The sequence below is a fragment of the Eublepharis macularius genome, chromosome 1 (assembly GCF_028583425.1).
Source record: "Eublepharis macularius isolate TG4126 chromosome 1, MPM_Emac_v1.0, whole genome shotgun sequence".
NCBI lineage: Eukaryota > Metazoa > Chordata > Lepidosauria > Squamata > Eublepharidae > Eublepharis > Eublepharis macularius.
In genome coordinates, this window is record NC_072790.1 from 159,682,946 (window position 1) to 159,784,000 (window position 101,055).

At 42.2% G+C, this 101,055-nt stretch overlaps 1 protein-coding gene across 3 annotated transcripts; it reads right to left on the bottom strand.

Moving 5' to 3' along the window:
* Nucleotides 1-349: 349 nt before the first annotated feature.
* Nucleotides 350-84,913, bottom strand: AHCTF1 (AT-hook containing transcription factor 1). 3 transcript variants are annotated; one of them, XM_054975741.1, is made up of 36 exons: nucleotides 84,750-84,913; nucleotides 77,894-78,020; nucleotides 76,277-76,530; nucleotides 68,814-68,994; nucleotides 67,954-68,161; nucleotides 66,234-66,350; nucleotides 64,908-64,992; nucleotides 61,543-61,693; nucleotides 58,794-58,926; nucleotides 58,528-58,709; nucleotides 54,391-54,452; nucleotides 48,870-48,998; nucleotides 48,327-48,417; nucleotides 48,142-48,231; nucleotides 47,833-47,973; nucleotides 47,102-47,206; nucleotides 46,092-46,185; nucleotides 42,949-43,072; nucleotides 42,726-42,782; nucleotides 41,284-41,430; nucleotides 34,488-34,672; nucleotides 33,188-33,332; nucleotides 32,936-33,067; nucleotides 23,203-23,350; nucleotides 22,970-23,120; nucleotides 22,568-22,669; nucleotides 21,936-22,128; nucleotides 20,846-21,046; nucleotides 19,217-19,637; nucleotides 17,940-18,060; nucleotides 17,045-17,151; nucleotides 15,045-15,211; nucleotides 12,469-14,551; nucleotides 10,416-10,549; nucleotides 9,178-9,284; nucleotides 350-1,182 (listed from the first exon to the last, which is right to left on the bottom strand). In XM_054975741.1, exons 2-36 carry the CDS (start codon nucleotides 78,012-78,014, stop codon nucleotides 984-986), a joined length of 7,068 nt encoding a protein of 2,355 aa, XP_054831716.1. In that variant the 5' UTR covers nucleotides 78,015-78,020; nucleotides 84,750-84,913; the 3' UTR covers nucleotides 350-983. The 3 variants fall into 3 exon arrangements, with proteins under 3 accessions (XP_054831716.1, XP_054831724.1, XP_054831732.1); XM_054975757.1 differs by lacking the exon at nucleotides 350-1,182 and adding an exon at nucleotides 4,016-4,321; XM_054975749.1 differs by lacking the exon at nucleotides 22,568-22,669.
* Between the last annotated feature and the right edge of the window lie 16,142 nt (nucleotides 84,914-101,055).

Consider the following 101,055-nt stretch of genomic DNA (forward strand, 5'->3'; position numbering starts at 1 on the left):
CAGACCTCTTAAGGCAGAAAGAGGTGTTTATGCTTCTTATATGTGTTTTTGCTTGTTGTCTCCTTGTCTGGACCATGAGATCCTCTTATTTTCACTTTCACTGTTCTGCAGTGTGTGGGCAAAACATACTATAGGAGAATACATAATCACAGCCAACTTTATTTTACCAAAATTGTGGTAGCATTTCTCTAGTAACCACGATACCTATAAAACATGCATCATTTCAAAATATCAAATCTAGGTCAAATTTCAGTTTCTGAAATCCCTGAAAATGTTGAATCCCTTGGCAGATAGCTATGAATGGACAGACTCTTGCTGATGCAGCAAATTGAAAAAAGAATGAAACATCTGAGGTGAGACTTTCTTTTATAAACTGAAGAGCAGCGTTACCAAGTTAAGACGAAATACAAAAAAATATTGCACAGCTTCAACACAATTGTTTACATTCTGACTTCAATAATACATATTTACCCAGGCAAAGAATTTGATTCCAATGGATAATCCATATTACCAATTCCAAAAAAGTCAAAACATTTTCTATAAATGTTAAAACTGCCATATTTTAATTTAAAACATCTGCAAGATCAAACTGTTAAAAAAGAGATTAGCCTCCCATCTAAGAGACAGCAACAGTGGCAAGCCATCATTAAAATCTCCTTTGAGTTATTTGCATCTCACGCCGCCATTATTCTCTTTCAAAAATCTAGTGGACAATCATATTGTGAAGTATTCATTTTTATTTAACATTCCTAAAATAAGATGTATTTACATATTATATAAATGTATGAAGTCTTATAAAATAGAAAAACTGAGTTGGCTGAAGAAATCATACTCCACATGGAGTTACTCATTGAAGACTAAGTTTTATGAAATTTTACAATAATTTATATAAATTATCTTCCAAATTAATGATTTTTTCTTAATATTCCCACAATTGTGATGACTTTACAAACATTGGTGTACATTACACATTTTTAAAACAATTATAGCATCTTCTTCCGAACAACTGGCTTTGGATAGCTAGATAGTCTCCTTCTAGAAACAGTCTTTTTAATAGCCTTTTCCGCTTTATCCACAGGTTCTTTCTGTTTGCTTTTTGCTCCATCCACTGGGGTGCCAAAAGGAGAAATAAATTTTATTTCCATTGGTGGCGGCGACCAACTACCATCTTTACCGATGAGTCTGCAAGAAAAAAGAATGTTGTTAGTCCAAGCCATGTTTCTTTAAAAAAAAAACAGTTATACATACCCGTAACTATTGTTCATCGAGTTCTTCTGTGCAGGCGCACACAGGCCTGTCACCGGAGAATTCTTCAACGCTTCTTTTAGAGCCTGTTAGGGGCTGTTGCTCTTGAGCCACATAGCAAGTTTCCCGCCCAAATGGTCATGTGACTTAACAGAGAAATGGCCCCATCCCTCAGTTCTCCTAAGCCGCCGCAACTCACAACTGGACATAACCAGAGAGTTCACAGCGGGGTAGGAGGGAGGGTATGTGTGCCTGCACAGAAGAACTCGATGAACAATAGTTACAGGTATGTACAACCCTATTTTCATCATTATTCTTCTGTGCAGTCCCACATGGGAGAGTACCAAGCTATACACAATAAGGAGGTGGGGTGCATCTCCAACTCAATTTTATTAAGGTAACAAATAAACACTGCAACAGCAGGTATATATAAGAGTCAAAATTTGCAAACCACAACACTAACAGTAAACTCAGCAAGTTAGAAAGTCAGTCAAAGCACATCAATCTGTAAAATAATACTGATGAGCAACATGCCCAATAACTAACACTCTGTAAGAGCATCATATAATGCAAGATTTTACATGACCATTTTCAATGACAACAACTAATGCCATACAAGTATCAATAGACTCACACCATACTCTCTGCTTTTCTTTCAGGAAAACAAAGATTGCAGAATAGCCCTTGCAATTGCCACATCCTGAGTTGCACTGACGTCTACAGCATAATGCTTCACAAATGTATCAACAGAGGACCATGTCGCTGCCTTACAGATATTAGCAACAGCAGGGCCTCTGAGGAATTTTTGAGACAGTACAAAAAAATGTCAGGGCCCCTTTCCTGCTCCATTAGCCATCGTTTTTTCATCCATAATGGTTTTAAGTGTAAGGTCAAAAGTTTTTTTTTTAAAAAAGGCTTCGCATTTACTTAAAAATGAGCTTTCCTTGCCTTTTTTTGTGAAAAATTTCTAACGACAGCATCAAAATTAATTGTTCTGGCAATGTTTGATTCAATACTCAGCCTGGCCAAATCCACAAGACGTTCTTGAGACATTGTAGACCTTAAAAAATTCTTAATCAGCTTGAGTTTGCTAAATGATCTCTCTACAGAAGCTACTGTTGCTGGAATTGTTAAAAGAATTTATAAGCTGACACAAACATTTGGAAAAAGGTCACCAAGTCTGTATTCTGTTAATATCTTCAACAGGTCTAGTGGTTTTAGCTGTGCATCTCCAAAATCTGCCTTATGTACTGAAGGTAAATGCTGCATTTCTGTCAAAAAAATCCTCATCATTAAGGTCATAAGGATATTGTTTTGATAAAAATAAAGATTTTTCTTTCAAGTCACTTTCTGAGCAATGCAGAGAGTTCAGAGCAGTAGCAATCCTTCTCATTTCAAACTTATATCCTATAAGTGAGCACAAACACATTTTGAGGCAATTCAGAACAGTGCTAGTCATGACCCCAAAGAAAACTAACAGTTATACTATCTAGGATTTTATATACCTTGCTTTTTTTAGCACACTGCTTTAAAAACTCCACCTTAAAAACAGAGACATTCAGAACACATACGTTTATGGGAAATGACTGCATTCCTGTGTATAATTTCTGCTCTTTAGGTTCAACTTGCAAAACACATTTGGCTTCAAGAAATCTTCCGACAGCTGAAATACAACTAACTTTTAATTAATAATGCCAACTGTTTATTTACATTTTTAAAATTACAATAAAATCAAATATTCTCCTTATCCCCTATTACCCCTTCTATTCCCACAAGAATCCTTCCTGCACTTCCTCAAAAGCAGAAGCCAGACACCACTGAGGGCCTGAGCCAGCAGGAGTAGACACAGCTTCCGTCTGCTTGAAGAAGACACAAAATATCTATCTATTGAAAGAATCCCCAAATCCTATAGCAATACACTGCTCTAGTTTTGAAAGTGCTACTTAACTGGTTTTTTAAAAATTTCGTCTCTAGGCATTAGCTAGTTGGTCACCCCTTTGAAACTGTACCACACCATTTTAGGTACCAGAAAAATGGAGAACATGTACAGAGTGCACATCCCTTGCCAATGTTCTCTCCAGGCTGCACACAGGGCAAAAGAAAATTATCAAAAAGCCTCTGATCTGCACCTTCCTCCCAATCCTGTTCATGCAGATGGAGTTTCTCATTGCTTCAGAAAGACAGCACTCAATTTTAGGAATTGTCCTGTTCTGCAACAGATACCACCTCTCCATTTAAAAATGGAGCCCCCCCATTACCATGAAAAAACTGTTCTTCCATACTCATCAATAAAACCCCTCAAAAAACAGAAAACAGCAGCAGCAACAAACAAAGCTATTTCAACAAGAAAACATAGGGCCTACCCTTTCCCAGTTTTCCATTTCCAAAACACAATGTAATGATAACGTAACTGAAAAGTAAAATAAAATAGAGACTTACTTTTTCCCTATTAAAAGGAACAGAAATGGGTCCTTAACAGAGTAGCACTGATTGCAGAGAAAACGTGATGATGGGTGGTTGGAGCGTGCTAGCTGGTGTGAGTGTGAAAGTGAAACAAAATAGAGGGGTTAAGTAATATATATACAGAGATATAGATATAGATCTATAGATATATAAACATAAGGCCTGAATGGCAGGCTACATATATATAGTATATATATATATATATATATATATATATATATATATATATATATATATACTAAAACTAGCTAAAACATCTCAAGATATAGATGATGGCACAGTGTAATGACCAACACAAATAGACCAACGTTCAGTAAAAAACCGACCAGACACATTTCGGCCCTAAGGCCTTCTTCAGTGGTCAATTTACGATCAAACACACCCACACATATAGAAACCAATCATGCAACGCTCCTGGTGTTTTATCTACAGCTGTAACAAAAGAAGGGGGGAGGAATTTTTTTTAATATAATATAGTCCATTATTAAGTGCTAGAATTATTCTAGGAAAAATACTGGATCAGAATTTATCTCTAGTATTGTGTGATAAACTACAAATATTGCAGTAGACCCAGGACTGCATTCACACACTGCTCTTCGTTTATTGTTGCACTCTAAAGAAAAAATGTACCAAATTAGAAAATTATTCCCTAACATGCTCTTAATTAACCCCCCAGGTTCTCCAAACCCAATCACAAACCAACCCGAGGCTTGGTTTCCAATGTATAGGAGTGTGTTACATCAATCTGCAGTAAAGATAAAATGTCACTTTAAGCTCAGAAAGTTCAACTATATGAAAAGGTAGAAGGGTGATGCAATGTCTCCCATGTGATAAGAAGATATGCTCTCAAAGGAGGTGGAGGGGAGAGAGAGAAGGAAGAAAACACTGGAGTGGCAAAGACACAGCACATATTCAGTTAGGGCAATTGTCCAAATCAAATCAAATCCATCTCAGACACAGCAAGTCCAGTCCACTTCTTCATTAAGTCCCCAAGGCATCAATGTCTGGAGGTGGTAAATCCAAAACACTTCTCTTTTCTGCAGGAGTCTGTGAGAGCCTGAAGATGTGTTCTGTATAACTTCCACAACCCAAAATTGCAGCTGCTTCTCCTTATGGCCGGCAGTGAGATAGTGGTTAACAAGTGGGGCATTCAGTCTCTTTAATCTAATATAGCTCTTATGCTCACAAATACGAACTTTAACAGGTCTGGTAATCATACCTACACACATCAAGTTGCAAGGACACTGGATAACATAGATAACTCCCTTGGAATTGCAGCTGCTGAATGAATTCATTACAAACGCCCTAGTATTTGATGAATTATGAAAAGTTTTTTTTAGGCACAGACCCACCACATCCAGCACAGTGTCGACAAGGAAAGAAACCTGTTGTTGCTATCCTCACACTTCCACAGCTGCTATCCTTCACCTCTGGTAGTTTCTCTTGACTAATAAGTCCCGGAGGTTTTTTGTTCTTTTTGCCGTAAACAAGGGGGGATCTTTGCATCTGGGCATATTGGACAGAAGATGCCAATGTCTAGCTATGATGGCCTGAACTGATGTGTACGTACTAGTGTATGTTAAAGGGATGATTGGTTTCTATATGTGTGGGTGTGTTTGATTATAAATTGTTTACAATTGACCACTGAGGAAGGCCTTAGGGCTGAAACGCATCTGGTCGGTTTTTTACTGTACTTTGGTCTATTTGTGTTGGTCATTGCACTGTACCATCATCTGTATCTCGAGATGTTTTAGCAAGTTTTAGTATATATATGTAGCCTGCCATTCAGGCCTTATGTTTTAAACTTGATTTAATCTACATTGGTGCACATCTATAATAAATACTCTCTAAAATCTCTCTCTCTCTCTCTAAAATATTATATATTATATACATACATATATATATATATATATATATATGTATATAATTATATACTAGATTATATTTATATGTATACATATACATATATATTATATATATATCACGTGACTCTCCACACACACACCACGTGACTCTCCACATATATATATGTTGTTTAACACCTCTATTTTGTTCCCCTGCTTGTTTGGGTTGAGTTTGTGGGGATTCCCCCCACCCCCCTTTTTTTCTTCCTTGCTGTGAGTGTGAAAGTTTTAGAAAAGTTTTAGTTTTAGAAAAGAAGTAAGAGATCTTTATTATAGGAACTCCATACTTTGATAGGAAAGTGGATAGATTCCTATCTACCAATTTGTTTCTGTGAAGGAAGTCCTGAGATTAGCAATCTATACATCAAATGATAGTTCAGGGCAGTAAAAGTAAACAGATGCTCTGACTTGTCTTTCTAACTCTCTGGTTTCTCCCCCTCTGAAACCTGAGGAGACAGCATTAGAAGTGGAGTCTTCTAACATTCCCCAAATGTAAATTGTAGCCAAGTAATTATATTGCAATTATGTCCAACAGAGGCCTTGCAATCTGACTGTTGCTACACTGAAAATGGGTACAGTCAGCCAGGGTTAAGGACTAAGATAATTAGTGTGGGCTATAGCCATAGGTATTTTAAGGCAGTGTATAATTTTTTTATATAAAATTTATTTTTATAAATATAAGCAGAACAGAAAAAAGAAAATAACAATGATAGCACAATTATAATTACATCAAAAGAAAAAGAAAGAGTAAACATAATATAATAAACAATATAAATAACTCAGTTTTTTTTAATATCCAGCACATATCAATCCTTGAATGTGTTTGGTGTCTGTCTGAAAAGAAAGTATTGTCTCCAATATTCAGTTTTGATCCTTCAAGCATCTTCCAATTGTAACATTTCCATATAAATTAAACACATTTTTGGGAAGTTTGCCTTCTTTGGTTTTTTTTACCCATCTTTTTTTTCAGATCCATTACCCCATTCGTCTCCGAAGATCATTATTTTCTTGAAAATAAAAAATGGATTGGAAAACATTTTCATAAAAATTTTCTCTTGTGTTGTTTAGCACATATATTGTCGCTAGTATGTAAATTTTGCCTTCCAGGAGCCTGATTTTCAAAATCATATATCTTCTGTCAAGAGTCTCTTAATTCATCTGTAACATTTATTTGTAAATTTTTTATATACACCGCAATTCCTTTTTTAAATTATAAATTCTTAATAAACACATAAATACATAAGAGCAAAAAACAGGAACAAAGCCCCAAAGAATCATGGAAACTGTAACATGATATAACAGGAGGGGTGGACAGTCCTGTGCTTCATCTGCCACTGTAAGTTAGTCTCTATGTGAGATTGTCACTGCTTGCCCCCACGGCCAAATCTGAGGAGCCTTGAGCCCCTCAGCCCCCATGTAGTTCACTGGTTGCCCAGGAGAGGCTCAGTCCCCCATGGACAAATCTGGGGGGGGGGCTCAAGCCCCTCAGCCCCCCCCCCCCATAATTTACACCTATGTACACCAACACGGCCACTACAACAATGGCCACTGACCTAAACATTCTGTCTGCCTGGCTGGAGAGTGGAGAGTCACGTGATCTTCTAACTGGCACATGCTACTCCTAGGGGAAGATCTTGAACATGCAACGTAACAACAATGTAAAGGATAAAACTATGCTATGTTGGCCATCAACATAAGATATAAATTCTAGTCTTCATATGAAAACTGCAGGAAACTCTTGGGCCACCTTTTGGCCTCTTTGAGCCCACTCTGCGCCCATGGACCCTGGTACAATGCACCTGCTGGCCCCCTCTCTCATAGGGCCTGGGCAACAGAGACACCCCTGAGGAAAGCAGAGAAAGCTGCTTGTGTATGCCTTTTCAATGGCTGACACAACCCAACATGACACTATTTGAGAGGATGCCCCCCAAACACACACAAGATGTGGACTTTCATGAAAGATATTTGTTCTGTCCAAATAAAAACATGCATCATGCAACAGGCATGATGATGCTGCATAGCATACGACTGTCTTGACTCTGAAGGTCTTCTCTGCTCGGAACCATGCTGACTGTGATGAGACCGAGCCGGTGATGATGCCCTTGAAGACTCATGCCGGATCTGAAGAGGAACAGGATCAGTTATGGGAGTCGGGTCCCAATATGGAGACCATTCTGTCTTAGTTCTGGATGTGGTACCCCAAGGCTGATCTGTCCGGAAGTTCACCCTCAGACAGAGAACGCTTGGGTGAACGTAGATGAGGTGACAGGATTCATGGAATAACCAGGACCACATCATCAGAAGGCTCAGGCTGTGGGGAATGACAGCGATGAGTCGAAGTCGACCAAACCAGGTGCTTTTTTCTTTTTAGACTTCATAGCTGGCACAGCAGTTACCATGAAGCCCTTGGATCCGTGAGATGCTTTGGAGATCTTGGTCTCTTCCCAGTCAGATCCGAGCATGGGGTCAACTTGAAGAACTGTACGGATCTGGCTCTCGAAAGTTGCTTTCAGAGTCGACTCTGACAGATGCTCTTTCCCACTCTGAGTCTTCCCCTTAGACTCCTCAGCAAGCACTTTTTCCCACAGTGCTGCTTTTAGCCGCTGAGACCTCTCATGCTTTGCCTTCGGGGTGAATTTCTGGCACATTTTACACACTGTGACATTATGTCCCTCACCCAGGCACATAGGACAGAGGTCATGCTCATTTGTGTGGGTCATTTTTGTACTGCACTGTGAGCAACGCTTGAAGAGTGCTTTGGTAGCCATACCGAGGGCAAAAATGTTTGTAACTCACAACGTTATCAGGAAAGCTGAATCGAAACACACCAAAGACAACTGTAAACCGAAATCAGAGCTGAAATCTAAGTCAAAAGCCAGTCCAAGATCTTTCAATACCAGAAAGGATCAACCAGAAAACGAAAGTAAAGGAGCTTGAAAGCTAAGTCCTTCTCCAAGCAGCAACAAGAACTGAGGGAAGGGGCCTTTGCTCATTGTTAAGTCACATGACCGTTTGGGCAGGAAATGGTTGTTATGTGGCTCGAGAGCAACGGCCTCTAACAGCTGTAAAAGAAGCACTGAAGAATTCTCCGGTGGCAGGCCTGCACATGCGCAATCCCATGTGGGACTGCACAGAAGAATGACGATGAACAGTTAATTCAGCAGAACATAAAGACCAAGTTAATGCTGTTCTCTCCTCAGACCATGGTTCCTCATTCTGTAGCATTAAAAATACAAAATATCAGAAGTATTTTTATACTTTATTTTTCATTTATATTCCATTTTTCTCCCTTGTGGGAACTCAAAACATTTTATCACACGAGTCTCTGCTTTTCTAACTTATCTTCACAACAACCACCCTGTGAGGTAGGTTAGGCTGAGAGATTGATAAGCCAAAGGTTATACAGCAAGTTTCCCTAACAGAGGCCAGAATATGAATCTGGATGTCCCAGGTTCTAGTCTGACACTCTAACCACTATGACATACCAGCTCTCAATTGTCATTGCAACCTATTTTGTACTTGATCATTTTGAAAGAACTACCCCAAAAGACTATGAATTGCATACTTGGTTGTTTTTGTTGCTCTTGACCTTTTAGCCCTGCTTCTTTTTACTTTCTGTTTTTCCAAAGTCTCTATTGAGATGGCATCATCTTCTTCTTTAATTGGTAACTCCTAAAGAAAAACGAACAAAATGTTTAAACTTGTACATAGTGGAAATATGTTCCCATCTCAATTTACTATTAATACATTGTTACCCCAAATAAAGACCCCCCCAGAAACTAGCTCACCATTAAAGGATAGAAAAAATCTTTAAGGAAGAAGCCTGTAAAGCTCATTTCATTTGGACTTTCCTAGAGCGTGTGTGTATAGAGGGAGACGTGACCTGGCCCCCCAATGAAGATGCCAGAAAAGTCTGAAGAGCAGGGCAGGTGTGCTGTCCCAGTGTGGCATGAACTACTGCCAAGCGAACCGACAATTACTGTACCTGGCTTCACACATTTTGGGTTGATGGTAGGGAGGAAGGGAAAGCAAGTGAACACCAGGAGAAACACATCAGTGGCATCCTATTGGGGATAAAGTCTTTTCAACACATCAGAAATGAGCCAGCTAAATGATTCACTTTAAGCAAGGTATTTATAAGATGGTAGCCTCTAATGGAATGGGGGAGATCTAGCCTCCTCAATTTTTCTTCCAATGGAAAAATGGGAAATTTTGGAGAACACTGAAAAATAAAATTTCCTGAAATGCTTTCCAAGACGTTATTGTACAAACACACTTCTTTTCTAGTACACAACTACTGTTGAGTATTTTCAGGTTTTTTTTACTACTTCACAAATTGCAAATGATAAAATACGCATTCTAAGATAGCACAGAATGCAATGGTTTGCTGATCTCTCTCTGTAGTATTGGATATATTCACAGTTCTGCTCGCTGAATTCTTAAGGTGTTTATATTCTTAAATAGCATACACAATTGTACAATTTGGGGTATTATACAAAGTTATATATGCTAAGTTACAAATGGTGCGTTTTTATTAGAGAAATAAAAAGTTCATGTTTGATAATGAAGTATTGCAGGTATTTCAACTTTCCCTCAGACTTGTTTTCCCAGAAAATTCTGGAAATTTATGGACATGCTTCAAAGCAGCTGAGTAGGTCCAGTTCTAATAAACTTCTGAAAACCTGCATTCTATAAAATCCTGCAGGCAGTATCCTTTAACTGGAATGGTTTTATTTATTCTCTTTTCTAATCCTTGAGGAAGCAAAGAGCATAACGGAAGGAACAAAAGCAAGGTTAACTTACCAGCTCTTCTACAATCCTTGAAATACTGGACACCTGCTTTTTCTTGGACCTCAGAACAGGGGGTGAGAAGACAAACCGAGAAGCCAAATCTGCATCTAAATCTTTGAGTTGTACTGGGGTCATCACTTTTTCATCTAATATTAAGAAGCATATACTTTATTATAGATCTTGGAACTAAATATCCCACACATGCAACTTTGTTTGAAATTGTTACTCTCATACAAGTGGAAGACAGCATGTAGAACGGCTTTTTATAACTCCCCCAGTAAAACAGCCTCCACAACTAGGTATGCTGTAGGTTGTCCCAGTGTGCTACCGTGTAGACCATTCCCTCTGAATGGAGACCCTTTTATGCTACAGCACCCTACTTCCCACTCTAGCATACATAGGTCTGCTCCAGGTGAAGCCAGACTCGAGAAGAACAGCAGATTGTTGGATGCTGTAATATGAAACTTCCTGCCCTTGTGGAACGTATCTGCTGTACATGCTTCAGGGACTTTATTATATGGAGAAAAAAAATAACACTATAAAATTAATCAGGTTCCCACGAAATTAACAAATGCTTGCTGACTCAGAAAATTGTCCTAAATAGAAAAAAAGGAACATTCTTCCAACATCAAGTCACTTACACTATTTGGAATATCTGAACTGCAGTCATTCATTTTTAAGTAAAATCAAAAGAAATATGCATCCAGAAGACTCGGCAACTTGTCCCGCTTTGCAGTATTTTTACATGAATAAGTCTTCTAAAAGATTACAGGAAACACACAGCTGACATGCTGTGCAAATCTGTTTTTGGAAAAATGTAAGGAGGCCCTTGGCAGACACTGAAGCAACTTTTAATTTCAGAGAGTGCAAGTACATTCTGACTGGGGCCTCTTAAGCCTCGGCACCCCTTCTAGTTTCTGCCACTATTTCTGGATGAGGACAGCATATGGCAGAAGAGGAACACACTCCAAGACAGGGCCCTTAGAGTTCAATTCTTCCCCCCAAATGCACTAGGGAGTGAAAGAACTGGGCACTGCCCTCATTCTCATGCAATCACTTTGGGAGCAGGGATGGGTAAGTTCAGGGTTTCTTTGCTTTAGAAGCAATACTGTGTTGATTTAAAAGGGGGGTGGGTTAGGTTCATCCGTTAATCAATTAAACCTCTGGGTCTAGGCTAGCATCTGCGTGCTGTTTTCTGTTGCCATGGTTATTCTGTATTTGAATTAGAAGAAACTCATATGAACACGCCTGATTTGGAATTGTTTTTTGCTTTGTGAGGGAGCTGTGGGAATCATGCTGACCTACTATTTTTCTGCAAGTGGTCTCTATCATATTTAAATATGTATGTAGTAACAGCACAGAAGCAGCTTCAAATATGATTACCACTCACCTTTTCATGAGTGTCAGAAGCTATTAACGGTGCATTACTGAGCAATGAGAAACCACAGATTTCCCCCCAGCTGGGCCAATGTGGCATCATGTTAGTTTTATCCTTTCCAAATTAATTGCCACCACCACATCACACACACAGCTTATTAACAAGGCTGTATTTGGTAAAAACACATGCCAGTAACATCCGTAAACGCTGCCTAGATACCATGACCATGTATCTAGGCCGCTGTATAGGTATGCATTTTTAAAATTCTAATCTTCTTCCACCATGAACACAAGGAAGCACTCATGACAAGGTCTCGCATTTAGGCACTGACCATTCCCATACCTGCTTAATCTCATCAAGCTCACTGCATCATATTCATCTAACCATACCTTGGCACCGTTTAGGAGCAGATTGTCTTGGTACGTAACCATTTTTAATTGTTTCTGTAAGTAAACTGAGTGGGATCCCAAGTCAGTTTCCATTAATAAGGGAAGAGGTGCAATGGCAGCAATTTATGGCCATTTCTGCCTTTTATAATAGCCCCCCAATTTAGCCCATGTTGCTCCTGAGGGCTCCTGTCCCCAGGAGCAGTGTTTTGGTAGAGCAGTCCCATGAGTTTGTTTTGCAGATGAAAACTGATCTTTGGCTCCAACCCATTTAATTTGTCTAAAAGAACATTTTGATTACCTTTAGATTTCTCTGTGAGCTTTGTAAGAGGAGGAGAAAAAAAGAATGCTTCATCTCCATCAAGGGAAAGGCTCGATTTTATATTCTTTTTGCTATATCTGGTCCTTTTAACATGAGAGCCATGATGTGCCATGGTTCTCTGCATTTCCCCAAGCCTCAGTTTGGTCATGTCCATGATCTGCAGTTTCTCTGCATTATCAGTATCTTGTGGCAAGTGTTTCATTTCTGAATTTTCTTCAGGGAGTGATGCAAGTTCACACTTCTTTCTGATTGCTGTCATCTTTGATTGCCTCCTTTCAGAGCTCCTTACTGAAGCCAGTTCATCAGACTGTTCCTCTGAAACAGATTTTTTCACCTCTGTTTTCTCTATACTTGTAGACTTAACTCTTGTAGATCTCCTTTTTGTGGTGTGCACTGTAGTCTCTTGTAGAGAAGATAAACCTGCTATAGCAGTGGACTTATTTAATGCTGCACTCCTAGTAGTTCTTCTACTAGGAACAAAAGATGTAACATTTATCTGAGGAGGAGGTGGTGATGACAACAAAGATAAATCCAGCTTTGAATCTGCTGAAGCATTCAGAGGATTCTTTCTTGGTCTACCTCTTTTACGTCGCACAGGCTGTTCAATTACCTCAGTCTCTTGATCAGAAACATTCTCAGTTCTACTGCCACTTTGTACTTTCTCCTGTCTAGTTGGGGTGGGCAGTTGTGGTTCACGTGGTTGTGTGCTGTCTTCAAAAATGGCTTTCAGGAGACTGGAACCTCTACTTCTGCCCCTTCTAACTGGTGTAGATAACTGTAACTTCTCAGATTGTGTTTCTGTATGTGCTGATACTTTCAATATACGATGTTTCTTTAGTTGCCCTCTTTTCGGTGTAACACTCAGCCGCTCTTGTTCTGATTCTGCCTCCTGATCTGAAATTACATTTTCTGCAAGTTTGAAAGCAATGGTTTTTAGCTTTCTCGCACTCTTAGGATTGACTGTCATTTGTATCGTATGGTCAATGATGAACTGATTACCTTCTTGATCTCCTGCTAAGCTTCTGGTATTTTTAGAAGTCCTCTTGATAGAAGAAGTTGGCTGCTCATTTGGATGTTTATGAAATTCTGATTCAATCTCTTTTAATTTCCTAACCCTTCTCCTCGTAGTAATGGTTGCCTGAAACTCCTGTGGACTGGGATGAACATTTGTTGATATTTCTAGGTTACACCCTCCTGTTTCCTTGGTGCCTGCAACTGGAAAATTAAGAGCATGGGGAGGTTGCTGTTTGTGGTGTTTTCTTTTAGAACGATGGGAGTGGTTTTCAGGAATGTTAGAAGTATCTTTTCCTCGCCTAGTACTTCTCCTTGGTGTAGGCAGTACCAGTGTATCTGGTTTACTTGTCTCTGTCAATGGCTGAACATCAGGTAATAGGACATTTAGACCTACAGCCATCTGCTCTGTTGTACCTGTACTAGATGTCACAATGTTTTCTACCTGATTTATTTTCATCTCTTGGTTTATGTCAGAAATATTTCTTAGTGGATCCTTGGGGGAACTTAGTATCTTCTTGCTTATGCTTTCATGAATAGATTGTTCTACTACTTCAGATGAAAATTCTTTATTCCTTGTGTCTTTGATTACATCTAATAGGTTTTCTGCAATAGCCATTTTAATAGGTTCAGGTACATAAGGCAATTCCCTGGTAGTATTCTGGGATATCTGATCACTAGTTACTGTGGATACCGCATTTGTAATGCATTCTTGGTTGTTACTTTCAGTATTATTTATACACTCTCCCTCTGATTTTGGGCTAGCTGATTTCAGAGGAAAAGAAAGCATTGCAGTAGTCTCTCCTATTTCAGCTTCTTCATCCCCTTCTAGTATTAATGTGAAGTTGTCCTGAGGTATCAGTAATTCTTCTCCTTCAGAAAAGCTGCATTCACCAGCATCTTTATCAAGCAATTCGCATGCAGCTTCTTGCTCCACAGCTTCACAATTGTGCTGATACTGAACAGTATTTGCGGGACACTGCTCACTGTTTGGGAGAGTCTCTACAATAGTTTCTGAAACTTGTATCGTAGGTGTTCCACCTTGTAAAAGCTAAAAAGATATAAAATATACGAGATTATTTACAGTATCCTATTTTTCTAGGAATGTATAACTTCACATTTCAGAAACACATTCAAACCAGCCATTTAGACACTATATACTGTACTCTACTAGAAGGTTCAAGTATTTGTCAGCTGCTTCACATGGTGTGGCTTAACAAAGCCCCAGGAAGAATGCAACAGCGGACTCTGAATATCCACTCATGCAACTGCTCATTTCCAGTGGCAGTTATCATTAGAGTGGCAATATTTCAGGCGTTACACACATGAAAGTCACCAAAGGGAAGCAGCAGTTGCTTTTGTGGATGCTCCAGATCAGAGGTTGCTTTCTTTGTATGGTCACTTCCACACGGAGCAAATTACAACCACTTGAACCAACTGTACAATTCATAAAGATATATGCAGATAAAACAATAGTTTAGCTGACACATTCATAATTTCCAAAGAACACTTTGAGCTGATTAGTGAACAGAGCATTTACTTACATTTGCTTCTTGGTTCTTGGTTCGACTGGTAGATGGTGTTTCTTCTACTAAACTTTCTTTTATAGTTTCTTCTGTTCTTTCTTCAAGTACTGCTGCTTCTTTTTCTTCAAACTCAGTTTTGGAATAAATACTGGCAATATCCTCACTGTCCAGAATACTGATGACAGCTGAAAAAGGTTTTCCTTCTATTAGTTATTTTACTTTAAGGTGTTAATTCTACATTAATATTCTTTATTAGCAAGAGATACCTTCACCATGTTAAGGAACATTTTATTCCTCTGGGTAGTTAACGTAAGTAGCGGTGTTGGTCTGCAGTAGAACAGCCCGGTATGAATCCAGAGGCACCTTAGAGACGGACATTATTTTGAGAGTCAGAGCTCCCATCTTGAGACATAGAAGAAAGGAGCTGTGACTCTTGCAAGCTTACATTCTGAAAATATTGTTGGTCTCTAAGGTGCCATTGGACTCATATCCTGCTGTTTATGCCTCTTGTAACTTTTGCTTGACAGGATTATAAAGATACTAAGCCTCTTAGCGCTTAAGTTACATGTGCACAAGAGGCAAGCTGAGGACTCATTTAAAAAGAACAGATACTCTAATTATGTACCAGTCGCAAATGAAGGAATAAACCAAGCATGTATGTATTGTATCTTCTAGATCAAGTGTAAAAACTACAGAGTGACACCAACTATAGCTTCAGCAGAGATGTCTGAGGTGCTCCTCTATGACTTTTCTATTTATGTGATGGAAGGGATACTGTAATTAGAAATGACATTCAATTAAGTAACACAACTAAGCAATCAATTCCAATGAACTACTTGAGCAAAAACCACATCCATGGCACATCACACATAGTTCTTTTGATGTGCTAAAATGAATGCATTAAGTTTTTATACCTTTGTTTTCCTTATTGATTTTGTTCTTTTAAAAATGTAAAGAAAATATATACAATACTGTCTTCAACATTTTTGAACAAGTAACAAACATACCAGTAAAAATAATGCCCACATATTTGTTTGAACATATTTAACAGTTGATTTTTTTTTCCTACTCAGGTGTTTCAGTTTGAATATTTTTTGCTACTAGGACATAAAATCAATATGAAGTATTTTAAACTTTGTTTACACGTGCCAAAATGGAAGGCAGATGCTAAAGGCTAAAAGAATATCGAATGACTAGTGGAGGTGTATATGATGAAGAGGTGAAACGGGCAGATTGCTGGCTTCCCGTCGCAGTTGTGTATCCATTCTTCATTGCTGCCTATCACTGTCTTCATATGAGATCATATACACTGTTTCTCCAATAGAAACTTACTGCACTGAAGACCTTCTGGCATTGTTTCATCAAAACTTACTGGGACTTTGGTGATTACTATTCAGACCTCTGGTCAATTCTAGGCACATAGCACTTTAATACTGTATAGGAAATCCTGTTGAATTATATTTTAATTATTTATATATGATGCTTTGCCTTTTGTAATTACCTACACTGTGTGCATATATATTCTCTGTTTATCTTGCTTAATTTGACTATAATGTTGCTTTAATTTGATTGATTTACAATAGAGACACTCATTAGTTAGATTTCACGGCTTGTTAGTTTTTGTTTATTTGTACATTACCATGATACTCTCCCGTTGTTTACTACATAGTGTTACAAACAAGTAGATTCTATAGCAGTTCTTATGCTCCCATTTGTAGGATGAGCTTGTATAATAGAAAGAACTTTGGGTTTCAATTTCTCTTTTTTTGAGCAGCACAAAATATATAAAAGCCTGTCCATGTACAGACTTTACCTTTTGCATGGAGAATTACATCTTTGGATCCAAAACAAACAGGACAAGATTTCAGAAACATACATCATAGCAAAGAAGTGCCAAATATATGAAAAAGAAAATTACATATGTCAAACACTGGCATTTCAAGGCTTTTCTTTTGATAGTATCTGGTAAAAAAACCTTTCAATTTGCTCAATTTGTATGGTAATTTAAACTAACGTACATTTGGCATCTGCTCCTGCTGGCTCCAAAGCTTTGGTACTTGTTTCAGAAAAGAGTCTGTTGTCTTCCAACAATGGGGGCATGCTGGATTCCAGGATAAGTGTTTCACTTTGTATAGACAAGAAGGAATGCTTTACTTAAGAGATATGGAATGAGTTTTTAGAAACACAGTCTTTTACAAAGGCCATGAATGTACTCCCCCCCACACACATTTTAACCACTATGACTATTATGGAGTGGCATCACAGAAGATAAAACAGTTTCAATGGAAATACTGGTATAAGTGCCTTTATGATATAATTTGAAGGATTTATTTGATTAACAGAAAACTCTTAGGAAACTGCTATTGATATGCAAGGTACAATTCAAGCAACACTTTCATTGGTCAATAAGGTAATCAGTATCATGCACAGTTTGATCCTATACATACTTACTTGGAAGCAAGTCCAAATTATTTGAGAATAAGCATCAATGAAATAAGCATGCACAGAATCACACTGCGCTCACTATCATCCCGAGTCAGAATTACAATATAAAAATCAAACAGTTTTATGCATGAAAAATTGGTTTTCATGAGTTTTTCATAAATTCTGGAAAGCAGAACACACTTCCTACACTGCATTCAACCAAATTGGGTGTACTTTTTTCATATTAAAGGATATGGGAGCAGAGTGTTAGAAAATACAGGAATAGGAGGTGGGAAAAACAGGATGTTCATCATCAGTCAACTCAAAAAGCAACTTATAGCTCTCAGGGAGGGACATATTGTCATAGAAAACATGCACAAAATAGAACAAATCCTATAACAAAGTTGCAAAATAGTTAAGCGACATAATTGCAACAACCAAGGTTTTAAGAAAAATGATTACATTCCTCTTTTTCAAGTTATTAGTTACCTTCTATTAGATGGAACATGAGAAGAAACTACAGGATCTTGGATAGCATTTAAGTGATCTATTGCCAATACTTCATCCTCAGGGAAGGTGCCACATCCCTCTTCTTTCTTTTCAGGAAATCCTATGAACAGCAGAACTTTTAGGCAAATGTAGAGACTGATCGTGGCCTCCCAACCTAATTCTTTAGAACTGTATCACTTATATCAGGCACAATAATCCCACTTCTACAGTTACTGTAGTTTTGCTTACAGAACGTTAAAATGTATTTGTTACAAATGAAATTTGATTCCTAGCAGACCCACTAGTTTTGGCTTGGCTTAGGCAGTTGGCTATTATTTTTAGCTGCTGCTGACACTTGTGATTTCCTGAGCATGTACAGAGGAACCAAAGAAGAGTGCTTTTCACTTTGAACTGAACTCTAGACAAGGCAGAAGCAGCGCTAGTCTCCTTCCCTCTCCAAAACTCAGTATGAAGACTGGGACATACCCCATCTCTTTCTAAAGTTCTCCTTGTGTACCAGAGGAGTTGGTGGTGTCTTGTACTGAGCACAATGAGATATACCTCACTCTGAGCTAACTGCAACACATAGAAAACTCAAGGCAGAGAAGAGGATCTTCATACTATGCAACTGAGGGGACAGTAGTTGCTACTGACAGCAATGTTTGTGGAGTACTGCTGGCTACTTTAAGACAAATAACATAATCCTCCGGTCTCTTACCTAGAAGAGGAAGAAGGACCTTGGATTTTAACACAAAGCTGCATTAAAATTCTAAACCATGGTTTATAACCCTGCTTTGTATGCAACAAACAAACAAACTTGGTCCAAAATGACAAACTGATTTGTATCAAACAAAGGAATTTAATCTGGACCTTGTGACAGAGGGGAGAACACACATGGACCTGAGGATTTCAGAGGCTCCTTCTCATCAGCAAACAACCAAGGTTTGTTTGGGGGGGGCCTTCATGCAGCCAGAGTCCATGACTGATGGCTTTTAGAAGATTAGACCTTATCTGCTGTGGATTTCTCTACCAATAGTTATCAATCTTAATACCTAAACAAAATGTCTCCATTTAATTGTAGATGCTGTGGACAAATAAGGCAAGCTGTCTACTACATGTCCTACTTTTAAGTGTTTCAGTGCACACAGTTTACACTGTGGAAGTCTAAAGTGGATTAGATGGCTGTCAAACCCATTTTTGATAACTCTCTTCTCTTACATCCACTGCCTAATATCCTGCCATTGTACTTGTAGGCAGCTAGATCACATGACACATACCAGCCAACTGTTCTACATCTGAAGATGTCCGTGGTTCCATTTGCAAAGATTCACTTTCAGTTATCTCATTGCCTTTTCTTTCAGCTGATTCTGATATGTTTAAGACGTCCTCATTTGAATAATCAGAGTGAAGATAGGCTATGATATTTCCAGTGTCACCTCGTGATTTTGCCTCATGATATTCCAGAGTAGTTTGGTCCATCTTGAGAGAAATATTGCTAGTTTCTACAAAAGGTTCCGATTTGTCCAAGTTATCTTCTGGTATGCTCTCTGTGGACAGGTCAGTCTCTTCATGGTCTTCCTGAGCACTACATGATGGAAAGGAGGGCACTTCTCTAGTCTCAGACCATATGTCTTCCATGTGAGCTTCAAGATCACACTCAGATGAAACTACACTGTGTCTTGTTTTATGATTCGTCACCTTTTTTTTTAAAAAAAAGAACAAACAAGCAGCACAATTTTCCCAGTGAACAGAGATACTGTTGTCAATATGTTCCCTAATTTGTGTCTATGAAGGAAGTCGACGCTGACATTTGTGCCTTCCAATGGCTAGAAGGAGACACCCACTTGCAAGGGCTTCTCTTTCATTTCAATAAGAGAAGATGTCCCTTCACTCATGTGAATGGGGGGCAATGAAGGTGCAAGAGCTCAGACAAACCAGAGCTCAAGTAGAATCATGGGTCAGGGACTTAGCTTCTTACAAGCTTCAAGATAAAAAGACATTTAACAAGACATTTAACCTTAAGGGATTTTGCCTTTCATAGAAATGCAGAGAATTTTAGTTAGATCACAAACTCTAAGGAAACTTCAAGATAGTTTCTGGGTGAATAATACTTAAGGATTTTATCCACAACCTTGTTGAGATAGGGATCTACCCATGCCAAGGCTATGGGCTGTATCATGCTATCTGTCAGCGCTTGATAGTGACAGATCTTTCCTACATATCCCTCCACCAAGAAGTCCATCTTCAGGCTGCACATGATATAATAGCAAATCAAGTCAGGAGGCTACAAAGAGAAGAAGGTAGGAACAAAATCTCTTCTCTTCCATCAATGCAACTCAACCTACTAGAGAAATGAAGGTGATTTCACTTTTTCCCCCTTACAATTGTAGTCTTCTGACCTGTGTGGCTATTACACTATGCAGGTCCTGCAATTCCTTTCCTAAACTTCCTTGATGCTGAAAAGGACTGCTGGGGGAGGGGAACATGGGAAAGAGGAGCGATCTCTGCATCTGTCGAAGGTGGGTTCCAAACCAAAGCAAGTAAGGGTATGGGAATCAGAACCAAATCGGTGCTTCCCAAGCGAACATACACATATCAAATAGCACATTTAGTTGAGTCCCACAGGCACATAGCCCAATGTACAGAGATTTGGTATGTGCTGGTATCACCCCCTTACCCCACTCTACTAGTTTCGAGAGGTAATAAACTTGACATAGATTTGGGCCATGTACATTGGACTCAATGCAGATAGGATTCTTTTCAATTATTTTAATAAACAAATGAGTAGCAGATAAGCCAGGGATAATCCCAATCAGCCAAGTGAACCTAGATCCTACATTGCTGGAGCCATGTCTGAATCATGCTCAAGCGGTCTTTTTCCCCCACCTCAGTTCCTTGCAACCTACCCTAGCAGTCCATTCTGAAGTTTTTCGTTCTTCCATAAATGATATTTTTGTTTCTTTTGCACGCAGAGGTGGAGTAATAGACCTTCCTGGAGATGCAGTTGGAGTAGCTAATGGTGTAGTACGAAGACTAGATCTCAAAATAGACTGTGGAGTAAAACCAGGGAAGCCAGAGGAAGATGTAGATGTCAAAGCTTTAGCTCTCTAAAGAGAAAAATGACACCACAGATGATAATTTTGAACACGTTTGGGAGTAGAGAAAAATTCTACTGCACACAACCATTACAACTTAATTACAACATTTGATTTATATACTGCCCTACAGGACAACTTAATACTCACTTGGAGCGGTTTATAAAGTGTGCTATTATTTATTATCCCCATGACAATCACCATGCGAGGTGAGTGGGGCTAACCCAAGATCACGCAGCTGGCTTCAAGCAGAGGATTGGGGAATCAAACCCAGCTCTCCAGATTAGAATCCTGCTGCTCTTAACCACTACATTAAACTTGCACAAAGGTATTTCATTTGTTGACTTTTAAAAACAACAACTACAACATCATCATTTGATTTATATACTGCCCTTCAGGACAACTTAATGCCACACTCAGAGCAGTTTACAAAGTGTTTTATTATCCTCATTATAATCATCCTATGAGGTGGGTGGGGCTGAGAGAGTTCAGAAGAGCTGTGACTGACCCAAGGTCACCCAGATGGCTTTAAGCGGAGGAGTGGGCAATCAAACTGAGTTCTCTAGATTAGAATCCTGCCACTCTTAACCACTACACCAAACTGGCTCTCTTTTTGGAATTTTGGTTTTAAATTTCTAACTCTCCTATACCAAGGCACCAAATAAAGGGGGAGGACTACAACTAACCCCTCCAAAAGCCCCCCGCCAAAGAAGTTGAAGAATACACGTAAAAACTAAATTGTTTTCAATTCAATATATTCTAAACTAAATAAATTAATATTCTTTAATGAATATTCAGAAAGCATATAATCATCACACACAAAAACTCTCCTATTGTTAACTGCAAGATAAAAGATCAAACAAGCTGAACAGGTTCACTTAGCCTTCACTGTTCTATATACCTTAACAACTGCAGGAGTTTCCAGTAATTTTAATTCTGGTGCACTTGTGAGGTTCTTATGTAGCAGCATGGAACATCGAGGATTTGAGCGCAATGGACTAGAAAGCATGCAAGAAGCTCTTGGCGACACCTGCAAATTACTTCCAAGGGGAGGAGAGCAAAGACCAACAGGCTGAACCACCAAATCGAGCAATCTGCAAATGTGCCAAATTTTTAAAAGTGAATTGAATTGTTTTGTACAGCACAGTAACACTTATCCCCACATAGCACAAAGATTCACCATGAACTCTGTATTTGAGGAGGGTTATAGAACTATACTCGTGATCCCTGCCCCAACCTAGATTACCTGAAGTATTATAATTTAATGTCATATCAGTCTATTCCCACGGTTCACCTGTCATCTTAGTTTAGTAATAAAATGCTGTCTGAAGCATGCTACTACTACGCTGCAAAGTTAAGAGACGTACAAACAAAAATTATATTACTTATGGGTAGGTTATGTCATGGTACCTTTCAACTCTCATCACATCAGACAATACTATTAGATGCAATTACTCTTGACTTCAGTAGATAGATAAAACCTGCTGATGAACTGCAAGTATTCTTCTGATTATTACTATTAAAGAATTTTACCTGGAGCATTTCCTTAAAGATTTAGTAACAGGGGTTCCTACAAATGGATCAGGTAACTCTGTGTCAGCACAACAGTCCAGTCTGGATGGCTGTTCCTCAGTACTGGGTTTTAAAACAGAGCACGAAGTTCATAAAAATAACTCCTATGCAATCTCTTTTGTACCTGAACAAAGTTTACAACTAATAAAAGAGCAGCCAGGTGAATAAATTAATGTGTACTACTTCCCCCAGATCCTTAAAAAAATCAAAACTTTTGCAGGATGGCTTGATTTTATTCCTCCACCTTCCCCCCAATAGATGCAAAATGTACAGTACCATACAAAAAAGAGTATGTAGCAATACCAGACTATTCATCAGGATCCTTAAAACTAATATTTATTAGGATTTTTAAAAACTACTTACCTATCATTTTGAAATGATTTTCTTTTCTGTTCTGCTCCCATCCACACCTCTCCAATTTTGGAAAGTACATTACTGATGAAAGTTGCTTTTGTAATTACATTCCCTGTAGCAACATGCTTTGCAATTGTTGATAATGGCTTTGGTCTTAAAACTAAAAGAAGAAAAAACTGATATTAAAACACTAAGACTTGTTTTAAGAGTTTCACTGCTGTCCAACAAAATGAGAAATTTACCTTCCCGCCGAAGTGATGAAGGCAAATGGTATGGTTTGGCTCGCTCAACAGCTAACTTCCTTTGTACTCTAGGCAGGACCTTTCCATACTGTTCTAATATAGAATTTCTGGCAACTGATCTCTCTCTCCAACGGGGATCACGATCATTCTGTTTAACAGTGAAGGGAGAGGACTGCAAGTGAATATTTTTAGAAATAATTCAAATATACAAAGGGTAAATTGGCATCTCATTTACATATGCACCAAATGACAAATTCTATCCTAGATCAGTATGACATGGTGAAGTTGCACATTGCATAGTTCACCAAAGAGACTTGGAGATATTGTATCTGCCAATTGTTAATATATTAACTGACTGAACGATGTTAGTGAACAAATTGGAAGCAGGGATATTTATTTATTTGTTACCACATATTAGTACTGTAACTCACCACAAGCTTGAGAAATTTATTTATTTGTAGCCCATTCTACATTGAAGTATCAGCGAACACAATAACTATATGGCAATAAAGAAGGCTGCAAACATAAAAGATTACTGATTTGGGATGAAAGAGTTTTATTTGGAAAGTTTCAATCAGGATAACTGGCAGCCAAAAAAAGAATGTATAAGAAGTGCATATGTTAGAAAACTGAGAGAACCTTTAAGTTTCTTTTTGGGATAATCAGTATGATTAGAACTACCAAATTAATTCTGCCTTTTGATTTGCCATTTTGGTTGAGGAATTGTCATGAGGGCAAGGTCAAATACAAGACACTATAGACTACCCTATGGAGTTCACTGTCACCTAGTAGGCAGTGTTCTTTAATATGCTTGCACTTACTCTTGAAACCACAAATGCAGCTACATTCAGTTTATGACTAGGAAACCAGGAAATGAATTATAGCTATGTGCTTCTTAGGAATCCCACTTAAGCTCCAATGGCTCCTAGGTGAAATTTTCTGGGGTGATATGTACAGGCATGTCTCAGTGCCAGTTTCAAGAAAAACAGGGTTAACATACCTGTAACTTATGTTCATCGAGTTCTTCTGTGCTGACACACATGGGGACTGCACAGGCGCAGGCCAGCCGCCGAAAAATTCTTCATCGCTTCTATAGCTCCGAAGGGGCCGTTTGTCGCGCGCCTCAGCGACCGTTTCCCGCCCAAACGGTCACATGTCCTTCCAGCGACCAACAGCCCCTTCCCTCAGTTCTCCCTTGCCGCTGCTATCCAATACACATAGGCATGACCTTTCAAATCACCAATTCTCATTATTGTTATCATACCTGTTGTTATTCTGCATTGGAATTCACAGCGGGGCAGGAGGGAGGGATGTGTGTCAGCACAGAAGAACTCGATGAACATAAGTTACAGGTATGTTAACCCTGTTTTCATCTTCGTTCTTCTGTGCCTCCACACATGGGAGAGTACCAACCTTCACACAATATGGAAGGTGGGGTGAAATCCAACTCAATTTTATTATGTATCATCAGTCCTAGTACAAGGACCAAAAAATAAATAAATTTTGTTCAATAACATTTAACTTGTTCAATAAATATATACATATATACAAATATACACAAATTGTCATTGTCAATTAGTACAATAACACCCTGCAGCATCCTTTCAGGAAAACAGGGAGTGGAGGACAGCTTTGGCCACAGAAACCTCTTGCTCTGCATTGACATCCATAGCATAATGCTTAACAAAAGTGTCAGCAGAGGACCACGTAGCTGCCTTACAGATATTAACCAGAGGCACACCCCTGATGAGCGCCGATGAGGCAGCCTGAGAACGCGGGGAATGGGCTTTGACCTCGAGTGGGCAAACCACCCCGGCCAGAGCATAGGCCCTACTAATGGCCGACACAATCCACCGCGACAGAGTCTGTGAAGAAGCCCTGTGACCCTTGTCCTTGGCCCCAAAACAGACAAACAAGTGAGGACTACTACGGAAGTCCCTTGTCCTATCCAAGTAAAAAGCCAAGGCCCTCCTTAGACCTAAGGTAAGAAGGGTCTTCTCCCCTCTGGAAGATGGCTGCGGAAAAAACGCAGGCAGCGTAATTTCCTGCGACAGGTGAAAAGCAGACACTACCTTGGGCAGGAACTTAAGGCATGGCCGCAGGACCACTCTATAACTATGGAATAGAAGGAAAGGTGGGTCAGCCCTAAGCGCTGACAACTCACTAACCCTCCTGGCAGACGTTATAGCCACCAAAAACGCCACCTTGTAGGACAACAAGTCCAAGGGGCATGTGGCTAATGGCTTAAATGGAGGCAACATCAGCCTCGACAGCACCAGGGATAGGGACCATTGAGGCACAGGAGGGGACACAGGCGGGTAAAGATTAAACATCCCCTTCAGGAACTGACGAGATTTACAGTGTGAGAACACTGTGCTACCGTCTACCCGATCATGAAAAGCGGACATAGCCACAAGATGGACCTTAAGGGAGGTAACTCTTAACCCTTGGTCCCTCAACTGACACAAGTAGTCAAATATGAGCCCCAGGGGGCTACTGGCAGGCACCACTTCCTTAGCAAGTGACCAAGCCTCAAACTTAAGCCACTTAGCCCTATAAGCCCGTCTAGTGGACGGCTTCCTTGCATTCAGCAAGACTTCCTCCACCTGTTCAGAAAAAGCTACAGGCGGGGTCGGATCCGCCAGGCAGACAGGTGCAACTTCTTGGGCTCGTGGTGGAACAGGCTCCCGTTCAGCAGGAGATCGTGCCGGGGACGCAGACTCACTTACGTCCGATTGGACATCTGCAAAAGTTTGGGGAAACATACTTGTCTCGGCCAGAAGGGTGCCACCAGAATGCAATCTGCACTGTCGTTTTCTATTTTGCACAGCACCCTCGGTATTAGTGGGAATGGTGGAAACATATAGTGCAACCCGTGGGTCCACGTAAACTGGAAGGCATCCCCAATAGAGAGGGGGTCGCTCCCTGCCCTTGAACAAAATATCTGGACCTTGGTGTTTGCTGAAGTCACGAACAAATCTATGTTCGGTTGGCCCCACATCCGAAAGATCGGCCCAATGTACTCTGCGTTCAATTCCCGCTCGTGGTCCAACATGTGCACCCTGCTCAGGACATCTGCCCGAACATTGTCTGATCCTGCTACATGTATAGCCCGAAGCATCACACCATTCTGGATCGCCCAGTGCCAAACGAGCGTGGCCTCCCTGCAAAGAATCATAGATGCTGTGCCGTGCCCCCTTGCTGGTTTAGGTAATACATGGCAGTCGTGTTGTCCGTCTGCACCAACACCTGACGGTTTTGTAGAAGTGCTGTAAAGGACACAAGTGCAAAACGAATAGCTCTTAATTCAAGTACATTAATGTGCAGGTTCTTTTCCCTTTCTGTCCTAACATCTTGTACACATACAGCACCACAGTAAGCACCCCATCCTCTTAGGGACGCATCAGTGGTCACTGTAACCTCAGGATGCTGGTAACCAAATAGGGTCCCTCTAAATAAGTTGTCATCAGACAGCCACCAGTCAAGGGAGGATATAATAACCCTAGGTATGGACAGCTTGAGAGAAGGAGGGTGGCGTATAGCATCATACCTCCGCACGAACCAATTCTGAAACGGGCGCATACGCAGTCTAGCGAAGGGGACCACAGAGGTGGCTGCTGCCATATGACCCAATAAACATTGGATGGTGCGAACAGATTGGAACCGGTTCCTTTTAAACATGGATACCAGACCCTTCAGGGACTTAGCCCTCTCAAGGGGGAGCAGTGCCTTACCCTCTACAGAGTCTAAAATTGCACCAATATAGGAGACCTTACGGCTGGGCACCAGTTTTGATTTATCAAAATTTATTAGCAGGCCCAAACATTTGCAAGTGCTCAGTACTAATTCCACATCTTGCAAAAGCTTAGCCTCCGAATCAGCCACGATGAGCCAATCATCGAGGTAGGGAAAAATGGTACAGCCCTCTTCCTTAAGAAAGGATACCACAGGGGCCACACACTTGGTAAACACCCGTGGCGCTGTGGACAGGCCGAAGGGAAGCACCCTATAACGGAACACCCTTCGCTTGTAAACGAAGCTCAGGTAACTCCTGTGCTCCTCTCATATTTCCACATGGAAATAAGCGTCCTTCAAATCAAGGACAGCAAACCAATCCCCTTTCTTTAACAAGGAGATTACAGCAGACAGTGTGACCATTTTGAACTTAGTCACCCTTAGAAAGGCATTAAGGCCTCTTAAATCTAGAATGGGGCGTAAACCCCCATCCTTTTTGGGGACCAAGAAAAACCGAGAAAATAAGCCCTTCTCAGATTCATCGTAAGCCATCTCTTCTATAGCACCCTTGGCCAGGAGCGATACTATTTCTGCATCCAGTTCGGCCATGGTATTATTTACAGTCGTTAGGGGTGAGCTACACCTAGGCAATTCCAAGAATTCCAGTCCGTATCCCTTATCAACAATTGTTAAGACCCATGAGTCAGATGTTATTGACTCCCAGTCAAAAAGGAAAGGCTTCAGCCTATCAGAAAAGTTCAAGGATGCGGCTGGATCGTCCCGTCAGTACTGCCTCCCAGGTCCCTGCTGATCTTTCTGCTGGGCCGGGGGGCTGTGACGTGCGAGGCTTGAAGGGTTTACGCCTCCTGGGCTGCTGAGCAGGAGCGAAGTGGCACTGAGAGGAAGCAGGATACTGCTGGTAATAGGCCCGCTGCTGGTATCTGCCTTGATATTGGTACGGATTGTACCTTGCAGTATACCATGGCCTGGATGCAGACCTGTCTGACGAGGTCAACCCCAACAACCGGGCCATCTGCCTGTCTTCCTTCTTTTTCTTGAGCGCCTCATCGGTCGTTGTAGAGAACAAAGAATCCCCTTCAAAGGGCAGGCCCTCGATCCTTGTCCTCACTTCCTGTGGGAGAGCCGTCGACCGGAGCCAAGAATGATGCCTGAGGACCACAGCTGAGGCCATTCCACGTGCAGCAGTGTCGGCAGCATGGCTTCCAGCATTCATCTGCTGCTTGGAGAGACGGATGGCTTCTGTCTGCAGCAGGGACACTACCGCCTTCTTGTCAGCAGGCAAATCACCGACGTAGGATGCCAGCTTCTCCCAGAGGTATAATTGATAGTCAGCCATGATGGTCTGGTAGTTGGCTATCCGGAGGCCCAACGAGGAGATGGAATATTGTCGCCTGCCCAGGGCATCGATCTTCCTGCCCTCCTTGTCTCGTGGTGCAGAAGAGGGACCCGACCGACGAGGCTGGATCTCTTCAGCAATCAAAGAGGAGGGTGGAGGGTGCTTGACCAGCGATTGCCAGGTGCCCTGTTTGATTTTGTACATCTGTTCGATACGTTTAGATGTAGCTGGCTGATCTGAGGGCACCTTCCACACCTTCTCCACAATCTCTTCCACACCCTCCAGCATGGGGAAGCCCACCGTAGCAGGGTTGTCTCCGTAGATCCGGCGCAGGAGCTTGTCTTTAGTCTGCGGTGTGGCCGAGGAAATACCCATCTTCAACGCCTTCGCCATGTGTGCCATCTGGTCTGCATAGATCCGAAGGTCCTCATAAGGGGAGCTGGTACTGGGTGCCACATTGTCGTCTGGGGACGGCTCCGACCACGACTCCAATCTGTAATCACAGATGTCCTCAGCTTCCTCCTCATCAGACCCAGGCACCGACTCTTCTCCATGGAAGGGTGGAGGCAGCCAACCCTGTCTCGAGGTGGATGGTCTCGGCTCCAAGTACTCAAAACCGGCAGGGGCCCCTTTCCACTGGCAATGGTAGGCTGGAGGGATGTATGAGGCCAGTCGGTGCCGAGACTCCAGGGAGTGCCTGGAACCGACGCTCCCTGCTTCCGAACGGCGCCAGTTCTGAACGGAGGACGTCAGAGATATAGGAATCGCTGGCTCTGGCGAAGGTCGGCTCCAACGACGGACCGATGGGCTCGGATCCGTGACGGGGGAACGATCGCTGGAGACTACAATGAAGGCCCCCGGATCCAGCACCTCCTCTGGAACTGGTCTGACCGGCGAGTTCAGGTGGGGGGGAAGGTGTGCGCGGAACCACCAACACCACCTCCTCCGTAGAAGCCCGACGTGGGGAACGAGAGTGCCGATGCTTGGCCTTCTTCGGCTTTTTGGAAGGAGGCTCTGAAGAGGCCCTCGGAACCGAAGCCCTCTCGGTGGCCGGCCTCTTGCTGGACTCCGGCCTTGGACCCAACACCTTCCTGGGGGTCGACTTCCCGGCGGCGAGCTGGGGCCTCGGCGCCGTAACCGTTGTTGGTTCCACCGATGGCCTCGGATCCGCTCTCTTCGGCTCCAATCCCGAAGCCTTCTTCGGATCCGAGCGCGCCGACGCCGCGTCTTGGGGCGATTTAACCGGCCCCTGCGCTGGAGAGGCCGCTCTCGACGCTGCAGCACTCGTCGGCCGAGATTTTGACGCCGACTTCGTGGATGCCACTGAGCCCGCTTGGGAATGCCTTTCAGCAGAGGGGCTAGGGCCAGCCTTGGGGGAGGGCAAAGGAGTACCCTCAGACATCACCTTCTGCCACGAGGAGTTCAAGCGCGCCTGACGCTCCTGCCGGGCCTTGTGAGTAAACTTTTGGCAGACCTTGCAAGCCGGAACATTGTGGGCCTCCCCCAGGCAAAACAGGCACAGATCATGGCCATCAGTTTGGGCCATTTTTGTGTGGCACTGAACGCAGTGCTTAAATAAGGCCTTTGAAGACATAATAGGGTCAGGCAAAAAGGCGTCGTCAAAACAGTCCGAGGTTATATTTACCGAGTCCAGTCAAGATCCAAATCAGTCAAAAGAAGAATAGTCAAGTCCGAAGTCAATACCAAATAATCAATCAATCAATCACTACAAGCACAGAGCTGCGAAGCAGACGTTCCCTTCAAGCCGCAGCAAGAAGAGAACTGAGGGAAGAGGCCATTGGTTGCTGGAAGGACATGTGACCATTTGGGTGGGAAACGGTCGCTGAGGCGCGCAACAAACGGCCCCTTCGGAGCTATAGAAGCGATGAAGAATTTTCCGGCGGCTGGCCTGCGCCTGCGCAGTCCCCATGTGTGGAGGCACAGAAAAACGAAGATGAACATGTAAATAACAGATAATTTTCCAGCATTCTCGCTCCTAAAGCATCAATTACCAGACTTTGTCAAATAACATGCTATGGAATACATTATAATTCTATTAGAAAAATAAAAACATACTTTTGCTGTCCATTCCATCTCACATATGGCTACTTAAACTTACACATCTGATGATTACTGATGGCTACTTCATCACTATCATACAAGCTGCACATTCAAAGAGTTCTATCCAAGTGCATTTTGTTCCCCATACGAATCTCAGAAGAATTAGTAAACTACTTTAAGTCAATATATTGTCAAAGGCTTTTACGGCCAGAGAACGTTAGTTGTTGTAGATTTTCTGGGCTGTATGGCGGTGGTCTTGGCATTGTAGTTTCTGACGTTTCGCCAGCAGCTGTGACTGGCATCTTCAGAGGTGTAGCACCAAAAGGCAGAGCTCTCTCAGTGTCAATGGTGTGGAGAAGATGTTAGCAGGTAATTGGTATCTACTCAGAAAGGTGGGTTTGGGCTGAGTCATCCTGTAAGAGTTTCCCAGGGTGTGGAATGCTAACGGGGGGGGGGGGAAGCTTCACTGTATCCTGAGGGGGTTCTTTTGCATATGGATTGGTGGTTGATATGCTAATCTTATCTGCAGGGCTATTGAAATATGTAGAGTATTTTGTTAGTCTGGTGTTTTTCAGGACCAGAAACCATGCCCTACTCATTCTTAAACTCTCTGGTGGGTCTGAATACTGTTTGTAGGTTGTGCTTCATCGTGACACACACAGAAAACTATGCAAGACAGAAGCACAGCCACCACAACTATATGGACTCCCTAAAATTCATAAGGATTCAGTCCCACTCCAACCCATCGTGAATGCCATTGGTTCACCGACATATGAATTAGCTAAACATCTGACCAATCTTCTACAGGACTACATCAGAAAAACCACATCTTACATCAAAGATTCAGTTCTCTGAAACTCAATCCACAGGACATAGTCGTCAGTTTTGATGTTGTATCCCTTTTTACTAAGGTTCCGGTAAAAGACACAATCGCACTTATTAATCAGATTTTTCCAGAGGATGTAACAGCCTTATTCCACCATTGTCTGACAACTAGTTACTTCCAATGGGATAACAAATTCTATGAACAGATGGATGGGGTGGCCATGGGAAGCCCTCTCAGCCCGGTTATAGCAAACTTCTACATGGAAGATTTTGAAAAAACAGCTTTCGAATCAGCACCCCACAAACCTACAGTCTGGTTTGTGGACGATACCTTTATCATTTGGAGCCATGGTGAGGAAGAATTGATGGAGTTTTTAAACCACCTCAACAATATCCACCGAAACATAAAATTCACCATGGATAAAGAAATTGAGGGTAGACTCCCATTTCTAGATACCTTGGTCATCCACAAAGCAAACTTTCAATTAGGTCACAAGGTCTACAGGAAACCAACTCTCACAGATTGGTACTTACACAAAAACTCCAATCACCACCCTCGACAGAAAAGAGGCGTAATAAAAACATTAGTAAACCGTGCAAGACAGATATGTGAACTGTACTTTCTCAACGAGGAAATTAATAGTCCAAACCACACACTTCAAGCAAATGGCTACTCCAGAAATGAAATCAGAAGAGCGATTAAACCAAGGATAATTCAAACAACTAAGGAAAAACAGTCTCCCACAGGAACAGTGTTTTTGCCATATATCAAAGGAATCACTGATCAGATGGGAAAACTTATGGAAAAGCACAACCTACAAACAGTATTCAGACCCACCAGAAAAATACAACAGATGCTACGATCAGCAAAAGACAGTAGAGACCCCCTCACCTCTGCAGGAGTACACCGCATACCCTGCAGCTATGGACAAGTTTACATTGGGACCACAGCGTAACATCCAGACAAGAATAAAAGAACATGAAAGACACTGCACACTGGGACAACCTGAAACATCAGCAGCGGCTAAACATAGCCTAACTTAAACAGGACACAGTATCTTATTCCAGGACACTATAATACTGGACAACACATCCAACTACTTTGTCAGATTGCACAGGGAAGCCATTGAAATTCATATGCGTAAGCACAATTTCAACAGGAAAGAAGAGAGTTTAAGAATGAATAGGGCATGGTTTCTGGTCCTGAAACACACCAGACTAACAAAATACTCTACATCTTACAATAGCCCTGCAGATAAGATTAGCATATCAATCACCAATCCATATGCAAAAGAACCCCCTCAGGATACAGTGAAGCTTCCCCCCACCCCCGTTAGCATTCCACGCCCTGGGAAACTCTTACAGGGTGACTCAGCCCAAACCCACCTTCCTGAGTAGATACCAATTACCTGCTAACATCTTCTCCACACATTGACACTGAGAGATCTGTCTTTCGGCGCTACACCTCTGAAGATGCCAGTCACAGCTGCTGGCGAAACGTCAGGAACTACAATGCCAAGACCATGGCCATACAGCCCGGAAAATCTACAACTAACTACTTTAAGTCAATTTCATTTTAGCCATCATTAAGACGTTACAATAGGCAACTTCACAAATATGACTGCGGTGTTCTGAAAAGATTAAACTAGAAATGGAATACTTTGATTCTGATGGCCTAACAAAGAAACGTTTCCAGAATGAGCATCTTGATTTTTTTTCCAGAACCATAAGAATACATAACAGTTATGCTTATACCAGAAGATTAATCTTTAATGACTGGTTCAATTGTAGTGCAGGAACATAGTTGGCACGCTGGAGGTGGTGAACTAAAAGGAACTCATGATTATGAACATCAGCACTTGTCTGCAAGAACTTCTCTAGACACTCCTAAAAAAAAAAAAAAGAGGATTAAGCCTCTTTTTAAGCATTTTTACATATGTAGAAAGTTTATCAATCACTTTTTAACATGGAATTATGTCTTGATCATTTATCCTCATCCAAGCTTACTTGCTCTGTGTCTGTGAATGGCAGTTTCAGCAAGTCTTCCATCAGTCCAAGCTCCTGGCAGACTTCGTACACATGTTTAAGCATTCCTTCTACGTTTAATCTGGTAGAATGTTGCCGCAACACACTCCATGCTTCCACCATACAACTACAATTGATTTTTTAAAATACAGATTAAAACTTTGTCCCACAGGATAAAAACCCCTAGTATTAAAGTACAGATATATCCAACACATGCTACCATATAATATTAAAAATGCACGTCTATACTACTACAGAGGTGTTTTTCTTGGATACAGCTTCTTCTGCATGGGAAATTTATCTCTCTCTTCTTGAGTATTTGCTAAAGGATTGGATTTGTTTTGGCCACCTACCTTTCCACACACTGCTTTTAACTCCAGTGTGCGTTCTGTGTTGTGCTGGGATTTTTTGTCCACACCACCATGAAATAAAGTGGAAAATCTGGTGAGGCATGTACATCATCGGTGTCACAAGTGCCATCACTTTGCCCTCCCCTTCTTTTCCTATGCATGCCCAATCACATTATTATGTTATGATGACCGGAGGCAGCCAACACTAAGGTGTTAGGAGTGGGGGGGGGGGGAACAAAACCCAAGAGAAACAAAAGTAAAAGGAAACCCAATATGGTGGGTATGCAGTGTCAGTACAGAGTAACCTCAAACACAGAACTTTTCACCCAGAAAGCATAGACAGCTAATATTTGAAAACCTAAATGTGATTCATGAAATCACAACACAAAGTAACCCTTTGTGTAATAATTATGTCATTATGATCGGTTTGAAAAAATTTCCCTGATACATGATAGCCATGCTCTGAGTAGACATTTTTGTTATGATTTATAATCCCCTCACCCCATGATTTAAACTGGAGAGTCCCACCTGGGTTGACTCAGAGTTAGGAAACAAGAGGACGACACTGGCAGGCAAACCAACACAATGTAATAACACCAACATTTCCTAGATGCAACATTTTTTTAAAAAGTTGCATCTAGGAAAAGGAGGGGGACAAGGGGAAGTTGTAGCTGAGAGGAGGGAGGGACCAAAAGGAAAATTCTGCACAACTGAAAAAGCTGATTGAAGACCTCATTGAGAAAAAACACCGGGGAATAAGTGCACTCAGAATATTCAAAAAGAACCCTTGAAAATGTTGCATCAAAATCTGAAGAGGGAGTTACCCATGCAGAATATGGAAGAAAATCTGAAATGGTATGGGGCCAAAACTGGTGAAAATGGCTCATGTGGAAAAGGCCATTATTACAGATGGAATTTGTCCTTTTCTTTACCTATTAAACAGTAACACAGTAAGATGAAGTGCAACTTCACTGCTGCTGGTCAATGACGGCTTCATCATCTGTATGTATCTGAGTGCTCGCCTGTGCTCTCCTTGGCACATGAAGACTTGAATTATTCGCATGTGCTGCCAAGGCAATTTGATTGTAGTTGGATGAAACAGATAGGTAAGAGAGTTCTGCAAAAGTCCAAAGTGACAATTAAGAGAGCTGAAAATGATGCCTGGGGAACTACTTATATAGATAAATGCATGTATCATTTATGGATAGAACCTAAAGATGCCCATGACCACAGGGAGCTGCAGTCTTCCCCGTCCAGTGATAGCTCCTTTCACACAGAGTATTCCCCAAATTTCAAGACAACTTTTCAGAGGCTGCAAAGAGAAAGAGCTGCCTGTACACATAGCCCCTTGGATCATGGCCTAAATCTATACAGCCCACCTGGAAAAAACCACATATAAAAGAATGAGAGGTATCTTACAAATGGTGTTGATACACAGATATGGCACCCAAGCTAAGATTTCTAAATATACCAGCTGTTCTAGCATTGTATTGCAAATATCACATAATTCTTCTGTTTGCACTGTATATGACAAAACTGCAATCTGATTAGGTGGAGGGAAGAAAGACAACAGGGTTTTTTTATACTCAGCTCTACCTCAAGTTGTCTTACCTGCTGACCTCGTAAGTACTTTAGAATATAGATTCCACCCAGCAAAATAGAGATGTTGCAGGTAGAAGGTCTGACACAGGAAATGGGTTCTTCTGTTCTAGATGGGATTGTACTCCACCTAAAGGATCAGGTTCATAGCTTAGGGGTACTCCTAGGCCTGGGCTTGTTGGACAAACAGGTGGCAGTGGTTGCCAGGAATGCCTTTCATTAGCTTTGGCTGGCAAGCCAGCTGCAGCCCTTCCGAGGTAGGAATGATCTTGCCACTGTAGTACATGCCCTGATAATAGCTAGATTAGACTACTGCAATGTGCTCTACACAGGGCTGTCCTTGAAGATTGTTTGGAAGCTGGTACAGAATGCTGCAGCCAGAATGTTGATTGTTGTGGGTTGTAGTGACCATATCACTGCAGTCTTATTCCATCTGCACTAGCTCCCAATTTGCTTTCAGGCCCATTTTGAGCTCCTGGTATGACCTTTAAAGTCCTATATGGCATATCTTAAGGACCACTTTCTCCCATACAAACCTACCTGTTCACTCTAGTCATCTTTGGAGGCCCAGCTTTGGGTGTCCTCACCATATGAGGCTAGATGGGTGGCAATCCAAGAAAGGGCCTTCTTTCTCATGGCATTAAAACCTTGGAATTCCCTCCCCAGGGAGATCTTTCTGTCCCCCTCTTCTGCCATGAGTGAAAACTTTTTTTTTGTCTCATATAACTCCAGTAACTCTTACTGGCCCTACTTTGTTTTGAGTTGTGTGTTTGTGTATTTACTGAATTGTTTTAATCCTATCTTAAAGGTTGTTTAATTGTTTGTTTTTTAATGTTCACCGCTTTGGGAACCTTATTTTGGGCAGAAAAGCAGTGTATAACTTTTTAAAACAAATAAATAAAAATAAAATTTTAAAAAATCAAGCTGATTTACCTAAAGGCAAACATCAAACTAATGGCAAAAAGAAAATGCCCACTTGCCACTACATAATGCTGCTGGATCTCATTACTTCTGAGGACTAAGAAAAGCTTTATTTCTCTACTAGCACCACAGAACGTTTGTATATGTTTGCTAAAATGTGGCCAGGATAGTTTTCAGAGTAATTCATTAAAGCATCAACTCAGCAAATAAAAGCCACTAGAACAAATTTGGATTAAGAGGTTTGTTTTAAAATGAGAAAGTACTAATTGAATTTAAATAGACAGTTTCAAAAATTCTAGCACAACAAACAGAAGACCTGTTTAATATTATTTTCACCAATGAACTGATTTCTGCATTGAAACAGAAAACTTAAATTGATTTTGCATGCTAATTCTACAGGCATACATATCTATGATAAACAAAAAGTGGCATGATCTCATTTAATCACAGAAGCACCATAAACAATTGAAGAGAGCTTGGTCTGACTTGTTTCAGAAGAATTCAAACTAGTTACCATTATGTCACAAGCTAGTCAGTGTTCATGAACTGTGTCAGTTAAAAAGACTTTCTGGTGACTCAAATGGTGGGTATCCATAATACCATCCATACATGCCATTCTTTATTACTTCATGATGATGGGCAGGAGCAAAATCAGTAAGTATACATACTTCACAGCCAGTGTACCAACCAGCAGGCAATTTTATTAACATCGGAACTTGGGCAGTTAGAAAAACAGGGTTGCACTTACTTGTAACTGTTGTTCGAGTGTCTACTATGAAGGCATATTTTGGGACTGTTCATGTGCAGGCCAGCCATGGAGATTTTTATAGCTCTTTAAACCTGTAAAGGGGGCACTCTGCCTCTGCTGTGCATGTGCAGGGATTTTCCTACCAAAAATGCGGGTTGTGAAGCAGAGCAGCCCTATTTCCCTCAGTTCTCCTGAGCCGTTGGAGGTAAGATAAACACACTCACAGCAGGACAGGAGGGAGGGTATGTGTGCCTGCACATAAGACACTTGCCAAACAACAGTTACAGCTAAGTGCAATCCTGTTTTCATCAACATTCTTCTGTGCAGTCCCACATCAGGCGTATAGCAAGCTATTCACCAATAGAGGAGTGTTTGAGTGTGACAGTGAAACAGAGAACACAGCACCACTGTTTCAACTGCCAATTCTTCCCTGGAATTCATGTCAACAGCGCAGTGCTTCACAAAGGTATCAGCAGAAGACCAGTGGCAGCCTGACAGATGTCCCACAGAGATTCACTTCAGATGAACACAGCAGATGAAGCCTGCGCCCTGGTGGAGTGTGCTTTGATCACACTGGGCAGGGACCATTAGTTGATATGTAGCAAAGTCTAATGACTGCTACAAGCCATCTGGAGAGTGTTTGAGACGATGCTGCAAGGCTCTTGCAGGAGCCGAAATAAAAAGAGCCTTGCTTTTGCAGAAACTTCTTGTTCCCTGTTAGTAATACAATAAAGTCCTCCTAACACCCAATTTATGCAGTGTATGTTCTGATACTGAGGTTGAATTAGGAAAAAATATGGGCAACATAACCTATTGTAAATGAAATTTGGAAACCACCTTGGGAAGGAATTCTAGGCTGGTGAGTAAAACAGAGAAAAACTGGGTGAACAGGGGGTCAACCCACAGAGCTGCAAGTTCCCCCACATACCTTGCTGAGGTGATAGCTACCAGGAGGGCTGTCTTCCAGAATAACAAGTACAGAGGGTAAGAAATCAAGAATTCAAAAGATGGCAGCATGAGTCATGTAAGAACCAAAGTTAAACTTGACCGAGGAACTGAGTAAGATATTGCATAGGTCCGTAAGAAACTGTTTAAAGATATGACGTGAAAAAACATTCTTGTTATCTATTCACTCATGAGAGGCTGATACTGCTGCTAGATGAACCTTAAGTGAGGAGTCAGATAAGCTCTTCCACTGCAGGGATAACAAATAGTCCAGAATAAGGGCTAACAGGCAGGAAAAGAGAGAAACCTGTTTGGGTTCTGACCATGTAGTGAAATAAGCCCATTTTCAACCATAGGAAGTGCGTGTGGAGAGTTTTCTAACATCAAGAATAACTTGGGTTACTTCTCTAGAGAAGGCAGAGGAGGATTTAATAACTATGCAGTGAGTTTCAGTATGGGTACATCATGATGCCATACTTGTCCTTTATGTAGGAGGTCTGGAATTACCAGTAGATGGCAGTACTGGTCCTGGGCCATGGCCCACAAGGTGAAGAACCACTCTTGATGGGGCCTAAAAGAGATGACTAATATACAGTGAGTCCGGCAGTGGTGCATTTCGCAAAGGACCTCAGTGATTAATGGAGTTGGGGGAAAGGCGTAAAAGAGACCTTGAGTCCATGGGATTTGGAATGCATCCCCCAGCACACTCCCAGAGAAGTGTAGCCTTGGTGCAGAGCGTAAGTGATGCCATTCCCCCTTGCTTGTTTAGGTAGTAGAGGGCCATGGTGTTTTCAGTATGAACCTGAACTCTCCTGTTATGCAACAAACCTGGAAAAGAAGCAAGGGAGTAACGGATCGCCCTGAGTTCCAATATATTAATGTGAAATTTAGTTTCTCCATGTGACCATGGGCCCTGAATAGAAGAAATTCCTCAGTATGCACCCCATTCCAAAGTTGATGTGTCTATAATTAAGGAAATATCAGGGTAATATGTGCTGGAGCATGGTTATGAGATTGAAATGACGGAGAAAGCAATTCTGCAATGGTCTCACTCTTAATCATACAAAGAACACAATGACAGTAGTGGATGCCATGAGGCCCAGAAGCCTCTAGATGAGGAGAGCAGACTGAAAACAATTTATCAGAAACAAGTGGGCCAAAGATGGTCAAGATCTAGCCCTGTTCTCCTGTAGAAAAGCCCTACCAACAAAAGAGTCCAGTTTAACACCAATGAAGGGTATGCATTTAGAGGGTTAGGTCAGCCTTTTCCAATTCACCAAAACTCCTATGGTGGTGATAGTATGCAAAGTAAGGTGTATATCATCAAGGAGTAATGCTTGGGACGGTGCTATTAACAGCCAATCTTCAAAGTAAGGGTAAACAAAGCAACCCTGTGATGTTAAATGTGCCACAACAACTGACATGCACTTAGTGAAAACTCATGGGGCAGAGAACAACCCAAGAGGGAGAACTGTATACTGAAAGCATTCACCTCCACACTGAAAATGTAAATATCTCCTGTATATAGGGTGTACAGAGATGTAGAAATGTGTTCCTTAAGTCAAGGACAGCAAGTCACACATTTACTTCCAGGAGCTGAATGATCATAGCTAGGGTAAGTATACAAAACTTTTCAACTGCAATAAACTTGTTCAAATTATGGAGAGCGAGACTAGACCTGATTCCACTATCTTTTTTTCTCTACCAGAAAGTACCTGGAATAACCCCCCAATGAGATTCATCTGGGGAAACTTGTTGTTACATATTATTAATAGCCCCTTGGAGAGCAGGGGAAAGGGGGGCTGAATGTGTGGGAGGAGAAGACAGTGGTGGTAACTCTGAAAAATGCAAGTGATAACCATGTTTAACTATTGATAACACCCAAGAATCATTAGCAATAGTGTTCCAATTGGGAGCAAATTGGGACAATCTGTCCGGAAATGAGATAGTGATGTTTGATTGGAAGCCAGTCAGTCAGAAGAGAGGCTTGGTCCCTGGTGAATCAATTTAGGAAATGGGCTGCTTTGCCCTGGGCCTGAGCACCCTCTTTGAGGTTTGGTGCTGAGATAAGGTGAAGGACCTTTAGGCATATAGTTGTTGGTAGGGGTACCTTGTAGACATTGTTGGTAAGGTTGATGCCCTTGGTACCTAGACGTGGATGATTGCTGATGAGGTGGCACGATGACTCCCAAAGACTTTGCTGTCTGGTGGTTCTTTTTCATTTGTTGGAGGGTTGTCTGTTCCTTCTGAGAATAAGAGTGTGCCTTCAAAAGGAAAGTCTTCAATTTTAGTCCTCTTTTCTTAAGAGAGAGCAGTTGAACAGAGTCAAGCATGGAGTCTCATCACAATGGCAGATGCCATTGATCTGGTGGAAGTCAGCAGCATGTTTCCTGTGTGTCATCTGTTGTTTTGCCAACCTCGTCACTTCTCCTTGCAGGACTTTGACAAGGGCTCGACAATCATCAGTATGTTCTGGGTGTAATTGGACAGCCTCTCCCACGGGGACAAATTGTAGGATCCCATAATGGCTTGAAAATTGGCGATCCTAAAAATGAGTGCCACAGATGAATAAACTTTGTGGCCACTAGCTTTTGTCCTCTCTATCAGTAGGGGCTGACAGAGAACCATGTTGGTAGCGGGCCTGTACCTCCTCTGTCATTAGAGAAAATGGCCAGGGATGACTGAAAAGGAAGGAACAATCCTGCTGCTTAAGCTTATAGTAATTTTCAATTTTACAGGAGGTCACAGGGATACAAGCTGACTTCTCCCATATATCATGGGCAATATCTAAGAGGTCCTCCACAGTCAGGAAGGCCACCAATGCAGGTGAGTCTGAATACAGAGCCAGCAGTATGTTGCTTTTATGTTTGAGGGTGGAATCTCACACATCAAGCTCTAATGCCCTGGCCATTTGTATCAGCTGTTCCAAAAAAAGGCAGTAATCCTTGTTCGGAGAAGAGGATGCTGTCTCACCCACTGCTTCCTCTGGCGAGGGATCTGATGCAAGTTCAGAGGTAACATCAGATCTGGAGACACATTTCTTCTTCCGAATCTACAGTCAGCGACATTGTGAGATTCACCCAAACAAAGCAGACAGAGGTCATGTCCATCAGAGTGAGAAATCTTTATTTCACACTGAGAACTTTTAAAAAATAATTATTTTTGAGACATGTTGACGAAAAAGGACGAAGAATGGGAAGAAAGACAGACAGAGCTAAAGAAGAACCTCTCACAATAGTGGCAAAAAAAGAACTGGGAAACAGGGGCACTCCACCTCACAACCCATATTTTTGGTGGGGAAATCCCTGCGCAAAGCACCCCCTGTACAAATTTAAAGAGCTATAAAATCTCTCTCCACGGCTGGTCTGCACATGCACAGCCCTAATGTGGGACTGCACAGAAGAACGACGACAAACGAATGCTTTCTGCTATTAACATAAACTGATGATATGACTATAATGGGAAGACAAAATGTGGTATAATTGCTACACTGAAGTAAGTCACTTTATACTCACCTCGTAGTCACTGTGATCCAAGCACCAATAACCCTGAATTAGATTAACCAGTCCCACAGGGACAGCAAAGGCAGTTGGGAAAGAGTCCACTGTAGTATTAGTTTTGTTTGGACAGGAATGCATGATGTCCAAAAGTAAATAAATTGTCTGATAAGTAGAATTAAAGTTAATTACTGAGAAAGTAAGGATTTCTAAGGAAGTACTTAAACAAGCTACACATACATACCCCATATAAAAATTCTCCCCTGCAGTTTTCAAATATTAACTGAATTTCAGTATTAAACAAATTAGCATAAGAAAGTAAATTCTTTGAAAATCATTATGGACTGAAAACAGGTTTCTAGGCTAGAAAGACTTGATTTTGGTAGCTCTCGTTATTTTACTTGCACTATGCAAGCTTACTCTCTAAATTATTAGCAGAATAACCTTGGTGTATCAGCTTCAAAATACCAAAATGCAACCTCTGCCATTGTTAGCAACAGAAAAATGGTCGCTAGTAGCATATCCATGTATTTCAGCAGGTAGAAACATAAATTTCTATCCACCCATTTTCTATTCCCCCCCCTTTTAAAAGGCCCTTTTACATGTGGGAGGAGTCTTCAAGTCACAGAACAGCTATTTTACACCTTATACTACAGCCATGTGTGAGAAGAGTAAGACTAAAGCTAATTGTCTTTCACTTGTGCAAGTCCTGTAATTGGAGGCCATGTTTTCAAGAAACTTTCATCTAGAAAAAATTGTTAGCAGGCTAAAATACTGAAGTCCAGCAATAATCTATATTGTGTGTGTACATAGAGGGAAGGAAACATCACTAGTAAATTTCTGAACAATAACAATCTCAATACTGTTTATGGTATCCAATATTTAAGTTATTCCACCTTTCTCACTGAGACTCAAGGAGGATTGCACAGTGTGAGTCATATATGAATAAGGGCTCAGACATCTGACAACAATGCAATAGGGTATGGACTGCAGAAATCTGAGTACAAACAGAAATGTGATACAGAGCTGAAACGATCCTGAAACTAAGCATAAGAAATTAGACATGTTATATTAAATGATGCAGAAGCTACCCAGTAGGTACACAGCAGTATAGTCCACAGACCGTCTCTTAACCAAAACATCTCTCTGAATCATTTTCTTACACTACAGCCCTATTACCTGTGTAAAAAAGCTCTCCTGAATAATTTAGTTTTGCACTGTTTGCATAAAGCCAAGTGGGAGCACTCCTAAACTCATCAGGCTGGTCATTCCATAAAGTGGATGCCACCTTCTATTCCTTACTCCTCATGGTAGCATGATATTAAGAATGCCATGTTGCCTTCTACATGTCACAATATTGTTTTTGCTAAATTCATGTCTGATTTTTTTGCTAAAGAAACAGGCTGAAGTAGGTACTCTGTAGAATCTGAGACTGCATGTTTAAAAGTTTCAAAGGATACAATTGCATGCTTGTAGAGTTCTTCTGTATTTTCCAACATATAGAGATCAAGGAGTGCCTGTAACATAGAAGATGCAAATCAAATATTTTGGGGGGCAAGCCTAAACAGGTCTACTTGGAAGTAAGTCACATTTGATTCACTTAGGCTTACTCCCAGGAAAGTGTCTGCAGCATTGCAGCCTTCCTGTCTTAAATCTAATGAAGCTTTCGAAAAAACTACTTACATGTAACGTAGGAGGAGGATACTTCCCTGTCCCCCCATCATCTCTTTGCCACAGTTTCGTGATGGTGTCACCCAACTGGCAAATCATTCCATCAATCATCAAGCAGTCAGGATTCCATTTGCCTCTACAACAGAAAAATGAATATTCTATACTTCCATATGTCACAAGCATACACCAAACATTTAATAATAATGGACTATCCAATTAGATAAACTAAGTTTTTCATCTGCTTAGTCTAGTGGGGTCTGCAAAAGCCTCTTTGCAAAATTCCTACCAACTCTGTTTTCTTGAATTTAAAAAAGGCTGATTTATTGTTTATTTATTTGATTTGATTTATACCCCGCCCTCCCCACAGATGGGCTCAGGGCGGATGTTAAGTTAAATGTGATATATGTAAATATAAATAAATCAAGTATATACACATTCAGTGCTGTAGAAGTCTGCTCCCTGCCAAATGGCTTATAATTTAATAGACATGATGACACAAAATAAAGGGAAGAGATCAAGAAAATTATATCCACTTACATATAGTGTATCTTTACATAAAGATTTCACAGAGATTTGATTTCCCTAAGAAGATACTAGCAATTGTTGAAATACGTTGGTGCACACAGGACAAGTTATGAAATCTTGACACACACTCCAGCCACACACACAAATACATACAAACTTCAAAGTAGTTTGGACATAACTTTTTTTAAAAGGCCATCAACTAAAGCTAAAGGGTTAGATCAAATGGTAGCAGTTCACAGAACAGAGAACACTTCCCTTTCTCCTTTTCCTTGTGCCTCCTGAAAAGCTATTCCTGAGGCTTGTGGGGGGGGGGGGTGCCTTCAGGAACACAGTGGGACACAACAGGCAGGGCTTGAGGTGAAATTGACAAAATTAAACAATAGCCCAACAAGGCACACCAGTTAATCTTCAGTATAGTTATGTATCATATGCTTAATCATACCCTGGGTTAGCTCTTCCACAAACAAAGCAAGAGCATGTTAAATATTCGGAGGAAGGGGGACAATTTCTGATTTGCCTGTACTGTACTGTCAAGGGACAGCTGAATCTCAGGAACAACTTTTCCAATGTGCATGCAGAGAGCAGAGATCTGTTCCTTGAACTTGTTCTATTCATGGTTCACAAGATCCAACTGAGACATCACACTTGCAAAACTAATCATGAATGTGGTGGTAAAGTAACTTGAATGCTGAGAAATCAGAAGGCAAAAGAAAAAAAGTTTATCACTTGGAAGTCATAAGACCTGGAGTGATTGGGAGAGAAAGGTTTTTTAGATGGGTGGATTAACTGTAACAGGGGTCCCCAACATGGCCACCATTGCTCCCGCCACCTTTCCTGGTGCCAAGTGTTTCTAGCAAGTGGGTGTAGCCAGGTGGGGCTTTTGCCAAGCATGGCTTCTGATTGGCTGTGCAGAGTTTTAAAAACACGGCTTTGGCAGAAGCTGCTTCCACAACACAAGGACCTTCACTGCGTGACAGAAAGTAAGCTGAAGCAGCCATTTTGTGGCTGGCTCTACCTCTTGCGGCAGCCATTTTATTGCCATACCTACCACAGAGCTCCAAATGTGCCCACAGGCTCAAAAAGGGTGGGGACCCCTGAACTACAGAATATAATGCAATTTATTTAAAACCGCTTAAAGTGACCTTTCCACCCAACTTAGGGTCACCAAGGTAATCAATTATTAAAATATTTTAAAATACATACATTTTATACACATGCACAAACAAGTGGGGTACCTGCAAGTTCATCTAATTTCCCCTCACCAGTATTTCCTCTGTTTCCTGAAAGCCCCCATAGCCTCCCCATTTCCTGCTTCCTCAGCCAACCTCTATTTTTCTGGGCACCTCACTTTCCCATATCGCCTTCCCCATACTATTTCCTCTTTCACTCTGCCTCCCCACATCACCTCCCCTTTTCTTGCTTCTTTCTCTCCTTTCCACCTACCTTTCATCTTCCCCCTGTATTTTCAGCTGTCATTATTTACTTCATTTTTCTCCAAAAAACGGGGACCAAAAGCAGCTTACATTATTCTCCCCTTCTCCATTTTATCTTCTCAACAAACCAGTGAGGTAGGTTAGGCTGAGGGTGTGCGACTGGCCCAAAGTCATGCAGTGAATTTCAGGGCAGCGTGGAGATTTGAACTTGGATCTCCCAGATCTTACTATGAAACTCTAACCACTAAATCACACTGGGTTTTGTGGGGTGGCTAATAATATGTATTCTGATAATACACATTGTCTAGACCTAGAGAGCCCCTGCTACTGTTCCCAAGCGCTGAACAAACAGCTGCTTGAAACCCCTAGCAGACTTATCAGAGTTTGGCCTTTAGTTTGAGACTCCTCAGCCTCTGGGTTCATTTCTGAGAGCATAGGCACACATTCAGTCAGTAACTCTTGACACCAGAAGTAAAATATATTTTGCCTTATTAAGCAATTCAGATTAGGAAGAGTGATTGCAGGGCAGGAACCACTCTATTGTAGCACAATAGGCAGAAAAAATAATAATGCTTATTTTTGCAGGCTAAAGTTGTCTAACTAGACATTAAAAGGCTTGCTAACCTGCATCTCTGATGTAGCTTCCAGATACGTTGCTCATATTCACAGACTTAGAAAAGGAAGTCCAAAACCATGCTAGGCAATTCTAGTCCTCTCGGTATCTCGCATGGAGCAAAAAGCCTCTCTCTCATGCTGGTAGAATGATTCTGAATACAGAGGATCCCCTGTGCTGTGGGCAGCCATCTTTTCAAGAACCGTTAGCCAATCAGGGTACATTTAGATAATTAACTAGGGAGAATAGATGGAGGCTGATCCTCACTGCTACCCAAGGATGTTTCCCTTGGGAGCAAACAGACTCCAGATGCAACTAATCAAGAGGTCTGCATTCTTTCTCCAAGACCAGACTAACTTGGGCCTGTGGAAACTTACATTCCTGAACCAGTCACACAAGCCTTATAGGATTTTAAAGGCTGGTCTTGACTTGCATATTCTGTACACAGAACTAGTTACTGCTCATCATCTTAAGTCAGTGACTACACAACAGATCCAATGTGTTCAATAGAATGGGGTTGCTCAGTATTGCCCCTCCTCAAATTACATCATGAAGGATTTTCAAAATCTTCACAGGAGCCTTACCTTGAGGAGCGTTCTAATTTCTGACGGCTGGTGACACAGAAGCGCTGTATGTTCTGGTAACTGTAGAAAGGTTTTGACAACTGCATATCTTCATCTGCACATCAGAAATGTAAACTCATTTTAAAAAAAAGACATGAAATCAAATCTCAGAAAATATAACACAAGATTGTCTTGTGAGCGTAAGGATTTTTTTGGCCTCAAATGAGTTAAACTACTTGGTCTCAAAGTGCAAACTTTTAAAAATAGTGCCTTCCATAGCCATTCAGTTCTCTAAGCAATTCACACTTGAAAATACAAAGTCATAATTCTTGCTCACAGTGCACTAACTTTTAAAATTAGTACATTAATTGGTAAGGTCAACATTTTAAGCAACAGGATTGTAAGATGGTTCATTTTTGAGGCCATTTGGTTCTAGACTGAAAATTATATACCTTTCCTTTTCACCAAGGAGAGGTACCTTTTACTGAAGAGCAAGCAGCCTTTCATTTTCTTCAATACTAAATGGCATTTATAGGATGTGTGCATGTATATGTAAAAGTGCCATCAAGTCACAGCTGACTTGCAGAGACCCCATAGGATTTTAAAGGCAAGAGATGTTCAGAGGTGGTTTGCCACTGAGTCTCTGCATTGTGACCCTGGACTTCCTTGGTAGTCTCCCATTTAAGTACTAACCTGGGCTGACATTGCTTAGCTTTGGAGATCTGACAAGATCTAGCTAGCATCAGCCACCTAGGTCAGGGCTTTTATTGAGATTTTTGTAGTGTGCACATTCCAGCATGTGGTCAACTAAAAATTCTTTAACTGATTGACCGCCCTAACATAAATAGCATTTTTTGTGTGTGACATTGCTTTAGAAATTGTCCATCACATATAATCTCAACAATTTATAAAAAGACCATTAATTAATTAATTAATCCAAAATTCAATGCCATTACTCCTAGAAGTGTTTGTTTTAGGTATGCTACCCAAATTATAACCCAGGAAAACGAACCACTGTTTTTAAAGCTTACCTAAGCCTTCAGGAAGAAGACCAGATCGACAGAACCAGATGACCACTTGCACATATTGCAAAAGAATGCTGGTCACAGCCTGTTTATTTGTTAAATCTGTAATGCCTGCAAAGGGATTAAGACACTTTTTTTTTTTAGAACAAACCCTTTATAGTTTGAAAGTAAAGCAACAATTTGCAGCCAGCCTTTCAAGTACAGATTGTAATCCCAACAAGACTTATTATGTGAATAAAAATTTCCTTGCATGTGCACCCTCCTGCTCATTCAAGGGGAAGGACAGAAAAGTCACATTTAGCTTTATCTCCTTCCATACTGGTTTTGAAGGAACAGCAGTCCCAGTCAGATGTTTACTGGTATGGCCTTTCATCTAGATCAAACCCTCACCAAACCTCCTTATAATCTGATATCAGCTTTCATTAAAATAAAACAGGAAAAAGACCACTACTACGAACAAGCTAGAATTTTGTGGTGCAAGTTTTTCAAAAAATTCTGAATTGAATAAAATAAAATATCTGATGTCTTAAATAGACATTAATACATTTAGTAAATTTAAAAGTATGCCATGTTAATTTTAGAAAGATAACATTTTCCACCCACCCATGACTATAGGAAATGTTTCATTATGGAAAATTCTGTCCCACATGACTGCTAGAAGGGGGAAAACCCCATGACTTGTATGTCTTAGAAAGTTACATGAGATCTACATAATAGGTTTTCTCTCATTTACAAACCTTTTTCTGTGAGTTCTTGTGCCTCTGTTACAAAACAGTTTAAAACTGTGTAAAGGTTGCTAAGAAGCAACTCGCAGTGCTGCAAGGACTGTAGTGTTTGTGGATCAATAAAGTTAGATGATCCGTCAAACAGTGGGACACCTTATAAAACAAAGACAAAATTATGACATTGTTATTAATTCACAGTAATTTAAAGGTGTTCATCTCAATGTGAATAAATGAAGCAATAACCCAAGCCAATTGATTTAAAATATTCAATATACAGTAATCCAATTTTAATACTTCCAACATATATCATATACTACTTACACAGTCGAACAAACTCTTCTTTTGTGTTAATCACTTTATTCCATGTCCATTCAAGAACAAAGCGCAAGTTGGGGGCAGAATCTGGTTGTTCTTAAAAGAAAAGCACGAACAGAAGTTATGAGAATCTTATTTCTAGAATGAAAACAATGGGGGGTGGGGGACACACAAAATAAGGGTGTATTTACCTTCCATGGTCCACTGCTTGATGCAGCTTGTGAGGAGACCCAAAGAACTAGTTTGGACAGCAGCTGATAATACAGCTTCCAACTGTTCCTCCTAAAACAAACAAAAGCTCATTTTAAATCTCAGCATTTAACCACAAGCAGTGTTGCCATCATACCAATATACCTCGGTCAGTAGTTGCATGTAAATGTGAACCAGTGGAAAGGATAGAACAGAACACTACAGAACTCCAAGACAGAAGTGCCATGGGGCAGAGCAAGAGAGACATCCTTTGCACCACCTTCTAGAATCCCTCTGCTATGCAGGGGAGAGCCAATGGTTTCTAGTTTCTTCAACTTTCCCTGCAGCCACACAGTCCAGAAGGATACCAAAGTATGAAGAGAATAAAGAATCAGCAGGTTCACACAGCATCTTCTTGGTACAGACCACCCATCAGAGCTACCAAGACTTATATATTCCTATAACTGGTCTGGTTGTCAGATTGATGCTGATCCAGATAATAGACACAAGGCTATATTTTTTTTATGTATTTGTAACAAACTCACCTGAGTGAGACTTGAAGGCTGTACATCAATAAATCTTGGAGAAAGCAAGCCAGCTATAAGACATCTATTGTAACTATCAGGAATGGTTTCATTTAAAGAGCCACCAGATAGTTTTAAGAAATGCAAAGTCTGAAATCAAATCACAAACAGCAGCAATTATTTAACACAGAAGCAAGTACTAATTGTCACTATAAAAAGTAAATAAAGACACAAAATCAGAAGTAACCAAAAAGCATTTTACAATGCCCCTTGATAAAAGTCAGAAAATTTTTTAGGTTTAATTTTTTTGTAATGAATCATAGCTTTGCAGTCCTAATGAATTACTTCCTATGAAGCAGGAATGCAATGTGCACGCGCAAACAGATCTTTCCCTGAGTTCCCACTGCACAAGCAGCTCTATTTGGCCTACACAGTCAAAAAGCCAAGTGAGAGTCAGGGGCTGCAGTGAAGAGGTAGAATAAAACTAAGTTACCCCTCCAAGCTTTGTAGTGGCCCTTCTGATGGCAATAGCCATTCTAGTGAAGAATAACACTACATGGAAAGAAGAAAAGTTTGTTTTTCCCACTGTGGGTATGGCTCTTCAAGATCAAGCTGGCTGTGCCTTTAAAATGATGCTGGAAAATGTGAATTGTGTGTGCCTCATCTGCCTGAGGATCATAGAGATGCCTGCACTTTCTGGCACCAATCTACCTCGAAAGTATGATCTGACAGAGCCTCCTCAGAATGGCTCTTTCTCAAAGGCTGTGGTTTCACACCAGCCTGATTAAAGGTGCCTGCCCCCCACCCAGCCTCTTGGTTCACAAGAAAGAGGCCCGGAAATGTGGCCTGCTAGAGCCTCCTCAGAATGGCTCCTGCTCAAAGGCTATAGCTCTCCAGGGTTCTCAATCTCATTGTTGTAATATTCAACAGTCATTTAGGAATGTGCAGAGGATCTCTTTTAGTCAACACGTGTAACTTTATCCTGCAAGAACAAAGAAAAGAACACAAGGCCTAACAGCAGTCTTTTCTAGCAGTTTTTCAACCACTTTACAAAGACATTTGTAAAACCTGGGCTGGGACTGCTCCAAATTCTAGTATCCTGGGACTAACATAAAACATTAAACGGACAAAACAGCATTGCAATTGCAACTACTGGGAGAGAGTTCCTATTTCAATTGTGTTCAGCCTGTCTCCATATGACACCATTTCTAACAAGAGCCAGTTTGAATAGGGGTTAGAGCACTGGGCTAAGATCTGGGAAATCCAGGTTCAAATGCCATCGTGCCTGAAAAGTTTGCCTGTGACCTTGGGCCCATCACTTTCTCTTAACTTGGCCTGCTTTACAGAGTTGTTGTGTGGATGGAAAGGCATAAAATGTTACAGTCACTTTAAGTCCCCACTGGGGGTGAAATGTGGGGTTTAGATAAACTCCACGCCCATCTTTTTAAAGGACATCTTATGTTGCTACTCAGAAAGGGTGCCCCAGGACAGGAAGTCCTTGATACACTAACTTTCACTGAATTAGCAGTCAGGGCCCCTACTACAATCCTTTAGCAAATTTATACTTCATTCCAGTGGTCATCATTGTTGTTGATGGCCTGCAAATTAAATTGCACTTTATCTCCAATTCAGTCAGTGTAGACTGTGACTGCTGTAAGCTGTTAGCCTATATGGGAAGCAGAATTCCCCTGCTGCAATTTTTCTTTTAAGCTGCTAATCAACTGGTCATTATGATCCTTTTTACCACTCTCTTTGAAGAGAGCATGAAACACGTTTTAACCCTATTCTAGAGCATAAAGGGTACTGGCCAAAGCGTTATAAACCGAGACCACTGAACATCTCCAATAAGCGATTACATCTTTGTAGAATAAGATAAAAGCCCAGTGGTTCCCTACGAGTAACATTTATTTGCTATGAGCTTTTGAGAGTTCAGCTATCTCTCTGTTTCACAACCTATAAATGTAGTGTACATGACAAGTCTGTTCCTTTAAGCTGGGCCACTGTTTTAGACTACCCTAGTCCACAATAGACTTTCCCCCCCAAAGTAGTGGCTCTTGCTGTGATTTCAAAGAGACTCTGAATTCTTTAGCCCAGATGAACAATATTCTATGGGGAGGAACAGGCTTGCTGTCAAATCCTTTAAATTCACTTGTCTATCATTATTGATAATTTACTCTAAAGGGGAAGTAAAAATTTAGTAGTCTGATGCCTTGTCCACCACTCAAGGGTTTCCTGTCTGTGTTGCTTTGTGGACTCAGAACCAAGGTCTTCCCCACCCCTCCTCTCAGGGGAGGGTGCCTGTCCTATTAATTCAGCCACTCAATTCAGTATTCCTCTTGAGACAGAAAAAAGGCTGTTATAATAAGTGCTCCTTCTTTGTTAAAGAGGACAAATGGAAAAGCCTATTTTGGGTCCAGGTCATCTAATTTTGTGTATTATAATCTATAGTTTTGCTTGGCTGTCCTATTCATACATTCCTCTATTCTTCCTGCAGAGAATTCCTTTGCTGTTGGGGGTGCAGACTGCTATAGACAGCATTCCAATACCTTGGCTGTTTATAAAATGCATGACAATTAGGATATCCGACTTGAAGTCTGACACTTCAAGGGATATTCAGAATTGTTTTCTTCTTTCCTAGGTGTATCACTCCCATGCTCTTAATACGCTGTTCTTCCCAGGGCACTCTTGTGATGCTGTGCCTTTGAGAGATGTGGGGGCCCTGTTTCTAATGCTGTGTCTCCAGGTAGTTCCTGGTCTTCCACAAAATGACTTTGTCATGCTATTTTTACTTTCAACTAGAATATTAGACATGTTACTTTTCTTTGGCTTGTTTTAGTGCAAATTGTCAACATCATTGCAACATACTGTAATAATGTTTTTCTCAACTAACTGGTGCCAATTCCTAAATACTCTGAAAGCATGGGCTATTTGGTCTTGCCACACACTGTGATGGTCCATGGCCTGACCTTCTGTTTGTTCCTTTGATACCAGGGACTTCCATAATTGGGGAATGCCCTCCCTAATTTATTGGTAAAGTAATCTGTTTTTATGTTTTATTCCCAGGCTGTTTTTGCTGAGCACATTGTGCTACTAGCAGCTCAAGGTTCATTTATGATGCATACTGTCTGTCCTTTCTTTGGCCCCATCATGGCTGCTTCACTGTTCTCATTATTCTGATGTAAATCTGCTATGCTGACAACTTTGGCAGTTTTGGTCAGCTCTTTTCCCTGCACTACATAGCAGGTCTGAGTTTTCTTCGGAGTGGCAACTGCCACTCCTTGACTACATCTTGCACCTCTAAGTGGGTAAGAATCTCTACTGAGGGTACAGCAGGACTTGGACACCAGTTCTTGTGCTACTGATTGTATTTGAGACTCAAACACTCTAAACTTCCTTCTTCCTTATTGGAGTTCCAAAGACATTTAAAGTAGGCATGTAACCCCTTTATTAACTTTTTAAACCTTCTTGGTGCTTCATTTTTAGTGTGCTTGTGGAGTGAGGACATTGTGAGTTCTAACTTATGTACCTCCATTCATACAGTTTCACAACATTAATGTGTCCAATGCCCTGGCCAGGATTCCCTACTGGGGCTGGCTTTCAGCCTTCATGTCTTACAACATTATCAGTTGTGTTAGTCATTCAGGCTACAAGAGAAACATGGCAGTATCCTCACACAACCCTTTGTGGGTTGGTAGAAGCCTATCACACTCTCTTGAGCACATGACTGTTCAATATTCTTTACCTAGCATGGCCCTCATCACTAGAGCATTGGTTTTCCTTATTATGTATCTCCCTATACTTTGGCAGGGACACTTGTAGAGTTCCCTGGTTCTTTATAAGCAAATCTGGGTGAATGGCAAGGAGACGCTAAGCATCTATTGGGATGACAGTCCTAAATAGTATCTTGCTTTGAGAGCTTCACACTCACCTCCTTCAGTCAATGAACGTGTTACTCTCCCAATGTGGGACTGCACAGAAGCCACAAAAATGAAAACAGGATTGCATTTGCCTGTAACTGTTGTTCATTGAGTGGTTTTCTGTGCAAGCCCACATCCCTCCCTCCTGCCCTGCAGTGAACCTTAGTTTGGGGGGGGGAGGGGGTCTGGCAGCAGCAGCATGGAGAGAACTGATCATGTGATAATTTCGGCAGAAAAGTGCCAAGGGGAAGAGGGGTACTCCTAGTCTTCTAGAAAGCTTTGGAAATCTTTTCCATCGTTAGCTTGTGCATGTTCAGTCCCAATGTGGGACTGCACAGAAAACTACTCAATGAACAACATTTACAAGTATGTGCAACCCTGTTTTACCCGTATTTCAACAGTAAATTCCAGATTATTAAAATAACCAACCCCAAACTTCCTAACAGTAAACTGAATTTCTCTCTGATTTCCCCTTTAGAAGGAATGAATAACTTAATAAGGAAAGTTAGCTACTTCCAAGATTCTTCTCCCTCTCCCCTCTACATGGATCTGATTTTTTAAAGCTTCCATTTGTGCAGCAAGCAATAGATTGCAAGTTTGTTTTGTTCTTTTCAAACCAGGATTAAATGATGATTTAAGAAAAATTAGGCAAATTGGGGAAAGGGTATCAGTTTTTAAATATATATAAGTATGAACAGGCAGTATTTCACCTCAGCTACTGTAACACAATGGTTAAGTGGTTTGGCTGTGAATCAGCACTCTATTGGTTCGAATCCCACTACTGCCCTGAACTCAATAGATGGCCTTGGGTAAGCCACTGTTCTCAGGCCCAGCTGTATTGTGGGAATAATAAAACAGTAACTTGTTCACCGCTCTGGGTGGGGCACTAATCTGTCTAGAAGCGTAGTATATAAGCAGAGTTATTATTTCCAATTATTCAAACACAAAATTAACGAAAAAACTATTTATCAAGCACGTTCTTATTTTCTCTGCAGCAGCCTTACAGATAATACATGTTTTCAGCTCCTGGACTATCTAAACTGACTTGATCTGGAGGTGGCCTATGGTAGGGAGTAGCAACTGCAGCAAACTGTATTGTGCAGGCATTAGGATATACTGAGAAAATTTCAAATGTAGTGCAAAAACAAATACAGCATGATATTGTCGAAGGCTTTCACGGCCGGAGAACGATGGTTGTTGCGGATTTTCTGGGCTGTATAGCCGTGGTCTTGGCATTGTAGTTCCTAACTTTTCGCCAGCAGCTGTGGCTGGCATCTTCAGAGGTGCAGCACCAAGAGACAGAGATCTCTCAGTATCACAGTCACTGTGACACTGAGAGATCTGTGTCTTTTGGTGCTACACCTCTGAAGATGCCAGTCACAGCTGCTGGCGAAACGTCAGGAACTACAATGCCAAGACCACGGCTATACAGCCTGGAAAATCCGCAACAACCAAATACAGCATGAGTTTTTCCTCCTTTCTTGTAATGCTTGTCGATGACCTGTCGGACACCTTACAGATAAAATTGCCAAGATAAAATATTTGATCTCTGTAACAATGGTGTAGGGGGAAAGTGCCAATTAGAACCCTGTAAAAAGAGACCAAAGGAGAATTTAAAAACTTACATCCTTTTGAAACCCCGTGCAAGTTATATGAACAACTCCACAGTTCAGCAAACAAGTGGCATCTAAAAAGAGAATTTCATTAGTATTCTTGTTGCCCGAAAAAAGATACACTAACAATGCTGAACAGTTAAAGTTCCTTATCTACGTCTTTTTCATCTAACAATATCCAAACATTTCTCTAGAAAATATAGGTGGTGCAAAATGTGATTATAACCATACAAAGTAACTCTGCCTCAAGCAGATCCCTATATGCAACAGTGTGCTGGGATATAAAGGGTCTCTACATAGTTAGAGAATCTACTGCACTTGGAGTAAACCTCTGACATCCTCTCCCATACTGGCTTTTTCCATTTGTAGAGTATGAGCACTACAGCTAGGAAATTTCCCCCAATCAGAGGAGGTGTAAATATTATAATGGTATTAGCTGAGGAAAGGAAGCTTCACTAGGTCCATTTACGTTTCTGCTTGCACATCGATGTATCCAAACCATTATAAATGGAGATTTTCAGCGCTTTAGACATTTTTTCAATATGGCACAAATCTATCACTTCACCACCGTGATGAAAGCAGTATTACAGTCATTATTTTGCTGATCAGCCCACACCCTTCTCCTGTGGTAGGCGAGCTTGGTATTCTCCCATGTGGGACTGCACAGAAGCCACAAAGATGAAAATAGGGTTGACTTACCTGTAACTGTTGTTCATCGTGTGGTATTCTGTGCAGGCACACATCCCTCCCTCCTTCCTCGCTGTGCGCTGGGCACTACCATGCCTGTCTTCTCCATGGTGGTGAAGTGAGGACTAAGGGAAGAGCACTGGTAAGACAGCGCCAATTCAGGGCTCTTATATGAGATCTAGACCCTCTGTACTCTTCGAATGTCTCAAAACCTGACGCAATTGAGTGCGTGCAATAGGGCTCCCCAAGTTCCAGATCATATTTTGATGGAGCTTCAAGTGACCAAGCTTGCCTATGGGAGTAGTGGGACTGTTGGTCCTCAGGATCAGACTGCCATTGCTGTTCAGGGGCAAAGCCCTTCTGCACCTCTCCCTCCTCAGCTGAGAAGTGATATGAAGGGGATCTCGAATGAAAGGATGGTGTTTAAGCTCTGTCCCTGGGAACAATTGCTGCTGGTTCAGTATAAGGCTTCAAATGTTTGGTCTTATATTTAGCCTTCTTACAAGGGGGTTATGCAAACTCTAATGATGCTGCAGATTAATCCGTGATCCTCGGATCCAAGCTCTTCGGATCCGTATCTATTGGATCCATGTTTCTCAGATCCATATACCTTGGACCCGAGCTCTTCAGATCCGAAGCCTTAGGAGCTGGTCTTTTCATCTCTCTCACCTTCGAGTGCCTTGGATCCAAGCACTTCTTAACGACAGTCACCGGTGTTGGGGCAGATCTCGCTGGCAATTTCAACAGCAGTCTGTGGTCCAGAAAAAGTTCAGTGAGGCTCTGAGTCTTGAGTGTCTGGAGTCAAGGTCAGTTCTGAGACAGATCCGATGACAGAACTGATGCCGTCTAGTGGGTAGACAGACATTGGCTCCAAGATGGCGCCGTAGTCAGAGTTGAAGCTGGGATTGAGGTCAAGCGGTCTCCAGTCTTAGGTGAAGGTGTAGTCACGATCTTAGGAATATCCAATGCCTTCATTGCCCTCTCCCACAACAGAGCCTTGTGCCTCTTGGCCCTTTCCGCTCTGGCCTTGGGAGTGAAATTCTGGCAGTGCTCACAAGTCTGCACATTATGCCCTTTCCCCAGGCATTTGAGACAGACAGAATGGCCATCTGTTTTAGTCATTTTGGTGGCACAAGTCACGCATCTCTTAAACAGGGCTTTATCAGCAATAGTAAAAGATGATCTCACAATTCCTTCTCTTTCCTCCTCCCTTCTAGGCACGAGAGGAACTAACAGAACCTTCACAGTTGGCGGTGAAGAAGGAACTGTAGGTAGGGCACCACCTCCCAGTGCCATTTCGGCAGGAAAAGCCACGCATGCGCACTGGTGAGGCAAGCACCCCTTAGTGTACTTTACCATGAAAAACCTACCAATTGGCAGCCTGCGCATGCACAGTCCCATGTGGGCTACACAGAAGATGGACAATGAACATCTGGTATCTGCTCATGATCACATTATAGTTGGACACCTTAAAAGCTAGGGTGTCTGACATGTAGATTTTCATGGTCAAGGCATCTAACTTATGCCCTTCTTATCAAGAGGAGCAGAGTGGTTGCCTACCCTCTGCTTAGATGGCAAAATTTCTGCCACTAAGGAATTGGCTGTTGGATGTGTGAATAAAAATTCACATCCACCTTGGCTGTTGTGGGTTTTCCGGGCTGTATTGCCGTGGTCTTGGCATTGTAGTTCCTGACGTTTCGCCAGCAGCTGTGGCTGGCATCTTCAGAGGTGTAGCACCAAAAGACAGAGATCTCTCAGTGAGGAACTACAAACGTCAGGAACTACAATGCCAAGACCACGGCAATAAAGCCCGGAAAACCCACAACAGCCATCGTTCTCCGGCCGTGAAAGCCTTCGACAATACATCACATCCACCTTCTCTGACTTTACATACATTCTATAATTTTTGAGTCAATGGGGCTGCAGATAAAGGCTTTAGCCAGATGTTGAAAGCAATGTCTAGTAGACCTTGTAAGACAAGAAACACTATAGGACCTGTGTATATAGCACTTTCAATATTGGATCCGACATCACAATATCCAACTCTAGGGATTTAGCCATTCATATCTGCTGTTTGGTATACAATCTCAGGTCCTCAGAAGATGAAACTGGTAGGCAATCTCCCACTATCTCATCCGGAGATGGATCTGAGGTCCAATCTGGGAGTGTCTCGTTCTCCGTCTGAACCGGACCTGGCTCTAAGGTCCAGTTCCAGGGAACAAGCTTCTTCCGATTATGGATGAGATGTAATTTTGGGGTTTTGTGCATCTGTAGTCTGAGGTGGCAAAGGCTGCATAAAAGGCTGTTGGTTCTACTGGCACCATTGCAGGTAAAACATCGGAACAGGGCTTGAAGGTAGGGGAACCACTATGGTTGTTGAAGGCCTCATATCATAGAAACTAAAAGCCTAGAATCATGAAGTTGAGAGTTATTTTCTTTATCTGGCTTAGTATGCTCCTTATATACCTGATGCATTGGCAGTGAATCCTGGGGAATCTCAATCAGATCCTTGTCTGAGGATGATGCTGGTTCTAGGACCTTTGTAGATGGGAATGACGTACGAGGTGGAGAAATGCACTCAGAATCTACACTCCTGTTGGATCCACAACTCTGTAGAACCAATCTATGACTGGGAGAGTCTTTGTGAGAATGCTGGTTTTTTCTTTGCCTTCTTAGGCGGTGGTTTCAACCTTGTCGGTGGAACCAACAAAGATCTTGGCTTCAAGGAAGGTGCTGAATCTGGAGACTGAACCATGGGTACCAGGGTCAATGGAGCGCAGGCCTCTGGTTCAAGCAAGCACTTTTGTGTATCTGGAACCCCACTAAACTTCTCATAAAGGGCTGCTTTAAGTTTTACCACCCTTTCATTACGTGCCCTGGGTGTGAATTGCTGGCACACCTTACAAGATGCCACATTATGGCCCTCTCCCAGACAAATGAGGCATGAGTCGTGCTTGTCTGTCTGTGCCATTTTTGTACCATAATCAGTACATTTTTCAAAGACGACCATGAAAAAGAAGTTTCACTCACGGAAGAGAGAAGAAACATTCCTAAGGAGAGTTTTTTCCAGAAAGCTGAAAAATCCTTATCTCCACAGTGGTGAAAAGTGGACTGGGGGAAGAGCACTACCTCTCCCTTTTCACGTGCGGCTTGGGCGGGAAAATATCAGCGCATGACGCAGGTGTGGGGGGAGCATTTCAAATCTTAGAAAAGTTCTAAGAATCTTGAACTTTTAACCTCCACAGCAGAGGGATTGCACAAAAGCCATGAAGATGAACATTTGAATTCCCTGAAACAACCAAATAAGCATTGTGTATGTCAACTATTAGGCAAACAATGATGTGGAAAGCCTGTGGAAGAGCAGCAACCATAACTGCTAAAATGATGCACAGGATACATATTTCAACTCTAGTCTTCATTTTCAACATGTTCTAATAGAACTAGTTGTTACAGAAAACCTACCGAAGTTATAGGTGCTTGGGTTAAAAAACTGTTCAGGTGGAGGATATGATGGAGGCACACCACGACTTAAGCTCCGGTCATGCACCAGGATATCCAAGATGCGATGTGGATTTGTCATGCTCACCACAGAATCCAGGGACCATAATGCAAAATATGGGCAATTGTGTAGGAATTCCCCTGGTCTTAAGAAAACGAACAGATGTTACATTGATGACAGAATTCCAAAACAGGTGCGAGATATATTAAGAGAAAGTGCCACTTTTTACCTTAATGAGTCTGGCATCTGAGCGTGGTACCAGCGATTTATATCAAATACACCTAAATAGGTAGATGGTTTGCCTTGACCATATGTGTTCACTTGCCAGCTAAAGACTGAGACACTTGTGTCAGGCGATACAACTGTGGGGAAAAAAGATAACACTACTGTAAACAAAAAAGGTTACCAGTTATCAATTACATGCAACTATGAGCTTGCTGTCATACTCATACTCCCTTCTAACCTTATGCATGAGAGCTTGACTGAATGCTTCACATTCTAATCATGTTTCAACTTGTCTTGACATCTGAACACGTGTCTCATTGTTTCCCCATCACAAACTAGGTTTCTTAACTCTGGTTAAAACCCCAGGTTAGGATTCCAGTTTGTAAGGAGTAAAAAACTCCAATTTGCCAAGATGTCTGGATCCTGACGGCACAACAAATTAGTATTTGATCAGATTGGGAAGTATTCAATTGAGTTCCAAACATGAGAGGAAGCAAGAAGAGCACATCATCAACTACATTTGTGCTTATTCACAATTTAAAGCTTGCTGCAACACCCAAATCCCGCCATTGTAAAAACTATTACTATTAAACCAACAACTTCAGCATGAAGTTTTCAAAAACATTCTAAAAATCATTAGTAGTTGATTTTTAAAAAAATGATCTGATTTTCCTAACCACAAAACGTACACCTCTTAAGAAAATAAAGATTTCTTAGATGCGTGCATGCACTTCATGATTGACCTGGTATGTGTGTATCTAATATTTATGTATCTGTGCCCAAGGAGAAAAATGCAGCACAAGAGCTATGTTTTAAATAGTACATTGCTATGCATTTCAACCTTGTTTCCATACCTCACATCATTTTATTACCTCACATACAAGGAAATATGGGGAGCCAAATCTCATTCTCCCACAAGGTTGAAAACACTTCTTTATGTGAAACCTGTACATAGAACACTGTATCTGATTACCTTGTATGCAGGCTTTTTGCTCTTGTATATGCAGTGCACATATGGTAAGAGATCAGGATCAATCAGTTTTTTATTGCAAGTATGCACAGAAAAATCCATGCCTGAGAAAAGTCAATCATATTCTCATGCCACTTTCAATTTCCTTAATTTAGTATGCGAATATTTAATTTGTGATGCAGTTCTTAAATCTTTTATCTGATCTTTGAGATTAATTACAAATATGTATTTCATTGTGTGCTTCTTTGTGGAATGCTTTGTACAATACAAAAGAACAGCTTGCCCAGCATTCGTCTCATGTCCCCACAGTTAACACTTGAATGGGAGCGAGGGAGATATCTGGGATAATCCATAAACATGAATTAAACAGCCACAATTACTTATTTATTTAAAGCATTTATATGCCACCTTCCCACCCAAATAGGGTCCCTCAAGGTGTCAAAGTATTAAAGACATTTAAAACAAAATTTAAAATGTATATATAAATATTTTACCATACAGTAAAAACAAACACAACCAAGGAGGAGGACTAGTAAGAGTCTGCTGGGGGGGAGGGGTATGTCAAATGAAGCAGCAAAGTTTTCCACAACTGAAGGAAGATAATGAAAAAGGGAGACACATAAACCTCCCTGGAGAGGAAGTTCCAAATTTCTGGCAACATGACCAACATGGCATGTAAATAACATAACATAAATTACAAATAAATTAATTAAAATAAGTCCTTTTTTGGTTTGCCTCCAGACTAGCCCCAGATGGCAAAGGCATGCAAACAAAGGCCTCTGAAGATAACTGCAGTGGACAGGTATCATCATATGGGAAAAGGTCATCCTTAGGGTATGCTGGCCCCAAGCTATATAGGACTTTAAAAGTCAACATCAGCACCTGGAATTCAGCCTCGAAACAAATTCAGAGACCTTGTATATGGAACAAGACTGGATTGATGTGGTCCCAGTGACTCATTTCAGACAACATTCTGGTCATAGCATTCTGAACCAAATATAGTTTCAGACAGTCTTCAAAGGCAGATCCACATAGGTAACAGCACAGAAATCTAGATGTTACCATGGCACACCCCACAGTGGCAAAGTCTTTAATACAAAAGCTTTAAATACAACCACTTTAGGATATATTCATATTTACCTGTTGGAAGGTAGCTCTTAACTACTTCCCTTTTTTGCACTCTCTCTTTAGTGGTAGCAGTGTGAAAAAACATTTATCATTGCTTGCTATTAGAGATGATCATGAAGCAGAAAAAAAATCAAACCATGTGGTTTGTGGCTCGTCACTTTTCACGAACCATGAACTTTCATGAACCTGCCCCGGTTCATGAATCAGTTCATGAAAATGCCACTTCCGGGCCAGCAAATCACCACTTCTGGGTCAGCAGGTTTAGTCCATCCACTGTTGCCTAGGAAACTGATTGATTGGCGCCAGGCTGTCTGCAGTGATGAACTGAAAAACGAATCAAATGAACCAGCCTAAAGTTTGTAGCAGTTGGTCAGAAATGGGATCTGACGAACCGCTGGTTTACAAACCACAAACCGACCTGGTTCATCATGAATTTTTATTCGTATTTCAGTTCATGTCCATCTCTACTTGCTATACATTCAATTATCACAATGATTATTATTAAATCATATACAACACTGGTCATAGCTGTCAGACATGACATACCATGCTCATTTAGATTTGGAAATGGACATACTGACGTTAACCAAAATTATGCAGCTTTCCATTATCTGAGAACAGAACATTTAGTCTAGAATTTAATGAAGGTACCAACCTTCATTAATGCTATCTTCTCTGTCAACATGGCTTCGAAATTTTTCTATAGTCTGGCAGCCAATTAATTTGGTGTTGCTTGTCTGCCCTCTCAAAGAGAAAACGCCCCCTGTAAGGTCCAGGCTGTACCTTTCTTCACAATACTCCAAACCCTGAAATAAGAGATCACATGAAATTAATGCAGAGAAAAGACATGCAGAATTTTAAGAAGTTCTATATTTTTAGGAATAGGTCTTTCTATCCATCTACTCTTTGAAAATACTTCCTAATTATTATATCAAACTTTACTGTCATGTCTCATCCTAAAGGATTTGTAGTAAGGAGAATCATAGATACAAAGGCTGAGGGACTTCTTAATCTACGCAAGAGTACAGCTACAGCATCAGTTGTTGATAGTTTGCATTTACAAAGAGCACTTATGTAGACATCTTTGCATTTGATAAAATGACCTCTCTTTTCCATACAAGCTTATGCTGTAATACATCTGTCACTCTGTACATCTGCTGTAATACATCTGTCACTCTTTGGGTTGACCCAACCCAAAGACAATTTACTCGGCAGGTTTGATTGAGGAATCATACTAAGAAAAAATAATATTGGCCAGAAAAAGATGGGACTTGAAACAAGCCTGTAAATAGAAAAGCTGGCGTAGCTCATAGCCAGCCAGCAACTTGAAGAGCCGCTTTAATTTTTACCCTCGGATGAGGACAAGCGGCTTGTCTTGACTGCGTGACAGCTGCTAGCTACTCAAAGCACTGCAGCAGCTTCTTGCAATAATTGAAGAGACACAAACCGACTTATAAAGAGTAAGTTTATTTAATGTTATGTGTAAAATATGTTCATATTGGGAACAGGACCGAGTGATTGATTGTAGATGTAAATCGGAATTGTCTGTGTAAAATAGAAGATGGAAATTGACATTTACATTTGTTTCATAGGGTGTTTCATTGTAACGCCTTTTAATCTCCTTGAGCTTTGGCTTCCTACGAGTTTCCTTTAGGAGATTTCCCTTTTCAGTACTCTTTAAAGTGTTACAAAACATATTAGTATGTTTTGTAAGAACACAGTACTAAATTTAAGTTTTCATGAAACCATCATTTTTCCCTGCCTAATCTCATCACATTTACTGATGACAGCTCCAAAATGATGCCCAGCACCTACCTATGGGACCATCAAGCCCTCTCAGTAACTGATCAGGGCACTTAATCACAAAATAGTAGCATATTTGCATTCTGCTGCAAAAGTGCCACATTATCATTTCCCCTAAAGAGGGGAGATAGCCACATTTATGTCATTAAGGCTATTTGAATTTCCAGATGAAAACTTCAGGCCCCTTAGACTGTCAAACATACCGATACCGTCTCCCTCCTAGGATAATTCCCATTAGTTGTGGGGAAATATTCCTAAAACGTCTGTTTCTTCTTTGGCCAATCCCCTGACATTCTACCTGTCCCCCTTGCTCCCCTACCATTTCCAAGTCTGGAAAGAAAATCTTTTGTGTTTAATCCTAGCCTTTAGCCCTGTAATTGAAGTATTTGCACCCCCCCCCCAAATTAGCTTGTATTTGCCCAGGACTATGACCCTTATTGCATGCCTATGCAGCTCTTCCCCTTGGGAGTACTTTCAATTGAGCTAATAGCCCTTCTTTACCTTATTGCTCTGACCTCTAGGAATTTATTTCACTTCACCGGTACCTCTCTTTTCTCCCTAATGGAAACCCAAAGCAGCTTACATTGTTCTTTCCTCCACTTTATCCTCACAACAATCCTGTGACGTAGGTAAGGCCAGTGTGCATGACTAGCCTAAAGGCAATCAGCAAGTTTCTAAGGCAGATTGGAGATTTGATCTTGGGACTCCTAGCCTGACGCTCTACCCATTACTCCACACTTGATCTCCTTCCCCTTCTGGAGTGGGCTACCTTGGCACAATGTATTTATTTTCTCATATCTGGTCTTTGAGAAGCCCACATAACAGCACTCCAGTTAGAAACAAAATGTGATTGCTGATTTTGCCAAACACTTTCTTCTTAGAGATGTAATGCAGAGGTGTGGAAGAGAAAAGGAATAGAAAAATGTGGAGGAAAAAAAATAATCCGGATAAAACAGACAAGAAAAAGTTTTGCAACCTTTGCCATTTTCTCCAGGCTTTTACATCTCTATTGGTGGTATTTGTCGTTTTCAAACCTGAAGTACCATATATTTTCTTTACTTTAAAATGTTTAAGTAAATTCTAGTTTAGATTAAGCGCAAGGACCTCATGAGGTCCACACATGGGTTCTTCGATCTTCCTGGTTCAGAAATGGCTGCTTGGGAAATGGAAGAGCCAGGAAGACCCACAGCTTTCTGCTAACAGACTGTGGAACCCAACCCATCAATTGCTGCAAACTCAACTCAATCCAGGACATAACACCCAGAATCTGAATAAATAAGCAATAAGCTATACTCGTGACATCTTAACAGTCACAGAAAATGCCACTCACTTTGTTAGGCAAAGAAACTGTCAAAGAACTGTATGCTTACAGATTCAAAAGCAAGTTTTGTTTAAATTAAAGCAAGCAACGTAAAACTCCAGAAGATGGAAAAGCACTATGAAGAAACACGAAGCACGCAGAAAAACAGAAACTATTTGAAGAATTCAGCCTAGCTAATCATATTTACACATTTATATTTACACATTTCAACAGCCGACTCAGAAATTTCAGCCACCATGCTGAGGCCACTGGAACTGATTTTATGTTTGCACTCTTCACAGGGATCTCAAGTCCCTGAGAGCCTCTTGACTGCTGAGAGCAGTCCTATTTGCAGTCTCCTTACCAAGAACACCATGAAAGCATAGTGCTGGTGGGAAAAATCCCCCATGATATGAGGGCATCAAACATGGCCCGAACACATTATAATAAGCTGCACTTCCTGCAGCCTCCTTGTGACAGCACAATGTTTGAAATAGCTCTTACTGTATACTCTAATGATTTAATCTTGGAACACAAGTTATTATGCAACATATACTCAATGCAACATGAAGATACTGTGGCAGGAATTCCCTATGCTTGTAATTGCTCAGAGCTAACACACACAGGTTTTTAGGGACCAACTGTTCTGTGAATAATAATAAGAACTATCAAGTTTTCCAAATAAATTCAATAAAAACTACGCATAAAACAAGCAATTAAGTTCAACAGCATATGAAAAGAATATGGTACTGGACCTAAACAAAAGCTACTTTCGTTGAACTCCAAATCTGCTTAATTCTAATTGTTTACTGGTTAGCAGGAAGGTAGATCTGACTGTATGGCAGCGTAGTTGGAGCTTTTAATTTATCGCCATGTTCAATAAAATAGTACTTTGTTTCAGTACATGAATACTTTACCTCATACATGATTTGCCCAGATGCCAAAGGTCTTCTGTCACTGAAGGCCAACTGCAGCAAATGTAAGCTAACAACATCCCCTTCACTAGAATAAAATTCACAAGTTTCAGTATAGAAGTTGCTAACAAAACCACCTAAAACTATGGAATGAAAGCAGCCATCAATTACTATAACTTTAATATCATTAACCATGTAAATCACAGCCCCCCCATCTCCAAACTGTCATCCTTATCTAGTTAATTTGGTTGCAGGAGCTCCAATGCGTACACATAAGTCTGTTGAATCACTCTTCTAAGTTGTTTTAACTGAAGAAGTTGATCTGCATAACCATTTCTTTAACTGCCTGGGTTGACTCCTTTCACTGAAAGAACTGCAGACAGTTTCACACTAAAGAGATTTGTCTGCACATTTGGGAGCAAACAGAGCTCTGGAATAAGGCTTATTAAAAATCCATAATTTCTATCATTAGGATGTTGAGTGCCTCAAAATTGCTTTAAAATGAAGGCTAGGCTGCAATATTCACACTCCTAAGCTGTACTCCTAACTGAAATGCTCCTGAAGCAGGCTCAAAGAGACAGGTTAAAATCAATGTTAAAGCAATAAAATATCACTAGCTACAATTAACAGTGGTAGTAAAGCAAAAACATTTGGCAGGAGATAATCAATGAAAATAATAAAATATTAAAACAGCAGCAACTCCAATTTAAAAGAATACAATATCTATATGAAGACAGCTAAATACAGAAGATTGAGACTGACTGCAGAAAACTCACTGATGAAACAACTCATAAAACGACAATACATCATAGCATACTTCAGGTAGCAAAGACAGGTTAAAACATAACCACATAAAAAAGGTTTTTAAAGTGTTAAGCTGACAGTGAAATCTTAACAGGTCTGATGCCAGCTTAATAGCCTGTGGGAAAGTTTTTCCAAAATGAAGGCACCACCACAAAGAAGGCCCTGTCTCTTCCGGTCACCCACCTTGGCAGAACATGTAATATATTTAACTTTTAATCAGTGCAGTATTGCTACATGAAATTTTAATCATTAAGCTTTCAGATGTAGCTAAAGACTAAGTTTCTTTTTCCATTCACATTGGCTTTTTTAAACTGCTTACTGAAAGCGACTTCAAGAACCTTTGTTGGAAGAATTAAATATTTTTAACTCAACTCAATAAAATAAGTGCAGGAGTGCCAAGTTCAACGGACCAATCCTGTGTTAAATAGGTAAAACTAAATAAATTCTAAGTTAAATTAATTACAGCACTTAGAAAAGACTCTAACCCGTTATTAAGGCTAAGTCTGTCAGTCTGTTTTCACTTACCTTTCTTGTGTTGATTGAACAGCCCACAAGTAGCAACAGTTGCGAGGATCATTTTCAGGTTCCTGAAAAGTAACAGCATAGACAGGAATCCTACCTCCTTCTAACTGGGAGTGATATCTAAATACAAGAAAAGGGTGGGGTGGAGAGAAGAGAAGAGAAGGAGGAAAAGATAAACACATGTATATGTTTGTCTGTTTAGTGCACAGGAGACTACGTGTTAATGCTATAGTTGAAATACTTTCATTCTGTATTGCACATATATTCACTTAACAAACTTCTACTCCATATTCCAAGTATTCTGAAGATAAAATGGAAGACAGGAGAATGATGTAAACCATTTCAGGTAAGGTGATGTATAAATAAAGTGAATAAGTAACTGCAGAATCTAATTTGAATTGAGAAAATTAAGGTACTTCATAGTTGGTGATCATGAAATCCTCATTATTGTAGCACCACTGAAGACTTGCAGAATTAAGATCATTGTCCAATCACAACTCTAAAGGCTACAATTTGCATTAAAAGGCCAGCACAAAAGGACAAAATTAGCAAGACCGCCATGCTGCACTGTTAGCAGTCAGTCCCCTACAATGCTAAAAGGGCAGTTTATGAATATCATAAAGCCCTTCCTCTTATGACATAAGCACATGGCATGGCACTTATTAGTCCAGGGTGGTTGTTAGCCCGGCTATAGAATGGAAAACTCCCAGAAGCTGAGTCAGGCAGCCTACCTAACAATGAGGTCTCCCAAGAACTCCTGGATAATCCTGTCAACACCCTGCTTCTTTTCCTCAACCCACCTACTCTAACCACAGCTATTCAATGAACCTGACAGCTCTCTCCATCCAGCAATTGCTGGGTCATCAAGCCCCATTCACACCATTTGTCTACTTCAGGTAGAGAGCCATTTAGCCTCTCCTAATTTACTGTCCAAACCTCCAGACAAGCTATCTAGCCATTGTCTTTGAGGCAAGACGTTAGTTTTGCCCCAGGACAGGTTTTGCCCTATAATTATACATCGCAGCCATGTGCTATGTATGTATATGTGTGTTCTGGACCCATATATGCACCCTCAGATAATCTGGGTCCTCTTCTGTAAAACAGTTTGTTTTCGCTGATGTTCCCATGGACCTTCCTCTTCTCCAGGACTGGGAAATCACTTTATTCTGAATTGCTATCCCACTTTTCTCCATTTTCTCAGTTCACTCTCTGTGTGGTGTTTGTGTTTTGTGCTTGCTTGACTCCTTTTTATGTCTCTTTAATAAAAAAGCCTTTCCTATTGAACATCTGCCTGATTATTTGAAGAGTTCCATGGAAATAATCTTGATATACATAGGTGGAGATGGAATTCAAGAGGTAGGATACCAAACTTATTTTCCATTGGTGGAAAGAGACCAATTTATGTTGATGCCCTCTGCCACTGCAGAGTGGTGCAGTGCACTGCAGTGAGAGACAAAGGGTGGGAAAGTCTCATTCTGTGAGTGGACCTCCACTGACAGTACATCATATCCAACCAAATGATTTCAATTTCATTATCTTAAAAATAATGTTTGCTGTTAAGCAAAACGGTATATATCATACAACTCCATTCTACACTATGTACGCCAACCAGACCGTACTACAACAAAGCATTCAAGAATATCTACAATAAATGCATCACTATGGATTCCTCATTTAAAATTTATTAAGTGAAATGCACCATTTCTAATATAAACATACTTACTCTTTCTTCAGATTTTTCATGTTCCACAATGAGAGGTAACCATCAGAAAAACCCACAATTAACTGGTTGATCCTGTGTATGTATGAGAGAGTTCTCACAGAAGTTCCAGATGGATTCAGTAGCTGGAAACAGAGATGCCGACCTTTCCTTGTGATGGCTTCCCTTATTTGAGGTATTTCAGGAGGGATTCCAGTGATAACTTCTAGGTCTGCATATATGATACATTGCAACAAATTCACATTAACCAATGCTATAAAAAGTAGCTTAATTTAAGTTAGAGTTCTGTGAACAAAGCATAAAGTATTAGGTATTTTGGAGAACTCTTTAGGTGACAGCTGGTGCTGGAGAGTGGCTAAGAGCTGTACTATATGAAGTCAAAGATTCAAATCTCATTTTATCTAATGCCACTTAGTATTGCTAAATTATACTTCCAAACTTATTTCCCCATCTGCAATACGAGAGTACCATACAAGGATTCGTAAAGATTACTGTGATTATAAATGTGAAGAGCTTTGAACAATAGAAGTGCTACGCAAACACTATTATCATTGGTGTGAAATGTTTTAGAAGAATTGCGCATGAGAGGCAACCAGGGGACTGGATAATTAAACTATCCTCTTCCGCCTTCCCTCCCCCCCCCCACCACACCTCTATTGCAAAAGACTCAGATATGAATTTTACATCTTGGAGGGAACAGTCGTAAAATTGGAAACATGTCTAGTTTTAGGAACACAGACAAGAAGTGTCCCAGCTACCTCTCCTCTGAAATTAGCTAGAATATTAGTGATGCTCTAGAAACACAGCAACTTTGCTTTTCAAGAAGAAAGCAAGTATTACAGAGAAAAGTGAATTGGATTTACCAGATGCCTCTATTTCATTCTGGCTACATGACAAGTCATCTAGACAAAGATCAATCAGAAGGACATGTCCAACATCTGTAACCACGGCTGCTACACCAAACAACCACCTGAGACTCTGGTGCAAATGCTGGGTTGTCAAACTGGCTCCTCCATGGTTAATTATGGGTTCTATCGCAGTAACCTATAAGAAAACAGTGTTATTTAAGCTGTCTAATGTTAAGATCAGTATACAAGTATTCCATTTTGTTCATCATATTGTTATATTCCAACCTAGAAAGTTTAAAATTGAGCTAATGGTCCCAATAAGCCATGAGAAGCTGCACAGAAATGAACCCATTTACTTTTTTGGGCACAGCGAGCAGACCTGGCAATACCTTGGCATAGCTGAATAACTGTTCTGTCCCACTTTCTTAGCAGTGGAAACAAAGGGATAAGCAAATACCAGAAAATGCATTCTTTAGTTGTTTTACTGGCTAGCTAAACATCTCAAAGCAGAGAATTACATTGCGGCAATTCTTCTGCAACTGGGATGATTGTGTAACAGTTATGAAATACGTTTTCAATTAGCAAGGCAAGAATGGCATCCTGTTTCAATGGCAAGAAATTTTTCAGATCTATTTAAGATCATTTTGAAGCTAATGAGATTTGATACCAGCTATTCCAGCTTGTATATCAAGTACAATAGCTCAAACACACATACATTGAAAGTTAAAGCCTTTTTAAAAATTCTGATCACCATCTAAGGAAGTTCCTGCTAAACAAACGATTCTATTGTATCTTTGACAAGACACAAATTAACCTCTGAAACAACTCTTATGTGATTTTCTCTTTTTGCATATAACACCACTGTTTTAATTCTGCTTACACATGCAACCCTCAATTATGAACCCCCCCCCCTCAAAACCTCCCCAGCAAAATCAGTCACAGGATCAGTGAAGAATCTGGACATTGCTTCATAGAGCAAAAACCAAGAGGAGAAAGCCAAACATCATCAGTCTCCCTTAACAGGAATATTTTATATTTCAATGTATTAGTCAGTGATTTTTGAGTAATCTTAACTAGGGACAAGAGATGGCTTCTCATATGTTACTTGGCTCTTGGGATTTAATCTAGTTTGGGAGCAGACCTTGCATTTGGATGCTTCCTTTTCACCTTGATCAATGCATGAAGAAGCTATACCAAGAGATCCTGTATTTATTAGAAAAAGTGATCTTCATCATCATGAAAATGAGATTACATTTGTAAAATAAGATAACTGAAGTTCAGACCACTTCCAAAGGGAAAATATTATACAACTACACAGGATAAAGCTGATATCAAAGTAATCTGAATACAGCAATCTATATAGAGGAATAAAGAAGTGGGGACATACTATTTCAACACTGTTCTTGGGCTTCAAAAAGTCAGGTCAGAATAAAGAATAAAGGGTTACTCTAGCTACCCTCAAAATGACTTGGAACATAAATTCAAGCCATGTCAAAAAACTAAAAGGTCACTCCACACATTACAGGAGATGTCTCAGTCAGGTCAGAGCTGCCTGTTCCAGGCGACGGCAAGGCAGGTTGGCTCTACACCAAGGTAGTCCGTCAGAGAGAAGGGAAGTCAGCGATCCGGGTTCTGGCCAGAGAAAGCAGTCCAACTGAGGAGCAGGCAGGTGAGTGGTCACAGCAAGCCGAGGGTCAAAGCCAAGGAATCAGTCCAGCAGAGGAGCAGACAAGCGTGAGTCCAATAGACAAGCCAGGGGTCAGATAAAGGAGCAGACAGAAGAGAGTTCAAGAGACAAGCCAAGGTCAGAATCTGGTAAATCATTCAGCAGGGTGAGACACAAGGAGCTTCCAGGCTCAGGGCTCTGGTCGCGGGGAGTGGTGAGCAAAGTTGCTTCCACGCTTAGCTTCCTTCAGTTTCTCTCTCTTATACCCTCCCAACGAGGAGCAGGTGTTGTCTCTTCGCCTGTTAGCCCCAGCTGGTGTTGTGCCTGCAAACAAGCACTTCTCCTCCTCTCCCACATAGCTGCCTTTGCTTTATTCTTCCTTCTCTCAGCCGGCTCGGGAGGCTCAGGTCTCTCCTTTGCTCTGTGGGAGCCTGTTTACACCAGCTTCCCCCGAGGTCTCTGGCTGGTCTTCCTCAGTTTCCTCTGGTGCAGCAGCTGTCACGGCTGGCTCTAAAGTAGACCCTGTTGGCTCTTCCAGCTCGTTCTCTGAGGAAGACTCTGGGGCAAGAAGTAAGGTGGTTGGGCGAGGCTGAGGCTGACTCATGACACCATCCTCCCTCCCAACCACCCCCCATCCATGGCTTGGAGGAACCTGGCTTCTCTGGGTAGGCCTGATGGAAGCACTGGACAAGATGGGGAGCATGGAGGCTCTCAGCAGGCTCCCAGGAGCACTTTTCGGGCCCATAACCCTCCCAGTCAACCAGATACTGCAGCTTGTCCCAGTACCAGCAAGAGTCGATGATTTGCTGCACTTCAGATTCTTCCTGGCCATCCACCAAGACCGGTGGAGGTGGCACTGCTGGGTCACAAAGCGGGTGCAGAGGTGCCACCGGGGTAAGCAGGGACTGGTGGAAAACCAGATGGATGCACACCACTGGTGGGAGTGCAAGACGGTATGCCACTGGGTTGATCTGTTCCTGGATCTGATACAGCCCAATAAAGCGCACGTCCAGTTTCCAAGAAGGCCGTTCGCTGCAAAGGTATCTAGTGGACAGCCAGACCGAATCTGCCACTTGGAGAGCCTCCCACCCCTGCCAATGTTGGTCTGCTGTGGTTATATATGCCCTCTTCACCTGGTCCAGTTGTTCTTGCAGCACTTGGTGGAGGGCCTGCAGCTCTTGCACCCAGGCGTCTGCTGACGGGACCGAGGTCTCAGGCGTGGTCTGTGGGAAGTAACACAGGTGGCATCCATACGTGGCTAGAAACAGAGTTTACTGGGTAGAGACATGGACTGCATTATTGTAGGCAAACTCTACCATGGGAAGCAGGTCCACCCAGTCGTCTTGCTGATAATTGACATAGCAGTGGAGGTACTGCTCCAGGGTGGCATTTGTTCTCTCCATTTGCCTGTCTGACTGTGGGTGACGGGTTGATGACAGATGAACCAAGGAGCATCTGTAGGGCCCGCCAAAAACACAAGGTGAACTGTATCCTTCGGTCTGAGACCAGATGCTGGGGGATCCCATGTAACCAGAAAACGTGGTGGAGATAGAGGCACACCATTTTCTTGGCTGAGGGGGTACCCGGGCAGGGAACGAAGTGTGCCATTTTAGTAAAGAGATATACTACTACCAGGATACAGGTCTGCCCCCAAGAGAGCGGGAGGTCCGTGATCAAGTCCATGGGCACTGTGTTCCACGGGTTTTGTGGTGTGGAAAGTGGTTGTAGGAGACCAGCCGGTTGGCCAGGCAGGTCTTTGGCTCAGCAACATATCTCACACAAGTTCACATAGCTTACTACGTCTTTCTGGATCTGTGGCCACCAGAACTCTCAAGATAATAGGCAGATAGTCTTATAGCGTCCAAAATGCCCTGCGGGTTGGGCGTCGTGGGCTAGGCACAGTGCCCCCCTCCAAAAGGCCCCGGGGGTACATATACCCAACCTTTGTGCATCAATGCCCCGTTGGAGGAGATAGTCCAGGGGTGCTTCTGAGCTGGGTTCTGCAGATTCAGGATAGTCTGCTGGGCCCAAGTGTCAAGCTGCTGTGCCTCCTGGATGCGGGTTAGTAACGAGTCAGGCTCTGTTACCGCGACAAAGGTACTTGGGGACAAGAGGGTTGAGGTTGTCAGACCTTCCCCCGCCCATCAGGAGAATGCCAGTTTGTTCCGAGCTCCAGGGATGTAGCGTATCTTGGAAGTCAAAACGCGAGAAGAAAAGCAACCACCGGATCTGCTGCTGGTTCAATGTCCTGGTGGTCTGGAGGTGCTCCAAGTTCCGGTGGTTGGTGTGAAACAACACTGGGTGCCATGCTCCCTCTAGGTGATGCCTCCATGTCTCGAAGGCAGTCTTTATAGCTAGCAGTTCTCTCTCCAAAATGGTGTAATTGCGTTCTGCCATGGTAAGCTGGCGAGAGTAAAAGGCGCAACAGCCCCTCCTCTGTGGTTCTCTGGGCTAAGACAGCCCCGACGGCAGTATCCAAGGCGTCCGCCTCATCAACGAAAGGGGGGTCCACTCTCGGGTACTCTAGCACGGGGCTTGCTGCAAATTGGAATTTTAACTCTTGGAGTGCCTGTTGAGCCTCGGGGATCCACGCAAAGGGTATGCATGGCCATAGCAAGTGCGTCAGGGGAACTGCCAATGCTACAAAGTCCGGGATGAACTGGCGATAGTAGTTGGTGAATTCAGGAACCGCTGGACATCTTTTCAGTTCCTAGGTGCCTGCCAGGAGAGTACCACGGCTAGCTTGGCGGGGTCCATCTGGATGTCCCAGGCGGATACACAATGCCCCAGGAACTCGACTTTCTGCAGACTGAACTTGCATTTCTCCAATTTCGCATACAATCTGTGTTGGTGGAGCCGGTGGAGGACCAATTTTACATGATCCACATGCTTGTTCCAGGAGTACACCGCAAGGATATTGTCTAAGTAAATGATGAGGTAGTGGTCCAAGAGATCCCAGAACCCGTCATTGATGAACCTCTGGAAGATCGAGGGCACATTACAAAGGCCAAAGGGCATGACCAAATATTTGAACTGGCCATACTCTCAGGTCCAGTTTTGTGAAGCAAGTTGCCCCCCTGGAGGTGTTCAAGTAGTTCTGGTATCAAAGGAAGTGGGTAGCGGTCCTGAACTGTGACTTGGTTAAGTGCCCGATGGTCATGACACATACATAGCTCCCCCCCTTCTTTTTGACAAACAGGACAGGTGTGGACGTGGGGGAGGTGGATGGTCGAATGAACCCCCTTTCGAGGTTCTTGGACAAGAATTCTTGGAGGGCCGGGCATTCACATTCTGACAGTGAGTACAGACGGCCCGCTGGAAGAGGCTTACCTGGTATCAGGCTGATTGTGCAATCTTAGGGCCGGTGTGGCGGGAGCTGATCAGCCCTCTTTTCTGCAAGCATGTCCTGGAATTCCGCTTACTGGGACAGAAGGTTAATACCCTGTGGGTTGGTACTGGTCGAGAGCGACTCTGGAGCCCTTCTCGGTGAAACTGGGGGGAACTGCACTGTCTGTTGGACCCAGTCAATGGTGGGGTTGTTCCTGCTCAGCCAGGTCATGTCTAGAACTACTGTGTGGCATGGCATGTGCACCATGTCAAACCAGATCTGGTCCTGCTGGCTGCCATTCTACAGCATGAGGGGTCCTGCTTCATGAGTTACTGGGCCCAATTTCAGAAGTCGCCCATCAATTGCTTCAACTAGGGAGGCCCTGGCCTTCTCCCATAGAGAGAGTTGGTGCTGGTGTGCAAAGGCCAGGTCCGTAAAACATCAGGACGCGCTTGAATCCGCCATGGCCTGTGTTTCCAGATGGCATCCATCTGGCAGGAAAAGGTCTACTGGGAGGCAGAGATGTCACTCTCCGATGTGGTTAGCCCCAGGGATGAATTGCTCTGGCCCCAGGCTGCCTGGGCTGCTGCGAGCTGGGGCCTGCCTTTTACCAGTGCCGGGGAGGGGCGCTTCTCGGGGCAAGAGTGACTGTAGTGTCCAGAACCCCCACAATACATGCAGAGCCCTTGACTCCGCCTCCTGGTCTTTTCCTCGGCTGACAAACGGGGCTTATGGCTCTCAAGGCGCTGGTAGATGCGTTGGCACGGTACCAACAGGGCTTGGAGCATGGTGGGGAGTTCTGTTCGGGGCAATTCGTCCAGGACCTCATCTGCCAGTCCTTCCACAAATTTGACCATTAATGCACATTTGTTCCAGGACAGGTCCTGAGCTAGGAGCTGGAACTCGGCCGTGTAGGCTGCCACGGTGCTCCGCCCTTGGTGGAGGCAACAGATTCTTCTTTTAGTGTTCTCTGCTTTGAAGGGGTTGGTGAAGGACGTCTGGAGTTGCTGTATGAATCCATTGTAATCTTGCAGCAGGGCGGCATGCGGCACAGCCACCTGAGCTTGCTGCTGCTGCAGCTGTTGCTGAAGTAAGGTCACTGTGTCGGTCAGCTGCTCCATCTGCTGCTGGAGTGCTTGGTTTTGCACCACTACAGCAGCAGCTGTCACTGCGTCCATGCTGCTGGTGAGCCGTTGTTAGAGGTGGAAGAAACGTGTCATAGTCAGGCCAGAGCTGCCTGTTCCAGGAGGCAGCAAGGCAGGCTGGCTCCACACCGAGGTAGTCCGTCAGAGAGAAGGAAAGTCAGTGATCCGGGTTCTGGCCAGAGAAAGCAGTCCAACTGAGGAGCGGGCAGGCGAGTGGTCACAGCAAGCCGAGGGTCAAAGCCAAGGAATCAGTCCAGCAGAGGAGCAGACAAGCGTGAGTCCAATAGACAAGCCAGGGGTCAGATAGAGGAGCAGGCAGAAGAGAGTTCAAGAGACAAGCCAAGGTCAGAATCTAGTAAATTATTCAGCAGGGCGAGGTACAAGGAGCTTCCAGGCGCAGGGCTCTGGTCACAGGGATTGGTGAGCAAAGTTGCTTCCATGCTTGGCTTCCTTCAGTTTCTCTCTCATACCCTCCTAAAGAGGAGCAGGTGTTGTCTCTTCGCCTGTTAGCCCCAGCTGGTGTTGTGCCTGCAAACAAGCACTTCTCCTCCTCTCCCACACAGCTGCCTTTGTTTTATTCTTCTCTCAGCTGGCTCAGGTCTCTCCTTTGCTCTGTGGGAGTCTGTGTTTACACCAGCTTCCCCCCGAGGTCCCTAGCTGGTCTTCCTCAGTTTCCTCTGGTGCAGCAGCTGTCATGGCTGGCTCTAAAGTAGACCCTGCTGGCTCTTCCAGGTCGTCCTCCGAGGAAGACTCTGGGGCAGGAGGTAAGACTTTTAAAGATGAGAATGTGCAGCAGGGAACCCAAGCCTATGTCCATGTGACTCTCATTTCTGCAGAGTGCCTCTTTCTGGATTTTTCTGGCCCTACAACTATTCTTCAGTTTGCCTAATATGTTTCCAATTTCCCCAGTGACTTAGTCTTTTAGTGTGTTTGCTACACATGACCACTGACATCACCAGCCCTGGTTCATGGGTCTTGAGGGGATATAAGGAAGGTAACTTACAAAGAATGGTAATTATAGTTTATACTAAATCCTAAAAGATAAAACAGATTCAACTTTAAGGCTATTACTAGTATGTTGATGATTCAGATCTGGGTTTTTGTATCTTCCTCCAACTCCACATACTACAAATAGTTATATAGTATATGGCAGTATTTAAGAGAGCAATAATCTCTAGGGAAGGAAATTTTGAAACATAGCAACAAATTTCTGGATTTATTTAAACTGAAGCAAGCAGCAAGAAGAAATGGCACTAAAATACAGAATGAGAGTGCCCTGAGGCAGCACCTCCGACATTCAAAGACAGAAGCCTTGTTTTTAGATTTAAGAGACAAGTACCCTTCCAGGAAGAACAACTGCTTTAACCACTCTGGATATTCCAAGATCATACAAACACAGAACACTTCCTTCCGTTTCTTCCAAACCAATTAGCAGTCCAGTTCTTTTTTGCCAGGAAAACTCTTTCACTGCAAGGATAGTGGGAGGCTGTTCATTCACCCCACTGAAACGATATGCAGACAGTCGCTGTCCTGTGACTGGGTTTATTACTTCAAGTTGAGGTCCACACACCAGGCAAGCCAGCCCACTTCGCCCTAAAAAAATTAAAGAAATACTAATGTAAGGAAGTACGCAAAAATGCAGAGAATCAGAATATGCATGTAAAATCTGTAAAGTCATAACATTTGGGGGGGGAGTGAGGAGGGGGGGAAGGAACTTATTTTAATAATACTAAGTTTTGGTGCCACACTGGTCACTATTAGTTACATCACAGAGGGATTCCAACAACACAGATGCACTCAAAAGCTGATTTTTACACTGAAGACTATCAGCTTATTTATACAGCTACTGTATTTGTATTCAAGACTTTTTTTCCTCATGCTTAAATTGTACTATCTACCAGCACAGTTTAATTATATTCAAGAACAAGTTTTTTAGATGAACAGAGACATAGGCACACTCAGGGTTGGTTGCATAGTCTGCATAAGAACACTTTCAAAAAGTTCTCTCTCTAATGTGGTACTCCACACAAAAATCAAAACACCTTGGAGTTCTTTGCTAGGCACATTCACCCTTTTAGAGCATCCTATACTAACGCCAAGCTTCCTTGTTAGCACTGAACCAGCCATGAGTGTTACTCACAGCATGAAATCCAAGAGGACAATGGAACCAAGATAAGAAAGGAGCTGAATTATAAATGCATACTGCCTGGAGATGGGAAACTCTGCTCCAGAGTTATATTGGTTCAGGTATGCAGGTAATGTGATGCTTTAATATCTCTAATGGAACATTAAAAGAAATGCGAGTTCAGATCCCCCACCTGAAGAATTATCAGATACCTGAAGAAGTGAGCTGTGACTCACAAAAGCTCATACCTTACCACAAATTTTGTTAGTCTTCTAGGTGCTACTGGACTCCTGCCCTTTTCTACTGCCACAGACAGACTAACACAGCTACCCATCTTGATCTACTTTCAAGAATAGCTCAGAGCAAACTGCATGGTAGTACTCTACACTAAAGGTTAAATGTATGGTCAGAAGTGTGGCATACCAGACTCACCTACCAAATTTGGTAAAAAGTGTGCCTAGCCACTATGAATGCCTGGGAAATGAGAGCACCGAGGGATCCAAAAACTGTCCCAAGCTGTTTATTTGCCCCTTCGGAGGAGCTGTTACCTCATCCTTTCTCTCCCCAATTATCCAAGTGTACCCACCATCCACACCTCCATCATGCTGGAATGTAAATTTTTAAGTTGACACAACTGCTCCATCCTTGAGCTCCTATTCTGCAACTGGATTTACACAAACATTTCAGCTGCCCACTAACTTCACCAGGGGTTTAAGTAAACCATTTCCTATATGGATGAGATTTGCTTTTCCCAGTTAAGAACGTCCTTCTTTGCCTTCAATTACACAGTATTCACTCTAACTGGGAAAAAATAACAAGTCTCAATTTTACCTCCAGTGAATGCTCCATTAAGTACAGGGTCTAGCGTTATCTCATCTTCTCCAAGAGCTTGTACAGTCACTTCTGGAAACTGCAGCAGACTGCTCGTTACGTGAGCTGTTAGATCTCGCATGGTTCACTGTAGACACACAAAATGAAATTTATTCAGCAATTGGTCAGAAATGCTAAGTATTGGCTTTCATTAACTAAAATTATTACTGTACCTATGGCTAAGGCTATGTATACTGCACACCAAGTAAATCCAAATGCTTGGAATAAATAAGGCAAGACAAGCAAATCTGCATCTTTAAAAAATCTTCAGTGATCCACATTTGTAAAATATTTGGAATTTGTGACATTTGGGAGGAATGCAGACTATGAACTTCAGAGAAGTTAATGCTAGCTATACAGAAACTAAAAGCTTACTTTTAACCACTCTTCCTTTTAATTAAAGAAAAGCCAGCAGTTTCAGGGTCATAATATCCTGTTCCAGAGAATAGATCCTATACTTGCAGGTCAGTTAATGTGCAAGTGTGACACCTCTGGTGGGCAAGGGGACATGACACGATGGGTGGGAAGGAGTCATAACAAGGGAGTTGTAGATACAGAGTACAGTTCATACAAACCAGGCTCCTATTAACAGCACAGGAACTCCTCAAGGGATTAAGCCCACCAAGGGCTAGGAGGCACTATGAGCACATGAACCTGAGGCTCGAACAGCAGGGTGCATATCTGGTTCCTCCATCTCCTTCTCATCTTCACTTCCCTGCTCCTCTGTGAGGCTTTCAAGGCTCATGCTTAAGCTAGGCGTTTCCCAGCTGTGTATTACTAGAATCCAACCTTGTCCCAGGTTACTTCTAGGACTTAAAGAGGGTCTGGAAAAAATCCCTCTATCCATCAGAGGAAGAGATGGGTGTTGCCAGGGACATGGTTTCAGTATTGCTCAGTGACAAAAACAGAAAAGCAGCACCAGCCTGCCACAGGCGCTGGAAGAGCCCTGAACACCAACTAAGGCCAGGCAAACACACAGCCCCCCACCCCTACTGGAAGATGAGCTGAAACTGCTGACCCCGTCCAGTCCCATAACAAGATACTCTGAACTTAGCGATGCAGTATGCCAACCTCAACACAAAATATTGATTGTAGCAATGTGGGAACAGGGGATTTATAGGGAAGCCATATCAATGACAGTCCCTCCCCCACTTATTTCATAAGCTTTTGTTCTCACCTTACTCTCTCACATGCTCTATTAACAGACAAGCAACATAAATAGTTAAGGGTAGGGGGGACTTCTTAGTATCTCAGAACTATTCTTCTGCCCACAGCTATTGCATCAAAAAAAATATCAGACTTTAAAAGACGTGTTCTCAAGCAAAGTGGACGGATGGGGCCTGACAGCTAAAGAAAGCAGTATGCTGGGAAAATTCATTCATTTGGATATGCAAAAGCAAGGGTAAGTCATGATCTGCTGCACCTCTCCAAAACAGTATGTACCCCAATTCTCTCATCTCCCTAAAGTAAACTGCACAAATATGGGATTCCAAGAACATACAAAATTTTAAGATAAGACTGTGGAAGAATTCCTTTTTATTTGATTACATGGGACATTTGATTACATGGATGCAGCTTGCTATAATTTCTAAGGATAGGTTTTGCTTGCAGTCAGGAACAAACTGATGGACCATCCTCCAGATCAAACTGCCCTGCAACCACATCAGTACTCTGCGTTTCTCCATAGGGAACCTCTATAGCAGTGATGGCGAACCTTTTTCAACCCGAGTGCCCAAACTGCAACACAAAACCAACTTATTTATTTCAAAGTGCCAGCACTGCAATTAAACCTGAATACTGAGGTTTTAGTTAAGAAAAAACAACTCCTACAGTTGTCCCAACTAATTAACATCTCTCTCTCTCTCACTCAGGAGCCACGAATGAAAGTAAAGCAAGTTAAATCAAAGCAGTTTGCCCTTCTTTAGACCAGCAACCCTGCTTGCAAGCACTCTCCCTCTCTCTCTCACTCACTCAAGAGTCACGACTGAAAGTAAAGCTAGTTAAATCAAAGCAGTTTGCCCTTCTTTAGACCAGCAGCCCTGCTTGCAAGCTCTCTCTCTCACTCGCTCGCTCAAGAGCCACGACTGAAAGTAAAGCAAGTTAAATTAAAGCAGTTTGCCCTTCTTTAGACCAGCAGCCCTGCTTGCAAGCACTCTCCCTCTCTCTCACTCACTCAAGAGTCACAACTGAAAGTAAAGCAAGTTAAATCAAAGCAGTTTGCCCTTCTTTAGACCAGCAGCCCTGCTTGCAAGCTCTCTCTCTCTCTCACTCGCTCAAGAGCCACGACTGAAAGTAAAGCAAGTTAAATCAAAGCAGCTTACTCTTCTTTAGAAAGCCAGCCCCAGCAGCCTCGCTGCTGCCTCCGCTTCCTGCTGCTAAAGAGACGAGCAGCATGGAGGCAGCCTCGAGGAAAAGGAATCACGTGGGCAGAGCCAAAACCTATGTGATCTCTGCTCAGAGCTACTGGAACGCTGTTGCAGGCGTTCCCTCTCCAAATGAGCCCTGGGCCTAGCGATCGGCGACTTGGCTCGCTTCCCCACAGGGAGGGCTCTGCGTGCCAGCTGTGGCACGCGTGCCATAGGTTCGCCATCGCTGCTCTATAGTGTATGCATTCCCTATGTGATGCATGATGGATTACGGAATGTGTATATTGATGAAGGGCAATCCTCCCATCCTATACAAAGGAATTAGACTATCAACTTGATTTTTACTTGAATTATTCTATATATTTGTGTGTTTACCTTACTCCCAATCATATATACATGATCTTTGAAAAAATTCCGATGGATAGTCACCTGAAATACATGGATAGTCACCTGAAATACATTACAATCACCAAATTTATTTATTGGCAATGGCGTCCATAAATTATTAATTTTAAGAAACAACGAATATTTTAAAATTGGAAATGTTCCACAGAAAAATAAAGTACTGGACATGTTTCTGGAAACTGTTTGATTCTGGAAAATTTTCCACCTCACATACCTGTTGTTACTTTACATGTCATAAAAGTTAGTATTCTGAGTTGCACTTTTCTGGTGCATGACTAACTTGGGAAAGAATTTATGGTGTTCCAAAGTATGAGTCCAGTTTATCCGGATTACTGGAGTAAGTCAATGCCTACATGGACAGTTAAGATAAAATAATGATGGACGTAAAGGTTAGAACAAGGCTACTTCCTGGCCTTGCCTACTATCCCCTAGTCCCTCCCTCTCAGACTATATCAGTTATTTGCAGAACAAGAGAAAGGAGAACAATGCACTTTTCACTGAGAAGCAGCCAGAATAACAATTATATATTGCTGCTATTATCATACTAGATCTTAATAATGTGGTTTTATTAATTTATTGCTGTGAGTGCTTTGTGAGGTTTTTTAAATTGAGGGTGTAAGGTTAAATAATTTACTGACTCTTCAAATTCTAATGATTTGCATCAAGATTTTTTCATTTAAAAGGGTTAAACCAAAATGGTATCATTTCTGTTTTTGTTAAGACTGGATCATATGGAGTCTAATTCTATATATGTTTACCTGAAAGTTCCACTGTGTTCAATTCTCTGTGCGCTTACCAGGAAGCAAGCATCATTATAGTCTTAGTAATATACTAACACCTAAAACAACCTTTTTGGGAGGGGGACAAGACATTAGTTCTACACCAAAACAACAGAATCACAAGTATTTTAATTTCCTATGTGAAGACTCATGGAATCTAGAACTGGATTTCTTTAAGGTACTGCTCTACTCCTATCTGAGAGATATTGGAATCTACCAAATAAAGAGATTAAAGGAAATTAATCCATATCATTTTAAGTGCATTGCTTGTATTTTCCCCTCATCGGCTATTATCTAGTTTTCTAATTTTATTAGATAAAGACAGATCCAACACCCCCAATCAGAATGGAGCATTTCCACATGAAAGAAGGAGATATTCTGCTAATTTCCCCTTCTTGCTGCAGCACTCCATCTCTGTCAGGAACAACTTTCTGGGTGGCAGGCCCTTAGTCATGGCAATACAGGGTGCTGCTGCAGAAAAAGAGGAACAGGTGAAGATCTTTCTTGTAGTTGAATTATGTGGCTCCAAGCCACTATTAAGCACCAGTATCAGGAAGAAAACCTACCTAGCTAACACTGTAACAGAACCCTTTACCCTAAAACATTTTTTATAGTCAATATCATTCTGCTAAGAAAACATGACGAAAAAAGCAAGCAAATGCACTATGATTCAGAGTGTAAAAGCAAAAACTATCCACAATCTCCACAAGGGAACATTTCCTTGCAGGCATTTAAATTATGAAACTTTGTTTGCTTAATTACAATGATAAGACTAGAGCCCCCCTTTAATATGAACTGCAATCTTTACGCCAAGTTTTGCATATGTTTATGCACAGGTGCAAGGTAAGGGTTGATATCTTAGGTACAAACTATGAATAGGTCCATTGAGCCCACTGAGTCTGCTGACTCTGTAGAGTGTACTCAACTGGCATATGTCATTTACTGGATTAAGCTATGGTGTCTATGTCCTCAACTCCACACAGCTGATTTTAAGGGGGTCTTTGTTATCAACTTAAATGACTGCCAAGAACCAAGCAAGCAAGGTACACTTACTCTACACATCACTCCTCCCCTCTAAACCTCCTATCTTAGTTATGAGATTAACACTTAAGTTACCTATAGGTAAACTGTTCAAGAAGACCAATATGCCATAAAGCTTTAAAAATTAAGGGCTATACAGCCAATCACAGCAGAAACCTGCCCTTACTTGCATGAAAGTGCTATTTTGCACAGCAGCAAGACTAGCAACATGTAAAGAATGGAAAACAACATGTAAAGAACAGAGTCACAGTGAACTGCCTAAAATAGTTCAATTTCCTGTACACAGCATTGTTTACACCCATTGCTCTTCCAATTATAGTATACTAAATTATACTATGCTATCCATTTCCATTCTCAAGTGCAGCAGATGACCTTGCTTACAAGTCTTTGAAGTAATAGCCTTAGCTCCCATGGACAGGTCTGAAATATCTGACGGTATGGGGTAGTCTCAGCTTAACCTACCTCTCAGGACTGTTGTGAGGATACAATGGAGGAGAGGAGAATGATGTAAACTGCTTTGGGTCCCCACTGGGGAGAAAGGTGGGTTATAAAAGAAGTAAATAAAATATTCAGCAGAAGGGGAGCAGCCTAACACTAAAAGCGCAACTTTCTGAGTTCACAGCAAAGGTGACAATGGAGTTGGCAACCTCCTCACTTATTACTTGGCCTCTCAGCTATTATACTACACCAACTCTCAAAAAGACATTTACACCAAAAAACACAGTAAGAATGTCCACATTGCAATCTTAGGATTTACATCCTTTGAAAGCCACTAAAGTCCTTTAAAATATTTAACTTTGCTAAGGACTGCATTGTCACTCTAAACCTACACCTGAACAAACTGTGTCTTTATAATAGTTGGGTTGTTTTCCTCCATATTATGCAACTGGAATAAAGCGCACTCACCTCCTCACAAGATTTTGACTATTTTCTGGCCAGAATATCCAGCATATGACCTAGAACGGTTAAATACAATGAAGTGACAACCCAATCCAGATCATACTATAGGCTTAAACAGAAGCAACTGTCCACAGGATTGTATTGTAAGCCAATCTGAGAATATCTAACAGTTTTAGCCGAAATGAAATTTGAACTAGGGACTTAGCTGAAAGAAATATATGGATCTGATCTGCACATGGAGCATGTACCTCTTCAGACTACAAGAAGCAGAATTATATTTTTACTGTTGTTCTAGATAAAGAACTCTCCACAGCTTAGATTCTTGTCCAACACTATTTGCTATGTCAATGTCCATTCAAAAAGAATTTTAAAACAATGTATGCAGCACAGTATTTTAAAACAGCATCGCCCACCTGCAATGTGAAATGGGAAGGAGAGAGTAAATCATTCTCCTGCATGCATGGATCAGGCCAGTAATCCTATGTTACTTCATAGAAACCATACCAGGGCTGTAAATAGCCACAAAAAGCCATCTCGAGGGCACTTCAACCCAACCAAAGCACCACATGGCCAAGCCTTAGAAATTTCAACATTTACCAGCTCACTTGGAAGCAGAGCGCTTGAACAACATGGGATTTACAAATAAGCAAATATACGTCTGTTCAAACCACAAAGCTAAAATCTATACCCAAAACACACATGGATTTTTTAAAATAGGCTATTCCGCCATGGGTTTAATTGTTTGAAAGGGACTGGCACGTGCTTGAGGGAGGAAAAGAAGCAAAGGATGTGTTTCCACATAATCACGAGCAACTATTACAAACAAAACTGCAGGGTCCCTTCGTTCGAGCAGGAACCGGCGACAGAGGCCGAGGAGCCGCCCCTGCCCAACATACCGGCTTCTGACTGGCCCTAACCGGCAGCGGCGCGCTCTCCTCCGCCTGCAATTGCCGCTTCACAAGATGGCCCACCACTGACGCCTGCCTGCCCTCCCGCGAGGCACACAGCCGAGTGCAGGCCACCTAAGGCGGGGAGAGAAGCAAGAGGAGCTTCCCATACCTTCGACCTCGTAGCCTGAAGGCGGGGGGTGGGGAGTCCCCAACGGGCACCTCAAGCACAGGGCTACTGCCCCGGGGGAGGAGGTGCCTCAGGTAGCCGGCACAGCCATGTGCTACTAAAGCGCACACTTATGTAAGGAGGCTGGCAGCGACGCCTCGCAGGTAGCCTGCCACTTCCCGAGGAAGCCGCTGGGCCTAGTCGGTAGGCTCCGCGAGCCACCCCGCTGCCTCATCCCTCGGCCAGGCCGCCTCTGCCCTTCCCGGGTACCTGCTTCTGGGGCGGGCGTCACTGCCTCCACCGCGCTGCGGGGCCCTCGCTCAGAGCACAGGCATCCTCCTCTCTCTTCGGCCCTGCAGCGATTGAAGAACGGGAGGGAGCGGGCGCCCTTGCCTGATAGCCTCACTGGACCAGGCCGCCACTGCCGCGCTCCCTTGCTCGGTATCTGTCTGCGCAGCAACCTCCTCCTCCCCCCCCTCTCACCCCGCCCCATTACTCACCGGTAGGCAGCAGAAAGGGCGGGGGGGGGGGACGAAAGGGAAGGCCCTAATCTCGCGAGAACAAATCACAGTCGCCGCGGGAATTTTCAAATTCGTAAGCCCCCACCTTTTTTTTAATTATTGTCGTTCGTCAGTCCTGAAACAGCTCTAACCAGGGAGGCGGAGCGGAAAATACCCGGACGCAGCTTATGTTGAACTACAAATCCCAGCGTGCATCGCACGTAACGTGACCGCAGTATCGCACGCCCCCGACCCTTTAAGGGACTGCGTTACAAGACGGAAGGAATATTGGTTTGGTCGTTGGCCGGGGTCTCAGGCACGTCATCTGCGATGTAAAGCCGTCCGGCTTCAAAAGGGCTTATTTCCGGCGTGTAAAGGAGTACAGCTGGGGTGGCGGAAGTGTTCTGCCTCTTTCGAGGACGATCACCTGAGCTGGGGTTATATTCATCGAACTGCGCTTTCAGTAGAGAAGTCCAGCGAGTTAGGCTGAGACGCTTTATGCGTCGGACTGCAAGGCGAAGGGTTAAGATGGAAGGCTAACGTTCATGATACAAACTCTGTGGCTGGCTGCGCAGGAGTAGAAGGCATCGGATGTAATTTTATATGAAGAACGGCAATTGCACGTAGGGAGTTTGCATGAGATATATGGATTGCCAACTCACACTTGAGAAATATCTGGAGATTTGGGGAGTGGAGGGGCTTCAGCAGGGTGTAATGCCTTAGAGTCCACCCTCCAAAGCAGCCATTTTCTGCAGGGCAACTGATCCCTGTGGCCTTGTGATCAGTTGTAATTCTGGGAGCTCTCCAGCCACCACCTGGAAACTGGCAACCCTGTTCACCACCGTGGACTGTCAAGAGTTTCTTTCCTCGTTCCATATTAATTGTAGAATATTAATTTCACCCCAGCCAACCTGACCACTGTTTAAGGACAGTCACTTTTAGGTCAGCAGTGGAATGTTCTGAAGGATTAAAATGTCCCAGCTCTGGTTCGTGAATGTGATTTTTAATGTCAGATTTTTGTCCATTTATTTTTTTGCACAGGGACTGACTTGTTTGTCCAAAGAAGAGAGTGAAAGAGCATTGCTAACACTTCATAGCATATATATTATTGGAAGAACTTGGTATAACATGTTTATTTGTTTTTTTTTTAATGTATAGTCTACTTTTCTCATTGAGATCCAAGGCATGTAAGAAGGCCAGGAGAACTATATGCTGATGTAACCCATTCTGCCCCCCTTCATGATCTGCCCAGGTTCACAGAATCAGCATTGCTGTCAGATGGCCATCTAGCCTCTGCTTAAAAACCTCCAAAGAAGGAGAGCCCATGACCTCCCGAGGAAGCCTGTTCCACTGAGGGGCCACTCTAACTGTCAGGAAGTTCTTCCTTATGTTTAGCCAAAAATTCTTTTGATTTAATTGCAAACCGTTGGCTCTGGTCCGACCTTTGGGGGCAGCAGAAAACAACTTCGCGCCATCCTCTATATGACAGCCCTTCAAGTACTTGAAGATGGTTATCATCTCAGTCGTCTCCTCTTCAGGCTCGCCTCTCCATTCTGAGTTCCTTCAACCTTTCCTCATAGGACTTGGTCTCAGACGCCTCAACATCTGCGTAGCTCTCCTCTGGACATGTTCCAGCTTGTCTGTATCCTTAAATTGTGGTGCCCCAAACTGAACACAATACTCTAGGTGAAGTCTGAGCAGAGTAGAGCAATACCATCACTTCTCGTGATCTAGACACTATGCTTCTGTTTATACAGCCAAAACCCACATTTGCCTTTTGAGCTACCACATCACACTGCTGACTCATGTTCAGTGTATGGTCTACTAGGATCCCTAGATCCTTTTTGCTCATATTACTACAAAGACAAGTCTCCCCCATCCTATAATTATGCTTTTGATTTTTCCTTCCTAAATGCAGAACTTTGCATTCATCTCTGTTGAAATTCATTTTTTAGCCCTGTTTTCAAGCCTGTCAAGATCATCCTGTATCCTTACTCTGTCTTTGACCATATTTGCTACCCCTCCCAATTGAGTATCATCTGAAATTTAATAAGTATTCCCTCTATTACTTCATCCAAATCATTTATAAAAATGTTGAACAGAACAGTTCCTAAGACTGATCCCTGAGGAACTCCACTTGTCACTCTTCTCCAAGAGGATGAGAAACCATTAACTTGCACTCTTTGGGTGCGATCTGTCAACTAGTTACAGATGCACCTAATAGTAATAGGATCCAAACCACATTTTACCAACTCGTCAACAAGGATATTATGTGGAACCTTATTGAAATTGAGATAAACTATGTCTACAGCAGTCCCCTGATCCAGCAAGGCAGTAACTTTCTCAAAGAGATCAGGTTAGTCTGACATGACTTGTTCTTGAGAAACACGTGCTGACCCTTAGTAATCACAGCCATCCTTTCTAAATGCTCTAGGACTGACTATTTGATGATTTGTTCTAAGACTTTTCCAGGTATAGATGTCAAGCTGACGGGTTGGTAGTTACCTGGATCCTCCTTTATCCCCTTCTTGAAGATGGGGACAACATTTGCCTGCCTCCAATCTTCTGGCACCTCGCCTGCTCTCCAAGAATTCTCAATAATGGACAGAGGCTCAGAAATTACATCTGTGAGTTCTTTTAGTACCCTTGGGTGCAATTCATCAGGCCCTGAGGACTTAGTTCCATTTAAAGAAACTAGGTGTTTACATACTAACTCTATGCTGATCCTAGGCTGTAACTCCCCCATCATGTGTTCTGTTATTGCCATATTGAGCACCATTTCCCTCTCAGGAGAAGACTGAGGAAAAGTAGGAATGGAGCAGTTCTGCCCTCTCCATCGCCTGTTAAAATTTCACTTCCCTGTCCCTGCAATGGGCCTGCCGTGTCCTTGCTCTTTTTCTTATTTTGAACATAAGCAAAGAACCCTTTTTGTTGTTTTTAGCATCTTTTGCTAGCCTAAGCTCATACTGAGCTTTAGCTTATCTAACACTCCTTACAAGCATTGGTTATTTGTTTATATTCATCCTTGCTTATAAGGCCCTCCTGCCATTTCCTAAATGAGTTTTTTTAAATTTCTCAGTTCTTTAGAAAGCTGTTTATGAAGTCACCGTGGCTTCTTTAAGCGCTTCCCATTTTTCCTCCTCATAGGAATCATTTGTGATTGTGCTTTCAATATTTCGCTTTTAAGAAACTCCCACCCCTCTTGAACTCCATTCTCTGTAAGTATTTCTGACCATGCGATTCTACCCAGCATAACTTTCAGTTTGTTAAAATTTGCTTTTCTGAAGTCCAGCCTATATGTCTGACTACCTACAGCTTTTTCCTGACCAAAGACTAAATTCCAAAATTACATGCTACCCAGGGCGCCCGCTACTTTCACCTCGTCAACCAGTTCTTCCCTTGTAGGTATCAAGTCCAAGATAGCAAAACCCCTTGTTTCCCTCTGTACTTTCTGAAAAATGAAGTTGTCAGCAAGACAAGTCAGGAATTTATTTGACCTTTCATCTTTAGCTATCTGGGTAATTGAAATCTCCCATGACCACTGTGTCCCATCTCTTTGTGAACTTTGTAGGAGTTTCTCATCCAAGTCTTCTGCTTGGCTTAGTGGTCTATAGCAGATCACCCCCATAGTATCACTATTATTTCTTACTAGTAACAAAGCCCATTGTGGGGAAAAATACAATGGGCTCTGGAAAGGGGAGGGCAGGCGGGCGGGCAGGCGGGCATTGCCACCTCCTCCATGACTGATCCTGGCTGGGTGAAGGGGGGACCAGACATTACAACCTCCTCCACTCCTGATCCCGGCTGGATGAAGGGGGGGGCAAGCATTGCTGCCTGCTCTGTACCTGATCCTGGCCAGGTGAAGGGGGAGCACGTATTGCAACCTACTCCTTGCCTGATTCAGGCAGGATGGGGTAGGGTGAGCATTGCCACCTCCTCTGCTCCTGATACCTGCCAGGTGAAGGGGGGGTGGGCATTGCCTCCTGCTCCATGCCTGATCCCATCTGGGTGATGGCGGGGGCAGGTATTGCCACATGCTCTGCTCCTGATCCTTCTGCTGTAGGGTTTAGCCTAATGGGCATTGCCAGCTTAACCACTGTCCCATTTCATAATCCAAACTTTTTCGAAAGCTTGTCATTCCTTATGTAAACTGTAATAAAATATAGTATGTACATAATAAAATATAACTGCTCAATAAATAAGTATTTGTATTTGTCCGGGGTCTGGGTCCCAGCCCCCAGACTTGCCAGGAGGGAGCAGTGGGAGGCAACCGGGAGGCAGTGGCCCTACCACCCCAGCCAGCAACCAGGTCCAGAACCTGCCCACTCCAGGGGGAAGAGGCGAAAGGCCCAAGCCTCAGAGGGCTGGGGGGAGCAGGGGGAGACCAGCCAGTCCCACCCTCCAGGGGGAAGAGAGGGGGCTAAGCAGGACTGAGGCAAAGGGCCAAGGCAGGGGGAACAGGGACCCAGCAACAGCCCAAACAGAGCCCTTACCTTCCAAGGACGAGAAGCAGCCACTACAGCCCAGAGCCACACCCTGGCTAGAGGACAGCAGCCTGGCTCAGGAGGTGCTAGGAGCCAAGCCCCTCCAGGTGGAGCTGCCACAGGCATTCTGGGGGAGGAGATGGGTAGCCCCGCCCAGCATCAACAAGCAGGCAGCCCAGAAGCTGGCCAGGGCAGCTCCTCGCAAGCAAGGCCAGGCATGCTCAGCAGTACAGAAGCCGGCTGGGGAAGCTCCTCATGAGCAAGGCCAAGGAGACCTCAGCTGGGGATGGCTCGCATTCAACCCCACCCTGCCAGCAAGGCAAGGAAGCCAAGAAGGGATTAGTGGTAGGAGGGAAACACCTGAGGGAAGGCACAGCTGGGCAAAGTCAGGAGAGGGAACAAGCCTAGAAGGAAGGCGGGGCGGGGAAAGGAAACTCTATATAAGGTGGTTAGGAAGAGCTCTGAGGTGGTGGGTGTGAGTAAGGAGTGATGGTGTGGAATGAGAGCAGAGCAGTGCAAGAGTGGAGGCTTGGAGGAGAGTTCTGGGAGAAGGAGATGATGGAGGACGCATCATCTCCAGGTTGAGCAGGCCAGCGAGTGGACTGAGAGGGAATCTGGGTGATGTATACCGCCCCTCCTTCCACAGAGCAGGGTCCTGCAGTATCCCTGGCACCCCTCTGATGTCAGGGCCGGCCCAGCTGGGGCCCCACCCAGCGGAGGCAGCGACAAGCCCTGACAGTATTTTCTTACAATATATACAATTTATTCACATACAGGACTTCAAGCATACAGTCTCATGTCACCAAATTGGCAAAGCTTCAGACGGATCATATCTGTGAGGGGGGGTGCGCTATGTTGAACTCATTATAAACTTACAAGGAAATGAAGTGCATACTGAATTTAAAGAGATGAGGCTTCTTTTCTAAGATGTTGCAACCAGTTATAAGAAACAGGAACATGAAATGCCTGCTGAATCTAAAGAGACAAGGCTTCTTTTCTAGGTTGCTACAAACAGTTATAAGAAACGAATATTCAGTCTCATTGTTCAGACAGTTTGGTATTAGTAAATTTAATCTAAAAATCCATTCTGCTTCTCTTTGCAATAATTTACGTTGTATATCTGTTTCATGGGTGGATTTAATCACATCTACCACAGTAAATTGAAAATCACCGGTGTAAGGATGGCATGCTATGAAATGGGAAGTTAATGGGGCATCCAAGACCTTATTTTTAATTCTTGATCTGTGTTCTTGGATTCTAACCTTTAGAGGTCTAGATGTACTGCCCACATACAATAATCCACAAATATATATTACATATACAACATGGGTAGTAGTACATGTAGAAAAGGAAGAATCATAAATAAGTCTATGGGTTTTAGGATTCCAAATAAATGATAGAAAATTTGCACACATTACAATTTCTGCAAGGGTGGTAACTAGGGATGTGCAACCCCAAAAGATTCGGGTTTCCTGCTTCTGGTTTACCCAGAGCAGGAAAAAAAATTCAGGTAAACCAAAATGGCAAGCCGCTTTGGGTTCAGGTATTTAAGCCAATTCGGGATTATTAGGGAAGATGAGGCCATTGTTTCCAAAGGGAAATGCTGCTCCCGGCTATCTGCGGGCCTGGGGGGGGTGTCATTTTCTTCCCTAATAACACCAGATTTGCAGGGAACCCTCTCTCAACCTTCTGCTCACTGCCATCCACGTTTCAGGAAGATTGGACTTTGGAGGGCCATGTTATGGCCACCCAAAGAAGGTCCCCCCAGCCATCTATCTTCATTGTTTCCTATGGGAAAATTGGGGGGAAGTTTTCCATGAGGCTGGGGGTGGCATTTTGCAAGCAAAATGCACCAAACCTGCAGGGGACCCTCTCCCAACTCTCCTCCCATGGCCACCCAAATTTCAGGGAGATTGGACTTCAGGGGGCCATGTTATGGCCCCCCAAAGAAGGTCCCTCCAGTCGCATTATTTCCTATGAGGACTAACTTCACACCAGAGAATCACAATAAGAAAACTCTGATTCAAAATACACAACAAAACCATATGAAGCAAGTGAGTGAGCAACTAGAAGTGAACTAATGAACAACCTGGTGCCTATGAAAGGTGAGAACACAAGAGCTGTGGGTTTCTGGCCTGTGGCTCAAAGCAGGAAGTTTGATGAATGGGCTATTTCACTGGACATGGTGGGGGGGGGTGAGATTTTTCAAAGATGCCCAGTATCTGGCAAGAATTCTCTCTGCCTATCTAATTTCTGTAGCACCTGGAGAGGTGACAATGCGAGGCCCCCTTTCCCCTCACCTTTTCTCTGTACCAGATCAGTGAGGCACAAAACTGCATGACTCTCCAGGATGTTACAGAAAGAGGAAATTTATTTGGCTTGCATAACAGAGAGACAGAAAAAAATAACATATTGTGTCTGTCCCAACTAACTCTGCCTGGTTATGCAGTCCTCCACCAACCCCACACAGGTGGCTGGGCAGGAAGGGCTGTCATTATCCTCCTTGAGTCCTTCAACTTCTGCAGACTCCTGGTACAAACTGTAGGTGGCATTGACTGTATGCTTCTTTTGTTGGGGGCTAAGGATAGATTATGCCTTCTGCTTGTTTATTGGCCATCTAGTTCCTCATTGGGCACCCTCTTGTGACGGAGGTGCTCTCGGATCCAGTGCTGGAGACACGTAGACAGAGATTCTGCAGGGGCAACATTCATGCCTAGGATTTTATAGTCTCTGGGCCTCTCTCAAATAATGATGGGCCCAGCACATTAAAGAGGCTATACTTTAGAATTAATCTTTTCCACCAAGTCTTTGAAGGGGGAGCTTGTTTCAGGGTTGGAGATTCAAACTGACCCATTATCTACTGAAGGCAAGGGTGAATTTGGCACTGACACTCCACAAAGGAGTGGGGCAGTTAAAATGATCTGCCCATTGAAAAGCATAGATCCTTGTGGATTCCAACACCAGAGAATCACAATATGAAAAATTTGATTAAAAATACACAACAAAACCATATGAAGCAAGTGAGTGAGCAACTAGAAGTGAACTAATGAACAACCTCCCTCAGTGCAGCCAATCTGATGAAAGGGGATCAACTTCACTCCAGAGAATTATCCGTTGAATTCAACCCAAACCAAACTGAACCATGTGTTGAAAACTAGTGGGCTGTTCTAGGAGGCTGGAGGTGGCATTTTGCAAGTAAAATGCACCAAACTTGCAGGGGACCTACTCCTACCTGCTCTCTGGAGATCACTCAAGCATCAGGGAGATGGGACTTCAAGGGGCCATGTAATAGTTCCCCAAAGAAGGTTGACTGCCACCCCACTTTCTATTGTGGGAAAATCCAGACTTCCACAATAGAAACACATGGAATGTGGCATCCATGGCCACAGGCAGAAACCCCTCAATAAAACTCCCAACAGCCCAACAAAACCAAAGACAAACTCCTCAAAATTCCCTAGTATCCCCAGAGCTGGCTGGCCAGCCACTCTCCACGCTTCCCTATGGGGCCAACCATCGCAACAGAGATTCACACACACACACAAAATCAATTTTAAAAAAATTATTTCTTGTTAACAGCAATAAATAAAAAACATCCCATCTCTGTTAAATCACAATGTACAGTCCTAGATTAAATCAACCCCCGCCATCACACCAGAGAATAAAACACACTCCAAAGACAGAACCAATTTTTTTTTTAATTTCATTTATTGGATTTCTAGGAACAGCATTAATAGCACATTCAAATCACAGACCCACCTTGAAACATTTTTTTAAAAAAAATACTGTCCTCCCAGAGAATCCCCCAATCGGGAAGAGCTGCTTGCTGCTGCAGCGACTGGCTCTTTCTCTCAGCCAGTCTCCCTTCAGTGATCACCCCCTCTCCTGCCTCTCTCACTCCCCTCTTCCCCCTCCCATCAATTGAAAGCGGCTGGAAGAGAGCTCTTTGAAGCTTTTTTCCTCTTGCTGCAGCAAGGGAAAAAGGCTTCACAGAGCAACCCGTATCAGCCCAAATCATTTCGGGTTGCTCTGCTTCAGGTTTCCCGAATCGGGCTAGCTCTGCTGGGGCCGATTCTGGAATCACAGATCAACCCGAATTGGGGTTGATTCGAGTTTGCTTTGGGTTTCTGAAACCCAAAGCGCACATCCCTAGTGGTGACCAGTAGGTTGTGTAGTTGCCTCCCTAAGTTCTTGAAAGGAGGAGTGCACTAACATATCCTTCTGATTTTTTGTCTTTCTATAGCCTATTATTGGAGTCTTTTCACATCCCACTAAATTACTAACTGTAATGATTTTAAGTAAATGTGTGTAGGTGTCTTTAAATGCTTGGTGTGGTATAGATGAAGAGTGGGGATGAAAGAGGGATGACTGAATGATATGACTGATTGATGACTGAGAGTATAGGTGGCGTGAATGCAGTTTTAAACTGGAAGTGGAGAAAAAAAGATTCAGTCAGGGCAAGAGAGGCAAGCTGTTTGCAGCCTGAGTATTTTTAAGCAGTTCTGAGAGAAATATGACCTATATTGAAACCTGAACTGTGTGTTTGTGAAAGAACATTCAGTTAGGGAAAAGCAGGCAAACTGTGTGTGCGCCTGACAAAAGGTCTTACTTGTAACTGAGAGAGAAATTAATATCAAAAGCAGGCAAGCTGTGTGCAGCCTGAGCTTGTGTATGTTGTCTGAGAGAAATATAACCTGTGTGGTAAACTGAACTGTGTGTTTGTGAAAGAACATTCAGTCAGGGAAAAGCAGGCAAACTGTGTGCGCCTGAGAAAAGGTCTTATAATTAAGAGAGAAATTAATATCAAAAACAGGCAAACGGTGTGTGAAGCCTGAGAGAAGATGTGTGTGACTGGGTTTAAGTAAAGTAACTTTAAGAACTGAGAACTACTCTTTTGAAACCATTAAGTTTTAGAAGTAATATGAAACCGATAAGCTTCTTATAAAAATAAAAGTTGACTTTTTTTTTATATATCCCAGAGTATCTGTCATTCCTATATCCTATTCCTATCCTCAGGGCCACATAGTATCACAAAAAGCCTGACCCTTGGGCATGTTACTAAAGGGGAAATTTAAATAAAATATATTGGGATATAATATTCCTAGTGGCAGCAATCTACCAAGAAGGGGTGAGAATAAAAGGCTTAAAGGCAAAATCTACCTAAGAGAAAGAAAGGGTCGTAACACTAACTATATGCCAATATTTCCCAATGATATTACTGATTTTGTTTGACAATGGGTTGTAGTCTATTGCCCACATTAAGGACCTACTGGATTCTTTAGATTTAGGTATAAGTAACGTGCTTCAGGGAGTTAAAGCTGCTTTGTTTATAGCTGATTCAACTACATTTTCTGGGTAACGTCATGTCAAAAAGGTTCTACTGAAATGTCTACTACCTTTTTCAAAGTCTCTGTTGTTTGTAGAATTTCTCTTCACTCTTAGATATTGGCCTATGGGGATGTTTCTATGCAGAAATGCTGGATGGAATGAGGAATAATGTAAATAGGATCCTCTATCTGTGGGTTTCCTAAACAAATGTACACCAAGTATACCTTCAAAATCCTTATACACTTTCATGTCCTGAAAATTGGTATGTTTCAAGCTACCTTCCCACCTGCTCCGCTCCTGATCCCAGCTGGGTGAAGATGGAGGATGGGTGTTGCTACCTGCTCCGTTCCTGATCCCAACTGGGTGTAGATGGGGGGCGGGCATTGCCACCTGTTCCGCTCCTGATCCCAGCGGGGTGAAGGCAGGGGACAGGTATTGCTGCCTGCTCCATGCCTGATCCCAGCCTGGGCTTCCCACTGCAGCACGTTCTATGGAGGTACAAGCTGCCTCGTCTGGGCTTCCGTCCACAGTAGCACCCACTGGAGGCACAGCAGGGTAGGAAGTGAGATGTCAGGAACACAGCCTTTAATATAGTAGGATTCCTTTTATTTTCACCCAGAGACACTGAACTGAATTTCCATGCTCAGATACATGTGTTTCCTCACAAGTATATACATCCTTTACATATAATGCTACTTCTCACCCTTCTTTACTTGTCTATTTCTTTTGAACAAGTTGTATCCCTAAGTCATAGTATTCCAATTGTGAGTGTCATTCCACCAAGTTTCAATAATGCCTGTTATGTCATAGTCTCCTTCCTGTATTAGGACTTCAAGTTTCTCCTGCTTGTTTCCCATACTCTGCGCATTAGTGTAGAGACACCGGAAGCCATGAGTTGTATGCCCTGAGGTTTTTGTTTCTGTGCTTACCTGCTAGCATATGTTTCCTAGCATATGTTTCACTCCCTGCAGCTCTTCAGTGTTCCCTTCTACAGTTATAGGCTTTGAATTTTTGTCTCTCTTCCCCCATAGGATTTAGTTTAAAGCCCTCCTTATCAGGTTTGCAAGGCTTTTACCAAACACATTTTTCCTACCCTCTGAGGTGCAAACCATCTCTCGATAGAAGAGCTTCATCTCAAAATTGTAAGCCATGGTCCAAAAAACCAAACCGCTCCTGATGACATCATCTACCTAGCCAGTCATTTATTTGCAGCATTCTTCATTCCCTTCCTAAACCATGGCGTATGACAGGAAGAACTGATGAAAACACAACATGTGCTCCCAGGTCCTTAATCTTTTTATCCAGAACCACATAGTCACTTTTAATGTGTTCTGGACTGTGTCGGGCATTATCACATGTATCAGGAAGGGGATAATAATCTGTGGGTTTGATAAGTCTTCCTACCCTTTCTGTCATACCCTGAATGCGCGCACCTGGTAGACAGCATACCTCTTGAGACAACAAGTCTGGTCAGTACACTTTACTTTTCTACCCCTCTCCATAGGGAGTCCCCAGTTACCAGCACACGCCTTTTCCTGTATTGAGGAATGGAAGCTCGAGTCTTCTCATCTGTAGAGGCCTGAGAAATTTCTTTTAAGGTTCAAGGAGTCTGGGGGAAGTAGCTCTTGATCCAGTAGTCCAGAATCAATATCTGTGGAGAGATCCTGGAACTGATTGCTTAGCATCAGAGGCGCAGAATGTCTCCTGATTATCCTGCTCCTGGGGGTTGCTTTCTTCCATGTGCCTGCCTCTTGTATTAGGTGCTCATCTAAATCCTGAGATACCTTCCCTTCCTCCTCATGTTGCCCTCTGAAAAGTGCTTCATGCATTCTGTCCATGCACTCTTCATCTTCCCTTATTAAATTGAGTGTGGACAAGCATGCCTCAAGTCCCTGTATCTTCTCCTCCAATAGAGCTACCCGCTTATACACTAGAAGCTCTATTCTGTCTGCTAAAACAAGACCAGGAGCTGATTACAATACAAATCATGAGTTGCTAATATCAAAAATTAGAATAAAGCTGAAGAGAAACACTAACAGAATCATTGTGCCAAAATACAATCTAAATAACATTCCTGAAGAATTTAAAGACCAGGTAAGGAACAGATTTGCAATACTAAGTTTAATTGATCATGAGCCAGAAGAACTATGAGCTGAAACCAGAGATATTATCAAGGAAGAATGTGCAAAGACTATTCCTGAAGACAAAAGAAAGGAGAAGCCTAAATGGATGACTGAGGAAACTTTTAAAATTGCTAAAGTTAAACGAGAAACAAAAGCAGAAGTTGACAGAAATAGGGTCAAAATTCTAAATGCAGCTTTTCAGTGACTTGCACATAGAGACAAAGGAATCTATTATAATAACCAGTGCAAAGAAATAAAAGACAACAACAAAAAAGGAAGAACAAGAGATCTGTTCCAAAAGATCCAAGAAATCAAAGGGAAATTCAAGCCACGGCTTGGGATGCTGAAAGATCAACATGAAAATACAATATCTGATCAGGACAAAATAAAGGAAAGATGGAAACAATACACCGAAGAACTATACAAAAGAGATGACAGATGACAAAAGAGATGACAGATACTTTCAACAAAGAATCCTTTGATGAAGAACCAGAAATCCTAGTAAGTGAAGTAAAAGCTGCACTCAAAGCAACTGGGAGAAACAAAACACCTGGAGTAGATGGAATACCAATAGAGCTACTTCAAGCTACAGAAATGGAATCCATCAGAATCTTAACAAGAATCTGTCAACAAATATGGAAAACAACACAGTGGCCCATGGACTGGAAATGCTCAGTCTACATTCCAATTTTTTAAAAAAAGGGATGCCAAAGAGTGCAGCAACTATCAGACTATCGCACTAGTGGAAGGCAGTAGGAAAAGAGGAAGACCTAAAAAGAGATGGCTTGACTCAATAAAGGAAGCCATGTCCTCCAGTTTGCAGGATCTGAGCAAGTATGTTAATGATAGGACATTTTGGAAGTCTTTCCTTCATAGGGTCACCATAGGTCAGAAGCAACTTGATAGCACATAACACACACAATTTAACTTTTAAAATCTTTGGCAGGATTCTAGTTTATTCCCTCCATTCATGATATGAACCAAAAAGCATATATGTATGGGATTTTTTATAACAGAAAAGTATACATGAGAGTTTGCACCACTAGTTTTAATAGAGGGATGCAGCTCAACTCTTATAAAAGAATTCCTTACAACAGCAGTGTTGTGTTGGGAAAAGGGTTAAAAATAGTTTAAATTCAGAGTTGTAATGGATCTTGAATCAATAGTGTGTCAGATGCTTAATTTGCTTTGAAGAAAAGGTTGCTTCTAAAGGAAAAGGGTGCACGAGGTTGCTACAAATCAAAGAAACCTATCACCTACATCTTGACACTACAAAGTACAAACTTAGACTGAGATACCACGCTTGTTCTTCTTGACCCAAGAAATCACCTGATCAATTGACCAATAGCAGTTTCTAAACACATCTTAGTTTCCCAGGCCTTGAGTTAGATTAGGCTATTAGCTCTCTGCCAGGTTTCCCTTTCAGGTCAATACACACAATATCACCCTATATAACCCTATAATGACTGAATGTCAGACTTTGCAACCTATATTCCAACAAATTGCACTATCACATGATATTTCTTGGTATAAATTCTCCTTACTAGGTAGCAACTATTCAAGCTTCTCGATCAATAATCCTTTGCTATGTGCAATCAATGTACATATGCTTTGTTTAAAAGGTTTATTCGTCTGCTTATTAAATGTTTAATCCTTGATTAATGACTACTGATATTAAAACCACAGTAATTACATACCTCATGAGCTCAGTACAGGATAATAGGAATTCTGATGTTCCTTAGTACTGTCAGATAATTTCATAGAAAGGAGTATTGCTAAATCTCCTGGAAATGACGACTAAATGGTGGCAAAAGCTGTTCTGGGGAAGTGGAGCCATTGGAAAGAGGGACTAGGAATTCTAGCCTATCCTGCATTTTATTTTTTGACGCAACTGCATTATGTAATTTATCACCACATCACAATGGTGATGATGATGACCATTTAGGTAGTTTGAGAAAAGGATGTAGTTCTGTTATCAGTTGATATTTGCATGATTAAAGACATGGATATTTGCATGATGGGGAAGGAATAACAAAACATTTATGTTGTATAATGCTCTGCCTGATGGCATGCCAGAAGCAGAAGGCCAATGTTGGAGACAGAAGATTGGACTTGATTAAGCTGGACTCATAGAGCAAGGCAATTCTTATGTTCTCATTGACTTCTGAGTTTTTCAGTCAGTCTATCCTGGCTTTATTTGCCACTTGCTAATATCACTGTAACATCCAGCTGCTTATGTGAATAGATGCAAAAGGGAAGTCCAGAGTTGTGCAACACACAATAGGAACATGGAATGTGAGACGTATGAATCCAGATAAGCACAAAATCGTAAAAAGAGAAATGAAACATTTAAACATTGTAATCCTGGATGTGAATTAACTAAAGTAAACTGGATCAGGACATCTTCAGTCAGAAAATTAGTGTTCTACTGTGGAAATGACAAACTCAGAAGACATAGTGTTGCTCAAATAGTGAGGCGAGATGTAGCCCAAGCAATCAGGAGGATTATAATGCAAAGTTTGACAGAATAATAATATCAGTCAATCTTCAGGGAAGGTTTATCAACATAACCATCATTCAAATTTACACTCCAACTACAGATGCTAAAGAGAAAGAAATTTTATGCAAGTTCCCAGGAACAAATTGATCATACACCTAAACAAGATGCACTGATAATCATAGGTACCTAGAATGCAAAAATAGGAGATAAAGCAGAATCAAACATCAGAAAATTTGTACTAAGATTATGAAATGGAACAGGACAGCAACTCATAGAATTTTGTGAAGCTAACAACGTGTTCATTGCTAACACATGCTTCAGGCAACTGAACAGACGATTGTATATGTGGAAATCACTAGATGGCCGATACAAGGATCAAATCGTAATTGTGAGGAAAAGATAGAGCAGCTGTATTCTTTCTGCTAAAATAAAACCAGGAGCTGATTGTGGTACAGATCATGAATTGTTAATATCAAAAATTAGAATGGAGCTGAAGAGAAATACTAAAAGAATCATAATGCCAAAATATAATTTAAACATTCCTGAAGAATGTAAAGATTGTGTAAACACTTTCTTGCATCATACTTTGCTTTGTCTTCCTTCTCCATTTTATCATCATAGGTGCAGGACATGCTGTCCTGTATCTTTCTCAGCACCCTAGACTAGAGAGATACACAACACCATGCTTTTTCTACTCTTTCCTATCCTCAGTGTTGTTCCTGAAAAGAAAAAGGATTCATATTCCTTTTCTGAAGCTTCAACCAGGCTCTGTATGAGAGTTTGTTCCATTCCACACATGCACTCTGCAGTGCAGGCACATGTACACACACTAGCTGCACATAGTATGCTACTCTGCTAATGGCTCCAGAATCTAACAGAGTATAAAAAGTGCGCAGAGTGACTAATAAACTGCCCCACTAACTACCAAATTAAATTACCCTCAGCAGATTCACTACAGAAAAGCTCTGAGTGATGCAGTTTAACTCATGAGCGGAGGGAGAGAACAGTAGGAAGCTTTCTGAACAAGAGAGAAAAAGAGGAAAGGATGGACTCTTCAAATGCTGCTGCTGCAAACAGTGCTTGCTCCCAGCTCTCTCATCACAACCGGGGACAGTGTATCCCCCCACCAGAAGGAGGCTGGCACCAGCTGACCACACTGAAACCAGGCAACTACAGCATCTGGAAGGCAAGACTGGACATTGTTCTTAAATTTGAAGACCTATACAAGGTAATTATTGATGATGAACACTCCCCCAACTGATCCCCCCATCGGAAACTTGCATGGGATCTAATTTCCTGTATAATGTCTTCAATGTTGGATGATTATTTATCATTAATCAGTGACATCAAATGGCCAAAGAGAAATGCCAAATTATAGAAACATCCCACAAAATGAGTGAGTTATAGCAATGTAACTGCAGAGAAAGCTAGCCACAACTCTGTACGTAGATGGATCCAGGGCCGGCGCCAGAGGTTTTGGCGCCTGCGGCAGCATGCCTTGCGCCTCTGCGCGGCGTGATGATGTCATCGCAGACGTCATCACGCGCCGCAGGGGGGCTGGGCGGCACGCCGATCGCCGAAGCTGCGGGCTGCTGCTGGAGCGGCGCGCGGAGGCTGCTCCACGCGCCGCCCCAGCAGCAGCTC

Excerpts from the sequence above, each read along its gene's own strand:
- AHCTF1 (XM_054975741.1), bottom strand. The coding sequence starts at position 78,014 with ATGCGAGATCTAACAGCTCACGTAACGAGCAGTCTGCTGCAGTTTCCA. Across the intron at positions 58,927-61,542 it reads AGAAGATAGCATTAATGAAG|TTGTATCGCCTGACACAAGT; the intron begins GTTGGTACCTTC and ends TTTTCCCCACAG. Across the intron at positions 18,061-19,216 it reads AGATGTAGAACAGTTGGCTG|GATTTCCTGAAAAGAAAGAA; the intron begins GTATGTGTCATG and ends TGCTGTTCATAG.